This window comes from Oryza sativa, chromosome 3, assembly GCF_034140825.1.
Source record: "Oryza sativa Japonica Group chromosome 3, ASM3414082v1".
Taxonomy (NCBI): Eukaryota; Viridiplantae; Streptophyta; class Magnoliopsida; order Poales; family Poaceae; genus Oryza; species Oryza sativa.
In genome coordinates this window covers 3,515,499-3,617,500 of record NC_089037.1, presented here as the reverse complement: position 1 = coordinate 3,617,500, position 102,002 = coordinate 3,515,499, and the positions used below count along the sequence as shown (strand labels likewise).

The following is a 102,002-nucleotide window of genomic DNA, read 5'->3' as shown; positions in this document are numbered from 1 at the left end:
GCGCCGGCACAACGCCGTCGCCTTTTCGATACGACGACGATGAGCGTGGCGGCGTGGTCTGGGCATGGACGTCCGAGGAGAGGAATTGGCGTCGCCGCCCCACCCGCGGCGGCCGCGTCGTCGGTTGATGAGGAGGAGGTCGGAGAGCACCTTCCGCCTCCGCCTCCACCACCGACTGCCCGTGCGAACTCCGGCTCCCGCTGCTGGCCGCCCGCCGCCCTCCGCCGCTGGCAGCGCTCGAGCAAGCTCTGCATGCTCCCGTCCTCGCGTGGCGCCGCCGTGCTGGCGAGAAGAGAGAGAGAGGGAGAGATTGGGATAGAGTAGAGAGAGAGATAGAAAGGGGTGGAGAACTGACATGTGGGGCCCACTGAATTTTTAAAAAAAATTATGCTGACTGGACTGCCACGTGGACTGAAAACCACTCCGAATCGAGTCAGGGGTTATTTGTCCGGTTTCAATAATTGAGGATGTAGAATGTCTGGTTTTCAAGTTCGGGGGTGTAATTCGGTCGAGGGGCAATTCGTACTTTTTCCTGTAATACCAACACGTGCTACAATTTAGCATTGCCAAAAACATTGATAAGTTTGGTTTTGGCAATAAAGTCAACAAATCCCGTATAATTTTTTTTTGGGGGGTTTTGTATGAAAAAGGTTTGTCCGTATATAGACATAGTCTTTCCCATTCTTGTACGTCTTCCATTTATAGCTTACCGCCCGCATTTGTAAGGTCTGCCCGACAATTTATCATCCCTACACAGAAAGAAAACCGTTATTCTACCCGACCAATTATCATCCTACACCGTACAAGCAGATAGTGAGATAGAGGTACCCACAGAACTGAGATCTCCACATCTGGTACAGGCACCTAGGTGTATATGCATGTACTTTAAACATTTATATGAAAAGTTTACAAAATTTAAAATAAGATAGACTACGATAATATATAAAAGACACTATACAAACACGCAAATCTAAATTCGATCTATAGATGAATAAACAACAATAACAAATTTTATATGCGTTGTATGAGTACTATTCGGTACTATTTACTGTCTGATTTTATTATTTTTGTTTCTCTAGATGTAGATCAAATATAGTTTTACGTGTTTGTGAAAACTTATATCATCACAATTAATGTTACTATTTTTTTAAAAAAATCTATAACTATTTAAGTCGTATGTAAATGATAGGTGCCATAATAACTATTTAGATGTAGAAAATCCTTATCCACACCTGTCGGTGATATGGGCCCGGGGGTATCATGTTTAGAGGCCCAGAGATTGGACGGAGGAGGCTGCCCCCCAATGCCACGTGGCCCTCCCCGAGGGGAGTGAGGCCCGAGGTGGGGTGGCGGCCACTCCTTCCCAAAGACTAGTCGGAGGAGGCCGCCCCCCAATGCGAGCTTCTTCCCCCAGCCGAACTAACAAAAGGGGGCCTCACGGCCTCCCGCTAGAGAGGGTCACTCCTCGACAGCTGGCGCGCCAGGTGGGGGCGCGTTCGTGATTTTTGAGGTTCTTTCGAGCGCCGGCGTGGTGAGTGTCGCGCCGCCGCTACAGGGGAAGGCACAGCATCCTCAGGAGTGTCGCGCCACCCCAGGCAGGGGGGAAGGCTATCCACATCCCCACCAGGTAAGCTTGGCTACCAGGTCTTTGTGGCGAGTCTTCGGAATGTCCGAGGGCCCCCAAAGCTCCAGCCCTGCCTCACCGAGAAGTACGACGATGGCGCCGACCCCTCCGAGTCCCTCCAGATCTGTACGGCGATCATAGAGGAGGCGGGGGGTGGCGACCGGGTCATGGCGAACGTCTTCCCCATGGCCCTCAGGGGCCAAGCGCAGGGTTAGCCCATGAACCTGCTGCCGCCTCGGTTCACTCCTGGGAGGACTCTTGCAGTTTTGAGCTCCGGGTACCGTCGAAGCTCGGGACCCCCTGTGCTGGCTCTTCTGTAGCGGCTGGCTACGGTGCCCGGCCCAGCTCAACTGATCGTCCTTTCAAGCTTCAAGTATTTTCAATTTTTCAATTCATTAGCTTAAAATCTTATATTTAATTTCCCCCATTCTATTCTCATGGCCCTGCGACGCTCGCGTGTTGCGCATTTGTTTGGCCCCTCGGTGGTAAGAGCCCAACCTCTCTCCCATCTACATGAACGATTCTTCGCTAAGTGTGGGGGCTAAGTCTTCTAGCCTTATCCTAGCCTTAAGTTGAGCTCCGGGTGCCGTCGAAGCCTGGGACCCCCTGTGCTGTCTCTTCCGTAGCGGCTGGCTTTGGACCCACCGGCTGGCTACGGTGCCCGGCCCGGCTCAACTGTGGACGGGGATTGCTGGCTCTAGAATTTTTCGGCTCTCACACTCGTGCGAAAGTAATCATCCATGAAGAAGGAAGAGAGATTGGAAGGAGGCCACCGAAAGGAAAGAGCGAACAAAATGTGTAGCGTTGGGGCGCAGGCTCATGGGAGCTTGACCTCGTTTGCTAAGTGGTCGCAGGCTTCCCTAAAGGGTTCGGAGCCTAGGGTGGGGAGCCCTCTTCGAGCCAAAGGTTTGAAAGGTCGCGATGTGTAAACAAGGATAAACAAAGGTAACAAAGGAGGTGTTACAATACCCGGACCAAAGCAGACCTCTCTAGGAAAGCTCAGCATTGGCCGGGGACTCTTTTTGAGCATAGCATTTGTAATACTTCCTTTAAGTATATATCTTCTTTATTCATGCTTATTAGCAAAATTATCATGGCTTATATTTATCTCTCACCCATCTCTTCCTCGCAGTACCACGATTCCCACGTGTCGCATGCTCGTTTGCCCCCCTTGGTAACAAAAAGTTTGTATTCACTTCACCCATTTAAATGATTCTTTGCTAAAAGTGTGGGGCTACGATTCCTAGCTCTATCCTAGCCCTGCGTCGAGCTCTGGACGCCGTCGACGCCAGGGGCCCCTGTGCTGGCTCTCCCGTAGCAGCTGACTTTGGCCCTACCGGCTGGCTATGGCACCCAGCTTGGCTTGATCGCGGGTGAGGATTTGGAAAGTTCAGTCCTCACACTCACGCAAAAATAATCGTTTGAATAGATGAAGTAGAACATGAACAGAGGTTAACAAAAGGCAGGGGCAAGTGAGGTGCGCAGCATGAAGTCGCAGGCCCGAGAGAATCTAACAACGTTTGCTGAATATATACAGAAAATAAGTTCACAACCTAAGGTACGGGCCGGCGAGTCGCCCTCAAGTTGGGGCGAAAAAGGCGCATGGGCCCTAGTGCCAGCAAAGAATGGAGAAGAGACCAGGCCCACATCGTTAGACTAGGAGAGTGGCGTCAACCCTGGCCACCGGGGGAAGGTTTTGGTTAGGGCTAACGCGGGGGGTTACTGTCGGTGATATGGGCCCGGGGGTATCATGTTTAGAGGCCCAGAGATTGGACGGAAGCCCGAGGTAGGGCGGCGGCCACTCCTTCCCAGAGACTGGATGGAGGAGGCTGCCCTCCAATGCCACGTGGCCCTCCCCCGAGGGGGGTCGGGCCCGAGGTAGGGCGGCGGCCACTCCCTGGCCGAGACTAGAGGGAGAAGGCTGCCCCAGGCGCCACGTGGCCCTCCCCCGAGAGGGGATCGGGCCCAAGGTCGGGCGGTGGCTGCCCTCTCCCGTGACTAGGGGTCGGGCTCCCCCGACCCCCTCTCTAGGTCACCGCGTACGGTGGGTTAGGTGTCCGTTTACAGGTGCCCACCTACCCACATTTATGGTGACCCGAGCGGTCGTGCTACGCCGCATTTTACTGGGTAGTGCGCCTGTGACCGGTATACTCAACCGGTCTGTGACCAGTCGAATGACCGATGGGACTGGTAGTGCACCTATGCGCTGCTCGCGTGTCAGGCGGCGTGCAGCCTGACATGTCCCATCAAATAATGATGGTGAGAGGTTCTCATCCTCTTATCCCAGCCGGAGTCGGTTCTCTCGCTCTGGTCAAAGCTGGGCTCCCGTTTCCCGGTGTAATAGGAGCCCAGAAGTCTTCACTCATTAAATGGTGAATGACATGGGCGCCCCCCGTGTCAGTCGGCATGGTGTGGTAGGCCCCACGACCGAGGCGACGTGTATGCAGCTTCCAAGTTAAGGAACAAGATATGCATTTAATGCAAAGATTGTAATACTTCTCGACGAAGTTAGGGTGTTGGGCCTATGTGGTAACCCCTTGAGATATAAAAGGAGGTCCAGGCCTAGTAAGAGGTAGGGGGGACTTCCGAGCGAACGGGCGCTTAAATCTCGCAACCCCAAACACTTGTGTTCTCCACTCAATCAATCAAGCACATGAGTAGGGTATTATGCTTCTCAGCGGCCCGAACCTGTATAAATCCCTTTTGTCTCATCGTCTTTGGGGGATTGAACCCCCTCAAGATCACATAGCTTCGCTCACTGTCGAAACAAGATTTCGGCAATACTAAAAGGGGGTGGCTATCAAGCTAGGAAAGTGGATGTGTTTGGAGACGAAGAATTTTATATAGGTTCAGACCTTCTTATTCAAGAAGTAATACCCTACTCCTGTCCGGGGATGATTCCGCCGAGTGTATTATTGATTGTATAACCTAGGTCAAAAAAACCGTGTCCCGAGAGGCATCCGGACCCCTCCTTATATAGGGGAAGGGGTCCGCTTTACAAAATACAGTCCATATCCCGAAAGAACATGGAATTACAGATAAAATACAATCGTAACCGACTAGGATCTCGGGTATTTCCTTGACATACAAGTTTAGAATCTAACCCGAGTCCTCATGAAGATATTCTATCTTTATTCGGTATCCTGTACCCAGCTGGAATATGACAGCCATGTAGATATGGGGTATCCATAATCTCCACACTCACCAAGCCTTCGAATCTCACCCGCTGCCCCCGGCCAAACTCTCAAAGGGGGGCCTCACGGTTCCTTGGTGGAGGAGTTCATTCTCCGACAACACCACATCTATAAAATCCATGCACGAAGCTGCGTCCAGTGCACCACAACCAAAAACACAAAATCGCACGGGCTGATCAGTGATCGCTTGTCAATTTGTCATATATACATGGCGGTGGCCGGAGGCGCCGGCGGCGAGCCGTTCCCGGCGGTGGACAAGTGCGACGTCGACGCGTCCTGCCGCCGGGGAGGACGACGCGCCGTCGTCGTCGTGTCCGACCTCGACGGCACGCTGCTCCGCTCCCGGAGCGCGTTCCCGTACTACGCGCTCGTCGCCTTCGAGGCCGGCGGCGCGGCGCGCCTTGCCCTCCTCCTGCTCCTCGCGCCGGTGTTGTGGCTGCTGCGCCGTGCGGCCGCGTCGGAGTCCGCCGCCGTCCGGGTGCTGGTGTTCGCGGCCACCGCGGGCGCGCGCGTGTCGGACGTCGAGTCCGCGGCACGGGCCGTGCTGCCTAGGTTCTACGCCGACGACGTGCACCCGGCGGCGTGGCGCGTGTTCGCGACGTGCGGCGGCGGGAGGAGGCTGGTGGTGACCGCGACCCCGCGGGTGATGGCGGAGCCGTTCCTGCGGGACTACCTCGGCGCCGACACCGTCGCCGGCACGGAGCTCGCGGCGTGGCGAGGGCGCGCCACGGGGATGGTGGACGCCCGCCGGGGCGTGCTCGTCGGAGAGAGGAAGGCGGAGGCGGTGAGGGAGATGGTCGGCGACGGCGAGATGCCGGACATTGGGCTGGGCGGCCGGAGGTCCGACTACGCCTTCATGAGCCTATGCAAGGTCACGTAATCCACGACCGCTAGTACTAGTTTTAACAACGGATACGCGTTAATTTGACGTTGACGTATTTCACTGCATCCCGCCTTCGAACATCGAAAACGGGCCATGACATTTCCATCAATCAGGGAACTGAACGGAGCCATGAGCCATCGTTTCGCTTTTCGCCATGAGCCATAAACAAAACAACATATTTATAAATAAAAAGTAATTTGTAAATAAAACTTTTATATACGTGTTCTTAGCAATTAGAAATTAGAGAAACTGTTTATTTACAAACAAAAAATAATTTATAAAAAATAAAACAATTACAAATAGAAATAAAAAAATTTCAAAGTAACAGGGACGTAGTGGCTAGCAATACACATGCTAAGGGTAAGTATTATGGACATCCAAGCACAATCTATTAGATGCCACATAAGCTAAAATAGTGAGGTGGAAGAGAGAAGAGATGAGAGAGATAAGCAGGAGTCAACCACTACACAAAATTCAAGATAAAAGTAGAGAGAGGAAGAGTAGATTGGGCAAACAAACATTGGGGCTAGTGTATTAGAATTAGTATAGATGTGATATATTGTACATATTACCTCTACATTTATTTGTTTATGATGTGGTCAAAATTAGATGTAATATCCACCTCTTTTATAAAACTTGCCCTAATGCAGGAAGATTTTATATCTTTTATTATTTCTCTAGCTAAGGTATTATATGAGCCAACCCACAGTAAACGCCACCATTAATGAAATATCAATCTCTGGATCTCATATTATACTAGTACTGCGATAAAAAGAACATCAATAAAATATGTCCAACGAACCAACGCTATGTAGCAGAGAGTAGTTGTTTTGGATCATGACTCGTGACAAAGTTGAGAACTCCAACGGTTGTCGTTTACGTTACTTCCGCCATTTTTGCATGCCTTTCTCCTCACAAGTTTATCCTTTTAGAGTTTTATTAGGTGCATCTAGTTTACACCAACTAAATCAGGGTGCATAACTTTCCATGGTGTGATGAGTTAGTGATGGTATATTAGCTAGCTTAGCTGAGAGTGCTGGTGCGCTATAGCGAGAAAATAATCATACACTCATTGATTGAATTTGAGTTTTCATGTTTCGAGCCAACCATGCATGAATTTGCTAGAATCTCCGAGTTTGATCCAGTCTCTCCCTAAGGAGACTATGAGAGAGAGCTGGGAGCCTGGGAACCTTTTCAGTTTGTGACGAGGGAAACTCTTTTAAATGATCACTCGTTTATTATATATCATTTAAAATAATAAATTTAATTTTAAATATACGTAAACTAATTAGAAGTTTAATTTGACTATGAATAAATGTCCTTTCGGATGATTAAAATCTCTCTCCTATGTGAAGACTCGCACAACAGTATATCCTCCTCTTCTTGCATGTTACCTCTTTATTGTATTTTATAATAAACAATAAGATAGATTAATACATAATATATCAATTCATAAATATATAATTTTAAATTTAACTTTTATAAGTTATAACAAAATAATTGTGAATGTACGTTAACTATTTTTAGTTTAATATTTTTTTAACTCGTAAAGTTGAACGTAGTTTTATATGCAGAGTAATATATTTTATATTAGTCTATATTAATATTATATTAGATATTTTTAATAACTATTTAGGTGACACGTGAGAAATGATGGAAGGATTAAAATTCATCTCTTTTTACAGGATGTCTCGTGAACAGTTCTGAACTGACGAACTGACCGGATTTGATTTGTAACTGCAGGAGGCGTACCTCGTGCCGCGGGATCCCGTGGAGGCCGTGCCCGCGGACAAGCTGCCGAGGCCGGTCATCTTCCACGACGGTCGCCTCGTCTAGCGTCTGAGATCGCTCGCCGCGCCCCTCGCCGTGGCGTGGTTCCCCGTCGGCTTCCTCCTCGCTTGCGTGCGCATCGCCGTGGGCGCGCTCCTCCCGATGCCGTGGCTCCGCCGCGCGTTCGGGGCGCTGGGCGTCTGCGTCGTCTTGCGCGGCGCGGCGCCTGCGCCGGCGCCGATGCCGCCGAGCACCGGGGGCCGCGGCGGCGTGCTCTTTGCCTCCAACCACCGCACCCTCCTCGACGCCGTCTTCCTCTCCGTCGCGCTCGGCCGCCCCGTGGTGACCATCACCTACTCGGTCTCCCGCCTCTCCGAGCTCCTCTCGCCAATCCGCACCGTGCGCCTCGCCCGCGACCGCGCCACGGACGGCGCCACGATCAGGGGCATGCTCGACGGCGGCGACCTCGCCATCTGCCCCGAGGGGATGTCAGGATGTCTGCAGATGGTGATCTGGGCGATGGCAACAGCTCCAAGGAGGAGGATGCTAGCGGGAGGGGAAGAAGACTTAAGAAAGCTAATACTAGAGTATCTGGGCCGGAGTGAGCCGTCTAAGCGTGCGTGTGCGTAAGGGCCCAAGGCCTTGTCTGTAAGTAGGAGCAGGTGAGAGAGAGAGAGAGAGCTAAATACAGAAGCAAACTCTGTTTATTCATCTATCAAATTAGTAAAATCTGGAGGCAATTGGCAGCGGCGGCGGAGGAGGAATTCGTAGGAATCCCCGTCGATCTATCTGTTCTTGAGTGTTTGGTTCCATTTCTCCGTTGGATTCTTAACAATTTGGTATAATAGCCCTCCTATTTTCTCTTGGTTCCTTAATTCCCTTGATCTGGCCGTAAAATTCCATGAGATAGGTGGGAATTCGCTGCTTGCAGTGTGATTCCGCAAAAGCTCTCGGGGCTCCCTTGATCTGGTTGGCTGGATTCGGGGTGGACCATGAGAACATCCTGGAGCGACCTCGTTACATCACCAAACAGGCGGCTCAAATCATGGCTCAAGACGGTAAACTCGATCAATTGTTGAAGATGATGGAGGAGGCAGAAAAGAAGAGGGAGGAGATGGAGAGGAGACGGGAAGAATCGGAAGCTTTGAGTTTAGCTGAACTTCAGTCACTGAAGGTGGCGGTAGAATCACGGATTCTGTTGGTGGAAAAGAAGGTGAGCGAGTTGGGAGGATCTGTGAGCGATCTGGAGAAGAAGGTGAGCTTAATTCAGGCTGGGTTGGAGAAGTGTCAACGTGAGGTTCAGCAACGGACTATGTTCAAGGGAGAATCAAGCCAGGGAGCGAACCACGTCCTCACCGAGGAAGACCTCAATGGTAATTTCCCAAATCCCTTCCTGTACACTCCTAACCAAGGTTGGAGAAATCCTCAGTTCAATTCTGTGAGCCCGTTCATCCCCGATAGCTCAAATTATCAGACGTTTGATGCTGGAATGGTCAGTATTGGTGGCAATGTTCCACCCATGTCCTGTCCGCAGTTTGATGGAGAGAACCCGCAAATGTGGAGGGATAATTGTGAAATCTATTTTGATGTCTATGGTGTGCATGTGGCTAATTGGGTCAAGGTTGCCCTGCTTAATTTCACTGGTAACGCTTCGTTTTGGCTACAGCCAGTTAGAAACCAGTTGGTTGGTATCTCTTGGATGGAATTATGTGATAAGGTGTGTCGTAAGTTCACGAGGGACAGGCAGGAGCACCTAATTAGGCAGTGGTTTCATGTGGGGCAGACTGGAAGTGTAGCAGAGTACGTGGAACGGTTCGATGGGTTGATGCACCAGTTGCTTTCTTATGACAATGCATTAACACCTCTCTACTTCTTAACCAAGTTTGTCGATGGACTGAAAGAAGAGATCAGGGAAGCAGTCATGCTTCAGAAGCCGATTGATCTAGATGCTACTTGTTCAGTGGCCTTATTACATGAGGAGATTCTTGAAGGCAGCAAAAAGACAAATTATAAGAAGGGGGAAGGGACTGGTTTGCACAGGGTTTTCTCTCGACCTACCCTGAACACTGCTTTTCCTAAAAGTCCTGTAACAAGCCCTGTGGAAGACAAAAAGGGGGTTGATTCTGTGAGAACCAATTTCAGAGATGATAAGGTTTCAGCTCTGAAATCATACAGAAGGGTTAAGGGGTTATGCTTCACTTGCGGAGAGCGCTGGGGTAAGGATCATAAATGTGCACAGACTGTTCAATTACAGGTGGTAGAAGAGTTACTTGAGGCCTTCCAAATTGATGAAACTGATAACACTATGGTCACATCCCCTGAGCCTGTGTTAGAAAACAACCAATTGATGGCAATATCACTCAATGCTTACAATGGAACTGACTCAACTCGTTCATTGAGGGTTAAGGGCTTAGTTCAGGGAACATAATTGTTGATGCTCATTGATTCTGGCAGCACCCATTCATTTTTGGACACTCAGATTGTTCATCACTTGCAAGGAGTAGTGAAGCTTCCTGTTCCTGTTAAGGTTACGATTGCTGATGGGGGGCTTTTACAGTGTGAAAAACAACTTCCTGATTGTGCTTGGTGGCTGCAAGGAAGATGTTACAAGTCTAATTTTAAGTTGCTGCCTTTATCTGGTTATGATGCCATCTTGGGCATGGATTGGCTGGTTGGGTTGGGAGTTATGAAGATTGACTGGGAGCAGAAATGGCTGGAGTATCTGGACAATGGTTTTCCTGTTAAAATTCAAGGGGTACAGTCCAAGGTGGATGAGTGCCATCTCATTTCTGGGGATCAACTGAAAGGATTATATAAGGCTGGGGGATTGATGCATCTGTTTCAGGTTGCTCGGGACCATAGTAACTCTGTTCCTGTTATTCCAGATTCTGTGCAGCATGTCTTGACAGAATTTGCTTCAGTTTTTGAAACTCCACAAGGATTACCTCCAAGAAGGCAGTGTGACCATTATATTCCTTTGCTTCCGGGCTCAAAACCAGTTAACATCAGACCTTACAGGTATAATCCAACACAAAAAAATGAAATAGAGCAACAAGTTCAAGAAATGTTAAGATCTGGAGTCATTCAGCAAAGTATGAGCCCTTACTCTTCCCCAGCATTGCTTGTTAAGAAAAAAGATTGTACTTGGAGACTTTGTGTGGATTACAGGCAACTTAATGCTATTACCATTAAGAGCAAATACCCCCTGCCAGTAATTGATGAGTTATTGGATGAATTGGTTGGAGCAGCCTGGTTTTCTAAGTTGGACTTGAGGGCTGGGTACCACCAAATTAGGTTGGTTGCTGGAGAGGAACCTAAAACTGCATTCCAAACCCATTTTGGGCGGTTTGAATTTAAGGTCATGTCGTTTGGGTTCACTGGTGCACCTGCAACCTTCCAGGGGGCTATGAATGACACTTTAGCACCCGTTTTGAGGAAATGTGCTCTAGTATTTTTTTGATGACATATTAATTTACAGCCCTGACTTGCAGACCCATGTTCAAGATCTTAAGAAGGTGTTGCAACTCCTACAAAATCATCAGTGGAAGGTCAAGATGAGTAAATGCTCTTTTGCTCAGCAGGAGCTTAATTACTTGGGTCATACCATTGGAGTGCATGGTGTATCCACTGATGCTAGCAAGGTACAGGACATTATTAATTGGGTTGTTCCAACCAACCTGAAGAAGTTGAGGGGATTTCTGGGCATTGCTGGGTATTACCGCAAGTTTGTGAGAAACTTTGGTGTTCCTAGCAAGCCACTCACAAATCTGTTAAGGAAGGGAGTTGAATTTAAATGGACTCCAGAGGTAAATTAGTCCTTTGAAGCACTCAAACAAGCTTTGGCAACAGCCCCTGTTTTAGCTTTACCCAACTTTAACAAGTCCTTTGTCGTTGAAACCGATGCAAGTGATGTTGGCATAGGTGCAGTATTATCTCAGGATAAGCACCCCATTGCATATGTGAGTAAAGCATTAGGTCCCAGAACCAAAGGGTTGTCTACGTATGAGAAGGAATGCTTAGCAATTATGTTGGCCGTGGAACATTGGCGATCTTATCTTCAATATGCCGAGTTTCTGATATTAACAGACCACAAGAGTTCGATGAATTTAACTGATCAACGATTGCACACCTATTGGCAACAGAAGGCTTATACAAAATTGTTGGGGTTGCAATTTAAGATCTGTTACAAGAAGGGAATTCATAATGGGGCAGCGGATGCTTTATCCAGGTGTGACCATACTGATCAATTTGCAAGCCCACATGGTTGGAAGAAGTTTCTCAAGGATATTTGCAGGATGAGAGAACTGCTCAACTATTGGCTGAGTTGTCTATTCACACTAAAGAAGGATCTCTCTATCAGTTAAGAGATGGCCTCATTAGATACAAGGGAAGGATTTGGGTTGGACATAATCCTGAACTTCAGCACAGAATATTTCTTGCCTTGCATGATAGCTCCATTGGAGGTCACTCAGGATTTCCTGTAACCTACAGAAGAATCAAGGCTCTTTTTGCCTGGCCGGGAATGAAAAAGCAAATTAAAACAAAGGTGCAAGAATGTTCCATATGCCAACAAGCTAAACCTGATAGGTCCAGATATCTTGGCCTATTGCAGCCATTGCCTGTCCCAACTGGCGCATGGCAAACGGTGACCATGGATTTTGTTGAAGGACTCCCGGTCTCCAAGAGGTATAATTGCATTATGGTGGTTGTTGATAAGCTGTCCAAGTATGCTCATTTTTTGGCACTATCCCACCCCTTTACTGCAGCTGATGTAGCTCACTTATATATGGAAGGTGTGTTCAAATTGCATGGGTTACCCTTGGCCATTGTTTCTGATAGAGATAAAATTTTCACTAGTTACTTTTGGGAACAATTGTTTCAGAGTGTGGGTACTAAACTTCACATGAGTACGGTGTGGAGATTATGGGTACCCCATACCCACACGGCATGGTTATCCGACTAGTTATAGGGGATAACTTATATCTATGTAATATGTAACAGATCATGACTTGGGTGTTACGTTTCCTTGTATATTACGGAACGGCCTAAAGTCCTGATTTAGGAAACCGATACCGTATTGGTTAAGGTTTCTATCTTGTAATCCTGCCCCCCATCCTATATAAGGTGGGCAGGAGGCCCTCTAGGGGGCAGATATGAGACAACCTGATCGTCAGATCAATACACACTCGGCGGATTCAAATCCCCAAACAGGAGTAGGGTATTACCTCTCATTGAGAGGGCCTGAACCTGTCTAAATCCTTTGTCTCTGCATCCATCCACTTTTAGGTCTCGTGCGCTACCCCCTTTTATTATTGCCGAAATCATGTTTCGACAGTTGGCGCGCCAGGTAGGGGTTGCGTCGAGTTTCCTATCAACGAGCGCGATGGAATCAATTTCATGAGTCGCCGACTTCGCTTTCGCTTTGGGAGTTTTCACTTCCTTTCCGTCGACCACTTCTTCAAGCTCCTCTTCTCTGACTTGATCCAAATCAGTCAGGGGGAAACTCAATCTGATTTTTATCATTATTTATCATATTGATTTTTAATCTCAGATTAATTTCTTGCTATTTTTTGTTGTTGTTCGCATATAACTACGCGGCACTATTGAGGCGATTGATGCTGGTCATGGACTCGAGGCGTCTCAGCTTTCCGGTCGATCGGCCGCGAGTCCACTCCGCCGGCTTGTCCTCGCCACCGCCATTGCTGATAGCAACAACGACTTCACCGCCGGCCTGCCTCCGTCGCCGCCGACTGGTGTCATCGCCTATACGGTTGGTCGGTCACACCACCGTTCATGGGCGTCTACGACTTCACCGCCGGCCTGCCTCCGTCGCCGCCGACTGGTGTCCTCGCCTACACGGCTGGCCTATTATGCCGCCGCTGTTGGGCGTCTACGACTTCACCGCCGGCCTGCCTCCGTCGCCGCCGACTGGTGTCCTCGCCTACACGGCTGGCCTATTATGCCGCCGCTGTTGGGCGTCTACGACTTCACCGCCGGCCTGCCTCCGTCGCCGCCGAGTGGTGCCTCCGCCTACACGGCTGGCCTATTATGCCGCCGCTGTTGGGCGTCTACGACTTCACCGCCGGCCTGCCTCCGTCGCCGCCGACTGGTGTCCCCGCCTATACGGTCGGTTGGTCACACCACCGTTGATGGGCATCGTCATCTTCACCGCCGGCCTGCCTCCGTCGCCGCCGATTGGTGCCTCCGCCTACACGGCTGGCCTATTATGCCGCCGCTGTTGGGCGTCTACGACTTCACCGCCGGCCTGCCTCCGTCGCCGCCGAGTGGTGCCTCCGCCTACACGGCTGGCCTATTATGCCGCCGCTGTTGGGCGTCTACGACTTCACCGCCGGCCTGCCTCCGTCGCCGCCGACTGGTGTCCTCGCCTACACGGCTGGCCTATTATGCCGCCGCTGTTGGGCGTCTACGACTTCACCGCCGGCCTGCCTCCGTCGCCGCCGAGTGGTGCCTCCGCCTACACGGCTGGCCTATTATGCCGCCGCTGTTGGGCGTCTACGACTTCACCGCCGGCCTGCCTCCGTCGCCGCCGACTGGTGCCTCCGCCTACACGGCTGGCCTATTATGCCGCCGCTGTTGGGCGTCTACGACTTCACCGCCGGCCTGCCTCCGTCGCCGCCGACTGGTGCCTCCGCCTACACGGCTGGCCTATTATGCCGCCGCTGTTGGGCGTCTACGACTTCACCGCCGGCCTGCCTCCGTCGCCGCCGACTGGTGCCTCCGCCTACACGGCTGGCCTATTATGCCGCCGCTGTTGGGCGTCTACGACTTCACCGCCGGCCTGCCTCCGTCGCCGCCGACTGGTGCCTCCGCCTACACGGCTGGCCTATTATGCCGCCGCTGTTGGGCGTCTACGACTTCACCGCCGGCCTGCCTCCGTCGCCGCCGAGTGGTGCCTCCGCCTACACGGCTGGCCTATTATGCCGCCGCTGTTGGGCGTCTACGACTTCACCGCCGGCCTGCCTCCGTCGCCGCCGAGTGGTGCCTCCGCCTACACGGCTGGCCTATTATGCCGCCGCTGTTGGGCGTCTACGACTTCACCGCCGGCCTGCCTCCGTCGCCGCCGAGTGGTGCCTCCGCCTACACGGCTGGCCTATTATGCCGCCGCTGTTGGGCGTCTACGACTTCACCACCGGCCTGCCTCCGTCGCCGCCGATTGGTGCCTCCGCCTACACGGCTGGCCTATTATGCCGCCGCTGTTGGGCGTCTACGACTTCACCGTCGACCGCCTTCGTCGCCGCCGATTGGTGTCTTCATTATTATTGATGGACGACTTTGTTCCCACATTGGCCACTTCTGCCATCACCAAGGGGAATATTACAAAGCTAAGTCATCATTTATTTTTTATATGATATTTTTTCTTTTTCCTCTGCCTCACTACACCAATTGGTCTTCCATTGAGTAGTGAGTCGGGGGCTACAGATGTTATATCATATTTTTCATAATATTTATCTTGATTGCTTGCGACATAATCTGAGTACAAAAGTACCTATCGAGTTATGGAGTTCTATCTTCCTATGCTTTCCGTTTGGTTTGCCAATGGATGGTTGCCTTTGGGCCGATTCCTAGCACCCGGGGGCTCGTTGGATGGACCGAATAACGCAAGGTGCTAAGTATTATTCAGAATAAATCAAAAGCATAGAGATAAGATAATTTATTTTCTGCTCTTAATAATTGCAAAAGTACCCGAGTAGTAAACTCCGATCCGTGAAACTTTGTTCCATTAATGACGAACTCATGACACTCATATGCATGTTTGGGAAGTGCTTAGGCCGACTCCCAGTGCTTGGTGGCTATGACTAGTCGGGCAGAGTGTTTAAACGTAATGAGTCATCTGCTCGGGGAAATCAAAATTGACAAGAGGAGAAATACATATTTATAAATATTTTAAAATACTTGATTTTTTCTCGAGTATTATATTTATATCAGATACTACTCATCCTATATGATTGTTCTGCAGGATCCAGATCCAGATATGCATAAAAGGGATTCATGGCTTTAAGCTTATCTCTTACGCTCCAGGAATGGATCAGTCAGAACATCACCACCGGCTTGCCTTCGCCGCCGCCGACTGGTGTTTCCGCCTGCACGGCTGGCCTATTATGCCGCCGTTGTTGGGCGTCTACGTCTTCACCGACCGGCTTGCCTCCGCCGCCGCCGACTGGTGTTTCCGCCTGCACGGCTGGCCTTTATGCCGCCGTTGTTGGGCGTCTACGTCTTCACCGACCGGCTTGCCTTCGCCGCCGCCGACTGGTGTTTCCGCCTGCACGGCTGGCCTTTATGCCGCCGTTGTTGGGCGTCTACGTCTTCACCGACCGGCTTGCCTTCGCCGCTGCCGACTGGTGTTTCCGCCTGCACGGCTGGCCTTTATGCCGCCGTTGTTGGGCGTCTATGTCTTCACCGACCGGCTTGCCTTCGCCGCCGCCGACTGGTGTTTCCGCCTGCACGGCTGGCCTTTATGCCGCCGTTGTTGGGCGTCTACGTCTTCACCGACCGGCTTGCCTTCGCCGCTGCCGACTGGTGTTTCCGCCTGCACGGCTGGCCTTTATGCCGCCGTTGTTGGGCGTCTACGTCTTCACCGACCGGCTTGCCTTCGCCGCTGCCGACTGGTGTTTCCGCCTGCACGGCTGGCCTTTATGCCGCCGTTGTTGGGCGTCTATGTCTTCACCGACCGGCTTGCCTTCGCCGCCGCCGACTGGTGTTTCCGCCTGCACGGCTGGCCTTTATGCCGCCGTTGTTGGGCGTCTACGTCTTCACCGACCGGCTTGCCTTCGCCGCTGCCGACTGGTGTTTCCGCCTGCACGGCTGGCCTTTATGCCGCCGTTGTTGGGCGTCTATGTCTTCACCGACCGGCTTGCCTTCGTCGCCGCCGACTGGTGTCCTCGCCTGCACGGCTGGCCTATTATGCCGCCGTTGTTGGGCGCCTACGTCTTCACCGACCGGCTTGCCTTTGTCGCCGCCGACCGATGTCCTCGCCTGCACGGCTGGCCTTTATGCCGCCGTTGTTGGGCGTCTACGTCTTCACCGATCGGCTTGCCTTCGCCGCCGCCGACTGGTGTTTCCGCCTGCACGGCTGGCCTTTATGCCGCCGTTGTTGGGCGTCTACGTCTTCACCGACCGGCCGCCGCATCCGCCGCTGACTGGTGTCACCGCCTGCACGGCTGGCCTGTTATAACGCCAACTGATGCTATCTTCTTCACGGCTGGCTACATCGCTGTCACTACTGTCGGTGATATGGGACCGGGAGTATTGCGCCCAGAGGCTTGAGGCAGATGGAATCGCCCATGTGGCCTGGCACCTTCGGGGACGTCGGGCCCGAGGGTGAGGTGTCCGCCCTCCTCCTGATTTCCCCGAGGGGGGGTCGGGTTGCTCCTGCCCCGGCCCCGAGGGCCGAGGTGCCCCGACCCCTTGTGGGGTTTGCACTACGTACATAGGTTGGGTGAACACGGTAGGGCTCACCTAACCGCATTTATTGCGGTCTGGTCAAGCGTGTCACGCTGCATGCAGCGCAATGCAGCGTGCTCTTTTATCCGGTCTGTGACCAGTCACAGACCGGTCAGATCAACGGTTAGGTGGCGACTGGCGGTCTGACGCACGCCTCGCCCCGTCCCGTCAAGACGAGAGCCTCTAAGCACGCGTCTCCAGCCGGAGCTAGCGTGTTACCTCTTAGAAATGACACGTTAGCCCTGGTTAGATGAATACCAGGCTTCATCCTAACCATTACAGGCAAGATGTTGTGTAAAGAAGGGCAAACATGCACGTTGCTAAGCTGACACGCGGTGGACAAGGATGACCGATTTGTGACCGGTCTGACACTGCTCATGTCGTCAGCGCACAGCCACGTTCCCACAACGCGCCTGCCCCCGGCGGAAGTGGAGGTAGGTATGTGCCGTCCCATCAGAAGGACGTTCGGAGGGCAACCGTGCAGATCTCCGTCCATTTATGTAAAGAAGAAAAGTCCAGTTTGGAAAGGGAAGAGGGCATGTGGTGTCCCCTTAAGATATAAAAGGAGGACCCTGCCCACAAAGAGAGGGGGATGGGATTTTGGATTTTCCCAGGAGAGGAGAGGGCTGGTTGATATTTTGTAACTTGCTCTTACACAGATCCACCAAAAAACACAGGAGTAGGGTATTACGCTTCCCAGCGGCCCGAACCTGTATACATCGTCCGTGTCTCGCGTTTCTTCCTGGCACGCGATCTTTCCACATACAGAGAGAGCTTGAGATCTCACCCTAAGCCCCCGGCCGAACTGGCAAAGGGGGGCCTGCGCGGTCTCCCGGTGAGGAGCCACGAGCTCCGTCATCTGGCGCGCCAGGTAGGGGGCTCAGCGTGTGTTTTCTGAGCTCTCATACTCTTCCGTGTGCGCCAAGTTTTTCTTGTTCAGCCTAATGGCCGAGCAAGCAAAGGTGCACGACCTCTCTCCGAGTGTGAGCGGCGACGACGGGGAGCCAAACCCACGCCGTCGAGCCCGTACTCCCCCACCTCCTCCACACCAAAATCCTAAGCAGGGGGAGGCACTCGAGAGAGTCGAAAAATCCGCAGCATCGCCAGTCGCGGGTGGTGCAGGAGAACGGCGAGATGGGGAGCGTCGCCTCCTCGTCTACGGTGACGGCAGCACGCCTCAGGGCGCGCTTCAGGCTGTTGGCGCGCTCCTACGTCACCCGCCTGTCGTCCCTGACCCGGAGTCTCCAGCCCAGCGATGGCTGGACGACGTGGCCAACTTGGTCATGACGGCACAGCAGCGCCTGGGTGCTGGTGGACGGTCCGCCACCACCAAGACCTCCGGCGCCGCCACTACCGGTTCCGCGTCGTCAAGACGGAGGGCGCAGCGAGCGGCGGCTGTTGCACGCCATTCGGCTGCCACTCCCTCGTCGGCACCTCCGACTCGGGAGGATCAGCATGGAGAGCCGGATGCCCGCCTCGACATCGAGCGTCGGCGTAATAGCCGGCGTACTCCCCGCGCAACGGAGGGCGCCTCTTCGTCCAGAGTGTCACCTCGACAGGGACGTGAGGACCAGCCCTCCATGCCCCCGGCTGGTGGTGTCGGCTGTAGAGCCTTTGTGGCGAGTCTTCGGAATGTCCGTTGGCCCCCAAGGTTCCGGCCCACCATCACCGAGAAGTATGACGGGAGTGTCAACCCCACCGAGTTTCTCCAGGTCTATACGACCGGGATTGAGGCCGCTGGGGGTGACGACAGAGTCATGGCGAATTTCTTTCCCATGGCCCTGAAGGGACAGGCGCGGGGTTGGCTAATGAACCTGCCACCCGCGTCGGTCCACTCCTGGGAGGATTTGTGCCAGCAGTTCACCATGAACTTTCAAGGCACTTATCCACGCCCAGGTGAAGAAGCGGACTTGCACGCAGTACAGCGAGGGGATGATGAATCCCTTCGCTCGTACATTCAGCGTTTCTGCCAAGTCCGCAATACTATACCTTGCATCCCTGCACACGCGGTGATCTACGCGTTCAGGGGGGGTGTGCGGCACAACCGCATGCTCGAAAAGATTGCCTCCAAAGAGCCCCAGACTACCGCAGAGCTTTTTCAGCTCGCGGACCGAGTGGCTCGTAAGGAGGAGGCCTGGACCTGGAACCCCTCCGGTTCCGGTGTGGCAGCTTCGGCCGCCCCCGGATCCGCCGCTCAGACAGGGCGGCGTGACAGGAGGAGGAAGAAAAGGTCGGTCCATTCCGGCGACGAGGGTCACGTCCTCGCCGTCGAGGGCGTTCCGCGGGCCACCCGAAAGGGGAGGCCTGCGAGCGACAAAAAGAAAGAGGCTGGTACTCCCAGCAGGGAGCGCCCAGCCAGCAAGTGGTGCTCCGTCCACAACACCTCCCTCCACGATCTCGCGGATTGTCGCGCAGTCAAAAACTTGGCTGAGCGAACGAGGAAGTGGGAGGAGGACAGGAGGCAGGAACGCCGTGAGGGCAAGCCCGCGGCAGTTCCCTCCGGTAAACGGCGAAGTGAGGCCAAACAGAAGGCCCCCGCCGTTGACATCGATGACGGTGATGATGACCTAGGTTTCCAAGAACCTGGGGCCACCATTGCCACTGTTGACGGGGGAGCGTGTGCTCACGTTTCTCGCCGGAGTTTCAAGGCCATGAGGCGAGAGCTTCTCGCCGCGGCCCCTACTCATGAGGCGACACGTCGGGCGCGGTGGTCGGAGGTGGCCCTCACCTTTGACCAGACCGACCACCCACCGTGCGTTGCCCGGGGAGGGCAGATTGCGATGGTGGTTTCCCCCACCATCTGCAATGTGAAGTTGGGGCGTGTCCTCATAGATGGAGGAGCGGCTCTCAACATCCTTTCCCCCGCGGCCTTTGATGCTATCAAGGCCCCGGGGATGGTGCTCCAGCCGTCTCAACCGATCATCGGTGTGACGCCGGGGCACACATGGCCGTTAGGTCACATCGACCTACCGGTCACCTTTGGTGGATCAGCCAACTTCCGCACGGAGCGGGTGAACTTCGATGTGGCGGACCTCAGTCTGCCCTACAACGCGGTCCTGGGGAGGCCTGCGTTGGTGAAGTTTATGGCGGCGGTCCACTACGCCTACCTCCAGATGAAGATGCCGGGCCCCGGTGGCCCCATCTCTGTCCGTGGCGACCTTAAAGTCGCGCTCGCTTGCATGGAGCAGCGCGCGGACCACCTCGCTGCTGCGACCAAGCCCGAGGGTGGTGACGAGAGGCTTGGCACCTCCGCCCCCACCGCCCCGAGGCAGCGGATTGCCACATGCGACGAGGTCCCGGTCAAGGAGGTTGCCTTGGGCAACGGCCCATCCAAGACCACACGGATCGGTGGTCTTCTGGAGGGCAAATAGGAAGACGCGCTCGTCTCCTTCCTGCGGGCAAACGCTGACGTCTTCGCATGGAGACCAGCGGACATGCCCGGGGTCCCCAGGGAGGTGACTGAGCACCGTCTCGCCGTGCGGCCGGGCGCAAGGCCGGTCCGGCAGAAAGTACGGCGGCAGGCCCCGGAACGTCAAGCCTTCATCCGCGAGGAGGTGGCGAGACTTCTGGAGGCCGGATTCATCCGTGAAGTCATCCATCCGGAGTGGCTGGCGAACCCGGTGGTCGTTCCCAAGGCGAACGGCAAGCTTCGGATGTGCATCGACTACACCGACCTTAACAAGGCATGTCCTAAGGATCCCTACCCCCTGCCTCGCATAGATCAGATCGTCGACTCCACTGCGGGGTGCGACCTCTTGTGTTTTCTAGATGCGTACTCTGGTTACCATCAGATTCGCATGGCTAGGGAGGATGAGGAAAAAACTGCGTTCATTACCCCCGTAGGAACCTATTGTTATACATCAATGCCCTTCGGGTTAAAGAATGCAGGACCTACTTTTCAGCGTACTACTCGAATTTCCTTGGGTAGCCAAATAGGACGTAATGTTGAGGCTTATGTCGATGACTTGGTTGTAAAAACGCGCAACCAAGAAACTTTACTTTCAGATCTAGCGGAAACTTTTGAGAACCTCCGCTCCGCCCGCATAAAGCTGAACCCCGATAAGTGTGTGTTTGGTGTACCTGCGGGCAAGCTTCTCGGGTTCTTGGTCTCTGCCCGAGGCATTGAGGCCAACCCCGAGAAGATTCGAGCTATCGAGCGGATGCGCCCCCCCAGCAAACTTAGGGATGTGCAATGCGTCACCGGTTGCATGGCCGCCCTAAGTCGTTTCATATCAAGGCTGGGAGAGAAGGCGCTACCCTTGTTTAAGCTCCTCAAGCGCTCGGGGCCGTTTACTTGGACGGAGGAAGCTGAACATGCCCTCACTCAGTTAAAGGCATATCTCAGCTCTCCCCCGGTTCTAGTCGCCCCGGAGCCAAATGAGCCCCTGCTACTTTACTTAGCGGCGACCCCCCAAGTAGTTAGTGCAGCGTTGGTTGTGGAGCGCGATGAAAACAATCCTCATTTCGTGCGCCCCCATTCTGTGCTAACTTGGCCCGGGAGCGAGCGGGGAGGAGAGGCCCCCGAGTCGGACGGTGGCCTACGGCCCCTGACGACCGGAGTCGGCCCTCTGCCCGCTTGTCAGACGATGCCAGGAGCCCCCGACCCTCAGGAGGGCCCCAAGGCCACTGCGGGAAGGCCGCACTTAACGCCCTTTGGCCCCGAGGCTAACCCTGTGCTGACTCGACCCGGGAAAGAGCAGGGAGAAGAGGCCCCCGAGCCGAACGGAGGCCAGAGGCCCTTGACGACCGGAGTTGGCCCTTTGCCTGCTTGTCCGACGATGCCAGGAGCCCCCGACCCCCAGGACGGCCCCGAGGCCACTGAGGGAAGGCCGCCCCTTTCATCCTCCGACCCCGAGGTCATCGGCACAGAAGACAAGTGCGCCCCGAAAGGCCACTTGAATGAAGAACGCCCCGGGGATACGGCCCCTAGCAAAGAGGATCGGCCCCACCGAAGGGTGCAGCGGCCTGTCTACTTTGTTAGTGAGGCCCTCCGGGACGCTAAGACCCGATACCCTCAGGCCCAGAAGATGCTTTACGCTATTCTGATGGCCTCGAGGAAACTGCGCCATTATTTTCAGGCACATAGGGTCACTGTGGTTACGTCTTATCCCCTCGGTCAAATCTTGCATAATCGAGAGGGTACAGGACGGGTGGTAAAATGGGCAATCGAGCTTTCTGAGTTCGATCTGCACTTTGAACCACGCCACGCTATCAAGAGCCAGACCCTCGCCGATTTTGTGGCAGAGTGGACCCCGGCTCCAGAGACCGTCTCAATCCCCGAGGCCAGCACGAACCCCTCGCAGCTGCCTCACACCACCCACTGGGTGATGCAGTTCGATGGTTCTCTGTCCCTCCAGGGTGCCGGTGCGGGGGTCACTTTGACCTCCCCGACCGGAGACGTCCTTAGATATCTGGTCCGCCTCGACTTTCGAGCGACCAATAATATGGCAGAGTACGAGGGACTCCTTGCCGGACTCAGGGTGGCAGCCGGACTGGGGATCCGCCGTCTCCTGGTGTTAGGCGATTCCCAGCTGGTCGTTAACCAGGTCTGTAAGGAGTACCGGTGCTCTGACCCGCAAATGGACGCCTATGTACGCCAAGTGCGGCGTATGGAGCGCCATTTTGACGGGATAGAGCTTCGGCATGTGCCCAGACGGGATAACATGATAGCCGACGAACTCTCACGGCTCGCGTCCTCGCGAGCCCAGACCCCACCGGGCGCCTTTGAAGAAAGGCTTACCCAGCCGTCGGCGCGACCCGACCCCTTAGGGGAGACGGATGCGCCTGACCGGCCCCCGAGGCCCGTCGGAGTCCAGGCCTCGGGACCCGAAGGGAGCGCTCCAAGCTCCCTTAGATTGATTGCTTGGATCTCTGAGATCCAAACATACCTCACAGATAAGACTCTACCTGAGGACCGCGAAGGGAGTGAACGCGTACAACGCATTTCCAAACGCTACGTGCTGGTAGAAGGGACCCTCTATCGGCGCGCGGCTAACGGAATCCTCCTGAAGTGCATTCCTCAGGAACAAGGCGTTGAGCTTCTTGCTGACATCCATGAGGGCGAGTGCGGAGCCCATTCCGCCTCGCGCACCCTGGTTGGCAAGGCCTTTCGTCAAGGATTTTATTGGCCGACAGCTCTCAATGATGCAGTCGATCTGGTCCGGCGATGCAGAGCGTGTCAGTTCCACGCCAAGCAAATCCATCAGCCGGCCCAGGCCCTGCAGATCATACCACTGTCATGGCCATTTGCTGTCTGGGGGCTTGATATCCTGGGACCGTTCAAACGGGCCCCGGGCGGGTTTGAGTATCTGTATGTTGCGATCGACAAGTTCACTAAGTGGCCCGAGGCTTATCCGGTTGTCAAGATCGATAAGCACTCTGCTCTTAAATTCATTAAGGGCATCACGGCCCGTTTTGGAGTGCCTAACCGTATTATTACGGATAACGGCACCCAATTCACTAGTGAACTCTTCGGCGACTACTGCGAAGACATGGGCATCAAGCTCTGCTTCGCCTCACCTGCCCACCCCAGAAGCAATGGCCAAGTGGAGCGCGCCAATGCAGAAATCCTCAAAGGCCTTAAAACCAAGACCTTCAATATTCTCAAGAAGCACGGCGATTCATGGATCGAGGAGTTACCAGCGGTGCTCTGGGCAAACCGAACCACACCAAGCCGAGCGACCGGGGAAACGCCTTTCTTCCTCGTCTACGGCGCAGAAGCGGTTCTCCCATCCGAGCTCACCCTGAGGTCTCCTCGGGCCACCATGTACTGCGAGGCTGATCAAGATCAGCTTCGTAGAGATGACCTCGACTACTTGGAAGAGCGAAGGCGGCGCGCGGCCCTCCGAGCCGCGCGCTACCAGCAGAGCCTGCGGCGCTACCATCAGCGCCACGTCCGGGCCCGATCACTCTGCGTCGACGACCTCGTCCTACGCCGCGTCCAAACGCGTGCTGGACTGAGCAAGCTCTCACCAATGTGGGAGGGTCCGTATCGAGTGATCGGTGTCCCCCGGCCGGGCTCCGTACGGCTGGCCACGGGCGACGGCACTGAGCTGCCAAACCCGTGGAACATCGAACACCTTCGTCGCTTCTACCCCTGAGGGGGGGTCGGGTGTCAGGTTTCGGGCTCGGGCTAACCCCGCACCCCCCTCGGGTGTGCAGGGTTAGCCGGGGGCTATCACACATGCACAGCCTTACTTTTCTTATTTCAGCATTTCAATAAAAGCAGTTTCAATTTCCTAAAGGTTGTGTCTGTGCCGTTTTTCCTTCTGAAGAATCTTAACTTGAAATAAGGTCACTCGTGCTCAACCTTGCCCTCGGGGGCTCGGTTCGGTCAGCTAAAATCGCCAAGCGGGGCCCAGAACCGAGCCGTGCCCCGGGGCGTGGTGAACTCCGGGGGGGAATCGGCAAAAACCCACAATCGGGTCACCCATAACCCTCGGTCACCATGTTCCCGGCCTGGCCAGTCTCGACATGTGGATCTCCCCAGGCACTAGCCCCGACCCGAGCCATTTGAGGATCGGGACTTGAGCACGAGCCCTTAAATCAAGCTAAAATGCAAAAGGACCACGGCACAAATCATCCTCAACTCATATGCATAGCAAAATAAAGTTAACATAGAGATTTTTCATCATTTTTGATTGCAGATTAAGTTGATCTATACAAAAAGAAGAAAGAAAATGAAAAAATTGAAGATTGGCGGGGGCCTGGGGGCTCATTCCAATGCGCCCGGGTCGCCGGCCTCGTCGCCACCGTCGTCCTCACCGCTGGCGTCGCCCTCCTCGTCGGAGCTGAGGGCGAACGCGAGCCGAGGGGCCGACCCCTCGAAGCTTTGGACGATGTGGTTGGCGGCATCCCGGACCCGCGCGCGCGCATCGTCCTCGGTCCCGGGAGGGAACTCCTCCAGCGTCATCCATGGGGAGAAGCTGGGGTCCCTGGCCTGGTAACTCGCTAACACGAGTTCCACCGCTCCTTGGGCGAGGTCCCTCGAGGATGACTTGATGGTCTTCTCGAGCTCCTCGGGGAGTTGTTGGACAGCCCAGGCCATCCTCCTAAGGTGCGGGGCGAGGCCTTCCAGATTGCTAGAACGCGAAATTGTCTGGCCTTTCCAGAGGCCCGCTTCCCGACCGGCGCGATCCAGCCGGGAGACTGCATCCCAAAGCATGCCGGGCCCTATCTCACCCGACAAGCGGAGGGCCTCGGCTTCCCCGGTGGATGAGTCCAGGGCGCGCTGCATGTCCGCGACGGTGTGTTCGGCAGCTGCGAGGCGGGCGACTAAGTCGCTTTCGCCCGTAGCCGCCCCGCCGCTGCGCTCCCTCGCGTCCAGCTCCTTTTCTCGCGCCTCGAGGTTAGCAGCCCGCTGCTCCAGCGCGGCTCTCTCGGCGCGGATGCATTCCAGATTGCGGCGCGCCTGCTCCTCCTGCGCTGCCTTGCGGAGGGACAGGCTGTCCGCCAGCCGTTGTGTCGCGGCCTCGGACTCCTCAAGAGCTCGCTCCCGCTCAGCAAGCGCGTCCTCGCGGAGCCGGAGCGCGGACTCCTCTTCGGCGCAGGCGGCCTCGTGCGCCGCCAGCGTCGCCTCCCGGATAGCGGCGGCGGCCTCGCGGTCCGCCAAGCTGATCTCCACGGCGCCGGCATGATCTTCCAGCGCCATGGCACGGGCTTCGAGGGCCTCTTCGCGCCGTCGGGATGCCGCTTCAGCCTCCGTTGCTCGCTGCTCTCGGGCAGCGGCGGCGTCAAGGACCCCCTGGGCGGCGTCGAGCTTTTTCTTTAGCTCCGCCTCCCAGCTCCCGTGTTGAAGGCGGAGGGAGTCCTGCGCCTCAATCATCGCGGTGGTGGCGATGAGGGCGGCCTCTCGCTCCTCCTCCACCTCTCGGGCGATCTCCGCCAGCGCCGCCTTGCGGGCTTCAAGCTCCGAGATGTGGCGGCGGTGAGCCTTACGGCCCACCTCCACCATGGCGTCCACCGAGCGCCGCCCCTCCTCGACGCGCGCCCATGCGGCCTCGAGCTCCGCTCGTTCCGCTCGCAAGGCCTCCACCTGGGCGCTGAATCCATCTAGCACCGCGGTGTTTGCGGCGGCCAAGGCTTGCAGAAGGGGCTCGGCACTCAGCGGGGCGGCAGAAGATGAGGGGAAGAGCCGCCTTGGGGAAAATGCGACGCGGCTCGGCCCGCCAGAAGACGCACTGAGCTCGGGGATGTCCCCCGGACCCGTTTGGTCCTGGGCGTCGCCCGAGGGAGCGGGCCCAGGCGATGCGCCCGCGGCCTTGTCGCGAGCCGCCCCGGAGGTTGTCGCCTGAGCGTCACCCGAGGGAGTGGGCCCGAGCGACGCGCCGGCGGTCTTGTCGTGAACCGCCTCGGAAGACGCCATCGCCTCAGCCTGGCGAGCCCGGGCGGTTTCCTCCCGAGTGGCTTCTTCAGCCTGACGAGCCCGGGCGGCCTCCTCCCGAGCAGCTTCTTCGGCTTGGCGAGCCCGGGCGGCCTCCTCCCGAGCGGTATCCTCCGCCTGCCGAACCCGAGCGGCCTCCCGGGCGGCCTCTTCAGCTTCCCGAAGGCGATCTGCGGCCTCTCGCCGGTCAGATTCTCGCCTCCGTTCCTCTGCGGCCGCCGGATCTTCGGCCTCGGATTGGCCGGACCTGGGATGGCGGGAGGAACGCGACGGGACATTGCTGAAGCAGAAGAAAAAACCGGAAGACAAACAAGGTGGATAAGAGAAAACTTGCTGATTGGGATAAAGGGAAGATGGTTGTGAAAGGCGTGAAACGAACCTGCGAGGGGGTCGGTTGAACGACCACCTTGGAGGGGAAATCAGGTTTCCCCGGGATGGTTCCGTCTCCCCCGTCTTGCGGAGCCGCTTCTTCTTGCGCTCCGTCTCGGGCTGTGATGTCGGCGCGGCCCCCTCCGGGCGCCTGCTGCTGGCACGCACCGCCCCGCCCCCTCGGGGAGGAGATGGGGGAGGTGTTCCTCCCTGTTTCCTCTTCCCCCGGGCGTCGGCAGGGCGGTTGCTCCCCGAGCCCCCGTCGCGGGGCCCAGAAGCACGGCCCCCTCCTGGGGTTGATTCTTCCTGGCGGCTCCCGCCGGCGCCGTCGTGGCCCTTAGGAGCCACCTCCTCTGAGGCCCCGACCCCCATCATGATGGTCAGAATGGAGGCGCGGTCTGGATCGCAGCAGAGGGGGAGGAGTCCTTGAGGAATAAGAGACGCCTCCATGGAGCTGAGATTCAGCACCCTTTGGACCACGATCTTGAAGTCATCGGGAGCCCAATCCCATCTGACTCCCCGGTGGGTCCTCATGTAGTCCTCGGACCCGGTGTACTCCCATGCGCTCCGGGCGCGCCGCTGAAGCGGCGCGATCCGGCGTCGGAGGTAGTCGCCGTACACCATGGCCCCTGTGAGCCCCTGAGATCGCAGGCCCGCCAGGCGGTCGAGGACGGCGTCATAGTCATCCCCCAGATCTACTGGCGCCCGCCAGCTGGAGACCGGCACCGGGGGCTGGCTTGGGAGTCGGAGGCGCGCTTCGTTGGCAAGGGGGGTGTAGAACCAGTCGCTCTTCCAATCGTCCCACTTCTTGCGGAGGGCGCAGGGGATGTAGCGGTTCAACACTGGCCCCCGCGGCTGGAAGTAGCAACCACCGACCACCGACGGCGGCGACACCGACTGCACGGTGAAGAACCACCGGAACAGCCGAAGAGATGGGCGCACCCCAATGAACATCTCGCACAGGTGCGCGAAGATGGCCAAAGTCATCACTGTGTTGGGGGTGAGGTGCGCCATCTGGAGATCGTAGAACTCCAGAACATCCATAAAGAAAGAAGAAAAAGGAGGAACCAACCCGGCCATTGCGAAGGGGAGGAAGAAGATGGACCGCCCCGGGTAATCTGGTGCTGGGCGCGCCTCGCCCAGCATCACTATCTCCCGGCCGGTAGCGGATTCCGGCATGAAGCGGCGCGGCAGCCCAGCCTGCCTCTCGCCCACAATGTGGGAAGGCGGTAGTACGCTACCGTCGAGCAGAGCGGAGCCCCGTGCCATGTCGTCGGAGAAAGAGAGGGTTGAGAACGAGCGTGTGTGGCGAAGGTGAGGCGCAGCAAAGAGAGAGTTTAGGGCGCAAACGGCGAAGGAAAGGGGAATAGTGGCGAAAGGAAGGGAGCAAGTCTTTTCCTCGATGGCTTTATACCCTTCCCATCGCTGAGCCCGGCTCCTCGTTTCTCGTGCCCACTATCTCGCTCCCTCGTTACTCGCTATCTCGCTCCCTCGTTTCTCGCGCCCACGCTTCCACTAATTCCATTCGCCCGCTTGCGGCGCATGAGGTGGATATGCGGTTGTGGCAGTCGAGATAGATCGTATCGTGTGCGCGTTAATTACGATCGCCAACCGAAGCGACGTTACCATATCTCCAGACGAAACGAATCTGCACGCCCAGATTCGAGCGCTGCTCAAGTGATGTGGCAGTCTTGAAGAGACCGCCCATGACTGACGGCCAAGACACCGTTACCGATATGCGTGGTTTGAGACCGTTGGGTTTCTGCCCAATCACAGAGACCGGTCCCACCTGTCACCAGGCTTTATGAGTGGCGTCATGCCCGACCGCTTCCCTTGAGAAGGATGATCGCCCTGACATAACGCCGGGGGCTACTGTCGGTGATATGGGACCGGGAGTATTGCGCCCAGAGGCTTGAGGCAGATGGAATCGCCCACGTGGCCTGGCACCTTCGGGGACGTCGGGCCCGAGGGTGAGGTGTCCGCCCTCCTCCTGATTTCCCCGAGGGGGGGTCGGGTTGCTCCTGCCCCGGCCCCGAGGGCCGAGGTGCCCCGACCCCTTGTGGGGTTTGCACTACGTACATAGGTTGGGTGAACACGGTAGGGCTCACCTAACCGCATTTATTGCGGTCTGGTCAAGCGTGTCACGCTGCATGCAGCGCAATGCAGCGTGCTCTTTTATCCGGTCTGTGACCAGTCACAGACCGGTCAGATCAACGGTTAGGTGGCGACTGGCGGTCTGACGCACGCCTCGCCCCGTCCCGTCAAGACGAGAGCCTCTAAGCACGCGTCTCCAGCCGGAGCTAGCGTGTTACCTCTTAGAAATGACACGTTAGCCCTGGTTAGATGAATACCAGGCTTCATCCTAACCATTACAGGCAAGATGTTGTGTAAAGAAGGGCAAACATGCACGTTGCTAAGCTGACACGCGGTGGACAAGGATGACCGATTTGTGACCGGTCTGACACTGCTCATGTCGTCAGCGCACAGCCACGTTCCCACGACGCGCCTGCCCCCGGCGGAAGTGGAGGTAGGTATGTGCCGTCCCATCAGAAGGACGTTCGGAGGGCAACCGTGCAGATCTCCGTCCATTTATGTAAAGAAGAAAAGTCCAGTTTGGAAAGGGAAGAGGGCATGTGGTGTCCCCTTAAGATATAAAAGGAGGACCCTGCCCACAAAGAGAGGGGGATGGGATTTTGGATTTTCCCAGGAGAGGAGAGGGCTGGTTGATATTTTGTAACTTGCTCTTACACAGATCCACCAAAAAACACAGGAGTAGGGTATTACGCTTCCCAGCGGCCCGAACCTGTATACATCGTCCGTGTCTCGCGTTTCTTCCTGGCACGCGATCTTTCCACATACAGAGAGAGCTTGAGATCTCACCCTAAGCCCCCGGCCGAACTGGCAAAGGGGGGCCTGCGCGGTCTCCCGGTGAGGAGCCACGAGCTCCGTCAACTACTAATAGGCATCAGTATCTTCAACACAAGCTGCCTACGTTTGCCATGGCTGCCGACTGGTTTCTTCACTTCCATGGCTGCATGATTCTGCCAGTGTTGATTGGCCTTACCATCTTCATCGCCGGTCGTCTCGTCTGCTGCTGACTAGTGCCCTCGCCTCTACATCTGGTTTATACAGCTACCACTACTGATGGACATCATCGTCTTCCGCCGCCGACTCGTGTTATGCCGCCGCCGACTGGTGCTTTTATCTTCACAACTGCGCGTCTTCACTACCGGTTCACTTCATCACGGCAACACAACTTTGTCATCATGGTGGAGCGACTTCATCTTTATTATCTTCGGAACCAGCAAACTCTATTGCTGCTACTTCACAAGTTTTGCTACATCACCAACCATGACGTTGTTGTGAATCTCGACATCTCGGCATGCGATGCCGTGTTATTTTACTACAACAAGTGGCTCTCCAATATTCAGGATTTCTACTTGGACATCTTCAACACATATCTTCAATCAAGCAATGACTACTCGACGACAAGAAGCTATAATTCTCGACTCTATGTTCAGTTGTTTCCCAACTAACCAAAGAGTCGGGGGCTACACAAATATAAGGCTCAAAATTTGACAAATTTTATGTCAAGCTGAAGCAATCAATTAATCAGCCAACAAGTCAACTCTGGGAGTCATCAATTTTGTCTTCGCTTCAGAGCAGTAGGTCAAGATTAAATTTACATGTCTGGGAGTTTGGAGTCATCAACCAATCAACTCATATCAGATTCAATGAGTTGAACAACAGCATATACTTTCCTCCAAGTGAAGCATCTACAACAGTTTGATGGATTATTGTCACTGACATCATCACCAGCACATCTGCTTCATCAGCTCTGACATTCCGCCGTTGCTAATGGATGACTAAGACTTTGCCAACTTGCTATTCCGCCTTCACGGTTGACCTACTATGCAAACGCTGATGAGCGTCTTCGTCATTATCATCGGCTATTACACCGCTATTGACTGGATCACCGACATCGTCATCTTCATCAACATCCTGTCAAACCTCTTTATCATAGCTTACTCTACTGCTATTGATAGGCAACTTCGTCATCATGTTTGATCATCTCTGTTGATGCTTATCATCATTGCTGTCGGTTACGTTTGTCGTCGCCGACTATTTTCCTCATCTTCATGATTGGTGGATTTCGTCATCGCCTTTGATCTGCCTCGTCTGTCACCGACTGATTATTTCGCTGCCATGGCTACACAACTTTATCGCTGGGCGCCTTCATCTTCATTGATGGCTGACCTGACTGTTGCCGACTGGTTTCTTCGCCTCCACGGCTGTGCAACTTCATCACTTTTGATTGGTATCACTATCTTCACTACCACCAATATTTTTGCCACCTCTGTTGGGCAATATTATCTCTATATTGGTCGTCTTGTCTCTATGCCAACTGCGTCAGCTACCATCAATGAACAATTGTGGCTACGTGCTCAGGGGCTTACTAGCTCAAATACAAGTATTATATCTTCAATTTGGACTTGCTCCGGATACATGCAACATGAATTCATGATCATGGGTCTATTTTCTATGCTCAAAGACTGGACTATTTATTATTCCCCGTAAGGGTTATCAACCGAATACTTGCGCCAGTCGGGATTCAATTTTTATATCTATTTTGGAGTATCCCATAAGGGATAATCACTCAGATCAGAAGCTATTCATATGAGCTACGCTTGGTCTATATTACCCGGAAGATTTATTACTCGGGAGCATGTTACATGCGTCATCCTTTAAAGGGTGTCGAGGGCATATGTTTTGGCCTAGGCCTAATATGTCTGCAGCCCATATTTTCAGGTGTGGCCTGTCACGTTCTTTTAGGGACTTAGGCACTTTTCGCTTAGGCCAAAGTGCGCGTGATCAAGTGCCCAATACCTTAAAATCCTTTTATACCGCAGTTACTCGACTTTTTAGGAGTTGGTACAATGCATCTTAAAAGGTGTCAAACAGTAAAGCTTTATATAGCTGCCCCGCTGGCTTTTTTATATAGTCAAGGTGCTGTTTGGGTTTATCAAGCAATTGATTGGATACAATATCATTGCTTTTTGCCACGTAAGTGTGCATTTTTATTGACCAATATTATGGCTTAGGCTGATTATATATTATGGTCATTTTTCAGGCGGTTGGTAAATCCTTTATGAGTTTACTTACTCGGATGTTATACCATATATGCCATATATTTCCAGGTGTGGTGAAACCATGTGTCTTTTAGGGACTTAAGCACATCTGTTAAAGCAGTGTGCGCATGGCGTATGCCCAATACTTTGGAAATTTCTTTATTCACAGCATTCAAGCTTCTTTATAATTGTTTTGTTATGTGAACTTTCAAAGATGTTGTCAACTTTAGGTTGTACGCATCATATTTTGCCAAGCAGTCGGTATATCACTTGAATCATATTATTCGGGGATTCACACCGCATATGCTATATATTGGTATCAAGTCACTTGGTTGACTATAATTATCAAAAACCACTCGGTTGGTTGGATTATTTATTCCTTGACTATATGTTTGGTTTGTTCGATTAACCACATAGTCGGGGGTTACACCTATTAGGTGCATCTAGTCGATGCACCTGACTATATTTTTCAGCCCTCCACAGTCTTCAGATTTGGTAAAAGTACTCGGGAGACCATGGCGAAGATGATTGAAGCACTCGGCTTTGGAGTAATCTAGTTCGAGAGAAGGTTATCTTTCCGACTGTGAAGGTCTCAGGGGCTACTGTGGAGATTATGGGTACCCCATACCCACACGGCATGGTTATCCGACTAGTTATAGGGGATAACTTATATCTATGTAATATGTAACAGATCATGACTTGGGTGTTACGTTTCCTTGTATATTACGGAACGGCCTAAAGTCCTGATTTAGGAAACCGATACCGTATTGGTTAAGGTTTCTATCTTGTAATCCTGCCCCCCATCCTATATAAGGTGGGCAGGAGGCCCTCTAGGGGGCAGATATGAGACAACCTGATCGTCAGATCAATACACACTCGGCGGATTCAAATCCCCAAACAGGAGTAGGGTATTACCTCTCATTGAGAGGGCCTGAACCTGTCTAAATCCTTTGTCTCTGCATCCATCCACTTTTAGGTCTCGTGCGCTACCCCCTTTTATTATTGCCGAAATCATGTTTCGACATACGGCTTACCATCCACAAACTGATGGCCAGACAGAACGGGTGAATCAATGTTTAGAAACTTACTTGCGTTATTTTACTCACTCTTGCCCCTCTAAATGGTCCACTTGGTTATACTTGGCTGAGTATTGGTACAACACCAGTTAGCATTCCACCCTTGGCAAAACCCCTTTTGAGGTCTTATATGGCCACACTCCAAATCAGTTAGGCATCACTGTCAATTCCTGTGAACTTCCAAATGTGCAGCAATGGTTGTCTGATAGAGGATTAATGATGCAACTCCTGCAGCAACATCTGAACAGAGCACAACAAATTATGACGGCTCAAGCTGATAAAAAACGCAGTCCCAGGACTTTTGCTGTGGGGGATTGGGTTTATTTGAAGTTACAGCCGTATGTTCAGACTTCTGTGGCTGCCAGGGCCAATCACAAATTGAGCTTCAAATATTTTGGTCCTTATGAGGTGCTGCACAAGGTGAGGGCAGTTGCTTATCATTTAGCATTGCCTGCTGGGAGCTCTATTCATCCGGTCTTTCACGTGTCACAACTTAAATCAGCTCGGGGTTTTAAGGGATTCTCTTCTGCACATCTTCATGTTCAACTTGAGCAGAAGCAAGTTCCTGTGGCTGTTCTGGATACCCGGGTGCGTAAGTCAGGTAATGCTGTCATTCAACAAGCTTTAATTCATTGGTCTGATTGTCCAGTTGAGGAAGCAACTTGGGAGGACTTGGAGGATCTTCATTCCCATTTTCCTCGAGCTTTGGCTTGAGGGCAAGCCAATTTTCAAGGAAGGGGGAATGTCAGGATGTCTGCAGTGGTGATCCGGGCGATGGCAACAGCTCCAAGGAGGAGGATGCTGGCGGGAGGGGAAGAAGACATAAGAAAGCTAATACTAGAGTATCTGGGCCGGAGTGGGCCGTGTAAGCGTGCGTGTGCGTAAGGGCCCAAGGCCTTGTCTGTAAGCAAGAGCAGGTGAGAGAGAGAGAAAGAGAGCTAAATACAGAAGCAAACTCTGTTTGTTCATCTATCAAATTAGTAAAATCTGGAGGTGATTGGCGGCGGCGGCGGCGACGGAGGAATTTGTAGGAATCCCCGTCGATCTATCTGTTCTTGAGTATTTGGTTCCATTTCTCTGTTGGATTCTTAACAGGGGACCACCTGCCGGGAGCCCTACCTGCTGCGGTTTTCGGCTCTCTTCGCCGAGCTCACCGACGACATCGTGCCGGTGGCGACGGAGTGCTGGATGAGCATGTTCCACGGCACGACGGCGAGGGGTTGCAAGGCGATGGACCCGTTCTACTTCTTCATGAACCTGTTCCCGGAGTACACCGTCACGTTCCTCGACAAGCTGCCGGCCGAGCTCACCTGCGGCGGCAGCGGCGGCAAGTCCAGCCACGACGTGGCCAACCATGTCCAGAAGCTCATAGCTTCCACGCTCTCCTACGAGTGCACCAGCCTCACCAGGAGGGACAAGTACCAACACTGGTGGAGAAATGCTTTTTAGTCCCGGTTCGTAACCCCCCTGTAGTCCCGGTTGACGAATTCGGGACTAAAGATCGCTATCTTTAGTCCTGGTTCAAATAACCGGGACTAAAAATCAATCTTTTGTCCCGGTTGGTGTTAACAACCGGGACTAAAGATGGTTGTTAACACCAACCGGGACTAAAGATATTTTTTCTTTTTTTTTCTGCTTTTAATATTGAATATTGATTTCACACCATCCCCTCCCATATCCAAATCATCACATATTACAGAACATCTCCAAATCATCAAACAAATCATCTCCAAATACATCACAAACTGTTAAAAAAATTACCTCACAAGGTTCTAAAAAATACATCACAGATTCACATCTCACACAAAAATACATCACAGATTCACATTAAAAAAAAAATCCGGCCGGCGGCCACTGCCGCCTCCCCTCCTCCCATCCGCGCCAGCCAGCCGGCACCGCGCCGATCGCCGCCGAGCGGCCACCCACCGCAGCCGCCGCCTCCGCGCGGCCCCCGGCGCAGCCGCGTGGCCCCCCGCGCCGCCGCGCCGGCCGCCCACCGCCGCCGCCGCGCAGGCCGCCTCCGCGCCGTCCCCCGTATCGCCGCCTCCGCGCCGGCCGCCTGCACTGTGGTGAAGGAAAAAAGGAAGGAGAGGAGGGGAGTTAGAGATAAGGAAAGAGATAAGAAGTTAGAGAGGAAAAAAAGAGATAGAGGAAGGAGTTTGTTGTGTGGACGGAAAAAGAGGATCGGTACTATGGATTATACAGTGTGTTTTGATTTTTATTCCCGGTTAGTAACACCAACCGGGACTAAAAATAGGTTTTTAGTCCCGATTGGTGTTACTAACCGGGACTAAAGATCATAGGGCCCTGACACGGCCTGACATGGAATCAACCGGGACTAAAAATCATCTTTAGTCCTGGTTGGTAACTCCAACCGGGACTAAAGATGATTTTTAGTCTCGGTTGGTAACAACAACCGGGAGTAAAGATCTTCCTCTTATTAACCGGGACTAAAAATCATTTTTAGTCCTGGTTTTTAATGGAACCGAGATTATTGTAGATTTGGGTTGACCGACCAAAGATGATTTCTCTACCAGTGAAAGCACTCGCCGGCAACGACGGCATTGTCGCCGTCAAGACAGCGAAGGCCAAGTAATCAGCTCAGTGATCAGCCTATCTGCCGATCTCCTCTTGCAAGAACAGTAAAAATTTATAGGAATAAAAGGGGAGTGTTTGCATGTCAATTATATAGTTATGAAATTTTTTTTAAAAAAAATTGGAAAGATGTATTAACATGTTCAACTTCTGCATTTCGCAACGAAAAAATAAATAAACTACAACTAGTTAACGTATATTTACAGTCAAATTTGTTTTTTCGTTGTGAGATGTACAAGTTGAATTTTAACTTACATGTTTGTGGAGTGATACAACACATATTAATATATCTTCTCAAATTTTTTAATCATTTGAGTGACATGTAAGAGCGATCAAAATAGTTTCTTGAACAAAAGTATATATGAAAACATGGAATCAAACGATAGGAGTAAGAATAAAATATGTATTTATTATGATTATTAGTCGATTAGTAGTCTGAAACTACGATGTACATACGTTGCAACTCTTCCGGCAGAAGCCAGGGGATTCACTGGTGCCGACCATGTAACCGGGGTTCTTGGCACACTCTCCAGCAGCAGCCCAGCTGGAGCAGAGAGCATGTTGATCCTCGCATTTGTCCGAGGATCTCCGGCCATTTTCGTCGTAGGATCTCACATGGATCCATTTCGTCGCCGACCACTTCTCGCCTTGTATGACAGGGCAGCTTCCGTGCAGGCTGCCTGGGTCGAACGTCGCGTTGGGGTAGAGGCTGAAGAACAGCACCGCACTGCCTTTGGTAGGTTTCACTGCCAAACAAAATCCAAACATTGTTACAAGCGGACAAAAAGCAAAACTGCATGACGAGCCCAACAGTTGCGAGTTCAAACTCTTATCTTCGAAATTGCACATTATTACATTTGAACAAACCAAAATTTGTAAATATAATTTTGGTTTGCGAGTGTCAACCATACCTGCGAAGCCCTGTTCTGCGCAGTCGGACCATGTCTCGTCTTTAGGCTGTGATAACCTAGCCTGTGGGGAGAAGATAAATTGTAATGAAATTTTGCAGCAAAATCAAACGAGGCCAGAAGGTGTAAAATACCTCTGCATCGGGGAAGACGGTCTCTCCACCCATCTTGACATTGGACAGGTACATGAGCACAGTAGCAATCCGATGACCTCCACGAGCTGAGGCTTGCCGTCCGCGAATGTAATCAAAGTGTGGCTCGTATTTCTCACCTTGCCCATAACGTAGCATTTGCATAGATTCACCGTTTTCTGACCGTTCAAGAATCACAAAACGGGCAAAGCAATAGAAGGTGATGCACTCTGAAGAACATTTGGAGCAAGGTCCAATTAAGCAGTTTTCCAGTGTTCTGTGCCCTTGCACCATACCTGCTGGAAACATGGTCCAAGCAGCAATCCTCTCCTCTATTCTTGCAACGACTTCATCCTTCAGATAAATAAAACATTAGAGGGTCAGAAGCAATTTTTATTATCCACACGCGTGCTGACAAATCACTGCAATCAGAAAATTCAGTATAGGTATATGCAACGTGCATAGAACATTGGCTATTTTAGCCCTTTAGGAATACATGAAACTCGATTAATTCCTGCGTATTCACATGGTAAAAGAAAAATCCTATAATCCAAATGTGGACTTTGACCTCATTTTGGAATGAAGAATTTTGGAAGAATTGCACCGATGATCAGTCCAAAACCCCTGTGAAATTCTTACGTTTCAAATGAATCCTTGCTCAACAAAGACTTGAAAATTGAAATTGTTTGGATGCTTATGTGATCCGGACAAGCGACATTGCTTATTTTCCAGCCTTAAAGCGACCCTCGCTCGTAGCCTCACCTGTTTCCTGATGAGGAACATGCCGGAGCTGGTCCTCGTCTTGCTCATCACGCTCTCCCCCGACTTGCCGTTTACCACCGTCGACCTCTCCATCCTACCCTGCTTCGCCTTCGCAATTCACACACGCACACAAAAATAGAAAAAATAACAACTCAATGAACGCACGTATCAGATTTCCCAAGAGGGGATTTGATTTGAGCGCAACCTACCAGCGCGATGAGGTGTTCGCACTCCACATCCGACAGGAACCCCTCGTACAGGAACACCCTGCCACCTCACAGAATGGAGAGATCAACGGAAAGCCGCCGGCTCGCCGCCGCACCTGAGCCCAGAGATTCGCGGCGGTCGATTAATTTACCTGGGGCTCCACGAGACATCGACTGTGCGGGAGGCGTCGAATCGCCCGCCTTCCCCGCCACCGCCGGTGGCGGACGTCTCGCCGGTGACGGAGAGGAGAAGCAGTAGGACGACGAGGAGGACGAGACGAGCCATGCCCGTGCGACGGCGGCGGCGGCAGAGACGAGCGCCGCCGGCCTAGCTCCCTTGGGCGGCGGAGGGGGGTCGGAGACGATGAGGTTGATCTGTGGGGCCGACGCGCCAGTGAGAGTGAGAGGGTGTTTATACCGTGGGGCCCACGTGTCGAGTGCGTCGTCGACGCGTGCTCCGGAAGCTCCGAAATGGCGGCGCTCTGTCAGTAGGGCCCAGTGGACCGAACAATTGGGCTTGACTTTTTTTCTCTTTCGAAAAAACGGATAGTTGGGCTTGGACCTTAAACCCTCTCAACTTAGAGTTGACCTTAAACTTAGATTTGATAACACCCCGTCAACTTGAAACGGAGTTGCTAGAAATATGGCGCCATATGCTACAGTCGATTTTTTTCAGCCACTTACACAGTAGTTACACCTCATTTACACTCCACTTACATATGTAATTAGTATGTAATTTTCGAATTTACATATGTAATTTTAGTACTTACATATGTAATTTTGAGACTTACATTGTAAATACACTAAAATTACATATGTAATTTAGGAACTTACAATGTAAATACATGCCGACTATTTTTTGATGAAAAATATGACGTAATAAATATAGCTACAACCACTTGAAAAATAGTACAACTCCTAGAAGAAGGGTGTAGCTGTATCTATGGCGCCATATTTTTCATCAAAAATTCCCAGAGAAGAGTACTCACAACTCACACAATGACACAAACCTAAATTTCTTGTAAGAATAGTACAAATTTATAGGAAGAGAAGTATATATGAGAGTGTAGCTCAATTAGATATGTTTCTTGTGGTGGAACCAATTCACTTGGTTTTAGGTTTCAAACTTAATATGAGTGCTCGATTATTTATTTTTTTAGTGGTATCTTCGTCAATATTAAGATATATCGGTCCGATCTTTTGAAAGCGATCATATTGGTAGGGTGCGTGCGTTGTGAACGTTCATTTTTGTACTGTATTTTTTTTGAAAAATAATTACTTGTTTATTGTGATTATTAGTCAATTAGTAGTATGAAACTACTTTGTACATACGTTGCAACTCTTCCGGCAGAAGCCAGGGGGGGAGTCACTGGTGCCGACCATGTAACCGGGGTTCTTGGCACACTCTCCTGCGGCAGCCCAGCTGGAGCAGAGAACATGTTCATCCTCGCACTTGCCGGCGGATCTCCGGCGATAGCTGTAGGATCTCACATGAATCCACTTCGTCGCCGACCACCTTCTCGCCTTCTATGACAGGGCAGCTTCCGTGCAGGCTGTCTGTGTCCAACGTCGCGTTGGGGTGGAGACTGAAGAACAGCACAGCACTGCCTTTGGCAGGTTTCACTGCCAAACAAAATCCAAGCATTGTTGCAAGTGAATAAATCAAAAGTGCATAATGAGCCCAGCTGTTGCCATGGAGGGTACTGTCTGTGTATGCCGAGCTACCAGTTTATTCAAGAAATCGCATAAAGACCGCAAGAAATGATCTCTGCTGGAGTTGCTCGTAGCGAATGCATTGCAATTTGTAACAGATTTTTTGTCTGCCTTGGCAAGTGTCAACCATACCTGCGAAGCCCTGTTCTGCGCAGTCGGACCATGTCTCGTCTTTAGGCTGTGACAACCTAGCCTGTGGGAGAAGAGAATCTGTAGTAGTTGCAATCATTTCATTCTAGTAACAAAATCAAACAATGGTAAAAAGGTGTAAATTACACCCACCGCTCCAGGAAAAACTAACTTCCGAGAATGAATCTGGACAAACGCTAATCTAAATTCATTTCAAAAGGTGTTTTTTTGGGTGGAGAGAGTACCTCTCAATCAGGGAAGATGGTCTCACCACCCATCTTGACATTGGACAGGTACATGAGCACAGTGGCAACCCGGTCACCTTCACGAGTTGAGCCTTGCCGTCCGCTAATGTAATCAAAGTGTGGCTCGTATTTCTCACCTTGCCCGTAACGTAGTATTTGCATCGATTCACCGTTTTCTGACAGTTTGAGAATCGCAAAATTGGCAAAACAATAGAAGATGATGCACTCTGCAGAACATCGGGAGCAAGGTCCAATTAAGCAGTTTTACAGTGCTCAGTGCACCTGCACCATACCTGTTGGAAGCATGGTCCAAGCCGCAATCCTCTCCTCTATTCTTGCAACAACTTCATCCTTCAGATAAATAAAAAAATTTGAGGGGTCAGAAGCAATTTTAACTACGACAGATCACAGATGTGCTGGCAAATCACTGCAAGTCTGTAAGCAGAAAATTCAGTAGGCATGCGCCATGCAGAGAATTTTCCGGTTACTACGATTCAGAAAAGAGAAAATCATATGATCCAAATGGGGACCTTGGGATCACTTGGAAAGAAGGAACTAGGGATCAATTTTATGTAGAATTAATCACACCAATGCTACTGAAAGTTTTAAACATATTTCATCTAGACCCACGAACTTACAAAGCTCATATCGATGTCTCTAAGCTTGGATTATTGTATCATCGCGGTCCAAAACACGTTTAACCATGATCTTATCTACATGGCATACCACATGAAAAACATTCTTTTATATGAATTGGACTGATCGCTCTAAAACTCCTATAAAATTCTTACGTCTCAAAAGGAATCCTGGCTTTACAAAGACTTGGATTATTTGGATGCTTATGTAGGACAAGCGACATCGCGACAAGGACATGGATTTTCCAGCTTTACACCAACCCTGGTAGCCTCACCTGCTTCTTGTCGAGGAACATGCCGGAGCTGGTCCTCACCTTGCTCGTCACGCTCTCCCCCGACTCGCCGTCCACCACCGTCGACTTCTCCATCTTACCCTGCTTCGCCTTCGCGATTCACACACACACAAGACGCACCAACTCAGTGAACACACCAACACAGATTTCCCAAGAATAGAGGATTTGATTTGATCCCAACTTACGAGCGAGATGAGGTGGTCGCACTCCGCATCCGACAGGAACCCCTCGTACAGGAACGCTCTGCCAACCCCCACGCAACAGAGAGATCAACCGCAAGTCGCCGCCGCCAGAGATTCGCGGCGGTTGATTCATTATTTACCTGGGGCGCCACGAGACATCGACGGCGCGGGAGGCGTCGAATCGCCGTCCTCCTCCCCCGCCGCCGCCGCCGGCGGCGGTGGCGTACGAGTCGCCGGCGACGAAGAGGAGGAGGAGAGGTAGTACGGCGAGGAGGACGAGACGAGCCATGCCCGTGCGACGGCGGCGGAGACGATCGAGCCCCCACTTCGGCGACGGAGGATAATGATGGATGGTCGGAGACGACGAGATGATTTTGTGGGGCCGCTTCGTCAGTGAGAGTGAGAGCGAGAGGGTGTTTATAAACGTGGGACCCATGTGTCGAGTGTGACGTCGACGCGTGTTTCGGAAGATTCGAAATGGCGGCGCCGGGTAGGACGGTAGGAGCGTACGGTACATGACGCTGGTTGGGCCTTGGTTTTTGGTTGAGCTGGGGGCACTGGCCCGCGTGGGCCAGTGGGCCTAGCGGACCGAACAGTTGATGGGCTTTGAGTTTATCGTTTGAGAACGGAGTAAGTTCACTCTGGGTCCCTTTGTCGCCCAGTCCAACCTCGCCTATGTGATTGTCATTCTTCTATTTGTTTCATTGTGCAAATGTTAATGTACTAACCTAGTTATTTGTATTTTTAAATAAAACACCTTCGAAGGTCGATGGATGATGGTGTTATTTATAAGAATGGATTATGGTTTAGATATTAATACATATTATATTATAAATACAACAAATAGCAACTTGGAATAAGTAGTATAAACAATGTTGTCATATAAAGTTCGTTTTCTGAGTAATCATATTTTTAAATTCGTGGTAAGGATGGTCCGCGAATGATACTATCCAAAAATAATAAATAGTTTGCCACGGATAATATTTTATGGCAATACCCTTAATGCCACATGCGAGTTATATTCAATGTAAGTAACCAATGAGAACATCAGTTGGCAACTTGGCATAAGAGAAATATATGAATGCACATGCTATTTTTCAATGAAAAGGTGACCTAATCTATTGAAAACCTAAAAAAACTTATTTACACGGGAGCTTTAAAGAAAAGGAGAAATTCCATATTTCCATTGAAGCACTATCAGTCAATAAAGCATCAACCGGATGCCAAAACGTGTCCTGAAAAAGGCAATTCTCGATTTAACACTAATCATCATTATCCTAATAACCATAGAGAAGCATAACAATATTCCAAAGCCAAACAAAGCGAGACTTAGGCTGCGTTAGAACAAAAGGGAGTTTGTTTGTTTCGTTTTCCGCGCGTACGCTTTTCAAACTACTAAATGGTGTGTTTTTTATAAAAATTTTCTATATAAAAGTTGTTTTAAAAATCATATTAATCCATTTTTGAAGTTTAAAATAGTTAATACCCAATTAATCATACGCTAATGGCTCAACTCGTTTTGTGTATATTCCCAATCTTCTCAATCACCTCTCTCTCTCTCAAAAACAGCCTTATAGTACTAAAAGAAAATTAAAAAAAATAAAAGTACGAATCTCGAGGCAGCCGGGTGATCCCTCTCCATCCGTTGCGGCTGCCACCCGCGGATGCCGTTAAACCCTAACTCCCTCCACTCCCCCCTATTTCTAGGGTTTTAAGCCTCACCCAAACCGCCTCAGCCGCTCCCCTCTCCCCTTCGACAACAGCAGCGCCGCCGCCGCCGCAGGAGCCGCATCGCCGGGGGTTCGCCGGAGGGAGGGAGTAGCCATGGATCGGTACCAGCGGGTGGAGAAGCCGCGGCCCGAGGCCGCCGTCATCAGCGAGAACGAAATCCGCATCACCACCCAGGGCCTCATCCGCAACTACGTCACCTACGCCACCTCCCTCCTCCAGGTACAGCGAGCCCCCTCCCCCCAGCCGCCGCTCTTCCTGCTTCGCTCCCGCGATGCCCCCCTCTTGCGGGTGCCCCGCGCCTAGTAGCGGGTTCTCCGGTTAGATCTTGCTGTACCTTGTAAGAAAAAAAGGTAGTAGTAGTAATTTTTGGGATGAGGCGAATGCCCGTTGGTGTGGTGCACTCTACGGCTTGGAATATATTTGGGGAAGCATGAGTTAGGCGCGTGAGTAAGACGAGGTGTGGATTTGGTGCATTGTGTGCTGCTGCTGAGTTGCTGATTGGAATCTTGGTGATAAGGGTTGTGTTGAGCTCACAAAGTTCCTGCCTCTGTTAGTTTCGATGTGCAAAAACATGAAAGATATTAAAGATGAGTTCTTTTTTGTTGCGTCAATGCCTAAAGGAACAGCATATGGGGATTATATTGGTGCCGTGCAATGCATTGTTTTTCAACAGTTAGGTAGCAGGGCTGTGACCTTTGTACTCACATAGCAATGAGTGATGAGGGAGCTGTTTTTCTGCACGGCTATAGTAGGCACATGGGATTTCTCTTGCTGTGGCTTGAGTTAAATTTTTGAGATACTCTTGTTATTAATGTGCCATGTGCCAAGTGCCAATTGACGACAAGAACTCTCTGATACTACCGTTTATGCATGCCCGATTTAAGTTGAGCGCAATATACAAGTTTTATGTTTAATATGCAAACTAGCGCAACTTTTAATGCCTCTTTAAAGAGCTGGTTGTTCCTATAATTCTGATATTGAATATAGTGGATTGTCACACGGGTATTATCCTTCAATCACGATTTAGTGCCAAAGTTTAGCTCTCATCGTAAAAAAAATGATTTCCTAATTCAGCTCCTGCACCTGCGCTCCACACCGATTTCAAATTATAGAAGAGCAAACTAGGAAACAGTTCCCTGTCCTTTCTTTCTGCAGGCACATCAAACTGTATCCCTGCTGGCCCTTTGCCACCCTGTGATAAGTGTATTTGCATTTTGCCCGATTGGATCCTCCTCTTCAACCCCCAGTCTCCAAGTTGACTGTTTTGTTTCCTTCTCAGCCCTATGCCCATGCTAGCTCTATTGCTGTCACCGAGGATCTGCTGCACGACGAGACTGATGTTTGTGGCTGACATACCTTGACCAATGTATCTCCTGTTTTTATGGACTGGGGGGTTCACAGCATTTTTATTAAAATATGAATGCAGAAGATGCATTCTTGTAATCCATATTTCTTTTTAGCAGTGTCTATATTCATCAGGTAGTCCACATGATTGTTCTATTTATAACCACTTAACCAGTACAAATCTGAGCTGTTATGTAACAACTGCTGGAAATATAACCCATTTTGACAACATTTTGCAGTATCACTATTCACTTATTTTCGTGTGAAGTGTTATGCCATTTGTACTGAGGCATCTACCAATTGTCACCGTTTATGTACTCTGGTATGTGCATGCTATGAATCTTATAACCTGTTTGTAGCAGGAAAAGCGCGTGAAAGAAATAGTGTTGAAGGCTATGGGACAGGCTATCAGCAAGACAGTGGCTATTGCTGAGATCATAAAGGTTAGCCTATTGTTATCTCTCTTGCTTTAGGTACCAATATTTGAACTGTTGAGCAATTAACTCACATCTAACTGGCAACTGCAGAAACGGATCCCTGGGTTGCATCAAGATACATCAATTAGTTCAGTCAGTATTACTGATGTATGGGAACCCATTGAGGAAGGCCTTGTACCGTTAAGTTTCTGAGAACAATTTCATCTGTCAGTATATTCTTGGACTACACTTTTTCTTTATGTTATTTATTAGTGTTATCTTGTGCAGATTGGAGATGACTCGTCATGTTTCAATGATATCAATTTCCCTGTCACCGAAGGAGCTTAACAAGAGTTCAGCTGGGTTTGTTTGATTTGCTCTTATCTCCTCAGTGTTCAATTCAAATAATCACACTACCATAGTTCTGAATGAATGTAGCAACATTTTATCGTCCTTTTGAAGGTATCAAGCTCCCTTGCATGCAGAGCCAATTAAGCCACAAAGATACCAACAAACCCAGCAATATCAACAACAACAGCACCAGTCTAGGCCAAGCCAAGTTCAAACAGGTGAATATCTTTTCACTAATAGAAGTATTTTCGTACCATTATAAGCCGGATTGCTAACTTGTTCCTTTTGTATTGGAGATTCATATGGGCGCGGCCGTGGTAGAGGCAGAGGAAGAGGAAGGGGTTGGGGTGGTAGGGGAGGCTATGGTGGAGGGTATGGTGGATATGATAACAACCAAGGAGGTTATGGTGGATATGGACACCAGGGTGGATATGGACACCAAGGGGGGTATGGCAACCAGGGAGGATATGGCCACAATCAAGGTGGTTATGGAGGGTATGGTTACAACCAAGGTGGATATGGAGGATATGGTAAGTAATATGATGATATGCTAGAAATGTTTATTATGAGATAATCTCTCAATCAGGAATTTGGTGTCCTGAAATTGTTTGCAATCATTTATAGTAACCATTTATCTTTTCAGAAAATGGTGGCTGGAACTACAACCGGAACAGAGGTGGTGGTGGTGGCGGGGGCCGTGGAAGAGGCAACTGGGGATATGGTGGTATGTACTATTTAATAATTGACACCTTATTTTATTCATGACCAAGTAAGCTGTTCTGTGTTCATGCCTCTCATATGTCAGAGGTACTAGTGTTCTTCTGAACTAGCTATTATGTTTTACATTGTTTTAATCGGAATCTGATAATTATTTACATGCTGGTTTACTAAGAATAAAGTCTTCACAATTTACTTCTTGTACCGTAAGTTCAAATCCACCTTCTTGGCTCCCATATATTTGAACGGAGTAACAATTTTTAACACACGCTGAACTTAAAATAGCAACAGTGTCTGTCATGTAACACAATTACATGAAGGTACTTGAAATGAGTGGAAAATGATATAATATGTTGAGCCTTTTCTAAATTATCCAGGGGCATTTCATTTCCAAAGTTATCTGCTTTACCTTCACTTTAGTGGTATCTGTTTTTGTTTGTACCAAAGAATAGGAGACGTTTCGTCATCTTGCAGCGGCATAAAACATCCAATTGTGGAAACTGTTATTTCAGGTCCAGGAGGATATGAACGTTCAGGTCCGGCATATGAACGTGGTGGCAGAGGTGGAGGTAGCCCAGGCGGCAGAGGCTATGCCCGGGGCCGTGGACGAATGGGCGGTGGCCGTGGGCGAGGCAACCAAAACTATTAGATCGACTTTAGTTGGATGTGCCAGCCCGGTCGTTGGGTGCTGTATGAAGAACAAAAACTGTGGATGCGTTCTCCATAGGACGGAACCCTAGCTGTTTCTTTGTGATCAATCGACTAGTCTTCCCAGCTTTTCGCTATAATCATCAATGGTGTCTGCCATTGCTTCGATTCTGTGGGATTTTGACAAGAATGTTAAGTTTTACCTTGGACATATTTTCCTGTATTTAAGAGTGCATTTTTGAATAGCTTGTCTATCTTCCTCCAGCTTCTGAGTTTCGTGTTTGATGTGAAGCTCCTTGGAGTGCACCAGTCAGACTCTTCTCAACCGGAAGAAAATGAATTCTGCATTTGTTCATGGAAAAGCAGAACAGAATTTCCGTTGAATTATTAAGTTTGTTGCAGGAGTACTTCACGATCAAAATCATTAGGTCATCATCTAAAGAAAATCAATAGTTCCTCAACATGTCCCTTCAAACATTTCTCAAGATGGGTTTGGACGGGGTTGTTTGCAGTTCTACGTCACTGTGTTTGATTGACATTTAAAAATGGTTATCATGCGGTATAATTTCTATCTGAATAAAAAATCACCCCATTTGATGCACATACTATTTTTAGGAGTAACACTACAGGCTTTATCCAATAGTTAAATTCTATAGAAAATAAAAGATAATCCATATTTACATCTCTACTATTATAAAAATTGAAATGTTTTTGCTGGTAGTTTGGTACGTCATCCATGTATGAGTCGGTTTTTAAGTTCGTTCGCTTTTGAAGTATGAGTCGGTTTTTAAATTCGTTCGCTTTTGAAGTATGAGTCGGTTTTTAAGTTCGTTCGCTTTTAGAAAAACAGACATGCATTTGAGTCAGGTTTTAAGTTCGTTCGCTTTTGTTTTGGAAAAACATACATGCATTTGAGTCAGGTTTTAAAGTCGTTCACTTTTCAAAATACAGGAGGAGTCATATGAGAAATCTCTTTAAAGAAACTTGCATGCTAAGTTGAGATGATTTGACATTTAATTGCAGCTCATGATTTTCTAGAAAAATATATATCAAGTGAATTCTCACAATAAAACTATTATGAAGATTGAAGATGTTTTTGCCGGTACATTGGTACGCCATCCGTGTTTGAGTCGGCTTTTAAGTTCGTTCGCTTTTGGAAATACAGATCTGTATTTGAGTCGGGTTTTAAGTTCGTTTGTTTTTTGGAAATATAGGAGCAGTCGTATAAAAAAAATCTCTACTATTATAAAAATTGAAGATGTTTTTATCGGTACTTTGGTACGTCATCCGTGTATGAGTCAGTTTTTAATTTCGTTCGTTTTTGAAAATACATATCCGTATTTGAGTCGATTTTTAAGTTCGTTTGCTTTTGGAAATACATAAAAGACTTCTAATTGCAGCTCATGATTTTCTAAAAAAAAAAATTTATCCAAGCGAATTTCTACAGTAAATTTCCTCTCAACTAAACCATATAACAATAATAAAATTAAAATAGCCTTTATCCGTTGTAATGCACGGGTATTTTTTCTAGTGAATATAAAAATAAAAGATCACATGATTAAATATTGAACAAAAAAGAAAAGAAAAATCACTACAACTCTAAGAATAAGGATTATACTATCAAACTAAGAACTGCTCACTGTTGAGATAAAGATGAAACTCATGTAGATAAGGATGAAGATGAAGATTAATTGTTTTACACAAAACAATGTGGTATTAACGTATGATTAATTAAGTTTTAATTATTATAAACTTGAAAAAAATATTTATCTGATATTTTAGAGCAACTTCCATATAAAAAGTTTTTGCACGAAACGCACCATTTAGCAATTTGAAAAGTGTGCTATTAATATCAAAATTGTCATCCAACTTTTGTTGGAGAAAAAGAATGGGCATATATCTTTAAACACATCATCATAGGAACCTTGACTATTGAAGTTGTGTTTAGCTCCAGGGGTATAAAGTTTTAGCGTGTAACATCGGATATACAGACACACATTTAAAAGTATTAAATGTAATCTAATATCAAAACAAATTATAGAATCCGCTTGTAAACCGCGAGACGAATTTATTGAGCCTAATTAATCCGTCATTAGCAAATATTTACTGTAGCACCACATTATCAAATCATAGCGCAATTAGGCTTAAAAGATTCGTCTCGCAATTTACACGTAATATGTGAAATTAGTTATTTTTTTCGTTTATATTTAATATTTTATGCATGTGTCTAAATATTCGATGTGGCAGGCTCTAAAATTTGCCAGGGATCTAAAAAGGGCCTGAGTGGTATAGTTCTAAGCTACTCACTATTGAGTGATAAATATGCCTATTATGGGGCTTTGGCAGCTATAAGATCTGTTTGGGAGGTTCTGCAAGCTGCTGTTTTTCATAATCAAAAGTTCTCCAAACATTTCAGTTTTTCATTAGGATTCTGAGAAACTGAAGTTATAGAATCCATAAAATAAACTATAAGTCAAAAGTTGAGTTTAGCAGTTTCTCCATATTCCTAGAAACTGACTGTCAACCGGTTGTTTCTATATCCTTAAACGGAACCTATAATTCCTTTTAGAATCTCATCTATAGTCTGGATCTACACCCTTTTGTAAAAAAATTCTAGCTAGGTTAAGAAACAACCTCCAGTAATAAATCTATATATAGGCTATGTCTATATTCGTATTAGAAGTTTTTATTTTAGGGAGTGATGGAATTTAAAAGTCACCCCTACAAAATACAGAAAACAAAATAATATAGTAGCTAGAAACTAAAGAAGTACTCCCTCTGTTTCTAAAAACTTAAAATTAAATGAAACACACTATGAATCTAGACAATGTTCAGATTAATAATCCTTAGGAAATATCCTGGTTATTATATTTTAGGACGGTAGAAAGTTTTCTGAATTTTCATTGGTTGTTTATTACTAGCTTCGAGAGGCCGAGTTGCTCCACGTGGAGAGAGAGAGGAGCAGAGAGATGGGGCTGACGTGCCGAGCAATTCCATGGGCCGTGCGGCTACACGAAACCAGGTGTAGACCATTTCCGCTTGCACAGCACAACGCCCATCATCCTGGATCCCCGTCACGCGAACGGGTTAGCTAAGCTACAGTCACACTAGTACTCCCTATTAAAAAAATTAATATAAATAAGAATTCGATATCACTTAAACGAATATAGATAAAAAATTATCCAGATTCGTTGTTATAGGTGGTGGTGTCGTATCCTTATTTCGGTTTTTTTTTTTTTTACCGAAGGAGAACACCGTTGGCCAGCTACCGGACACGACCCGATGAACATGCCCGTCTAGGCGTCCATCGAGTCCACTGCTCCAGTACATCCGAACCTGGACGCCTCTCCGTCCAGGTGCTTCGCACGGCCAGATCCATCGTCATGATAGACTGGCTAGACGAGCTACTCTCGTTCTCCCTTCCCCCCCCCCCCCCCCCCCCCACTCTCCTCGACTAGCTATCTTGCTGGTAGGTATATTACAGGGACAGCTCCCCCTCCCCTCGCCGGCCGTCGCGCTCTCGAAGCCGTACGCTGTTCAAAGCGAAGCGAATCGAATAATCGATCATATCCATTGCCTAATTCGTAGCACGTCGATGGATCAGCTGGTCGTCGGCGTGGCGCGGCCGTCGAGCCCCTCGGCGGCGGCGCACGTCGCGTACAAGATCCCGGCCGGCGACGGGCCGTACGCTCGGGCCAAGCACTACCAGGTATATATAAGCTCTGTTTTCTCTCGCCGGCGTTCATGGCTGGCGCCGCCGCGTCCATGGGGAAATTATAGCTCTCTCTATATATGCATTTATTTATATATTAGTAGATGCTTTATTAGGTTAGGTAATTAATCAGGATCTAGTTAGGACCGAGACTTGGTACAAAGGCCTTAATGGTTCTTGCTCGCTTATTTCTTTTTTCGAACGAATTCCTTAATTTGCTAACTTTTTTTTGAGAGGAAGATCTGGCTAAGTTGTTTATTTGGTTATTACTGCTTAAATTTCGATGAGAATATGCAGAGGAAAAAAATAAAGAACATTACACGGCGTAAGAATACAATAATTAATTTTATAACGTACTCCATATATATACATGCCATATGGTACAGTCTTTACTACAATTTACCAATTAATGGATTTCGCCAGGTTGGCTAACCTCAGCAGATCTAATATTGGGGGTGTTCGTTTGTGCTAGCTCTGACAGCTGTTATGGCTGCAGCCGTAGTTAAATTTTTGATAGCTACTACTATTGTTACAGCTGTGTATAGCTGCAGAGTAGCGGAAACGAACAACCCCATTGTAATCTACTCCCAACTGGTACAAAATGGTATTAAAATATATTTTAGATACATATTTCATATTCTCGGTCCTTTTTTGAAATTAAAGGACCTATATGTCCTCTAGTCATCAATAAAATATTTAGTTTTGCACATCGATCTATCTTCGAACAACACCAGCCACTATTTTCTATTATTGCATACACTTTAACTCAACGATATTTTCATACATTGAATCTACTTATTAATACTTAGAAAATTAGTACTATATAAGGTCAAAGCTTTAAAATATTTTTTCCATAAATATTTCTAGAACCATGCACATCTATAATTTCTATTTAGTCAGTACTCACTAGCAATTTTAGAAGATAATAAAGATTATTATACAAGTATATTACAACAACATCTACTAGCAATTATTGTACTAGAGAGTATCTTAAATCTCATTCAAGTATGAGACATCATCTAGAATAAAATATTATATAATTATGTTAAATCATCTTCCTCATATTATTTTCATAACATTTCAACTTCCAGTATTTCATGATATTTAGCATATATTCATCTATTATTTGTGTAGTAAAAGCATAAGGTATCACCTAGTGGTTCTATATGACTGAACTTCCATATACAACGGCTTTGCATGCATGCATGCATGCATGGTAACGCACCTCGGAGCTAGCTAGCTAACGAAGTTCACTTTCTTTTCAGCTGGTGGAGAAGGATCTTGACGCGTCCATCGCGTGGTTCTGGAAGGCGATCAACTCCGGCGACAAGGTGGACAGCGCGCTCAAGGACATGGCCGTCGTCATGAAGCAGCGTGGCTACCACGCCGACGCCATCGACGCCATCAAGTCGCTCCGCCACCTCTGCCCCAAGCAGTCTCAGGACTCCCTCGACAACATCCTCCTCGACCTCTACAAGGTATCCTCTCACTCTCGACCTCGCCGGCATGCAGTAATGGCCGCTGCAGGGCGGATCCGGCACAGGGATGGCGGAATCTCGAGCCCCCACTATTAGCGTGAAGACCATGAGAACCCCCACAAATTCTCCGAATTCTTTTACCATACGTAGATGGGAGAGAGGATTATAGCTTTATCTAATTGTTCAGACCCCTCTGTTATTCAGTAAATGACATTGTTGATGATGCAGGCGAGCGGGAGGACGAAGGAGGAGATCGAGCTGCTGAAGCAGAAGCTGCGGAAGATCTACCTGGGCGAGGCGTTCCACGGGAAGACGACGAAGCGGGCGAGGTCGCACGGGCGGAAGATCCACGTCTCCGTGAAGCAGGAGACGTCGCGGGTGCTGGGCAACCTCGCGTGGGCGTACATGCAGCAGGGGAATTTCATGGCGGCGGAGGTGGTGTACCGCAAGGCGCAGATGGTCGACCCGGACGCCAACAAGGCCTGCAACCTCGCGCTCTGCCTCATCGAGCAGCGCCGCCCCGCCGACGCCGAGGCCGTCCTCGCCGGCGTGCTCGCCGGGAGGTACCACGCCCGCGACGACGACCACGGCGCCCCGCACACCGGCGGCAAGATCCTCGCCAAGGTGGAGGAGTTGATGGCCCGCATCACCGGCGAGGTCGACGGCCGGAGCAACAGCAGCGGCGGCAGCAGCAGCGACGACGACGACCGCGACGTCGAGGACGAGATGGTGGAGCTGCTAGACGTGGTGGTCCGGCAGTGGGCGGCGCCGTACAGGAGGAGCAACCGGAGGCTGCCGGTCTTCGAGGAGATCACTCCGGTCTGCAGGGAGCAGATGGCAGCTTGCTAGAAGATGGTAATTAATTAAGAGTAGTAGCAAATTGTTAATTAAATTAGCAGGTCCATCATCTAGTGTTGGGTAGATATATAGAATTTCATGCACCTATCCGACGTGTCAACGGCTTCAACTTTATAGGGAGAACTAGCTGCAGGTGCATGAAGCTAAGCATGCATGGATGTTTTTTTTTCTTGTGAGTGTGTGTGTGTGAAATTAATAGTGTGAGATAGAGAAGTATAATGTGTGTGTGACCAGTTGCATGTTTTGTACTCTGGTTGTGTTGTTGTGTACTTATGTAGAGTTGATAAGTGCATGGCTTGGTGAAGGATATAAATGTGTACATAAATGTCTGGTGTATTCTTCCCAATTCAATATTTCCGTTGGAAAAAAGAAAATATTTTCTATCTATAAAGCTTATGCCCATTAAACACCTAAAGCTTAACATACAAGTATAATGTATTTATTGCCACTCCTAAAATCTGCATGCAAACATGCCACATCAACCCATTAAGGTGGTGTTTGGGAAGGATCTCACAAAAATTTTAGTCTCTGTGGGAGAGACTTATACTTTTGTGAGAGTGAGACTTATACTTTTGTGAGAGTGATTAAAGTCTAGTCCCTCCTTCCCAAACACCATATAAGTACACAAAACTCAACATGCAAACATATAATAATTATATCTATAATTTATTTCATTCTAAACTAAACATACACATGCTAAATCATCATACTAAAATCATTTTCATAATATTTCAATACAAATTATTTCATCATTTCTCCAACACTTAACATATAGGGTTCCCGCAGCAAAGCGCGGGGCATCATCTGGTTTTTATGATGAAGGATAAAAGTCTAATCATATCTATGAATCCGGACATGCATATGTCCAAATCCATTGGTAGCGTTGGATTTTTTTAATGATATAAAGGGTGTATGTATTAACGCATTATATTATCTGGGTATATGAAAATAGTGTGTATATTATTTTAGAAAATCTTCTTTAATACGTCATTTGCTCCATATTACAATTAATGTTTGTTCTAGTCAAACTTTTCAACTTTGATCAAGGTGCAACATTTTTAACCCAAAACAAATATACTATAAAAATATATTTAGTGGTGTATTTAATAAAATTACTTTGGTGTTTAAAACATTATCATATTTTTCTATAAGATTGGTTAAACTTAAGAAAGTTTGACTTAGAACAAAACCATAACGTCTTATAATATAAAATAAAATTTCTTTATACAATATTAGGTCCGTTTTATTGCCTAAGAAAGTTTGAATTGGCTTCTCACTGTATAGTTGCAATAAAAAAATATCTTGATATCATATACTAGTAAGATGCAACTGTTTCAAGTTAAAAAGGGAGGATGCTATGTGGCAGTCAAACAGTCGTTAAATATAGAAGAGCATGGGCCTGGACAATTAGCTCTGTACGAAATATATTGAAGCAAACATGCAAAATTACCTCTTCTGAATTACAAGAATACTAGTAATATTACATTGTAGAAAGAATATGGACATCCCTGTACAAGCACAGGAGAGGGCTCTATTATATATTGTGAGCCTTTGGGTCCAGAAATAACTAAATAAAAGTTGATGAGCTAGCAACACCATCAATCAAGCTGATAGATTCATGGTGATTTCGCACTCCCTATGTGACAGTTTTGTTTCAAAACAATAACCCTCTAACACGCCCTTTCTCCTTTTTTATGTGTGCCCTTTCTTCAGCATTATCAGAACTGAAGGCTATAGCAAATATTAGGTGAGGTGAGCCGTATATGTGTTGTGTGTTACCAGCAGTTCAAGTCACGGCAAACCGTCAAGATGATGACGAGGATCAATGCAACTACAATGCCGAAAACAATGAGCTTCATCTTCATATTCTCCCACCACATCTTTCGCCGAATCTTTGTTCCCGCTTTTCTAAAGTCTTGTGCCTATAAATGAAAGAATGAATATCATCATGTCCAATAGACCACATATTGTGCAATTAAGAGGAAATAAGATTATGATTCAATGTGAGAGCAAATGATGAAACCTGTGAGCGGAGATCCTCTGTCTTGTCGACAAGCAGCTCAATTTTCTCACCACGATCTAAAACCTGATGCAACAGATGAGAAGAACACATTTCCAAGGCTTCAAAACCACCATTGTAGGCTGTATGGACCAGTGTCCAATTGGTGACAGTAAAGGGAACACTAACCTTTTCAATGTTTTGCATCATAACTCCTTTGACCTCTGTAACCTGAGCCTTCACTTTGGCAAGCTTGTCAATCTCCTCAGGGTGCGCATCACAGTACTTCATGTGTTCTTTAAGTTTAGGCCTGATAAAAGAAATCCTTTATAACTAGCTTATTCAGATTGTAATTAAGGGCACTCACACCATCATATAGCCATATAAATTATGATAACTCAGTAAAATTTTGCATAGAGGCCATCAAGCAAATTTTTAAAGGAAAATACCCATATTCTCGCTTGAGGCTATTCGCGGTAGCATTCTTTGCTTTTCCTCCACTATATTTCTTGGAAAAATCTTCCTTTACTCTCTCAATGAAGCCAACTGGAAGTTGCCGACCAGCAGACTCGGTAGCAACAACACAGTATGCTGAAAACCAAATGCATTGTCAAATGGGAACTAGCAAAATTGAAACAATTCTATAGCAGTAACTTTGCTGTTCAATTAGTTTTATCTATACTAAACACCAAAGAAAATAATAAAACAATAATTAATAAAGATGTGGTTTTCTTTAACATTAAATTTTACACCAAAGAACATATGGGATGAATCTTTTTTTTTCCTTATGGTTATATGCGATGAATCTCAATGAATAAAATAGGCGTACCTTTCAAAGACAAAAAAAAATAACACTTATTCGTGGCATGTAATGTTTATATAAGGACAAAGTAGGCTATGGTTTGCCTTTTCTCCAAAAAACCGTAGGCTATGGAACTAATATCGCAATGGGAGTACCAACAAATTATCAAAGTGCAAATGAAAAGGTAATGCTAAATTGCTAAGTGGGGAAAAAAAACCTAACTTGAACAAACACTGAAGATCTGTAGGTTTTCAATAACAAAAAAAGATGAAGATCCACAACATCAGATAAATGAAATATATATTGTTGCACATTAAACCCTCTAGAAACGACATTATGCTTATAAAAAAGAAGAGTTCTTTTTGACAAAAGAAAAGGAACTGTACACCTCACTTGTCCAGATCTTAACCACATAGTTAAACGAGCATTTCTAATCAAGTAACAACGAAACACCACATTAATTAAACTGATCAGTCTAACATCAATCAAACAAGACAAACTATGCACTTGCACTCCGAACACGCCCATCCACCACATTGCACCACGACAAACACGGCATTAACCCAGATCCACCATGGAATAGCCCAACATGATCCCAATAAGTCGAGTTGAAGGGACAAATGGTGCAAATGCATGCATTGTTGAAGAAATCCGATCGATTAAACAGATACGACACAACGATCCAGCCAATGCCAAATCCTAAAGCATATCCATGACCATGAGCAGCGAAATGGAGAAGGAAATAGAATCGCATCCTTCAAAACGACGCTAATCACATACTGTCGATTTAACCAAGTGATAGTCATGGAATTTTTAATATACGAGAATCGAGAAGGGGATGGATTTTTTTTTTTTTGGGGGGGGGGGGGGGTGCCATTACTGAATCCGTCGTGGACATGGTAGTTGAAGGTGTGGCCGTCGCAGTTGTAGCTGTGGCGGTTGTTGGTGGAGGGGAGCTTCTGGAGGCACTGCGCGGCGACGGAGGCGAAGTTGCCGGAGACCTCGGCGTGGTCGGCCAGCACGACGGCGCCGCGCGCCACGAAGCTGTAGACCAGCGTCGTCCTCTTCTGCGGCGCCATGTCCCCCCCTCCGGCCCCGGCCGCCGCCGCCTAGGCTACGCTACGCTACGCGCGCGCGCGATCGGGGAACTCCTCGGCGGCAGATGGAGGGAGGGAGGCGGGCGGTGGGAATGCGCGGGAGCGATGTGTGGGAGGCGAGGAGGTGGGGGGTGCTGCATGGAGAGAGGAAGGTGGTGGTGGGGAATGGAGGTGGGGGAGGCAAGCCACATGCTAATTTTGGCTGATGGTTGATTTTCTGATTTTTTTTCCCCTCATTGAATGATTTGCTAAATTTAGGTGTTATTAATATTTGTTGTTTAGAAAATGTTATAATCTAGAAAGTTTTTATCGCCCTCGCCTTATCCCGCATCGCAGCCGCCGTCGCCATAGCCGTAGTCTTCTCCTGCATCGCAGCCGCCGTCTCGTCGTCGCAGCCGCTGCCGCCCTCGCCTTCTCCCGCATCGCAGCCGCCGCCTCGTCGTCCGCCTCATCCTCCTCTCCCGCCTCGCCCCGGCGGCCTTTGCCCCAGCCGCCGGCCGGCTTGTCGGAAGAGAAGAGAAAGAGAGAGAGAGTAGGAAGGGAGAGGACGGGGAAGAGAACCTGCTGATATGGCACCTGATATATGGGTCCCATGCTGACTTAACCACCATGTCGGATAAAACCGGGGTCAAAACCGCCGAGGGATCTAGTTTACATTGGTTTTGTAAGTTGAGGAATACGTTGCATCCGGTTTTACGGTTGTGAGATGATTCTATAACTCGATGATAAGTTGAGGGACCTTCAATGCACTTTTATCCTCATAGATATAGCTACGTGCGGTGACTATGGGTGGTAATGAACATAACTTTTTTTCTGTAAAATATAAGGACTGAGTTGAAAAAAAGGTTCGGCTGACATTTAATAACCCTAACATGGACAAAAATGGATTGTGAAATAGCCCATGAGTTCTGGCCCACTACCACCGATCCGGTAGCGGAAAGAAAGCCCGAAGACTAAAAAATACGGCCCGTCCCGGCCCATGCAAAACCGCAACCGTCTATCTCAGCTTGCCTTCTCTCTCTCTCTCTCTCTCCATCATCTATGTACCACTCCGCCCGCGGCGGCCCGATCTCCGATCCGCACGCAGCAAACCTACCTCCAGAGAGAGTCGCGTGGTGGGTGTGGGACCCACACCCCAAGTCGAAATCGCGATTCGATTGCCATTTTCTATCGCGCACCCTCCCCCCCCTCCAATCTCATTCGTTCCCCTTTCCCATGGGCCGAAAGAAGCGAACCCTCAACACCGCCGCCGCCGCCGCAAACCCTACTCCTCCCTCCCCTCCGGCGGCCGGCCACCCCGATGCGGCGGCGGCGGATGGCGGCGCCGCGGTCCGGGCCGTCTGCGAGAAGGCCCTGGCAGCGCTGCAGCGGGGGAACCACGCGAAGGCGCTCCGGGTGGTGAAGGACGCGGTCGGGAAGCACGGGGAGGGATCGCCGCTGCTGCTCCGCGCGCAGGGGACGGTGCTGGCGCGCTACGCCGCGGTCCTCGACGAGCCCGTCTCCCGCGCGCGGCACCAGCGGCTCGCGCTCGAGGCGGCCCGCAAGGCGGTCGAGCTGGCCCCGGACTCCATCGAGCTCGCCCACTTCCACGCCATGCTCCTCTACGAGATCGCCTCCGACACCACCGGGTACGAGGCCGCCAGCAGCGAGTGCAACCGCGGGATGGCCATCCAGAGCCCCACCGACCCGGCGCCCCACTCCCTCAGGCTACCGGCCCCGGACGTCGAGCAGGTCAAGGCCGAGCTCAGCAACCTGTTGCAGAGGTCCAACATGACGTCCATCTCGCTGTGGGTTAAGAACATGAACATGGGCTACACACCTGAGGATAAGGTTCGGGTTTTCCCCATTCGCCGCGGCGGCGCCGACGATTCTTCCGAGGTCCGGCTCCTGCCTGCTGCGCCTGCGCCGCGCCGCCCGAATGAGATCAAGAAGGCTAATAAGACCCCTGAAGAGCGGCGCAAGGAGATTGAGGTGCGGCTTGCTGCGATGAGGCTGATGGAGCAGCAGAAGCACAATGCCACATCGGCCTCATCATCCACCTCCCAATCACAGTCACCGGGGGATGAGGCCCCCTCCTCGTCGTGTCAGTCATCAGTGTCTGGGCATCGCGCTGACCGGAGGAAGGGTGGGTCCAGGAAGGCAGCAGCTTCGCCAGTGTCCGGTCGCATGAATCAGGTGCGTGAGTTCTGGGCCACAGTGCCCATGGATCGGAGGCTTGCATTCTTAAGCACCAGTATTTCTGAGCTCAAGTCACACTACGCTACTGCGATGCATAAGGAGAAAGATGCTGCCAGTTTGGTATCTGATGTGCTTAACGAGGCGATAAGGTTTGCCACTAGGAGTGGAAAATGGGAGTTTTTGGTATGTGGCCGGTGTGAGGAGCATTTTGCTGATGCTGAATCACATGTACATCATGCAATGGAGGAACATGTGGGTGTACTACCTCCCCGGTTGAATGATGTGGTGCCGGAGGAGATTGATGATGCCTGGGCAGAAAAGCTCACTGGTTCAACCTGGAGGCCGGTGGATGCTACTGCGGCACTGAAAATTCTCGAGGAAGAACTAGCTGACAATGTTGGCTCAGATAGGGACAAAGATTCAATGTCATCGGATATTTGGAGTACAAAAGATAAATCAGACACATCAGATTCCTCAACCTCGCCACACAACGAGGAGTGTGAAAGTTTTGGCGCCGTGACAAGGGAAGGTGACAGGAAGTGGCCACTGTCTGATGATGAGGAAAGAGCAAATATTTTAGAGAGGATCCATTCGTTGTTCAAAATCCTCGTGAAACACAAGAATCTTTCATTGAGCCATCTGAACAAGGTTCTACATATTACTATGGAGGAACTCAGGAAGATGCATTCCGCGTCACTGCTGCTTAACCACTCGTTGGATGAGTCACCACTCTGCATTTGTTTCTTGGATGTATCATCACTGCGGAAGGTGCTCAAATTCTTGCAGGAACTTATGCAGGCTAGTGGACTTAATGATAGGAACACAGATAAGGATGAGGAAGTAGCTGACAAAGATAGTTTCCCAAAAAATCGCAGTAACTTGGAGAAGGTTACACTTGATTCTGATTCATCATTGCTTATCCTTGATGGCCAGGCATTTGAAATGAGATCTGACCGTGATAATGTTGTTGCTGACCCATTCCTTTCATGGTTATATACTGGACCTTCAGTTGAAGAGCAGCTGTTGGACTGGAACCATATGCTTGATGTGAGGTCTGATCAGTGCACGCACATTCTTCATGAGCTCGAGAAAGAGTTCTCAGCCTTGCAGAACTCGTACGAACAGAAGCATGACCAGCTGAGCAGTGAGGAGGGCTTGCTTGCTGTGGATAGCCTTTTATGTGAAGAGCAAAGGCGGAGGGACGACGTGGATCCCTATCCATTTCAAGGATATGAGGAGCTCCTAAAGAAGCGACAGGAGCAGCTGGAGCTCAATGCTGAGGAATTGTTTAGCGGTTGCAGATCTGAGCTACATGCTATCTCTACTATCTTAAGGGAAGTTAAAACAGCACCTTTTAGATACGATGAAACCTTTTCTGGCATGACCTCGAACCATCGTGACTATGATGGGACAGAGGAAGATGAATGGGGTTTTTATGACTTTGAACATTCAAACGATTCGGTGGTACAGTTGGTTGTTTCAAGACTGAAGGAACATGTTGCTATGGAGGTCAGTTCTTCTGGGTGTTCAGTATTCCCATAAAAAGTTATATCTATTTCACTTACAGCTTAACACGTAACAACTAACAATATATCCCTCTCTTATCTGTTTCACTTACAGCTTAACAAGATAGATGCTAGGATTATGCGAATTTCAGCCGTGATTGAGCAGCTGAAACTCAAGCTTGGGCCTGCTTCTGTCCTTGATTACCGAACAATTATCCTTCCCCTTTTGAAATCATTCTTGCGAGTATGTGTACACTAATCTCTTTACTCATTCAATTGCTTTAATACCTCCTTGCTTTGTTCATTTCTTAATCGTGGTTATTGTGTGACGATTCAGACCCATTTGGAAGAGCTGGTGGACAAGGATGCTAGGGAGAGATCTGATGCTGCAAGTGAAGCCTTCCTGGCTGAACTTGCTTTGGATGCTAAGAGAAATGCAAACAAAGTGAGCGACACAAAACAATCCCATGATAAGTCAAAGGACAAGAAGAAAGTGAAGGATTCTCGAAAATCTAAGGATCTTAAGGTATCTATGCTTTTGAATTTGATTATATGTGTACTCCTGTTACTCACAAAAGGGTATTTTATCTTTTTCCTAAATTACATCTAAATATTTTCTAGGATTTGAGCTGGAGTGATCAGTACCTCGTCCGCCCAGATAGTGTAGACGAGGAGACATCAGAGCAATCGTAAGTAATGCTTTTACTCTCCTTTTGCTGATAAAATCGCACTATCTAAAATGAATCTGAATGCAATGTGTTGCGCATGTTTTCTCAAACGTGCATGGAATGCCTTCTTTTTTCATGTTCCCTTTTCTCTATGTATCCTCAGTTACTTAGTAATGCTAAAGTGCTAATCTAAATCACAATCAGTGTAAGGATTTTTGGTTAGAAAGAACTCATTTCATATGCTGTCTGTGTTGTTTTCTTGTTAAATCTAGTTAGCAATTAAATTAACTAGTTATAACTTATAAGGAAATTGAGAAACTAGTCAGACAGCTCACAGCTGAGAGCTGACCTTTGAAAGCAAGCTGGAACCTGCTTACAATATTGGAGAAAGTAAATTTTGTGCATATAATCTTCTTGACATCATGTGAACACATGTGTTGGAGTTTACTTGATCTCAATCTTTCTTTTGGTAAACCGTTTCAACCATGTAAACCTGCTCAATGTTTGTGCATCTGTTTTGAATACCGTCTTATAGTGCTTCTATTAACGTGGCACGTTCCTTTCACTATTACAGCTTGTTTAGTTGAGTGGTTATCAAATGTTGATGGTTGAGTAATCCTTTATTGAGCCCTCACTAGTTGTTTCGCTCTTTAGCGAAGAGGACCAATTACTATACTGTCATACTGTTTTTCGTTTCCTTTCTCTTTTGCACTGGCTGCTGCATCAATGAATCATAAGAGCTCCAGCCCTTCCTTTAGGGAAAAACAATCCTAGCAATAGTGCCCATGCATTGTTTCTGATCAAATAGATATAAGGCCAGTACCGAACTAAAAAATGCATAACATTATCCTCAACTTTACATAATTACATATTTTGCATCACATCAATCAACCAGCATGATGCAATCCTTTTAAAAAGTGTTTATCGTACAAATAAAACATGCATACTTGCTTATATCTATTCACAACATGAATTATGAACTGAAACCTTGAAGGAGGTATGTCAGAACATATCATCACAACCACCAGCTCCATAAAAAGGAGTAAAGAGGCATGTCAGAACACATCATCACAACCACCAGCTCCATAAAAGGAGTAAAGGACTGTCATTTATCTTGAGATGTCAACCACCACACATTTTAGAATTCTCCAGCAGGCGGTCAGGGACATGAAAATATTTTCGATCTTGTGGAATTCATTGCTTTGAATCATTGTTTATTATCTGCTGTGGGCTTCATTGGAACATACTGCAGATGTTTTCTACCTTCCGTTAATGGCTGCATTGGTTTTTAGTCATGTGCAGCTTGAATTAAAAAAAGAGAGGCAGTAATAGAATCGTGAAATGCATCTCCCTTTTATTCTATCCTATTCTGCACATGCACTATATCACGGGTGAGGCTAGTATGCAAGAACTCGCTGGTCGTGAGGGTGCAAATGCATTCCGAAAAATCTTCAGCGAGGGCGCGCCGCAACACACTCGTGTACCATTGTGTAATTAGCATGCTGCCGCTTAATTAATGCACCACCATGTGATTAGCATATAATTAGGGTGCAGTTATTTGAAAATCTCGGCCGCATGCATATGCATTTGGCTGATAAAATCCACAAAGTAATTAAGTGTTATTGTGGTGTAGGTTAAAAAAAAGATAGCAATACCTTCCAATCAATAAATTTTTATCCATTTTTTAAAACTTCCCATTGTGATAAACACCTATTCAAATTTTAAAATCTCTACTCATAAGTTTTGTGCAATATAAAAAGTTTGTATTCATAAACTTTCTATAGATCAATATTACCAGGAGACTTTTGCAGTAATTTAAATGATCTACTGATGGGATTTTAAAAAATGCAAACTGTAAGATTCAACAATCTCTACTTATAAACTTTCTATATGATAAAAGTTCTATTTGAAAACTTTTACAGTAATTAAAAAAAAACTAGTGATGGAATTTTTTTTACAATTACAAATTGTAATAACTCAGCGAGTAGAAATTTTAACAATGATTGCATCTACATGCAAAAGTATTCTATATATGCAAACATGCATGCACATATAGAGCTGAGCGTGGGCCCACCCACGTGCGCATTTGTGCTATCTCGGCTCGCATGAGCGTCGCAGAGTAGCCTTTTCGCTATATCTCCCATCTGGTGATTCAGGACTCATGCAACACCATTTCTTGATATACAATATTTGGTTGTTTTGTTTGAATTTTGGGAGTCTGTCATTCTTTAGGTTCATGTAATGGTGGTCATAGTGCATGCCCCTGTGAAAAAACCATTCTTGAATAGAAGTGTAATCTTTATCAACATTGATATTATTATTTGCTTTGGAACTTTCATGTTTGGATGAGTTCAATTTTATTGACCATGTACACTATTGCAGTCAGACTCTTGTTGATTGTGATGACTTTGTCTGCAGACTTTCAACAAGTGATAATTACTTAAATGATCAAGAAGAATTCAGGAATCGATTACGACTTGAAGCAGAGGAAAGAAAGTTGGAGGAAACTTTGGAGTACCAAAGATGGATAGAGGAGGAAGCAAAGAAGAAGCATCTTGCAGAACAACACAGAAGGACTTCACCAGGTTCCGATGGGTCAGCTTGCCTTCGGACTGATGTGAATTTGAACGGGGATCAGGATAAGCACCATTGTGCTCAAAATAACTCACACACTCATCTTGAGGGCATAAATTTTGGTGATTTTCGGTTTTCTGAAGTTCCTTTGCAGGAAGAACATTCTATTTTGAGATCATGTGATTCTGATCTTCTGCAAACAAAGGAGAAAAATCATAACGAGGTACATAATGGTCTGGGCTATCCTGGTACACGCCCAATAGCCAGCAGCGATGTGGACCTTATTAAGCCTACAGTGAAAGTGAATGGAGTTTGGAAAAATGTAGAATATACAAAGGCTACACTGAAAGCGAATGGAGTTGGGAAAAATGCAGAAAATACAAAGGTTCCAACTATTCCTAGCACCCAAAAGTCTAGGAGAAGTACCAGCCAAGCTCATAAAAAGTACATTCAAGGTTGTTGGTTTGTCTTGTCCAAATCAGATATTTTATTTTAATCGTTTTTGCAACTTCAATCCAAACAATTCTTTACCTGTATGTTTTTTAAGGTGTGACAGGCACTTTTCCTGTTGACGATGGTGATGATGATACTAGGCCATCTATTCGACAATCTGGTTCACCAGTTTCAAGATGGAGCAGTTCTGGTAAAGCAGTTGACACTGCCAATCACAGTTATCAAGACACAAAACAAAATCAGCTACCACTATTGTCTTATTCACACCGTGTGCATGGTGCTCACTCCGCTGGAAGAGAGAATTCAAGTAGTGAGAAAGGTTAGTTGGTGTTCACTCTTATGTTTCATTCTTATTCATTTAACTTGTGCTTGTTTATTCGTTTTAACTACTTTTATTGAAATTGAAGAGTGTATTAACTCCATGTTGCACGAAACTTAACGTGTTAAAACTTTGAGTCGCCAGCACCTAAAATGATCCTAGCCTTAATCTGTCTCCTACTCGTGAACTTCTATTTAATTCAAAGAAACTGGCAGAATGTTTTCCAGCTCAATTGTCACTCGGGCATTTAATTTTTTTGCCACTTTTAAGATGTGGCAATCAAGGATTTGCCACTCAGTCTATGACATGTGGGTCCAGTGGCAGTGGCAAATCCTTAATTGCCACTCGTAAGAGTGGCAAATAGTTAAATATCTCTCTGATAGATGAAATACTCTATGAAACATGCAATCCATTTGTTACTATAGTTTTGTTTGAATGCTCAAGTTATGCTAAAGCCTTAAGGTCTGTGAAGTATTAAAACAGAGAAAATGCATAGCTATTCTTCTAGATATTTAAGTGTCTCTTTTCTTATTCATTACTATTGCCATGTCCATGTTGGTTCTTTTTTTTTTTCTCTATGTTTTCTCTAATCACCTATTATTTTTGGTGGATTTCTGAAGCTTGATTAGATGGTAGTAATGTAGTATGTTAGATTTCATATTTCATAGTTGATCTTTTGATTTGAGATTTTTTAAACGTGTTGCTTAATCCAGTTGACAGTAGTGCAATCCCATCAACAAATCTGTACATTGAGGATGACAAAAGGTTCAAAGCAGACCTTGAGAGAGCTGTGCTTCAAAGCCTTGGTATACTAAATACCCTTTTTTTGCTATGCTTTTCTTCCCTCTTATCAACACGCTCTTACTTTGGACCTTGAACTGCTGTGAAAATTTCAATATTAGCTAGCTCCATGATAAATGAGTCTTGTATATGTTATCTGTTAATAGCTGGAGATGTTTAGTTGTGATTTTGGTTACTCAGAACAAGTTTTTTTTTATATGAACTGCCAACTAGTTTGTTGTGAGCATATGCGTGGACATGGTGATGCAGTATTGCTAAAACGAAGACTAGCTTGGCTATAGCCCCAAAGTGAAAACAAAAAATAATTCGATTTTAGGAAATGCATAACATTACCTCCAACAAATTACCGATTTTGAGTTATTTAGTGTGTGGGGTGCATCTTTAATATTATTAATTTTTAATGAGCTGATAAAAGACTGTAATTTCCATTGAAATGATATGTATAAAGTGCAATTTGCAATGCTAAATGTCATACTAAGGATGTTTTAAGTAACAGGAGAATATGCCTTTTGTCTTTTCACTATTGCTTCATTGTCATCATAGATATTTGACTATATGTTGTTAGTTGCCACTTGCCACTGAATGAGGCTGTACATAATTGTTTCTCTATGATCAGAAATCAATATATATATAAATGATGCTTAGTTTTTACTATGATACTAGTGAAGAAAACATGACAATATAGATTCTCCCTAGTCTCATACTCAATGCCAGTTTCTATTCCGGCATTGACTGCAAGTGATCTATTAACACTTAACAAGTATCATTCAGACAAGTGTTGTCTTAATCTCTTTCAAGTTCAGTCCTATTCTCAGTTTAAAAAATTAAGGCCAAGGTACAATATTTCTACTACTGATATTGCAGGCACTTCTAATGAAAAAGAAGTCTATGGGACTGGCCTTAAAAATGCTGCTGGTGAATACAATTGTTTCTTGAATGTGATTATCCAGGTAACGGTCCAGACATGTGATGCTTAGCAATTGTGGTTAGCCCCCCCCCCCCCCCCCCACCCCCAACCCATATTGTTCCTTTTTATGCAGTCATTATGGCATTTAAAGCGGTTTCGTGATGGATTTCTTAAAACATCATCGCTGCATAAGCATGTTGAAGATCCTTGTGCTGTCTGTGCATTGTATGATATCTTCACTGATCTGAGCAAAGCATCAGAGGAGCAAGGGGAAGCTGTCGCACCTACTTCTTTGAGGATCGCTTTGAGCAAATCCTACCCCAACAGCAAATTCTTTCAGGAGGTACAATCTTGTACTTTAGGGATTTTGGGCACATTCCTAACAGCATTTATTATCCAAAAGCTCGTTATGCATGTATAACAACCTACTAATTCGGATACACCCCCTATCTACTCTGCTTGTTGTCTATAATGCATGCAGTCAATGTTCTGAATCATTGAAGTTTGACCACAAACATACATAAACATTTAGGCTTGTGAGATGTAATTTCGGATACTAAATTTGCTGTCAGAATTAATTTGTTCAATATATCTTCATTGCAGGGGCAAATGAATGATGCATCTGAGGTTTTGGGGGTGATCTTTGAGTGCTTGCATAAGTCATACACTTCTCGTGCTGACTGCCAAGTTAAATCTCATGAGATCAATTATATTGGTTCCTGGGATTGTGCAAGTAGTTCCTGCATAGCACACTGTCTTTTTGGAATGGATATCCTTGAACGAATGAACTGCCAGAGTTGTCGGTTGGAGTCAAGACGACTCAAGTACACTTCATTTTTCCACAATATCAATGCTAGTTCACTTCGAACTGCAAAGGTTAGTATACCCTGGGTTGGATCTCATGGTATTTATTGATTCTATTATTTCCTTTCTTCTGTGATTTTTTGGCATGTTATTTCCTTTCTTCGAACTGCTATGGTTTGTTAGTTGTTACTTGTTCCATGATGCTATTTTTTTTTTTTCAGGATATGTTTCCAGATCATTCATTTGATGATCTTTTGAAGATTGTGATAATGAATGACCATCTAGCTTGTGATCCAGAAGATGGTGGTTGTGGAAAACCAAACCATATTCATCACATTCTTTCTAGCCCCCCTCATGTTTTTACAGTTGGTAAACTTCTTTATCTTCAATATGTATGGATATCTGCTTGCAACCAGTCGTTTCAGTCCAGGAGGAAGGAGCCATAACAAATATTTAATCTTGCATTTTCGTTGTGTGTTTGTTAGCGTAATGCTACACAATTGCCTGCTCCATTTACAGTCTGACTTGGCCATCTTTAACCAAACAACTGCTATTCCATTGGCTTCCTGCCTGATAACTTCTACATTTGCTATTGAAAATTTTCTGCATGTGCTTGAGGGCATGTAAGTTCTCTGTGTAATAATACTCTTTATTGACATGACTCTTCATACTTTTGCTTTTTCAGTTTTGGGGTGGCAGAACAACAAAGAAAGTGTGGATGACATATCTGGAACTTTGGCTGGTATTTCAACTGAGATAGACATCAGTACTTTCTACCGTGGTCTAGACCAAGGAAGCAAACATTCTCTGGTGTCAGTGGTATGCCTATGAGGACTCATTTTGTTCTTTCACATAATCACATTTTTGAATGGATAAAAGGGCATGCCATTTTTCTAGGGCATTTCATGTTTGTATAAGAACTTTCAAAATTGACAGTTTGCTAAATGAATGGTACAATAGGATTGGATTTGCCTTTTGTATTAACTATAGTGAATGTGCTATTAGCCTATTTCAAGTTACACAGTTTGCAGTACAATATTTCTGTCGTGAAGTAGGTACTACTGGAGTTTACTGCTGGCACTATGGCTATACTGTGGGTACATTGCTAACATTTCTTTTTCCTATTGCCATTAGGTGCATTGGCCAGTGGGTGTAGTAGCATTAGCTCAATATTGTATATTTCACTATATTACCTAACCGCATCTAAATCCAGTCTTCTAAAGTAGAAAAACCTGTCAATTAAATAATGCATCTAGCCTACTATTTTTACACATGCAGGTCTGTTACTACGGGCAACACTATCATTGCTTTGCTTTTGAGGATGGGCAGTGGGTCATGTACGATGACCAGACTGTGAAGGTAACAACATTATAAACCTTCAGAGGCATACAACTCTGCTGATTCTTACTCTAGCTTATAAGAACTTGGTTCTGGCTCGTGTTCTTACTTGCTCCCTTGTTTGTGCAGGTTGTTGGTAATTGGGATGATGTGCTCGTAATGTGTAAGAAAGGTCACTTGCAACCTCAGGTGCTCTTCTTTGAAGCTGCAAAGTAATTGTTCCTTCAGATAGGCTTTTCCTTGTGGTGTTGTGAAGATTAGAAATTGATACCAAATTCGTTTTGAGCTGTGGGGGATAAAGGCGTAAAGTGGTAATTCAGCAGTTGCACTGATCAGTTAGTTTTGTCATGCCCCGTCATAAATAAACGGTCACATGAGAATACTAGAAATAGAAAAGCCAGTAATCCTTTTGTTTAGGTTTTTTGGAGCTTCGGTATAGTTCTGATCCCTGATCCTGTCAATAAGATTTTGGCATAGGAGTGGGAGGGTGGCCATTCGATCGTTTGCCATCTAGAGGATAGAGAAAATTTCAGAGATTCATAAGCATTGCTGAATTTATTTTGAAGCTGATCCGAATGCATCGACGATGTACAGAGTTGTGTTTACCATGGGAAGGCTATAGGGGTGGTGTTCATTAGTTTTTGGAGAAGGGCGAGTTGTGATGCAAAACTGGTTGTATTCGTTGGAAAATGTTGGGGAAGGGATATGTTTTTGGGAGCACGGTGCTTACATTGAAATGTTACAGAATTTCCATAATCCTGGCAATGTTAAAATGAATGGTCGCCATGTTCTTTAAAGCGATGTTAAATTGCCTGAGTGTGTTACTCTGGCTGGTCTTTGCAACAGTACTCTTCGAATTCCAAGCTCATACGTTCACTATTTTCCTCGATTATTTCCATCATGAAGATGCATTTATTTCTCAATGGGTTGTACAGACATTGCGATTTAAGTGGTAGGCTAAATAAGGCTTTCGCTGTTATCCTATGCATTATTGCAATCTTTAGAGTGGCCAGTTTTACCTGGTGCGATCTATTTTTAGTCGTCCCTATACTGAGTTCTCTCTTTCCCGTCATAGTAGTTCCTCTACCTTGTAAATTTGAGACTGGGGTTTCCAATTTGTGCGTAGCAGAGCATATTGAAATGGACACCGGGGCACAGAAGGATGTTGAAAATGCGAGACACTGAATTGTTGCAATAAAAATGGGTTATGCAGCGCAATAAGCTTCGGGCTTGTTTAGATTGATGTCCTTTTAAATCATGTTATTATTTGGTAAAATTGATAATTATTTGGTTATACTTAGTTTGTTATCAAATTTTGATGTCTATTATCAAATTTTGATGTCTACGTAATCTTGACAACATTATATTGAGCAAATTCTACTAAAACTTAGCAATATTATTCATTTGTCAAAATTTTGACATTACCGAATTTTGGAAATGTTCATTCTAACATCAATGTGAACAGACCCTTCGTTAAACCTTGGTAATGTTATCAATTTGTTAAAAATTTGACATTACTAAATTTTAAAAATATTCATTTTAACATCGATGTGAATAGACCCTTCGTTAGTAGTACTCCTATACATGAAAGTTGCTAGGATGGTTTGGTGGACAGAGCGCCGCCAGGCCGCTGGAGGCCGGGGTGGACGGTCGCGGCGCCGCGCTAATTGCGGCGAGGCAGGGCGGCGCCGCACGCGGCGCGGTGCCGGTGCCGGTGCCGACGCCTTCGCGTGCGCGGCGCGGCGGAGGCATTATAATGGCCTCGTGACCAGCTTTCTCGCACTCGAAGGCCTTAATTTCCGGGATCCAATGGGCTAAATAAAAGGCTTCGCGGCATCCAAAATGGGCTGTATTCAATTCGGCCTGATCCTACCAAGGCCATTATTAGTTTTCTGGAATGAGAGAAAAAAAAGAGAGAGAATATTAAATTTTGCAATTGAATTTTGTTTCACTTTGCAGCAAGTTTAGTATTGATTTCACTTTATATTACAAAGGGTATACAGAAAATATGTTTCACTTTAAACTGGTTTGTACTGTCATATAAATGAACAAAGTTTCGTCAAGATTTTATGAAATTTCACAAAATTTATATAGTTTTGATGATGTGTGTTGTTGTAAGGTGAAACTTATTTCGATGCACTTTAGGCCCTCTTCTTTTCTCCAACAAGAGTTGGATGGAGATTAAGATTTTCGTGGCACGCTTTTCAAGCTGCTAAACGGTACGTTTCGTGCGAAAACATTCTATATGAAAGCTGCTCTAAAATATCATATTAATCTATTTTTTAAGTTTGTAATAATTTAAACTTAATCAATTATACGTTAATACTATATCTCGTTTTGCGTAAAAAAACTTAATCTTTATCTTCAGAAGAAAAGAACACCACGCCTTAGTGTAAAATCGTCGTATGTGCTAAATCTGATGCAAAGGGACATAAGATACTCGCTAAGATAAAGGAGAAAGTGAAAACCTGGACATGAGCGGAAGTGAAAAGACTCATGAAAATGTTACCATAGCTTTTTTAAAACATTTGTATAGCTTTTTTTTTATTATTTCTGAAGTCTTTGTAAATACTTTTACTCCTACTCTACATTGAAATTGGCACTATCTTGTGTCAGATTGTTAAAGAAAAAGGAGCTCTTTACATGGTGCAAAACGCAATTAACATTGAAATAAAAAAAATCCTTGATTCTACTCCGTACGTAGTCCATATATTTTCTTTCAGCCTTCTTGAGGTTATCGGCTTACTGCACGGGCATTTCGTAGCATGAGCCGTCAAGGTTGAGAGAACTTGTTGGTCAACTAAAAGCACGCACAGGAACTGAGCATTAGGGCATGTGCACATTTCTGCAGTGGCCGAACGTGATGGTGGTGCCAGATAGACTGCCACTGCCAGCCAGCTGCTAGATCTCGTTTCTGAACCCATTATATAACAATAATACTATTAAATTCCTACCAAATAAAAAATCATACTACCTCCATATTAGAATATAAAAAGTTTTAGAGTTAGACACGGTTATTACAGAAATAGATAAAATTTAATGGAGAGATGTTGTAATTGGTTGAAAAGTGGAGATAGATGAGAAAAGTAAATGGTAGTGGGGTTGTGATTGGTTGAAGAGAATGTTGGTAAAAAAGTAATTATATTTTGGGACAAATCATATATGCTATAAATTATTATATTTTAGGACGGAGGGAGTACTACAAAACTAAGCGCCATTTTCACACACGCCATTGCGAAGGGAGCATAACTCAACTGATTAGTTACTTCTGGTGGAACCAATCCGTCTAGGTATAAATCCTAGGGCCTGTTCACTTTGATGTCATTTTCAACCTTACCAAATTTTAGTAAAGTTGCAAAAAAAAAGGCTACATTTAGTTCGCTGCCAAATTTTGGTAACTATATAAGAAATCATGCTAAAATTTTGGCAAGTTGCCAAAAAAGTGGCAAGTTTTTTTTGGCATCATAGTGAACATGCCCCTAGATTTTACACGGGTGCTAATATTTACGACTAATTATTATTTCAGTGGTAGGCGATGTACCCGTTGGCAGCGAGACGTTTGTAGTAACTTTGTCAATCTCAAGATATATCGACCCAGTCTTTCGGAAGTGCTTATAGAGATAAGGTGTACGTGTGTATCCATAAGAGTGAGTATGTGCGCGTTATGTACGCTTGCATTTATATTGTGTTTCTATAAAAATAAAAACTTATGCAAGCCCAGATAGGCAGTACAGCGTAGCAATACTAGCAGTACTACTCCACTATATACTTAGTACTACTACTACTGTAATGAAACCATTAAGCACCAACTAATAAAATACAAGACAGATTTAGTGAGCACATATACTAATACTAAAATACGTCTCGAGATCCAGATCCGTACAGCGTGCCTCGCTATCTCGCATTAACATTGCAACCGGTCGAAGGTATGGCTATCGATGTCTCTCTCCTGTATGCACGTACCCCCTTCTTCCTTGAAGCACAAACAAAACAAGATCTCCAATGAAAACTTGGTAATTCCTTGCTTCCTTCCTCCGCTCCCCGTCGCCGCGTGCGCGCACCGACGCAGCCGCAACCGCCACTCCACTCCGCCATGCGCGCGACGCCTAAGAGCAGGTACAATAGCAGGCTATTAGCTAGCTATAAACATATTTTAATGAGATAAAATATGAGAGAGAAGAGCAGCAGGCTATAAATCTGTAGACAGCTGCAGCGCGGACTCCAAAACATAATGTGTATATGATAGGTGAGACCATATATTAATAGTATAGTAAGCAAATATTATATGAATTGACTATTAGATTAGCTATAGATGAATTAGAGCTAGTACTGTGAGTAGGGCCTCGTCTCGGTGCAAGCCCACTACTGGCTCCAGAATTCGCAGCGATTAGCGCCTGGATTTCTCGGTTGCAGCTGGCTCGCCGTGCGTGACACCCGATTTTTGCATCGGTGACTCGGTTGCGTCGGTGCGACCATTTCTTAGGTTTATTGGATAAATGGATGTGCCGTAATTTCTCTGTACGTGCTGAGAGGAGCTAGTTGCACGTTGTACGTGGCCGTATCATTCAATTTTAACCACTTGTTTTCCAACCAATCGAGTGGCATGAAGGAAGTTAACAGAACTGGTTTATCCGATTGGCTCTGAACTTTGAATACGCCTTTTCATTAATTTTCTGCAGTTTATTTTGTATGGAATGATAATGTATAATAATAAGTAGAGTAGGATTGAAGGGAACTCCGTTTTCCATTGGTGCTCATGACGGTGTTCCATACATGTCGTACTTGATCGCATACGCGGAAAAACAAACAAACTACTACAAAAACCGTTCCGTCCTACGTACATGCGTGGCATTCGCCTTTGCACTTTTGATGATTGCACGTACTAGTATGTAGTACATCAGTAGGATTCAAAGCCAAAAAAGAAGAAAAAGTTAACTCCTGAGCCCTGATGCAGTGTCGTGCCTCGCGTCGCTAGGCAGCCAAAATCTGCAAAGACCTAAAGAAAAAGAGGTTGGCGCCGACGACGACGAGCACGCGAGATCGATCGATCCGTCCACATTCTCGCTGGGGATTTCTCAGTGACACCATCAGTACGCGCCACGCATGTGATTGTGAATGTGTGTACTAGTCCAACGTCCACTGTCTCTCTTCCAAAGTCCAAATGCACTGGGCCATCGTACAATTGCAAAGCAAAACCGGCGACTCAGATTTTGACCATATGCTGGCTGCTGCTGCTCGCGTTACATGTGAACCAGCATATATATACACATCTCGCTAGCTGGTAAACAATGCATCAGCAGTAGAAAATGCAGGATGCTAGTAGCAACTACTACGGACCACTAGTCTAGTACAAGAGTGTTGTGTTGTCCCCAGCTAGGCAGCCAGGAGGCGAGACGGGGCCTCGTCTGCTGCTCGATCTGCCACGCAGCATGTGGCGATCGATCGATTTATCGATCAAAAGCCTCGCCCCCTGCAGCGTGCGAGGAACACGGATGTGGCTGCCGCTGCTGCTGCAGACGCGACCCCCCCTTTTCCCGTCCTATTTACCCTCTCGCTCGATTCGATTCACGGACGGTGAGTAAAATCGGGAACGGTGAGATTTTGGACGGAACGAACTGTTCGATCCAGACATCCGGTAACGGACACACGGTAATAAAGTTGTGGAAGAGTTTGGTGATGGTGAGTGAGATCATCCTTTCGGTTTCAGTTTCAGGCCTTCAGAGTTTACAATGCTGTCACGTGTACCGTGCAACAACGCAGGGATGGAAACGGTCAGTCTATTACAGAAAAAAGACGGTAACATACAACTTCGATTTATTAAATTTATTTCTCATAAAATTAACAAGTTAACTTAAAAGAATTTATCACACGAATAGTCATAGTCATTTTGTTTGTAGTAACTATAAGAATAATAGAAAATTAATTCATCATATTTATCGATTTAACTATTTAGTACTACCGAACAATACGATGATGAAAGGAATCAGAAAAAAAAGTGTTATGTATGGCCAGAATAAAATTTTTTATCTAAAACAGTATCACTCACAAAACGAGGCTTGAAATTGTGCTCATTTTCGTGATCATTTTTATCCCTCGTGCTTACGAGCGAGCGGATTATCCTGAAGCACAAGCCTTGATAGTTGATACGGTCCAGATAAGAGCGTTTCGGTTGAAAATCAGCCGGCCGGTCGCGTCGTCGTTCCATGGCTAGTAGCCTAATACTCCCTCCGTTTCAAAATGTTTAACACCGTTAACTTTTTAGCACGTGTTTGACTGTTCGTCTTATTCAAAAAATTTGTGAAATATGTAAAACTATATGTGTACATGAAAATATATTTAACGATGAATCAAATGATATGAAAAGAATAAATAATTACTTAAATTTTTTTGAATAAGACGAATGATCAAACACGTGCTAAAAAGTCAACGGTGTCAAATATATTAAAACGGAGGGAGTAGTACGTACTAATGTACTAGTAGCTGTAGGCTGTGTTTAGATTCAAACTTCCAACTTTTTCCATCACATCAAGATGTCATACACACACAACTTTTCAGTCACATCGTACCAATTTTAACTCAAAATTTCAACTTTGAAAGTAACTAAACACAGCCGTATACGTGTACTACTTACAAAACAACACGACGTATCCGTTGCAGGCTCATGTCGTAGACGCACCGTCTAACGTCTCGTCTCCGAGAGGGATCAACGCTCCAAACGCAAGCGTCCACGGGTGAAATTTTTGGTGTTTTTCGCCTACCTCATAGTAGTAGGTACGTCTCGTATTTGGCAGATTGTGCTGCATTGCAATGCAGGTGATGGGCCCATGCGTCGTAATCTGCATGCACGCGCCGTATACGCGGAGGGGACAAACGGCGCGTACACGACGCACCGGTACACGTACGGGCGCTGCACAGCGTTTCACGGGCCTTTTCTTTTGCTTCGCTTTTGGCCTTGGGAGCATTCAGGAATCAGGATTCATCAGCAGCTGAAGATATGAAGAAATCGTACGTGCAGCTGTGCGATGAGAGAACTGCAAATGCGGTGCAGTGTTGGGTTGGTTTGGTTTGGTTGGTCCCTCTCCTCCACTATAATCCACTCGCCTACTGGTACTGGTATTACCTCTTTTTCGGCGATGAAATCGCCTGGCTTTATGTAAAGGCAAGTGTTCCCCCCCCTGCTGCTTACTGGCTTTATTAGAGTAGGTACAATAGCGGCAGCACGGACTCTAAGACATAATATGTGTATGATAGGTGAAACCATATATTAATAGTATAGTAAACAACTATTATATGAATTAGCTATTAGATTGGCTATAAATGAATTGAAGCTAGTAGTGGGCTATACGCTTAGTTGGTGGTTAAACATACATGGTTCGTCACTGATGATGGCTCATTTAGTCGTTGTGTTTTTTTTTTGACATTGGAGTAACCACTGACGCGTTGTAACATTGGCCTGATGGATATCGTGATATTTAAGTGTTCATACAATCATACTACCAATCTATCATGCAAGTTCTACTGGCATTCAGTTGGCATTTTTCGTTCATTGTAAAAGCTAGTAGGTACGGAGTATCATGCATAATATAACTGCTCCTCCGTTTCAAAATATTTGACACTGTTGATTTTTTAGAACATGTTTGACCATTCGTCTTATTCAAATTTTTTTTTATGAAATATGTAAAACTATATGTGTACATGAAAGTATATTTAACAATGAATCAAATGATATGAAAAGAATAAATAATTACTTAATTTTTTTAAAAAAAACGAATTGTTAAACACGTGCTAAAAAGTCAACGGTGTCAAACATTTTGAAACGGAGGGAGTATATTATAGGCCGATTGGGAACAAGATCAAGTGCTCAACCGCATTTCTGAGCCATATGCCGACTGAATTGAATGGGGCTCCAACTAACCTATTGCGTATAGGCCAGCCACGGTTACTGCATAGAAATTGCGATGGACCTTCAATTCCATCTAATAGATGAATCGTGTACTACTTACGCACCGAACAACTCATGGTGGCCTTCCCCCATGCCCTTTGTCCCGGTGGCCTCACCGTACCTATGAAAGATACCTTTCATTTCGTTTTCATTTTACCACTACTCCTACCTTGTACTAGGAGTAACTAACTTGTCAGCCTTCCCGATGTAGAGTGCCCATTTCCTGAATATGGCATTTGCTGATGAAGTGATGACACTGGCTAGTGGAGTGGCATGTGCTGCGTGTGTGTGTGAACTGTTTAGCTGAAGGCCAAGACATCAATCTTGCATAGCATTAAACCTGACAGAGATTGGTATCCATGTTGTTTGTGATGATTTGGATCAGCCATTTTTATAAGAAAACAAAAGCTGTTTTGATTGACAAAGAGCACCACTAATCCACCACTATAGCAAGCTTAGCAGATCATACTACTTGTGCATTTCCGTGTTTGCCCCCCTGGTTGTGTCATCGCGGTTTGCAAACACCTGCACATCACTACGCCGACAGCTTAAAATTAGACAGGTGTACGACTAAAAAGGGCTTAAATCTACTACTGTTTACATAAGGACATCTCTGCTCGATCAGCTATGTACTACTGGCAGCATTCAGCTACCTCCATCTGATTACTCCATGCTCTCAAATCGTAACCTCCAACAGATTATAGGACTCAAACAGCTCAGTGACTACAGATGATTCGACCGAAGTCGCATACAAATGGGTGTGAGATTGTGAGAGAATGGTCAAATTTACTTGGTATACGAGTAAAATAATCTGAACTCCGAAGCATGTTTTGAGGAGGGAAGAAGTGAGATTAGCACCGAGAAGAGTGAGCTTTTGCAGAGCAAGGAGTAGTAGGTAGGACAAGTGGTGACGGGGAGATGAGCCCACTGTCTCAGAGCTCACATCTCACAGGCTCACAGGGTCGCAGTGATGAGCTGCCATCTTTGTACTGTTCCAGTGTTTCTACTCCTCTTGCCCCCACACGGGCACACTCTTTTTCAACTCCTCTCTTTCTCTCTCTACGAGCAACTACTACGGGGTTGAGAGAGAGAGAGAGAGAGAGAGAGAGAGAGAGAGAGAATGGCCATTATAATAGAGCCATAGGCCAAAAGCTCAACTGCACTGAGAGCAGCATCAGCAGCAGTTCACTGTCACTCTTCCCAAGAACGGGTGCCAAGGAATCCTAGAATCCAAGAAAGGCAGCAGCTGCTGCAGCAAGAACAGCACAGGGGGAGAGGTGGTGGTGGTGGTGGTGGGGAAGAAGACCACACACATTCGGCTGGGTGGTGGTCTTCTTCTTCTGCTGCTGCTGCCGCTGTTGCCGCTTGTTGGAGTGAGGAGAGTGGGTGAGTGATGGGGAGGGGGTGCCTGGCTGCGCTGCTCGGCGGCGCGGTGGCGGTGGCCGTGCTGGTCGCCGTCGTCCACTGCGCGGTGACGTACGACAAGAAGGCGGTGCTCGTCGACGGCCAGAGGAGGATTCTCTTCTCCGGATCCATACATTACCCGAGGAGCACACCCGAAGTATGTAGTAGTAGTAACAGCATTCTTCAAGAATGTGTGGTTTTTTTTGGGACATTTCGTGGAGGGGAGTTTCTTTTTGGGGGTTGTTCGTGGCGTGGGCTGGCGGTTTCTTGGTGGAAATGCCATGGAAAGCGAGGAGCTTTGTTCTAGCTTTGTTGGAGGTTTTTCCTTTCGGCATCAGATTATTCGCCAACCATTTTTTTTTCTGAACGAAATGAGGGGGTTCTTGAGGTTTTTCTTGAAAATGCTGCTCTTTTGGTCTGCTCCTGCAACCATTTTGGGATTTTTGTTGCTCTGCAATGGTGATATGTTCATGTTCCAAGCTATAATTTTTTGGGGGTAAAAAGAGATGAGCTTGTTTGGTCTCGAATCTTTTGGTGCTGTACTGATTTTTCTTCGTGTAAATATTTGTCAGATGTGGGACGGGCTAATTGAGAAGGCTAAAGATGGAGGCTTGGATGTGATCCAGACCTATGTCTTTTGGAATGGGCATGAACCAACTCCTGGAAATGTACTGTCTCTTTCATTATTAACCCCATTTTTTAACAGTGTAATGGCACATCAGGGATTTCAATGGTTTTTGCTGGCTTCGTGCAGTACAATTTTGAAGGGAGGTACGATCTGGTCAGGTTCATCAAGACTGTCCAGAAGGCTGGCATGTTTGTTCATCTCCGCATCGGTCCCTACATTTGTGGAGAGTGGAATTTTGGGTATTCCTCAAGCCTTAATTTGACCGTAGTAAAAACACACAAATGTTCTTTTTTTTCACCATTTTCTGTTCCTTGTATGTCCATATTTTACTTTCGTTTCATGACTTCTGTTGCCATGTAAATTTGCAGTGGATTTCCAGTTTGGTTGAAGTATGTACCAGGCATCAGCTTCAGGACGGACAATGAACCTTTCAAGGTTTGTGGAAGTATTTCAGCATTTCTGGATCTTACCAGAGGTGTAAATCTTGTTCATATGTGTTTCTGACTTGAGTTTTGCTTTGCAGAATGCAATGCAGGGGTTCACAGAGAAAATTGTGGGCATGATGAAGAGTGAAAACCTCTTTGCTTCACAAGGCGGTCCTATTATCCTCTCTCAGGCAAGTGCAAAACTTTGCTTCCCATGTCATGTATATTTTTTTTAGAGAGAGGGCCTCAACCATGTCATGTATATGGATGCAAGCACATTGTATAACATTGGGTTAGTACGTAGTAGTGGTTGAGTAATGTGTTGTTTGCACGATTCATCTTAGCCTGCACATTTTCCTGGGTTGCTCATGGTGCGGTGGGTGTTATTGTTTGGACACAGATTGAGAACGAGTATGGGCCAGAAGGTAAAGAGTTTGGGGCTGCCGGCAAGGCATATATCAACTGGGCGGCAAAGATGGCCGTGGGATTGGACACCGGTGTGCCGTGGGTGATGTGCAAGGAGGATGACGCACCTGACCCAGTGGTATGATGATCTTATCCTCTGTCAAATACTACCACCATCAGGTGTAAATTGTGAAACTATACCGAACATGTTAATACAATTATACAACGATACAGGACATGCTGATTCGTATTTTTGCGAGTTCAGTGGGTTATCTCCATAAGAGGTCATGATTGGTGTTCTAGGTTTCTAGCATATGTATGAGCATATTTGTCGCCTACTCATATATCAAACATATATTAGAAGAAGAAAAATTGACGCCAACCACATTGATTTTGATCTTGTGAAATTTCAGTCGTGGAATATACAAATATCTCATGACTTCTGTACGAACAAATTATTGAAATTACATTTAACCTCTGTTCTTTAAACAGATCAATGCATGCAATGGTTTCTATTGTGACACATTTTCTCCTAACAAGCCTTACAAGCCTACGATGTGGACTGAAGCTTGGAGTGGATGGTAATTTTTTTTCCCCGAGGAACCAATATCTAGTGTTGCAAGCACAATCCCAGTACTTCCATTGATGTGGTTCATGTTTATATAATTTGATTCTGTTGATTCATAGTGGTAGTATAATTGCTCCAATATGCAAAATAATTCAGGTTTACTGAATTCGGAGGAACCATCCGTCAACGACCAGTTGAAGATCTCGCATTTGGTGTTGCTCGCTTCGTACAGAAGGGTGGTTCTTTTATCAACTACTACATGGTATGACAGATAGAGGCTCACTTATGTTTTCTTTAAGCTTCCTAAAGGGTGATACTCATTCTTGTTGGTTAATTGATTTTCCCTCAACTGTAAAAGTATCATGGAGGAACGAATTTTGGTCGCACGGCTGGAGGTCCCTTTATCACCACGAGCTATGATTATGATGCTCCACTTGATGAATATGGTGAGTTACAAGGAATATGCTTAGAGACGTTTTCTGTATTGAGCATGATTTATAAGTGCCCTTATCAATATTATCATCTTCTGCTGCTGTTATTTCTCTACACTATGAGCATATTTGCAGCTTTTCAAGCATTAAGAGTGGATCTTTTTTAAAAAAATAAAATTCAGCTACACCACTATATTCTTCTTACTCAATCCTTTTCTTGTGGGGCTAATACACAGGACTTGCAAGGGAACCAAAGTTTGGGCACCTTAAAGAACTCCATAGAGCTGTTAAGTTATGTGAGCAGCCTTTGGTTTCTGCCGATCCAACTGTGACTACCCTTGGAAGTATGCAAGAGGTCTGTTGTGATTACCCTTTCCTCTCAGTGAAGTATATATATCTTAACCAGCTTGATGTTTCATTTACATATTGAATTTATACTTCAGGCCCATGTGTTCCGATCTTCCTCTGGCTGTGCAGCTTTCCTTGCAAACTACAATTCTAACTCGTATGCCAAAGTTATCTTCAACAATGAAAATTACAGCCTTCCACCTTGGTCAATCAGCATCCTTCCTGATTGCAAAAATGTTGTTTTTAACACTGCAACAGTAAGTTTGGCATATGCTTATCCCATTATAGCATGGTTTCAATTCTGTATCCCTTTTACCTGGATCAAGTATATGATGACTTTGCTTACCTGATTCAAACTGTTGTAATCTCCACAGGTTGGTGTTCAGACAAATCAAATGCAAATGTGGGCAGACGGGGCTTCTTCAATGATGTGGGAGAAGTATGATGAGGAGGTTGATTCATTGGCAGCTGCTCCATTGCTCACGTCAACTGGTCTACTTGAGCAGCTTAATGTCACAAGAGACACCAGTGATTACCTCTGGTACATTACGAGGTAATGCCAGTCGATAAGTTGCACTTTGCACGTAAAAATTGCAATGTACATAACGATGAATCTGGGAAATGGTGACTATTAGAACCCCTTGTTCGCTGAACTTTGCATTGATTTTCTGATTATGGCAATTGAGAAGGTGTCCTTTGTTCTAAATTTTAGTTTTCACAGAAGTAACGATTTTCTAAAATTATTTCATCACCATTGACAGTGTGGAGGTAGACCCATCTGAGAAGTTTCTACAAGGTGGCACGCCTCTGTCACTCACTGTGCAGTCTGCTGGCCATGCGCTGCATGTCTTCATCAATGGGCAACTCCAAGGTTTCTACTTGAAAATGCTCCCCAGTCTATAGAGTATTAATGTAGTAAAAACTTAGTGAACAAAATAACCCGCAAAAGAAGTAATGAATAAAATGATTATAATTCCCTTTTGTAGGTTCTGCCTATGGAACCAGGGAAGATCGGAAAATCTCATATAGTGGCAATGCTAACCTTCGTGCTGGTACAAACAAAGTTGCACTGTTGAGTGTTGCTTGTGGACTGCCGGTTCGTGCTCTCATCTCTGCATGAATTTGTACATGTTTACAGCAAATGATCAATTGTATGAGTTGGATTTTTCTTGTCCTGCTATATAGAATGTCGGAGTGCATTATGAGACGTGGAACACTGGTGTTGTTGGTCCTGTTGTGATTCACGGGTTGGACGAAGGTTCAAGAGATCTGACTTGGCAGACTTGGTCCTATCAGGTATATTCAGCATACTGGTAGCCTGGTGCGAGTTAACGTAAGAATGAATAAACATGTGACTTCTTCCATTCCAGGTTGGCCTGAAAGGTGAACAGATGAATCTAAACTCCTTAGAAGGCTCAGGCTCAGTTGAATGGATGCAAGGATCATTGGTAGCACAAAACCAACAACCGTTGGCATGGTATAGGGTATGGACAATTAACCTTGCCATAATCATTTGATGATTACTTGCCTCCCATTCTTACGATAGTTTGTTTTTGTAGGCATACTTTGATACTCCCAGTGGTGACGAGCCACTGGCTCTGGATATGGGCAGCATGGGTAAGGGTCAAATATGGATAAATGGGCAAAGCATTGGACGGTACTGGACAGCATATGCGGAAGGTGACTGCAAAGGTTGCCATTACACTGGGTCATACAGGGCACCCAAGTGTCAGGCAGGTTGTGGTCAGCCTACACAGCGCTGGTAAGAACATTCACAACAATATTTGAATTTTCTGGCACCTCTTGCCTTCTCTTTTGCTGTACACAAAACCATCATGTACTACTTGATATTTGGTTCCTTTTCCCTTGTCCATTAAAACTGGAGTGCTCCATCACATCCCTTTTTGGTTCTATTGTCTAGTCAGTGGAGTACTATATTAACAATAAAAATTGAACTCTTGCATTCAGGTATCATGTGCCAAGATCCTGGTTGCAACCAACTAGAAATCTGCTAGTGGTTTTTGAGGAACTTGGCGGTGATTCTTCAAAGATTGCCCTTGCGAAGCGGACAGTCTCAGGTGTCTGTGCTGATGTATCTGAATATCATCCAAATATCAAGAACTGGCAGATCGAGAGCTATGGGGAACCAGAGTTCCACACGGCAAAGGTGCATTTAAAATGTGCACCTGGGCAGACCATTTCTGCAATCAAATTTGCTAGCTTTGGGACACCTCTTGGAACTTGCGGAACATTCCAGCAAGGGGAGTGCCATTCAATTAACTCAAACTCTGTTCTTGAAAAGGTGAGAACGCTGTTTGGTCATTTTGGTCTACCTGAAATTTTTTTCTTAAAATAATGTGGACTACCTGCACCTGGACAGAAAGACCCTTCGCAGCAAATTAACCCTGTTCAAACCACTTGAATTTTTTATCATTTTGCAAAGAAACTATAATCACTGCAATTAGTCCATGAACTTACCACACATATCACTGATTTTTTCTGGTGCTTATTTGAATAGAAATGCATTGGACTACAAAGATGTGTCGTCGCAATCTCTCCCAGCAACTTTGGTGGAGATCCCTGCCCGGAGGTGATGAAAAGGGTGGCGGTTGAGGCGGTATGCTCTACCGCTGCATAGGGCAATTTCTTTGCCGAGACGAATTTAGAGATGGCACCAAACAGGTGGGCTTGTGCTTGATCAAAGCACACAGAAAGCGATGCAGAGTAGAGTTCAACTGTAAAGTATCGACGCCACATAGCTGTGGCTGGAGGATTAGAGATCGATTCTAGCATTCACTCAGTCGAATTTCAGATTAGAGGATTCTAACTCTACTGCATCTCCATGAATTGTTCAGAGTGACCAACTGCTAATTGAAGTTGGTCCTGGGATGGAGTGCAGGGAGAGTAAAGGCAAAAGATTGGTGCATTCTTTTGCTCGCGTTAGTGTGCGTGTTGTGTTGTTTCATCTTTCTTGAAAGGAAGAAAGATGCCGATGAATTGTGCATGTATCCCATATGAGGAATCGTTGATTGTGCAGTGAGCATGATATGCTGCAGAACAATTGCTCGTGTCATATTCTGAAGTTCAGAAAAGAGGTTGTCAATTTATCTTCTTCAGATAAACCATATAATTCTTGTGATGAGGCCTGAGGGAGATTTATGCCACAGACATATGCCGCACTAGAAAACAATTTAATCGTTTTAAGGTAGGAAAGATACCATTGTTGTTTTTTCCTCCCCAAAGTATTTTTTGTCTGAAAGTATGAAATGTGGATGATGTATTCAGATAGCATAGGGTACCTTGTCACCAACTGAGCTCAATAATTGAACTTGCATTTCTGGCAATGAAAATGGGGGAGTTTTCCCTTTCACAACAGTAAAAAAAACGGAGAACAATTGAGCTCAATCTGGCCGGCAGCGTGCTAGGCATGATGCTTGCGGCTCAATGACTGACAAAACATTATCCTGAATGAAATTGTGGACCTTGCCCCTTCCGGAACTGATGACCACATGAATTATTAACAGTTGAGAACATAGGGGCATGAATGCAGCAATAGCTCCCAACAGTAATGAAACAAGTAGTAATAATTTTGCATCTCATATATGGGACACCCCCCGGTGCACATTCAGAAACGAACAAATGATTGTGCTAAAGAAATACTGCCACAGCCAAACCGACATTCACGCGGCCAAAAAAAAGAGAGAAGAAGATGCAGAGTAACCACAAGACATTCATTCAGCTCTGAACAACAATATATTAGTGCTAAAATGGAAGAGCAAACAAATGCAGCGTAAACAACAATCAGCAAGCAACTGTCTCTCTCTGATTAACTGATCTGATAAAGGTCTAGAACCATAAACTAGGGGTTTAGAAAACGTATCCTGTCAGTCAGAAAAGCAGATGTCGCGCGTCCCGTTGCGCGCAGCAAATCTGCAGCGCAGGGGCAATCCAATAATAAAAGGAGCTTCCTTTTTGACGATGTGCTCCCCCTACCCTTCGACCTCGCCTGTCGGCTGACTGGGATGCGGCTACCGACGCCCGCCCGATCTCCTGAATGTTTTTTCGAGGTTATTTCGTCATGAATTTGCTCTCCAATCTGAGTGATATGGTATCCAAAATCAGTGCAGAATGGCATGGCAAATCCACGGCTTCGACGACGCCAGCGAATGTTGCATGTTATTGATGCATAAGGGCATTAGGGCAGCACATTTGGCATCTGGAACTGGTCGACCGAGCTAGATTGAAATGTCGTTGTTTGTGCAGTGAGCATAGCATCGGTTCGTTGGATTGCATACTGCAAGTCTGCGATGACGGTGCATTTCAACGGCCAATGTCAGCTGCGATAGGATTCAACGGCTGCTTGCATCCATCTCAGATGGTTTCGATAGAGAAGCACTGTATCGTCTCGAATTTGAGTGATGGTACCCAAAAAAACGATGAAGAAAATCTTATGTGGTAATCTTTGTTGCTGCTCTACCTCCATGTTGCCACGACAAGTCGAAAACAAGCGAGAAAACAAGGGGGACGGAGAATTGAACTCCGACCCCCTACCGTCGCGAATCATGTGCTGCCTTTCCTTTCGTCTTCGCGCGTCTGTTTTGGGCCGTTTCACGGACAACGGCATGTCAAATCCACGGCCTTTCTCGTGCTCGTGCCAAGGCCTCCAGGCGTTACACGCTCGTCATCGGCCCAAGCAGCAAGCCACCGGCCCACCGCTCCTCTTTCCCTACTTCGCCGAGCCCAAGCGCCGCCGTCTTCGACGACGCCAACAAACGCCGCAGAAAACGAGATTTGGGGCCTGTTCACTTTGTTGCAAAAAAAAAAAAAACCTTACCAAATTTTAACAATGTCAAAATTTTGACAGGATTTCTTATATAGTTATCAAAATTTAACAGCAAACTAAATGTAGCTACTTTTTTGATAACTTTACCAAAATTTGGTAAGGTTGAAAATGACATCAAAATGAAAAGGGCCTTGAAGTGAGAGATGTACCTCCAAACAATTTTTAATAGAAAATTGTGAGTGTGTTTAGGATTGATCACGGGATCTTGGAGTTGAAAGATCATGGGCAGCACAGCACAGTATCGGTTCATTGGATTGCACACTGCAAACCTGTGATGAGTGCGCATCATCAATGGCCAATGACCAGGATGACTGGTGTAGTAGTACCACGTCTTGCATCTCAGATATGTCTGATGTCTCTAATTCGCTCGAAACAAATGTAGAAATCTTAGGTGCACAATGGTGATGATTCCTGTTGCAGCTAGCCAGCGATCTTACCGTTGCCTTGAAAAATAACGATAATATTGAGAAAACAGGGGGTTCGGAGAACTAAACTCCGAACACCACCCGCGCCGTGTATTTGGGCCGTCTCACGAAGATGTCATTGCAAAATGGAATAAGTTCACTTTTACTCCTTTAAAAGTTGTCTTAATCTAATCCATGATCCTAACTGTAAAACCGGATATCTCCACCCCCGAACTACTGAAACCGGTGCAATTTAACTCCCTTGGTGGTTTTAAATGGCGGTTTCGCTGATGTGGCGTCTATGTGATAGTGTTGACCTAGTCTGTGGCATTGACGTGGAGTTTAGGTGGCATTAGAGTTAAAAACATATATGTGGGACCCATTTATCATTCACACAAACAAAATTATAGGGCCCACTGACATGTGGACCCTACATGTCATCCTCTCTCTCTTCTTCCTCCCTCTCTTTCCCTTCTCTCTCTCCACTTCGGCCTTCTGCAAGAGGCGATGGCGGCAGCGGCAGCGACGGCGGCGGTGGCGCGAGGGTAGGCGCTGGAGGCACTGGAGCGGTGGCGGCGACGGACGGGGACCGGAGTGGCGGCGGCGCTTCGGGCTAGAGTTGGCGTGGATGGAGGCGGAGGCGGCGACAGAGGAGATGGCAGGCGGTCGAGGGCCGGAGCGACGGCGGGTCGGCGGAGAGCCTGGCGGCCGGTGGTGGCTAGCGGGGAGAGAGCTAGTGGCGAAGGCCGCCCCCATCTTCCTCCCTCCTCGCCGGGCTCCGCACGCACCTGCCCCGATCGGTGGAGCGGATTACGCGGTTGGGTCCGTACCACGGGCTGCCAAAGGCGGACGGCTTGGGCTTCGCGGCGGACTTACGGATGGTGATGCGGGCCTCGCCGAAGAGGGATGTGGACGCCGCGCGACCATTACTGCGGAGGAGAGCGCCGTGGCGAGTGAGTGAGCATCTGAGTTGCTCCACGGCTCTGGGGTCTACGCCGGCGGCTGTGGTGGCACGGCGGCGGGTGGCCATGGCGAGTTGTTCGGGCCTTGCCTGCCTGCCGCCGCTCCCGCCCGCCGATGCACGGCTTTCCGTCGGGGCCCAGCTCCCTTGACCCTTGATGCCGTCGCCTGTTGCCGCCCGCCGCTGTGCGCCCTTCGTTGCCATCGAGCCGCTACCCTCGTTTCTGTCGGATGAAGGTGAATAGAAAGGGGAGAAGAAGAGAGAGATAAGGGAGAGGGAGGGAGGAGGTGGGGCTCACAATATTGTTTGTGTCAATGACAACTGGGTCCCGCATATATTTTTAAATTCTAATACCATATAAGCACCACTTCAACACCACGTCGGACGAAAACTAAGTCAACACTGTCACGTAGTCGCCACGTCAGCGAAACCACCCTCCAAAATCACCCGGAGAGTCAAATTGCACCGGTTTTAACACTTTAGGGTCAAGATTTTTGGTTTTGTGATTCAGGATCACGGATTAGATTTTAGTTACTTTTAAGGAAATCCAAGTGAACTTCTCCTTGCAAAATCCACGGCCTTCCGCTCGGTCGGGTCCATGCGCACACCCGCGCGTCGTCGTCGGCCCAACCAAACACCCCAAAAAACCACCGAAATCTCACGAGGCGGCAACGCATCAACCCCAGTGCCCGTGTGCGGCCGTGCCCCGCGCCCGCGCGGCTGTGCCGTGGCGGGCTCGCGGCACGGCACGGTGACGCGCGACCGTACGTGCAGCCACTCGCTCGACACGGCTGCCTGCCTGCCCACCTCCAAGTACATTTAACGTCACCTCCATCCTCACACATGGACTGTCCTCCCACCTGTCTCCCGCCATCGTCTCGCCGCCGCTTCTCCCTCTCCCTCTCTCTCTACTCATCATGTGTGCGGATGCGTCGCCCATGCATCCATCGCCAAAATTATTGGTCACCTGATGACCGATTCTCTCCTGTGATTTCAGTGCAGTTTCAGCGAGATCGATCTACCTTTCCGGGACGCCTCCATGCCTGTGGCTTGGTTGACGATCAAAGCGTGTGCGTGCCGACGCTTTATGGAAAGTACGAGATCTTGATAGCAAAGCGCAGAGAGAGAAAAAAGTTGGGAAAAAAAAGGGGGAAGAGGACGATGCTGGATGACGGAATAAAGATGCAATTCTCGATTAGATTAGATGGATAGAGTGATAGATAGATAGATAGATTGATAGATACTATTGTTTTTTGTCTCTCTCTCGGACACTCTTGGCCTACCTACCTCCTGTTCATCATCAGTCGGGAGAGGCAAAAGCTACGAAAGCCATCTGTCCCCAGCTAAGCTCTGCTTTTGCAAACTGCAATTGCAATCGCAGTGTAGTGTGGAGTGTGTGCTCTGCCTGTCTTGTAGCCATAGGCACACAAGAATGTGGTTGTTGATCTGGATCGCAAGGCCTGATCGTATCGGAGTAACGGAATGTGACATCAAAAGGCGACGACGCATAGAAAAATATCTCGCCGTCTGATTTTTTTTTTACTTTACCTTTGCATCTTCTCTTCTCTGTCCCATCCTGCTCATATTTCACCACCTCGTGCAGACTGGAACTGAATTCTGTATAGATCCTGCATGATAAAGAGTTCAGTTTGTATATGCTGCTCATGAACTAAGCCGTACCTGTACGTACGCAACCGGATCAATCATAGAATTTAAGTTCCAAGTGATCACAATATCAGTTGCTACCTCGGGATGCAGTCTTGCAGGCTCCATTGGTACTTTATGCTACTATATAGATAGATGCCTAGATGGTCAATGTTTATCTGCCAATTCTACCACCATCTGAATGTATATATATACAATCAGCCAGAATAAATAGTTGTGGCACATGAACAAACAATCATTGGCAACTGATGTGAACGATGATGATCCACAGATCGAACAGCTGCTGGAACCCGGTTGGCTATCTCCACTAGTAGCAACTTCCACAAGGCTGCTTCGGCGAAAAAGAAAAGAAGAAGTCAGAAAAAGACGACAAGAGAAACAACCCAACTGCAAGGTGATGACCATCTAGACAGACAGGGTTAGGTAGTGCGCTTGCTCAGCAGCTAAAATGTTAATGGCATCATCACCCGTGCGCGTTTCACGTGACTTGACATGGAAAATTCTTCTTTATCCCCCGTTCGGTAGAGAACCATTTTCTGAACGCATTTCCTTTTTGTTCTTGTCCTCATTTAAAGATTACAACGTGCAGTTTTTAATTTCAATATCAATTAAATTGTTAATAAGAGGTGCATATGCTCCTTGTTAATCCCAATCCGTCCTTAACAATGTTGATCTGGGTTAGTTGCATCGTGATTACCTCCGTAATTTTCCTAAAATTATTGGACCTTTTGTCTGAACTCAGCTGTCGTTCATCTAGCGTGAAACTGCCACTTGTTCGTCAGGTAGCTCCTCTCTTCTCTTCTTCCTATCCTATCTTTCCGTTTGATTTTGACAGCCTTGTGTTCGCATGCAGCGATGATTGGCCACATTCAGACTCTTGCCAATTGTCCTGAACAGCGTTCTCTTCTATGGACTGGTCTTGAACAGTCTCTGAAAGTAGCAGAAGTTTATTCTCTATTATCCTACAGTATCTCAGATGAAAAATAATCATTAGAAACTTCTGTTGGTTATAGGACACCACACCGTTCTAACAGTGTAGCAGAAGAGATTGGCGAATCATGTATCGACACGGCGAATTAAGATAGTCCCAATCACCTAATTCCAGTGACGATCCAACAGAATTGAGGTCAGCTTGATAAAGAAAAGTAAAGTGGACAAGGTGAGTGTAATCACAGAAACGTAAGTACATGAGGACCCTGATGCAATTGCGTTGGGTGGCACAGGCCGATCGATCTGAATGAGTCTGAAACTTCTTCGGTCCTTTTTCTTTTGAGGGAAACAGGAGAGGAGACCCCTCTTCGTTTCAGGAACCGACATGCTAGTATCTGTTAGTAGCTGGGGTGATCCAACCTGATGGGATGTCTATAACTAAATGTGATATGACCTGTGTTTCTTGAAAAGTAAGGATTGTGAACTACACATTTCTGATTGTTATGGGCCTGTCCCTCTAAAATGGAGTACTACTCTCTGTCTTGAATATAGTCGCAAATGAATAATATGTGTATCTTCTCCTCTTTGTAACTGTAAGGTTGTGGGTTCGCGAAAAAGAAGTGAGGTTGTAAATTTCAAACTAGAATTGTAAATGTGGAATTAAATTCGCCCAAATCTATGAAGATCCCTGTCATGGCATTATTGAATAGATTTGTAGTCCATTGAAGACTAATTCGTTTCCTTGTACAGTAACGAGACTTCTAGGTAACACAATCAGATACTGTGTAAAAAAAATAAATGAGATGTGACCTGTGTTTCTTGATAGTAAAGACATGCTAATGACATTCTCAACGATTTCCTAATAGCTTGAACAAAACAAACCTCATGATGAAACTGAAATTACTAAATTATTTATAATTTTTCTGAGAATCATATGCCTTAGAATACATTCCATGAAAATTGTGAACAGTCACAGAGACAACAATACGCATTCCTTGTCCGACTGCATGACTCTACCCTATTATGGTTCAAATCCCAATGTCTACAAATATGGTTTTGTGCATCCTTATTCGGTATAGAGGCTAGAAATAATCCTCTTTTTCTTTAAAAAAAATGCGTTGGTTGTCAATTATACTCAGCTATAATAATCGCATTTTTTCGCCGAATCTCGTCTCTTCGAAGTTGGCCCACATGTCAGCGAGAGGCACCTGCAAAGCAAAGGCAAGGAGTTGGGAGGTCAAATTCATTATTGGAGGGGACCATGAAGACACTTGTCCTTGCACATCACTACCTCATGCCCAATTTCTAAAGCAAGTGTGTGCCACCAAACTGAAATAAAGTTGAGCATTAGTTTTGTGGCCTTGGGGGCCTCCTGTTGCACTTTTAACTAGAAATGAAAAGAAATGAGAGATTTTGGGCAATGCAAATGTATATATGCAGTACATTTTTTTGCACTTCGTCCTGTGAGATGTCTGCATCCTCCCCCTATGCAAATTGCTAAGGAGCATCTCATGATCAGTTGGAGAGATTGGAAGGTTCAGAAGGGAAAAGAGGGTTTAGGTCTACCAACTGGTTGTTAGCAGACTAATACGTCTTAACAGATGCCGTCACCTACTCCGAGTGATCGGCCTCCTAGCAATCAAGAACCACCTAAATATGGCAAGCTGGGTTAGAATTCAGGTAAAAACACACCAAGCAAGTGATAACTGAATTGCACCTACTCTATTTGAATGCACAGAGTGAACTAACTGAACTGCTCAACAAGTACTGTTTGCTGTAAGCGCAAACTCAAGAAGAGTAAAAACTGAGAGTTTTTAGACTGACTCCTTTTTGTGCTACTGTCAGTGGATGAACTGAGTTAATTCATTGGAAAAATCATTACTACTTGATTGTTCAGTCAAAAAAATTGAAAGTGAAAGAATCCACTAGAATTTGCGGCTAGCTCCATGTACAGACTACAAACCAAATTGCAAGTTCAGATTGAGCGTTGGATGATCCAGGGATACTGCAATAGTTGCATTCAGTCAATCTCGTCCGTTCAATTTCCTGCTGCATGTTCGACTGCTACAGCCGATGAAAATTCCAGTGAATCCACGAGTTGAAACCTAAGTGAGAAAATGAGGGAGCGGGGAAAGAGATAGAGAAGAATAATCGAAAGGAAACAGACAAAATGGTGGTGGGGTTTCTTTAGGATTTGTAGGGAGATAGTGTTAGGCAGCGCCTTATTGGTGGCAGCCGTATATTATTGCTCAAGGAAAGAGTGAGGAGTTAGAACAACTCTAGTGTAGCCTACAGAGTGAAACCAAAAGAGAGAAGGAAAAAAAATAACAAAAAGGAGTAGATGCAGTTTTAGTTCTTATTATTCTAATCTTCTCTCTTGTTGCAATTTCTTTTTAGAATCCTTGGGATCATCTCTGTCCCCGTTCTGGGTGGTTTCTGTCATACTCCAGGAACTGTCTTGTTCTAGCTCTTTGCTTGGTCTGAAAGTCGATTTCTGCACAGGTATATAGCCTTATCCTATCAGGTTTAACGTTGTTCTTTGGTTGCATCAGTTTGTCTTTGAGTTTGATCTGAGAAAACCAAAAGGAATTATCTTTTTGGGCTTGATTGGTGTTCATATGAATTCTTGGTATTGTCTTCTGCCTTCTTGCTTGTTGAACTTTCCGTTTCTTGTTAGCTCCTTTGTGGTTGGTTGGTGTGCCAACTGAAAAGATTGCTTCTTGTTACGTAGATTATTGTTGAGATTGTTTTCTGAATTTCTCAAGCAGCGGTGAGTTTTTGTTGAAATTGAGCTGAATTTCTCTGAAACCAACTATTTCTGGATGCATTCGTTTTTGTAGCTTGCTGAGAAATTCAGACTCCTTTTTTTCCTTTTCATGATTTCACAAGTACTGGTTTGAACTGCTATTTTGTTCGCATTAGATGCTGAATTTATCAAATTGCAGGTACTGCGAAAGCTTTGGGAATAGTATTGCAGAAAGCGCAGCAATCTGAAGCTTACTGTCCAAGGTAGACAGCTGACATAAGCAGTTTAGCACTTGAGCTATGTTGGATTCACTTCCTCGTCTTCCTGACATATTCCAGTTTTTCCTCTCTTCTTTCAAGAATCGGAATTACTTCAGTTGTACTAGGAATTCTGAACTTCGTTTGTAGTTGCTGTCTGAATTTGTGGCTACTGTTTACTACTGGACTCATCGTCACGTCTCTGACAAAACTCAGTACACCATGTTGATGCACGAGATGTTTTTGCTCCTATTAAATCTTCTGTGGTTTTTTCTCTGAAACGTCTGACTCAAGTATGAATGTTACTAGAAAGCAACAACCTAAAATCAGATTGCAGCAATCCAGCAGTCTGAATTTACTACCTGAAATCATCTCAAAGACGAATTGGTACTACTAGTTTTGAATCCTCACTCGTTTTTTTTGTTCTCTTTTGCAGCCAGTTTGCAGCTGAAGCCAAAGACTGAATCTTTCATCAGGGTTTGATAATATCAAATACCCTTGTGATGACAGAGTTAATCAGTTTGTCTCGTCATCTACGTGATGATTCTTCTTCAGTCTGTCTCTTCTTCTGCTTCTGAAGACGATGGCCACATTCTTCTCCTCTTCCACCAATCAGAGAGACCTCACCGGCGGCGGCGGCGACGGAGGCGACATGTCGTTCCAGCACTACCCACCGCCGTCTAACCCTTACTCGGACTCGTCGGCCGGCGGCCTGATCCCGCTCCCGGCGAGCATCGTGTCGCATAGCCACATTGCGCACGGCGGCGGCGACGAGCCGGCGGCGTTCAGGGAAGCGGCGACGGCGGACGGCGGCGAGATGGGCCTGCAGACGCAGCTGCTCATGGCGCACGGCGCGGCGGCGCGGGGACACCAGGGCGGGCTATCGCTTAGCCTCGGCACGCAGGTGCCGGTGTCTCTCTACCAGTACAGGCCGGCGGGCATGGCGGCCGCCTCGCTGCTCAGCCCGAGCCAGTCGTCGCCGATGGCGGGGAGGAGCGCGCAGAACAGCATCTACGTGCAGAACTCGAGGTTTCTCAGGGCGGCGCGCGAGCTGCTCGACGAGGTTGTCAATGTCCGCGACGCGATCAAGCGGAAGGGTGACAAGAACCAGGGCAAGGATTCCGGCGAGTGCAAGGGCGGTGACGCCGCCGGCGACGACAAGGCCGGCTCGAACCCGCAGGAGCAGGAGAGCAATTCAGCCCCCGAGCTCTCGCCGTCGGAGAGGCAGGATCTCCAGAACAAGGTCACCGCGCTCATGGCCATGCTCGATCAGGTAATGCCTCGATCTCCATGACTCCATGTCACTTCCGAACAAGAAGAACGTGCTCGTCAATGGAGGTTTTGTTGCGTTGTGGCGCGCGCGGCAGGTTGATCGGAGGTACAGGCACTACCACCACCAGATGCAGATCGTGATGTCGTCGTTCGACGCGGTGGCCGGCGGCGGCGCGGCGAGGCCGTACACGGCGCTGGCGCTGCAGACGATCTCCCGCCACTTCCGGTCGCTGCGGGACGCGATCGGCGCGCAGGCGCAGGCGGCGCGGCGGGGCCTCGGCGAGCAGGACGCGTCGGCGCAGGGCGGCGGCGGCCTCTCCCGGCTGCGCTACATCGACCAGCAGCTGCGGCAGCAGCGCGCCATGCAGCAGTTCGGCATGATGCAGCAGCCGCAGCACGCGTGGCGCCCCCAGCGCGGCCTCCCGGAGTCCGCCGTCTCCGTCCTCCGCGCCTGGCTCTTCGAGCACTTCCTCCACCCGTAAGAACCACCTCCGCCGTCATCCATGTCGATCGATCGATCTCAATCTAATCCTCACCAATGGCGCCATGAATATCCATAGGTATCCGAAAGATTCCGAGAAGCTGATGCTTGCGAGGCAGACGGGATTGTCCAGGGGGCAGGTGAGATTGAGCTCCATGAACTCGACGCTCTCATGCAAAGCTGATGGATTCAAATCAAGAAGAGAATTCCATGGTTTTTTTTTTCTTTTTTTACGTAGGTATCGAACTGGTTCATCAACGCGCGCGTGCGGCTGTGGAAGCCAATGATCGAGGAGATGTACAAGGAGGAGTTCGGCGCGGAGATGGACTCCAACTCGTCGTCGGAGAACGGCGGCGGCGGCGGCGGCAAGGGCAAGGACGAGGCGATCTCGTCGGAGGACCGCGACGAGTTCCAGAGCCCGTCGAGCGCCGCCGCGGCGAGGCACGCCGGCGTCGCGGGCCAGCTCAACAACCCGTTCAAGTCGGAGGCGATGGGCGGCGCCGCCCTGGACGTCGGCGTCGGCGTCGTCGGCCTGTCCAGCTGCCTCGGCGGCGCCATGGGCACGTACGCCACCGGCCTCAACCTGAACCACCACGTGCACCACCCCGGCGCCGGCGGCACCAGCCTACTGCACGACGCGCTGCACCACCACCACCACGGCGGCGGCGGCGACGCCAGGTTCGTCTCCTACGGCGACATGGCCGACCTCGGCGGCGGCGGCGGCTACGACGGCGGCAGCGTGTCGCTGACGCTGGGCCTGCAGCACTGCAACAACGCCGGCCCCGTCCCGGCCGAGCAGCAGGGCCTGCTCTACGGCAGCGCCGGCGACTTCGACTACATCAACGGCTCCGACGACCGGCAGCGGTTCGGCCCGGCGTCGCAGCTGCTGCACGATTTCGTCGCGTGATCAAAGCACGGCGCGCGATGGATGCATCGTCTGCGGCGGCGGCGGCGGCGGCGGGGAATAACGCAAGACGGCGTCAGAAGCCTGGGCCGGCCGGCCGGCGCCGTCGGCGAGGGTATACAGGTATACAAGCAATATACACGTACACTCGTGTGTTGTGTTGGGGGGGTAAGTAAAGTGATCGAAGTAGGGGTGATCAGGGGTGTAATTGTAAAACTGTATATGAGAAGGGGGTGTAGCTTGCTGTAAAGATAGATTGGTATTTTTGCTAGCTTGCAGATTTCTCTACTGATTGATGCATGGATCATTCATATATATATATGTGGTGATGTGTTGGGTCAGATTGGACCAGATGTTCAATGGATTACTGTGAATTGCAGCTACAAATGTTTCATGTTTTGTACCAGATGTTATAAAGCAATGCAGATAGGAGGGGGGGGGGGGGGGGGTGTATGAGTTTTGTAACACTTTTTTTTACTGCAAGTTCATGATCTGAACTTCTGAAGATGCATGAGACAGATTGAACCAAGCACACACCATGAAAAATTTCAGAAGAAACTCAGAAGCAAATATAAGTGCAATAGTCATTTTAATGGTCATATATCAAACTGGCAGTACTTGAATACAAGAGAATCTCATTATGTCCAGGAACTTATAATGCGAAAGGTCAATCAAAAGCATCTTAATTCTTACACTTGATAACTAGTATATGTAGTGTGCCCCATTTTGCATTAGTATTCAACTTAGCATGCTGCATACCATCTGCCAAACACTTCAAAAGATCACAGAAAACTTGCTCAGGTTGTTTTTAATTCCTCCCCCTAGTTCTTCGTCACATGTTGGTCACTGGTCAGCATTCAATGGTGGTATTCACCTACAAAAAAAATGTGAAGGACGGAGATCAGATTATGATCTAATCAGACTTCAGAATCATACTAATCATTGAGATATACCTTTTTAATAGGGCTTTGATATCTTGTTTCAATGCAGAGCTTTCAAGGAACCTGTCCTCGCTATCTGAAACATCCACCGTTGCGAGCTCAAAATCATCACTGCTGCAGAGCTCATTCCACTCGAACCACAGCTTCGACACTCGTTCTTTCTTGAAGGCGGTGTGGTGATCATCCTCCTCAGGCGAATCAGCAGCGACGAGGCGGTAGCAATACACCATTTTAGACTGTCCTGGCCTATAGGCACGGCCAATCGCCTGGCGCATCACTGAAGGGTTCTCATGGACATCCAAGATCACTATACGAGACGCGCCAACGAGGGAGATGCCCTCGCCACATGCCTTGATGGAGCCAAAGAAGACTCTAGCATCTGGTGAGTTGTTGAATCTATGGACTGCTTGCTCACGCTGATCCTGAGTTGAGCCACCAGTAACCCTGAAAATATGTACCTCTGATTTCCATCCTTTCATTCTACTGACCAGCTTTTCCAAGAAAATCAAAGAGCGCACATACTGGCTGAACACGAGTACCTTCCCTCCCGTGGCTTCTGAAAGAGACAACAGATTGTGTACAAACTTGGCCTTCACCCCGTCGTTGATATCAATTCCGGATATGATGGAACCGATCTTCCTATTGGTGACATTTCCATCATCTGCATCAGCTTTATTGGCATTCTTCAAGCATGGATGAAGAGAAACGGCATTGCATCTCGAGCGTTTCGCAAATTTATTTATTCCATCCAAGCCCTTAATAATATGTTCCTGTTTGCTACTCATATTGAGAAAAACTGTAAAGTCCACAATTCCAGGTAGCTCATCCAAAAGCTTGCCTTGGTAATAGTGAAGCACATCTGCAGTTAGCTCACGAAGATTTTGGATAATCACCGCTCTCATCTTGTCATTTCCATCTTTCTGAAGGTGTTCTTGAACCAAATCAAAGAAGTCCTTATCTGAGATATTCTTTGATCGTGCACTCTTCCCCATCAAGTCCACCTTGCTTAGTATGCAGTTAACAATAGCACGAGATTTGTCCATCTTCAAGAATTTGGATCGGACAAGTTTCAAAATGTTGAAAACCTCCCTCACATGGTTCTGGAACAAGGTTCCTGAGAGGACTACTTTACGAGGAGTTCGGATGTTTTCCAGTGAAGTGAGCAAGTCTGTTTCCTCGTTTCTTGGAGTGTGTCCTTCATCTAGAATGACAAGGCTCGGGACCTTCAGTAACTTCTCCTGGCACATGATGGCTTCTGTATCAGAAGTGTGATCAGAAACTATGCATGCAAACTGTTGATAGCCCAACAACAGGATACTTCTGCTCTCCTCCCACAAGTTCAAAACTTTGAGTTGTTCAGACCGTTTGTCAGCTTTGGAGGAGTAGAAGTCATACAAAGGAATATCATCAACTTGCCAATGAAGAAATTCGGTTCTCCATGTTGATAGAATTCCCTTTGGGAGAATAATCAATGGCCTTCCAGCAGGGTATTTGGCTAGGAAGCTGTGGACAAAACTAATTATCAAAAAAGTCTTCCCAGAACCTGGTGCATGTGCCAGAATACAGCCACCAGGGTTGTTCTCATCTGCCAAGTTCTTGACCAGGAAATTGAAACCTTCCACTTGGTGAGGTTTCATATGCTGTGAATGTTGAGGGTGGAGGCATAGAGCATCAGGGACCACTTCGAGAATAGCTCCTGAAGTTTTGTCAATTGCATCTGCATCACTAGAATTTCTGTGTTCTGAGGGACGTGCTCTGTACGATTGCTTCCGCTGACACATGTAACAGATAATGAGAAATATTTTTGAACAAAAAGAAGGAATGTAGAAGGAACATAATGTAGAAGGAGGCTAGGCAAGGAGCTATTTAGTTTAAGAGTAGCAAAATGATTTCCATGTGCATTTCTATAAGAGAATCTGTTTCATCCCTAGGTAAACAGGCCACTAAGAATGTAAGTATGTAACAGCAATATTCCCGAAAAAGTATGTAACAACAATCAGGTGACTACAGCCTACAGGACAGCAGGCAAAATATAACTAGTTTATGTTGTGATGATAAATGGAGCATGTGTGCTACCATGAAGTAATTTTGGAAATGTCATAATTTTAATTCTTTTTCAGTAATTAATTATAGTAAAATAATTTGGACCAGAAATTTCATACCTTTTTCCACTGGTACTCAAAAATATTTTCAATACGTTGCTGGATCAGACCACAAACACGACAGACAATGCCCAAATCATCTTTCATCAGGAAATCGTGCTGGCATTCATCCTCTGCTTGTTCACAAGAATTCTCTGATGGGACAATGTTATGATCGCTTCCAACAGTCTGGTGAAGCAAACTAAGTTAGTGAGCCATTCAACAAGAAGAAAGTAATTACAAACCATGAAATAAGCAAAGATTGAGGAGCATTGTTAAAAAGAACTCAGTTGTAAACAAGAGGCAAGTGGTGCTAAACCATACAGAAAGCAAAGGTAGAAGGAGCATGTTAAAAAGAAGGAACTCAGTTCCAGGGTGATGGTAAAGACTAAAGATAAAACATTTACAATTTACATGTTCTGAATGGCAAGGAATTGAGAAGTGAGATAAAACAAACAGAACTTTTTATTGACGGTCAAGCAAAACAGCAGAATGATACTAAATAAAGGCCTGTGCATTAACAATTACTCGTATGAATTTCATACAGTTGGCCTGATCGGCTGCCTTGTTTGCATTTCAGTCAGCCGCTACAGGGAGTTGTATGCACTTGCATGGCTGCGGTAGTTGATTAGGCCAAGTGAGAACAACTTCCTCAGAGTGAGCATGAAAACTGTTATAAAACCTTCCAGAAATAACTATCAGACAATTAAGGGATCTAGGCAGTGAGGTAATTTCTCTCATAGAAACTGTACGTTATATCCTGATCTATCAAACAACAAACACAGAGACAATCGGAATATAAAGAGAGTCAATAGTCAATGGTGTGCAAATCTTATGCGTATTCCCAAAAAATAAAGAAAAAGCCAATGGTATACCTTTGAACATGCCATTGCAAGGTACATGTCCATCCAAAGTCCTTCCAGCTCATCAACTGGGCTGCTGTTGTCATATTGATCAAAATTTCCATTGGTTGGTGACTGACTGCGCATAACTTCACAAGCTAGTTCATCAGAAGCAACAGAGATGATCTCTTTCTTTAAGTTCCCTTTTATCTGGACATTTTCAGCTTGTGCTTCCTCTTCCCCTATCTCCTCATGACCACTCTGTTGAAATGCAAGAGTGACATCAAATAAATAATTTTCAGCCATTCAATAGTATAAACTTAAATGTTGAAACAACACATTTTGTCATACTAGCATAAGTTTAGACAAACATCATAATTTTAAGGCTGGTATATGCTATACGCTGGTCATGGAAACTAAGGATGATTAGTTTCCACCTCTCTTATAAGTTACTCCCTGTAGTTGAAGATATAAGTTATTCTGGGTATTGTTACGATCTCCGATCCACACACATTTGGCCATTACTTTTTATAGCTCTCTGTTTGCAAAATTTATAGAATATTTCTTTTTGAAGAGGAGAGAGGGATGCCCTCTCCCGTTCTGCTAATAGAAACGATAACAAGCTCATTACAAGCCAAAATGTCATCAGGGGAACGGAAAACAAAAAAAATCTACTGGGAGCCTGCTAACTGGATGCTCCAAACTTGAAGGAGACAGCCACACAAAACTACTAGTTTTCCTTGCACAGCCATTACAATCAGCTTAAGGAACCTGGACAGTTTTGGAGAACGAAAAAAAACAGAGATTTGCTTTTGTGTTTCTTGTAGATCGTCTATAGCTTTTTGAAAGTAATTTTAGTGACATAACTACTGATAAAATTTCATGCAACAACTATTTATTCTCAAAGGTTTCAAACTTTGATTGCCCACACTCCAGGACGACTAATTTTGGATCAGGGTTCAGGGGGTAGTATGAGATTCCGTTTACCCGTAATATGCATAAAACTGCTTAATTCTTGTATACACATTAGTAGAATAAAATTTCAGGAATAATTGAGCACACCTTGTTGTAAATAACATCGTTGATGTCCATACTATCCTTTCCTTTCTTAACTGCTTGTGCTTCAGAACTGATGTTTTCATTATCCAGCATGGAGATTTCCTGTTGTTGGGCATGCTGCTCAGGCAGAACGCTTTCTTCAATATAATTCGCATTTTGCTTGGAATCAGATGATTTTTCATCTACAAAGGATGCAACACTGTCCCCGTCATCAGAATCAACTAAAACAACTGTTGTGTTAGCACCAATATTGTCCACATTAGCAAAAGTATAATCTTCATCATTGTCTGAATCCAAGTCAATTATATTACGACAACTAGAGTTTCTTCCATCTTGCACAAGGCGATTTGTTTCTGATGACTTGAGTGGACTGGCATATGGCAACTGGATAGGTACTTCTTGCAGCTTTTGTAGGATGCTGATAAGTTCAAGCCGCTTCATACTGATTGCCTTGTAATCATTCGTGGAGCTCCCATACTTCAAGTCATCGCATTGTTCAAGCAACTGATGACACAAAATTCTGTTACGACTAAGGATGCTTGACTGGGACTGGACCCGTGAAGAGCTATCGTGACCGCTTTCATGCTTCCGCCTTTTGCAGCTATCAGAATCCATCCTAGAACACAAAGGAAGACTTGTTAGTGTTTTAGAAGGTGCATTGTGCATTTGTGCATGGATGATTGCAATAATAAAATGTTAGTACATTGCAATAACAAAAAAGATAATGTATCATCATGAACAGAACTATCACTGATGCAAATAAAACATGCGGTTGTTCTGAAAATTGAAGAAAAACAAAGCAATACTTCGATCATGGATTTACTACCAACAAAAACCCATCTTTCTGTCTGAATCAAATCCATCTATTCTAATCTGAGCTTGCTCGCAACTCCCAGACAGCCGCTTGCAGTGACCAATACCACAGTCCACAAGGGACCCTAAAAAAAATCGACTTCACGGGAAAAAAAATTTGCAATCAGAACTCGGTTATTCGATGCTTGTTTCACAATCCCCATGTGTAGAGTCTAGACAGTTCAATTGGACCCAACTTGCAATTAGTTTGCCAGGACCATAAACCTTGGGGAAAAAACCCCAAAACCCAAGAAACGCACAAAGCTAGGGATAGAAAGGAAATGCCCAATCTGACCGCAAAAATGCCTAACCAGATAACTGAAACAACAGACGTGCATGCAAATGGGAGAGGGCAAGGAAAAACATGATGAGAGAAAGAAAGAACTTCTATTTAGGAATTAGGGAAAACAAGAACTGAATAACACAGTGAGAAATGCGGAAGAAACTCACCTAGCTTCCTTCTGGGTTGAGTGATCGATCTCTCCTCCTCCCCCTCGGAGGGACAGAGGAATCTGAAGAACCTTGCGAGAATCGCTATGAGGGGGAAGAAATCAATTCACCAAAACTTCATGTGAGCACTGGAAGTTGGAACGCATGATGTGCTGTGCTCTTCGTTATGATTCTTGTGAAACACACCACTGAACTTCCAAAATGTGAAGTAGTACTCCAGGCTCCAGTACATATACACTGAACTTTCTTAGACTGTGCAGCTGGGACCCACGTGAGTGGGCCATGCATGTCATAGAGGAATTGACATGGGTTTTCCCTGACATTTGGGAGGATCCGAACGGTTCACCTTCCAGGGTGCTTTCGAGAGGATATGGCGACCGGCTGGTGGTCCAACTTCGCCGCCTCTCTCTCCGACTCCTCGTCGGCAGGAGACACCGCCGATGCCGGCCGCGCCGGCGAGAGAGCCAGGCACTCTCCGGCGGAGTCGCGTGAAAAGCTTCTCGAGCGTCTCGCCGGTTCAGATGGCATAGAAGCAATATGCGGCAAGCAACGCGGCCTTCAAAATCTTCACATTTCTCATTTTTGTGTACGGAAAGCTAAGGTCATGTACAGATGTGCCCTCAATCTTCTCACATCTCAAATCTCATTCAATAAGCCAATACATACTTATATACTCACTCTGTTTCACAATGAAAGTCATTATAACATTTCACATATTTATATTGATATTAATGAATCTAGATAAATGTGATAAATGCTATAATGACTTACGTTGTGAAACGGAGATACTACATATGATCCAGTTGTACAACTCAAATAAATATACAACTATAAATCAATTTAGAGAACATGTATAATGCACTGCGACTGTTTATAATCGTCGATCAAATTCAATTGTACGTGAGTCCAACTGTTGGGACGTATGCATAACAATTTTGTTTTCAACTTCATGCGCGTGAAAGTATTGTGTTCGTGGTGGTCAAGTTCCTGCCTCTTGTGTTCTCGGTCGTCTTGGGCCTCGGCCACCTTACGTTTGTTCGCCATGGCCTCCTGCTGCTGCAGCTCCTGCTGCGCGGCCACCTGTTTCGCCTGCGCCTCCTCCATGGCCTGCTGCCGTAGCCGCTGCTGCGCGTCCACCTGTTTCGCATGCGCCTCCTCCACCTACCTCCGGTACCACGCACGCCACCTCGGCGTCACGGCCTTGTTCTTGTGCATCGCGACGAACCTCTCCACCAGCATATCCCCGCCGTCCTCGAGGGCCTCCCGCCCGATCTCTCTCGCCCGAGCGATGAAGAAATCCAGGATCACGTCGAAGAATTTCTTGTAGGAGGGGGAGTTGTCCATCACCCCGTGGTAGATTTTGCGCAGGAATTCGGAGTACTTCTCGTCGTACTTGTCGCCGCCGGCGACGAGGCCGCAGTGGGAGCCCGGCGACGAGGTGGCCGCGCACAGCCTGAGGAACTCCAGCTCCACGGCGTGGAACGCCGGGCGGAAGTTGTCGCCGGCGCCGCGGTGGCCGCCGCCGCGGAACGCGAGGTCGAGGCGGTCGTGCGCCAGCGCCGCCGCGTGCTCGTCCGGGAAGGCGCCCACGAGGCGGTGCTTGGTCGGGTTGGACGGGTCGACCACGCATGCCGCCCATTTGCCCGTGCCCTTGTCTCGCTGCACGCCGACGTAGTATCTCTGTGTCGACGGCTGAGCGGTGGCTTGCGCCGGCG

At 47.1% G+C, this 102,002-nt stretch overlaps 10 protein-coding genes and 1 pseudogene across 12 annotated transcripts in view; 7 read left to right on the top strand and 4 right to left on the bottom strand.

The window, feature by feature from the left end:
• Window positions 1–542, top strand: part of LOC136355764 (uncharacterized) — a 1,330-nt gene extending 788 nt beyond the window's left edge. The window contains exon 2 of the mRNA XM_066308720.1: window positions 1–542. This exon is cut by the window's left edge and continues 222 nt beyond it. Coding sequence (XP_066164817.1) covers window positions 1–43 — 43 coding nt within the window. The 3' untranslated portion in view covers window positions 44–542.
• A 4,385-nt stretch (window positions 543–4,927) lies between these two features.
• LOC4331739 (glycerol-3-phosphate acyltransferase RAM2-like) lies at window positions 4,928–35,485 on the top strand (annotated as a pseudogene).
• Window positions 35,486–35,873: 388 nt separating this feature from the next.
• Window positions 35,874–37,876, bottom strand: LOC4331736 (probable prolyl 4-hydroxylase 7). The gene is made up of 7 exons (XM_015774412.3): window positions 37,644–37,876; window positions 37,495–37,552; window positions 37,286–37,393; window positions 36,820–36,877; window positions 36,527–36,702; window positions 36,396–36,456; window positions 35,874–36,230 (listed from the first exon to the last, which is right to left on the bottom strand). Exons 1-7 carry the CDS (start codon window positions 37,775–37,777, stop codon window positions 35,926–35,928), a joined length of 900 nt encoding a protein of 299 aa, XP_015629898.1. The 5' UTR covers window positions 37,778–37,876; the 3' UTR covers window positions 35,874–35,925.
• An 891-nt stretch (window positions 37,877–38,767) lies between these two features.
• On the bottom strand, window positions 38,768–41,061 carry LOC107277547 (probable prolyl 4-hydroxylase 7). Its single transcript, XM_066309072.1, is given in 8 exon segments — window positions 38,768–39,006; window positions 39,008–39,114; window positions 39,337–39,397; window positions 39,579–39,754; window positions 39,872–39,929; window positions 40,489–40,596; window positions 40,692–40,749; window positions 40,829–41,061. Coding segments are annotated over 8 exon segments (915 nt in total). The 5' UTR covers window positions 40,978–41,061; the 3' UTR covers window positions 38,768–38,808.
• Window positions 41,062–42,393: 1,332 nt separating this feature from the next.
• On the top strand, window positions 42,394–46,159 carry LOC4331735 (uncharacterized). 2 transcript variants are annotated; one of them, XM_015772936.3, is made up of 8 exons: window positions 42,394–42,638; window positions 44,126–44,206; window positions 44,291–44,379; window positions 44,468–44,542; window positions 44,642–44,748; window positions 44,827–45,060; window positions 45,174–45,254; window positions 45,760–46,159. In XM_015772936.3, exons 1-8 carry the CDS (start codon window positions 42,513–42,515, stop codon window positions 45,894–45,896), a joined length of 930 nt encoding a protein of 309 aa, XP_015628422.1. In that variant the 5' UTR covers window positions 42,394–42,512; the 3' UTR covers window positions 45,897–46,159. The 2 variants fall into 2 exon arrangements, with proteins under 2 accessions (XP_015628422.1, XP_015628421.1); XM_015772935.3 differs by having other exon boundaries at window positions 44,123–44,206.
• A 3,188-nt stretch (window positions 46,160–49,347) lies between these two features.
• Window positions 49,348–52,279, top strand: LOC4331734 (protein SULFUR DEFICIENCY-INDUCED 2). Its single transcript, XM_015774646.3, has 3 exons — window positions 49,348–49,604; window positions 50,873–51,085; window positions 51,314–52,279. The coding sequence occupies exons 1-3, from the start codon at window positions 49,491–49,493 to the stop codon at window positions 51,932–51,934; spliced, it is 948 nt and encodes a 315-aa protein (XP_015630132.1). The 5' UTR covers window positions 49,348–49,490; the 3' UTR covers window positions 51,935–52,279.
• A 1,071-nt stretch (window positions 52,280–53,350) lies between these two features.
• LOC4331733 (putative vesicle-associated membrane protein 726) lies at window positions 53,351–56,008 on the bottom strand. The gene is made up of 5 exons (XM_015774516.3): window positions 55,625–56,008; window positions 54,392–54,533; window positions 54,132–54,252; window positions 53,967–54,029; window positions 53,351–53,865 (listed from the first exon to the last, which is right to left on the bottom strand). The coding sequence occupies exons 1-5, from the start codon at window positions 55,821–55,823 to the stop codon at window positions 53,719–53,721; spliced, it is 672 nt and encodes a 223-aa protein (XP_015630002.1). The 5' UTR covers window positions 55,824–56,008; the 3' UTR covers window positions 53,351–53,718.
• Window positions 56,009–57,039: 1,031 nt separating this feature from the next.
• Window positions 57,040–68,231, top strand: LOC4331732 (uncharacterized). 2 transcript variants are annotated; one of them, XM_015775484.3, is made up of 14 exons: window positions 57,040–59,528; window positions 59,640–59,768; window positions 59,862–60,050; window positions 60,146–60,213; window positions 62,611–63,221; window positions 63,323–63,538; window positions 64,252–64,344; window positions 65,204–65,289; window positions 65,380–65,589; window positions 65,850–66,122; window positions 66,272–66,419; window positions 66,736–66,869; window positions 67,329–67,409; window positions 67,518–68,231. In XM_015775484.3, exons 1-14 carry the CDS (start codon window positions 57,057–57,059, stop codon window positions 67,602–67,604), a joined length of 4,797 nt encoding a protein of 1,598 aa, XP_015630970.1. In that variant the 5' UTR covers window positions 57,040–57,056; the 3' UTR covers window positions 67,605–68,231. The 2 variants fall into 2 exon arrangements, with proteins under 2 accessions (XP_015630970.1, XP_015630968.1); XM_015775482.3 differs by having other exon boundaries at window positions 63,314–63,538.
• Window positions 68,232–76,404: 8,173 nt separating this feature from the next.
• LOC4331730 (beta-galactosidase 5-like) lies at window positions 76,405–82,677 on the top strand. Its single transcript, NM_001402052.1, has 19 exons — window positions 76,405–76,891; window positions 77,307–77,402; window positions 77,489–77,601; window positions 77,731–77,797; window positions 77,886–77,978; window positions 78,188–78,331; window positions 78,685–78,773; window positions 78,917–79,022; window positions 79,119–79,206; window positions 79,428–79,546; window positions 79,635–79,796; window positions 79,914–80,092; window positions 80,301–80,410; window positions 80,526–80,635; window positions 80,725–80,835; window positions 80,910–81,023; window positions 81,099–81,301; window positions 81,508–81,841; window positions 82,058–82,677. Exons 1-19 carry the CDS (start codon window positions 76,724–76,726, stop codon window positions 82,175–82,177), a joined length of 2,526 nt encoding a protein of 841 aa, NP_001388981.1. The 5' UTR covers window positions 76,405–76,723; the 3' UTR covers window positions 82,178–82,677.
• A 7,863-nt stretch (window positions 82,678–90,540) lies between these two features.
• LOC4331729 (BEL1-like homeodomain protein 7) lies at window positions 90,541–94,343 on the top strand. Its single transcript, XM_015775507.3, has 6 exons — window positions 90,541–90,844; window positions 91,288–91,351; window positions 91,782–92,618; window positions 92,713–93,095; window positions 93,178–93,238; window positions 93,337–94,343. Exons 3-6 carry the CDS (start codon window positions 91,929–91,931, stop codon window positions 94,003–94,005), a joined length of 1,803 nt encoding a protein of 600 aa, XP_015630993.1. The 5' UTR covers window positions 90,541–90,844; window positions 91,288–91,351; window positions 91,782–91,928; the 3' UTR covers window positions 94,006–94,343.
• A 231-nt stretch (window positions 94,344–94,574) lies between these two features.
• On the bottom strand, window positions 94,575–100,492 carry LOC9267584 (protein CHROMATIN REMODELING 35). Its single transcript, XM_026023823.2, has 6 exons — window positions 100,288–100,492; window positions 98,989–99,601; window positions 97,960–98,187; window positions 97,106–97,273; window positions 94,956–96,715; window positions 94,575–94,876 (listed from the first exon to the last, which is right to left on the bottom strand). The coding sequence occupies exons 2-6, from the start codon at window positions 99,598–99,600 to the stop codon at window positions 94,873–94,875; spliced, it is 2,772 nt and encodes a 923-aa protein (XP_025879608.1). The 5' UTR covers window position 99,601; window positions 100,288–100,492; the 3' UTR covers window positions 94,575–94,872.
• Between the last annotated feature and the right edge of the window lie 1,510 nt (window positions 100,493–102,002).

Bases quoted from the DNA above. Each gene is read 5' to 3' on its own strand.
- LOC4331736 (XM_015774412.3), bottom strand. From the start codon at position 37,777: ATGGCTCGTCTCGTCCTCCTCGTCGTCCTACTGCTTCTCCTCTCCGTC. The intron at 37,394-37,494 runs GTAGGTTGCGCT...TGAATTGCGAAG, and splicing joins GCGAACACCTCATCGCGCTG to GCGAAGCAGGGTAGGATGGA. The intron at 36,457-36,526 runs GTATTTTACACC...TTCTCCCCACAG, and splicing joins CCGTCTTCCCCGATGCAGAG to GCTAGGTTATCACAGCCTAA.
- LOC4331734 (XM_015774646.3), top strand. From the start codon at position 49,491: ATGGATCAGCTGGTCGTCGGCGTGGCGCGGCCGTCGAGCCCCTCGGCG. The intron at 49,605-50,872 runs GTATATATAAGC...CTTTCTTTTCAG, and splicing joins CTCGGGCCAAGCACTACCAG to CTGGTGGAGAAGGATCTTGA. The intron at 51,086-51,313 runs GTATCCTCTCAC...TTGATGATGCAG, and splicing joins TCCTCCTCGACCTCTACAAG to GCGAGCGGGAGGACGAAGGA.
- LOC4331732 (XM_015775482.3), top strand. From the start codon at position 57,057: ATGGGCCGAAAGAAGCGAACCCTCAACACCGCCGCCGCCGCCGCAAAC. The intron at 60,051-60,145 runs GTATCTATGCTT...AATATTTTCTAG, and splicing joins GAAAATCTAAGGATCTTAAG to GATTTGAGCTGGAGTGATCA. The intron at 66,420-66,735 runs GTAAACTTCTTT...TTGCTTTTTCAG, and splicing joins CCCTCATGTTTTTACAGTTG to TTTTGGGGTGGCAGAACAAC.
- LOC4331729 (XM_015775507.3), top strand. From the start codon at position 91,929: ATGGCCACATTCTTCTCCTCTTCCACCAATCAGAGAGACCTCACCGGC. The intron at 92,619-92,712 runs GTAATGCCTCGA...CGCGCGCGGCAG, and splicing joins TCATGGCCATGCTCGATCAG to GTTGATCGGAGGTACAGGCA. The intron at 93,239-93,336 runs GTGAGATTGAGC...TTTTTTACGTAG, and splicing joins CGGGATTGTCCAGGGGGCAG to GTATCGAACTGGTTCATCAA.
- LOC4331735 (XM_015772935.3), top strand. From the start codon at position 42,513: ATGGATCGGTACCAGCGGGTGGAGAAGCCGCGGCCCGAGGCCGCCGTC. The intron at 42,639-44,122 runs GTACAGCGAGCC...ACCTGTTTGTAG, and splicing joins ACGCCACCTCCCTCCTCCAG to CAGGAAAAGCGCGTGAAAGA. The intron at 44,207-44,290 runs GTTAGCCTATTG...TGGCAACTGCAG, and splicing joins CTATTGCTGAGATCATAAAG to AAACGGATCCCTGGGTTGCA.
- LOC9267584 (XM_026023823.2), bottom strand. From the start codon at position 99,600: ATGGATTCTGATAGCTGCAAAAGGCGGAAGCATGAAAGCGGTCACGAT. The intron at 98,188-98,988 runs GTGTGCTCAATT...GCATTTCAACAG, and splicing joins ACGATGTTATTTACAACAAG to AGTGGTCATGAGGAGATAGG. The intron at 97,274-97,959 runs GTATACCATTGG...TTGCTTCACCAG, and splicing joins TTGCAATGGCATGTTCAAAG to ACTGTTGGAAGCGATCATAA.
- LOC4331730 (NM_001402052.1), top strand. From the start codon at position 76,724: ATGGGGAGGGGGTGCCTGGCTGCGCTGCTCGGCGGCGCGGTGGCGGTG. The intron at 77,798-77,885 runs GTTTGTGGAAGT...TTTGCTTTGCAG, and splicing joins CGGACAATGAACCTTTCAAG to AATGCAATGCAGGGGTTCAC. The intron at 78,332-78,684 runs GTATGATGATCT...TTCTTTAAACAG, and splicing joins ATGACGCACCTGACCCAGTG to ATCAATGCATGCAATGGTTT.
- LOC4331733 (XM_015774516.3), bottom strand. From the start codon at position 55,823: ATGGCGCCGCAGAAGAGGACGACGCTGGTCTACAGCTTCGTGGCGCGC. The intron at 54,030-54,131 runs GTTAGTGTTCCC...CTGTTGCATCAG, and splicing joins TGATGCAAAACATTGAAAAG to GTTTTAGATCGTGGTGAGAA. The intron at 53,866-53,966 runs GTTTCATCATTT...TTTCATTTATAG, and splicing joins CAGAGGATCTCCGCTCACAG to GCACAAGACTTTAGAAAAGC.